Here is a 133,527-nt window from a genome sequence, read left to right as displayed (position 1 = left end):
AGCAACATTACTTGCTCTTTTGTGACATTGAACAACAAAGAGTGAGGTCTGTTACCAGCTTTTTGTAAAGTGTCTCGAGATTAACACTTGTTTGATTTATTGGTTGAATGATCAATTATTCTCTTGGATAAAAAAAAACATTGAGACAGTTAATGTGTTCACCTGTTATTTAAATGATCAGTCTTAAAACGATGTGGAATAATGTACAATAGTGTTCACTGAGTATCCTCAGTTTTGTAGATTTCTCTGTCGTAGCCTCAGGTTTGTGGGTATTTCAACCTGTCTTGCTTATTCTCCACAGTTTTTATCTGCACTCACTCTTCATTTACTGGACTTCTTTTTGTAGATTGATATATTTACGGTTCGAGTCTCAGAGCTAGGTCTCTTACAACCATCTAATTTGGAAAATTTGCTGAATTTGGATTGCAGTCAGTGACAAATCTGTGACAAGTATTTAATACAGGTAAGTAATAGATTGGTATAACATACAGTGTTTAAACCCAAGAGAAAATCGCTTTGTTCATGGAATGTGATAGATCCTAAAACTAGTGGTCAGACACTGGAACAGTTGATAATGGGCAACAACAATAAGAATAAGTGAAAAGGGAGATGATGCCTTACTTTAGGAGACAGGCTGATAAGGCGAAGTTCATATTAACGTTCACAATATTTGTTAACAAATAACAAGTTTTGAGTGTCTCTGTAGCCATAAAACCAAATAAACTAATTAGTTATTGTTCAACACAGTACAAATAATTACATTACCAGATCAAAATGTTGACAAATCACCTTAGGCTCTTTGCAAATCCCACTCCTATCATTCTCTCTCTCCTCCTCCTTCTCCTCCTCTCAACAGGAAACCACAGCTCACTCTAACACAAATCATCACTTTATTAAAAGAGGGAAAAAAAGAGCAGCGCATTAGTGGATTCATTTGAACAATTATGCAAATCAGACAGGAGATGAAGCTGTTATTGATGTTAAAGAACTCTTGCATCAGATCTGAAGTTCATTAAGTTACTCGGGTTGGAGATGAACACAGTCTGAGTTTGATGTCACTACAATAAGATTTAAATTAGAGTCTTGGGCTGCATTACCACACAAACTCTCTGTGGATGAACATATCAGAAAGAGTTCAAAAAAAAAAGAAAAAATGGAATTGTGTTGTTTTTTTTTTAAGTTCATAACTGTGCACTGTCCGTATTTTTAAAAACTTAATAAAACAACAAAACAAAATAATGCATGAACAAATTAACTAGATAAAAATACATTTGCTGTTAACTGATGCACTGCTCACTTATATTAACTATTTTTGCCACATTGTAAATGAGCGAGAATATATCCTTAAATATTTGTGTAACTTTGTGGTGAATCATGTTTATGAAGAAAATGTTCCATTAATATCTGGTTTAAACCTAAACGTCTCAACATCTGCAAACAGTTATTAAAAAAACCTTTTCATTTCTGTTCTAGTTTTGAACATCTTTCAGCAGCGGGCGGAGTTGTGTTTTCTGTGGTTTCATCTGTTCGACGAAAACATGTGCATTGGGTGGGACCTCCAAATGATATGACAACAAGTGGTTTCTACACGTTCTTTGTGTATGGTGTCCTGGGATTACTGTGTTAAAGATTTGGCACAATATAAATTGAGATTGATGAACAGTATTTCTTATAATAATAATAATACATTTTATTTCACAGCGCCTTTCCAAGCACTCAAGGACGCTTTACATTGGATTAAAAACACAATACAAATAAATACAAATAATAAAAACAACAGACTAGTGGCATAGCAAAAAGGAAGTGAAATTACAGTGAATAAGCAGATTGAAACAGATGAGTTTTGAGTCTTGATTTGAACTGAACTTCTTGTTTGTGTCACCTCTTTTTCCCGTCAATAAAAAATGTATGCTTTGACTAAAACGTTTTTCTGATGTCTCCATTCGCACTAAACTTTAAATCAGGATCATTGTTGCACACCTCACGACATTCTTCCCTTTCCCTCCCCCCCTGCCTCGTTCTCTCCCTCTCTTCGCAGGTATGGGTCCTGGGAGGTGATGGACCGTGACTGACTGACTAGGGCCCACGCTTGCTGTGGCTCCAAGGGGTAATTAATTTCAGCAAACGACCGCCACGTCTGTCGGCTTTTATAAACGAGCATTTACGGGCTATGGACAATTTAACCACTCCACTGAGCCTGCCTTGACAGAGATGAGTAGAAAGATGGGGGGTGGGGGGGTGGGGGGGATGCTGCTAGGTGACTGATGGGAGATTTAATCAATAGAGTAAGCACATTTACTCTCATGATGCTCACCCAACATTCATATTCATAATGTTAATTCGTCCAACGCCTACGCTCTTGCACACCACAAAAAAATTACAGGGCATGACGGATTTCACTACATCTCATCAGACTCCATCAAAAGGCCAGTATCATCACGGCTAATTGTGTGTTGCATCTTGGACTAAACATCGGTGTGCTGCTATCGTCAAATGATTATTTTATTCTCCATCTATGCTTAATAATCACATATTCACAACAAATACCATCCATTACACTCACGCACAGAGCCCTGACTACCCAATATTCATCTCATTAATGCCAACGGCTGCATTTGGAAGAATGCTGCATGTACTACAAAATAAAGACTTCAGCTAAAGGTTCTTAATACGCAATCCTACCTCTATGGAATGCTCAAATATGAACTCTTCATTAAAACTTGTGCAAACTCTGACATTAGAAGCGATCTGATGAGGTTAAATGAATAAAAGTGGAATCATTACCAACAAAGTCTCGCTCATTTGGCTTCTGAAAATCAACTCAACCTTTTAAACTTCCCAGACAGAGTGGACAATAAAGCTTAGGGTAAAGTAAACAGGACTGAAGAGAGTCAAAATTGGAAGGCTGTTAAGTAATGTAAAAGAAGAAATATTTCAGAGAGCAGAATAAAGATCTGAGTTTTAGCCATTTCAATTCTGACATGTGTTGCACACTCTGTACAGCTGCTCAAATGTGTGAATTTGAGAGTTTGTGAGTGAAGAGTTTGTGTTTCATTGTACAATAGAGTGACATGTAAGGTAACCCATACTACCTGGGGCTAACGTGTGCTGTGTGCTCCGTGTGTGAGGTTCTGCAGCATCCTCTTCACGTCTTGCCCTGCCCCCTGTAAGGCCAACATTTGCACATTTAGTGAAAAACACATACTTTTTTATACAATTAGGACAGTGCACATAAATCAACATATCGTCAGTACACATCTATGTAAGTATCCACAATTAGCACAAAAGCTATAATTCATTCATACTCCTTAGGCAGGTAGTAACAAACAAAAAACACAATTACAAACCTCACAGGACAGTCTACAGGACAGCATACAAGAACTCACAGACATTTTTGTTATAGAAGAAATAACAGACACTGGGGAACAGGCACCAGAAGAGGAGCAATGTATTATAGATGAGTAACCAAGGTGTGAGTTTTCTTTTAAAAGGTGAAGTAGTTGTCACAGTCCCTTTTTGTTTTTTTTGTTTTATTTTTACAAAGTTCAGTTCTATTCTCTGTGCATTACAGTCTGCCTTGGTGCTTTGTGCTTTTGCATTTATCCTGTTATTTTGCAATTGCTAAAGAGAGACTTGAAGGGTTTTCGTGCGCTCCTTGTTGTATGTGATCAAGTTGTAAAAGAATGTTATGTGAAAAAAAAATTTCCACTTCTATATCTCCTCTTCTATGATGTGAGTTGGACATCACTGCAAATGAGGGAAACCTCAGTGTCTTTCGAGTTAAAATAAAGGTTTTCAATTGATTGTTTTAAGTGTGTTCTTTAAAAGTACAATATGTATAATAGTATTAGATTGTTTAAACCTATGTTATATATTTGTTGTTGTTGCTGAGTACTTATATTACCTAAAGTATTTCCAACAGTTATCATTTTATAGTTCTAATGACAGACACAACATGTTTGTCTTTCTCATGGAAACACTGGATGCTACTTAAACTGCTGAAATGTTGTTAAATGTGCTGATTTGTGATAACAAATAAAAAAATAATAAATTACAGTTAAAAACATTGCTGGTAAACATATTCTCCTCCTCAGGCCTGTGGGACTGGGAGTAGAGTAGTAGAGAGAATCACTCCCATGATTCCCTGCCAGCCTTGACATGATATTTTTTATTGCTTTAAAAGAGAGCCCCCTGAGAGTGAAATACACAGTACTGTGTAAATGTTAGGTTGTAGTCAACTACACCAAGATACTCTCATTGTGCCACCAAATCAATTATACTATTATTTCATTGAATAGGAAACATGGTTTTGGCTCTCTGCTTGGAGAAAATTATAAATACAGGTTTTTTGTTTTTTTTAATAGAGTACTAAGATGTGAGTTTTGAAGCCAGTGTGTAAGCTGTAGTGCAGCACGGCTTCTTGATTTGGTTTGAAATGTGCAAATAGTACAGGGTCATCAGCAAATAGTTGCAATTGCACAATTAAACCAGCATTCTATTAAGATTAAAACTGAATCTTACTGGTCCCATTATAAAACACTAGTTGGGCAAGAAATATTGAATCGCAATTGAACATCCCATCTGTGCATCTTGTTCTCTATTAGCCAAATGAATTAATCTTGCAGAGGGACACTGAGAGTTTTGACAGCAGAGCATAATGGTTTATTGTGTCAAAAACATTCAAACCTAAGAAAATGGTTCCAACATATCCACCCTGGTCTAAAGGACTCTTCATGTTCTCAATGAAATAGCAGTCTCAATGGAGTAATATTGTGAAATCCAAACTGCATAGGGTGGCAAGGGGTATGATAATTGTTTTATTAATTGCTTAGACAGCCATGTGGTTGGCGCTCTACCTTGTTTTAAAGGCAAGTTAATTAAATGTGCAATTGGTCTTACGAGAGCCTCTGTTGAGTTTCATGAGGTTACTAACAGTCCAAATACATCCTTGGCTTTAGATTTTTTCAGAGAAGAAATCCTTTTTTAGAACCTCAGTGACATGTGGCTCTCAAGCCAAACGGCGGTTTGTTATCATTGGGGGCTGAGGGGTATTGGCAGTCTCTGAACACTTTCAATGCTTCATTAATTCCTCAACTGAATTAGACATTTTTGAGGCCATTGACACGAGTGTCTAAACAGTTAGTTTGCATACCATTCACCTGGAGATGTATGTTGTTGTGTTTCTTATTTATGTTTCTACCTAATAGTTTGTTTAAGTTGTCCTAAATCAACTTTTCATTTCCATTTGCCCCATCCATCTATCCATTTTCTGCCGTTTATCTGGGCCAGGTCATGGCGGCAGCAGTCTAAGCAGAGAAACCCAGACTTTCCTCGCCCCAGACACTTCCTCCATCTCTTCCGGTGGGACACCAGGGCATTCCCAAGCCAGCCAAGAGACATAGTCTCTCCAGCATGTCCTAGGTCTGCCCTGAGGGGGCATCCAGAACAGATGCCCGAGCCACCTCAGCTGACTCCTTTCAATGTGGAGGAGTAGCGACTCAACTCCTCCCTGGTGACCAAGCTCCTCACCCTGTCTCTAAGGGTAGCTTATGGAGGATCCGGGATCCATTCTTTCGTTGCGCCGATCTGTCTGTCAATCTCACGCTCCATCCTCCCCCTACCCAATAAACTTCTCCACCCGGGGCAAGGACACCACCACCGACCTGGAGACGGCAAACCACCTTTTTCCAGTTGAGAACCATGGCCTCAGATTTAGGAATGCTGGTTACAGCAGGGTTATCCCACTGCAACCGATGTGTGAGGACAGAACCGGTGACAAAGGGCAGCCCTGCCGGAGGCCAACGTGCACCACGAACAGGTCCGACTTACTGCCAGCAATGCGAACCAGACTCCTGCTCCGGTCATACAGGGACCGGACAACTCTTAGCAAAGGGACCCGGACCCGGACCCCATACTCTTGAAGCACCCCCCACAGGACACCACAGGGGACAAGGTCAAACGCCTTCTACAACTCCACAAAACACATGAGGACTGGGGTGGCAAACTCCCATGAACCCTCAAGTACCCGATGGAGAGTGTTTTTCGCTCCAGGTCAAAAACTCTGCTTTGGCTTTGCAGATCTCTTTCATTCTGTTTTACAAGATTTTTTAGTGCTTTGTCTAAGTCTTTTATACATTTCCAAATATTATCCTTCAGCCAAGATTTAGGTGTTTTTATTACACTTTTTTAGACTCTACTTTCTTAATGAAGTGATAGCACATTCCTTGATAACTTTAGTTAAGGTGATGCTATCCTTAATTTCAATACATCTGACCAATTATATTGGTGTGAAGCATTTTTCATATTTTTCTGTTCTAAGTATTACTGGTATATTGGGGATGTTAATCTTAGTTGATCGAGCTAAATGTTTCCCATTCATATTTCTCATACAAATTTTGATGTACCTTTCAGACTTATTTGTGAAAATTAGATCAACTCTTGTTTAAGTTTATTTTTTAATAATAATTAATTTAATAATTTAGTAGAAGGTTTGAAATACCGACCATGCAAAAAATACTAAGCTCAATAAAACTAAATCCTCTTACGTTTTTTTCACTCTACGACTGTAATTATAACTCAAGAGCATGTACTGTAACATTCCCACTTTCTCCCCCTCAAATTTTCCAGAACCCACGCCGCAGTCACTCAGCACCCGTTCATCCGTGTCCTGTAAAAACTGCTATGTGTTCCTTTAATAAAATCGGATTGCCAGACTATTATCGCTGCAGCCTGGCTCTGCTTTGTTTTCGCTGCCAGGACAAGTTGCATGGCTCCCCTCAAGGTCGCTGTTTTCACAGCTAGACATACATTACCCAGTCACAGCGAGCCCAGCAGCTTATAGCCATGCTGAATTGTGTGACAGGAGCCTTTATGGCTTTAACAGCAACGTGTGACAGCAGTGTGCCTGGCTCAAAACTTAACAGGGGAAAGTGGAGTGTACCACAGCGAACAACAGGCCAGTGCGGCCGCACTCTTTGAAGGGCCTGAGGCAGCAAGTGTTTCAAAGCTACAGTGCGAGCTGAAGGGATTGTTTACTGTGCGACAGTGAGAGATTAAAAAAGAGAGTGATTCTTTACGTATGTGCTGAGCAATCATTTATGCAACCATGCTGTGTATGTGAATATTTGTACATATATGTGTGTGTGTGTCCCTTCAAGACAGCGTAGCTTGTGACAGGACCATTAGGTTACCCACGAGCATAACCCACAACACTGACATTTTATAGCATCCCCTCAACAATGTATGCATTGACACGTCTGCCATGCATACAAATACACTTCTTGTAAGGCACATGCTATGCCTACTAACACACACACACACATTTATGGAGAGTGTTTGGCGACGTCAGTGTCATGTCATTGCCTCTCTGAGGAGAGGAGAGGCGAGGAGAGACATTCTAAAAAGTAATTTCAAATTCAACTTCAAACATAAGAAAAAACTATTAACCACTACAAAACCTTGCCTAACATGAACATCACACACACACACACACACACAAACTTCTGGGCAATATCTAGCTGACATAACCCTATAATTAGAGCCAAATGTCACCGTTTTGCAGTTCTTTATATCAATAGGTAATGATGGGTATAAACAGGTGACCTTTTCTAAGCATGACGACAACTACCAGGATGACAATCAGACAGGATACAATAATCCACAGCTCGGCTCTGCTGTCAATAAATCACCACTTTTCTGAAAAAAAAAAAAAATCATATACAGAGAGAAAAACTAAGAAATGTGCTGTGTTCCAGTTCCAGGTGCAAAAGATAAAAAAGCTGAATATACATGCTATGGAACAAAGCCAAAACGAAAGTAATAAATGCAAAAGAGTAATGGATGGAATTGGTTAAAATGACACCAATTGCCTTGCATGGATTAAGACTCCCTCCCCCTCCCTGTGGTACCTGTAGCAAAGCCCACCCTCAGCCATTACTTCCACTGTAGCCTTCCTGCTCCATTAAACTCAACAAGCTTAGTGCAATGGCCTTCATTCCTCACAGCGACGGCTTCTGCTTCATACCCTGGTAGCTTTTAACAGGAGAGGGGCAATTTGAGTAGGGTGGGGGCAGCATCGCCCTTGTTAACACAAAATATGTCACATATTGCCCTTGTTAACTTTAAGAGAAAAATCTGTGAAAACAATATTTTACCTTCTCTGCTGTCCCTGTTGCAGAATATAAAGATATTGCTCACTGGGGAGAGAAGAAAGCACCTAACAACTGCAGTAAAAAAGGAGCCATTAAGTTATACTGTCCTTGTCCTGCTGTGGCATTTAATCGGCCAGTTTTAATATGCAACTGGGAAACGACATCCCACTTACAACTCGGTATCGTGCAGAACTCCATACTGAGTCAGCAATTATTGATTACAGGAGAGGTGTTTTTGGACAATAATATGTTTTATAAGTGTTCTCCTGAGTCTTATTGTTTATCCTTAAAAGGAATATTTGACTATATGAAGTCCTGTCAGACAGTCTGGAGCCGTAGCAAAACGAAATAAATGACAGCAACATTGATACAAAAAAGTGCCCACTTTCTGAAGAATCAGAACAATCATGAAGTAAAGTAAAACTCAGTGACAATACTAAAGCAAGTAAGCAGCAGCTAAAGACATAAAAACAGATCAAGATAATAAGACAAAAAAAAAAGAGATAAGCGATTAGCTGCAAGGGAAGATAGGTAGATAGTCTTTAGCTATGCTCTCTCAGGTAAGAATATGAAGTTACATTTTTAGAATATGTATGTGGGACACATTATAAATATTTCATGGCATATTATGAATAGGTTCTTTGTTTAATTAGACTGGGAGATTTGTCCCCTTCAGCTCTTTCTGTCACTTTAGCATAAAAAAATGAGAGCCTTTCCAATTTAATTATAAAAGTTCTGCAGGCCAATATGATTTGCTTTAATTCATCCATCACCCTTTTTTATGAGCAGGAACTATAAAATCTGTCAGGGGAATGCAAATAATTACCTCATTTCAACTTTTACCCTTCTCTTTTTCCACACTTTTCACAAACATTTTTGAAAGAGCATTTAGCCCATTCTGAATAAAAATGTAGTGGCCAATCATTGCATTGTCTCAAATGTTTGCACCCTGAAAAGTAACAACATGTAGGGACTTGGCTGTGTGGGCTTTGGCATCCACCAAAGGTTTCTGAGTTCAACTGCACTGTCTGTTACACCTCGACAAACTGTATCCGTTGATAAACTGATGATGACGTAGTCAGACATTATGAGAAGCCAAACCACCACGTCGACTGACGAGGTACAGCAATATAACCAGAGGTTGTGCAAATATGACTCTGCAAGATTCCTCCTCCTGTTGTTTACAAAGTGTTTGCATGTAGAGTATGCGTGTTTTCAACGGTTGTCGTGAAATCTATGGGATGCGGTTAATGGCTATCCTGGAGGGGCTAATTTATTACGAGCTAGTTGACATTGTAAGGTTCCAAACATAAAACTAACTTGAAGATCAGAAAGGAAAGAGACTACTTTTTGGTGTAAGGTGGATGATTTTTTTTTTGTTTGTTTTCTTGTACGCAAACCTGAGACATGATACGACTTAGTCTGCATCTGGTAAAGCTGCTATACACGAGGCGACAATGAAAATGATACAGCGATTTAAGCTAATTTGTTTTGTGCTAAATCTGATAACTCAATATGCTTTAGCATGGAGATTAGGAAACCATTCTGTTATTATCTAAGGTTGTTGGGGGTTTTTTTCTCAACTTTCTCATCATTTTTTCCTGTTTGGTTACTTCTGCAGCATTCATTTTCAGACTTGTTCGACAGCAAAGTTTAGTAGCAGTTTACATTCATTCCGTTTGTGCGGCTCTGTAAGATGAGCTAAATCAGGTGAAAATGCTGCTCTGTGTCGGCTGTAATTAATTGCAAATAACTTGTCTTGTTCTGTAGCGCGCGGCATTGAAGTGTTCCTGACCTGGATGCAATTATCTCAGAAAAGCGTTCAGACTGATGTTTGAAATGGAGCTTATGAAACTCTGTAACAATCATTCCTTCTCTCTGTTCCTTTTTGTCTTTGTCTGGGTTCTCATTGTGAAAGCCTGTGGAGCTGCAGTGTAACACACCAGGGAGGAAATACTGGACACAGCTTTAATGCCTTTCATCTTTGTAGACTGGGAACGGCTTCCTGTTTTTTCAATGGACACACTAATTAGCATGAATACAATCATGCACTTAGGCCAGACAAAGAAGTGAACAGATGCAATAGCGTGCATCCACATACAGTACATGCCTGTACTCTTGTGTGTATAGCTGCATACATGCACAATTACAGTACGTGAAAACACAGTGAAACGCCTGCCCTAATTCATTTTCCACACGCCAGGTCTTTTGTGAACTTTACACCGCCGCAGTCAAGAGAGAAGGAGAGGAAGGCAAGGAGGAGGGAGGGAGGGAGGGAGGGAGTGTGCTCTTCCAGCACAGTTTTTACGTAATGTTTTCTTTTCTTTGAAGTGGCACAGCTAAATGAGTTTCCAAATCTCCATAGGTTTCAATACCGAAGAGGAAAAAGACCACAGTTGATAGGCAACACTTACATTCAATTATCTTTGTTCCTCACACAGAGCACTAACACAGACACACACACACGTGTAGATGCACAGACACACACACGTGTAGATGCACACAAACACACACACACACACACACACACACACACACACACACACACACACACACACACACACACACATCAGTTACTTCACTGCCAAAGAAAATTGTGACTCATTACCAGAACAGTGAGGCACTGCTTCACTTGCCTCTATCTAAAATGATGTAGATACAGTGCTCCACTGCACTTCACATACATCAAGCTAAAAGATGCATCGAAATCCTGTGGGGGTGCAGAGAAGTTGATGGAAATGAAATGCATCATTAAGCAACAGCTATGGCTTTTGTTTTGTCAGACACTTGATGAACTCAGAAGTTATTTTGTACCTCTGGACTTACATTGCCTTAGTGTGAGAAGCTTTGTGTACTATTTTGATCATTTCTCATTGTATTATTGTAAGAAGTGCATTCAATTTAATGACTACGCTGGGAAGAAGAAATGGATCATTGTTTTGGGATTTGATTTGATCCATGTTGGTGATTAATAGGCTTTGGATGGGGCTAAATCAGGTTTTTAAAAGGTGCATCTGAGAGTTGTCATTGCCAGTCTGCTGTTTCCTGCTTAATTACAGGTTGCCTAATATCAAAGAGATATTAGATATTATAAATAACCAAGACCTTAAATAACTGTATGTCCACTTCTTTCACTCAAGCCATTCAGAATATTGATTGATTTTATATCGATTGATTTTTTTCATATCAATTGAAATATCACACACACACACACACATACATAATCTTGTCTTTCATGAAGAACTGGACTCCACGGTGGAAATCAAGAAGTAAATCAAAGATTTGAATAATTGAATCATATTAAAGAAAAAAATAACATGCATTAATAGTAATATTCTATTGCTATTCTTCTGTTTTACCGCCATGTCTGAAACAAAGATATCAACCAATTATTCACATGAAGAGCAACATCTTAAAATATAATAACAATCAATACTAGATTAATTATTCTACGTCATGCACTGCTAAGTTCTGTCAAATCAACTGTGTAATTGAAGCATGCAAAGTCAATCATAATGGTTTAATGACTCTACATTCTGATGTATAACATCTGCAGCTACAAAATTCAAAAGTGGCTCAAAATGAGTTTTAAACTCAGATGCTCTTAACAAGAAATAAACTAGACTTTGATTAATGAGCTAATGAAGCATTAAGACTAACTACGTAAAAGTTGTCATTGCGTGCTGAGTTAAGTGACTTACGTGTTGACCATCCTAAATGATGCATGATTTATCTGTTGACTATCTAATGGTATGTTAAATGCAATGTTGTTTACACGTTTTAAGTAATCTATGAGGCATAACAATAAGACGCCACAGCTGAGAGTCAAAGATGTTTGTTATTCAACTTTTATCAACAATGCTGCTGCAAATTTAAATTCCTGACTTTTATTAACTTTTCTCTCTCACTGTGAATATTTATTATCCAATCAATAACCCCACCTCCACCTAAGTCATAGAAGATGATTATTGCTTACTGGACATCCTCCATCACAGATGTTAAATTTAATTTATTCTCAGCATCTCTAGAAGTTTTCATCCTCTCACACCATCACACCACCCACATTCACATGGCTCTTGGCCCAGACTGGAAACTTGACTGTAGTTCTTGGATTCTGGACAGTGCTTCATCACATCTGTGCTGCTCCACCTCCTGTGGTGGCTCAGCGGGGGAATGCGTCTATAAATCTTCCAGTCACATAGCGGGGAAATTAAGTTGGCAGAAAGATGGACGACAGAGCTGCAGAAAAGTTGAGCGCAAACAATATGGCGAGAAATGATCTAAATGATCACACATGGAAGAGTCATGGCTTTCTCTGTAATCTAAATCCATCTCTCCCACACATTTACAACCACCGCCTCTCTAATCCCTGCCCGACAATACCATTATTTCCATCCCCTCTGTCTTTGTGACTTTACAATTTGTCTCTGTGGTTCAGCTCATTTTGCAGCAACTTTCACGGAACCCCTTCTAATCCGAACGTGGTAACAGAGTCGTAAGCGCAATTACCATCTTTGAAGTGAGGAGTGACTCAGCTTGAGTCTTAGTGATGCACTTACGCATTTTGTCAGTTAATGTCAGTGCACTGACTCATCCTGCACTCTTCCCACTCAAGAAAAAAAAGGCACTCTTGGAACTTCACTAATAATTTGCCCTCTTAAAGGTCCCATATTATACCCTTTTTGGGGTTCATATATCTAATTTATGTGTACACTAAAGTATGTTGAATTTTACTTCATTCTTTACCTTATTGGGTGTTTACATACCGATGACCTGAATAGGTCATGCTATTTACTTTAAACCTCCCTCAACATCAAGTGCAAGGTAAGTAGATTTTGCCACTAGGGGGCTAAAAATGTTGTTGAGGCTGACAGGGAATCATCCTGTGTTTCCACGGCAACAATAAACATGTGTCAGTCATTGTGACTCTGTCATGGCAACAAGACATGTCCCGTTACAACTATAAAATGTCGTATTTCTCCGGCTTTGAAAACTGTTGGAAATGTTAAAGGCAATGTCGGTATTCAACAAAAAAAAAACATTGGTTTAGTCCATTTTTAATTAATTCATATATTTTAATGTAAACATTCTAATATAATTCTACATATTGTACGTTTAACATCATCGTCCCGTCCACTCACTCACAGTTAATGTTCCACTCTATTACCTGCTCTGTCCACACATCAGTTCTCCCCAAATTCATGAAAAGTTTTTACCCACAAGGCTTTTTTACTATTTTGTGCCCACACGGACAATGTGAGGACATTTTCCAGGGGTTCAGTGTATGTGTGAAAGTTAATAGTTAATATAACCACCTGTATCTCGATTAGAGACCAGCTTGTGTTCATTTTTCACTGATGAAGCTTTTTTTCCCTCTCAGTTAATTCAGAAGGCAAAGACAAATAAAATAGATAACACATTTGTGTGAAAGGACAAACAAAGTCTGAACAAAAGGAATCCATAGGAAGATGAAAAAGGGTTATAAAGCAAAGGAAATATAACACATAAGATAATACAGAAAAGAAGGCAGTAAGTGAGAGACAGAGAGTGAAAGCATTGTGTTGGATCTGCTGGATGGAGAAGAAAACATTGTTTTCTACCAAGCACTTCTCTGTCTCTCAGCTGTGCTGCAGGAGTAGACGTCTAGTGAGGTGTGCGTGTGTGTGCGTGCGTGTGTGTGTGTGTGTTCTATGTGGCCTATGTGTGTGCATGCCACATATAACATGAGTCTGGGGACCGGTGGGGGGTTGACAGATTATCTGTCGAGAAGCAGGTTGGAGGGGTCTCTCGCTTGCTCTTCTCCTCCTCGTTTTCCACAGTCACTCACTCGCCTGCTCGCTGGCTCACTGTCATTCTGTGCTGCTCAAGGTCACTGCAACACTGCGAAAGTTTGGAAGGTACATGATACTCAGAGCTGAGGGGTGAGTCAGCACCTTTCTACTCCTGCTTGTATCTCACAATCACATCAGCACCGGATCGAAAGCGAATACTGTTACAGGATCTAATGTAACTCTCTTATATGTCCCTGCGGGTGGCATCCCTGGTACATCTTTTCTACAAAAAGTTAAATTCTTTGTTACATCGTGGTTTAAAACATCTTGAGTCCATTCCAGTTAAAGTTACGCCTGGTTCACACGGCAGGATTTTTAAATTGTTGGCCGATTTCCTGAACTATAAAGACGACACATACACATGATAAATGATCTGAGGTTTCACAGTGTTGGTATAGAGTGTGTGGTGTGAGGCCACACGGCAACATCAACACACCACGCACAAACCGATTTCACTCGTGAACGACCCCCGATCAGACGGAAAACCTCTCGAGATCAAACGTGATTCCAGAGTCAACAAACGGACGAAGAGGATGCAATAGGGATCGTTTGTGCTGTTTTTATCTGAACAAAAAGACGTTTGAAAAAGAAGAGGCGTTGGTTAAGGGAGTGGAGACAACGGGAGCATGAACTGTACATGCCACATGATGATATGGAGGTGAGTAGTTGTTCTGCTCCCGGTGTTTCCTCGCCATTATGTCACCTCGCTTTCTGATTGGCTACGCGTCACAGTCAACAGGCTCGTGCTCGTTTTCAGCTCGGGGAACACCGCACACGATGAGAAATCGGGCCAAAACAATCCAACATGTTGAATATCCCCGATTTCAGATCAGAGCAGTCCCGACATCCTTCCGAGCAGACGAGAGCAGTCTGAACACACCACACACGGCAGGATTATTTTATAACATTATTTTACGATGATCGGGGCGTCCTTAAAAGTATCAGAAAGGGAGACTAGGGGCCAAAATCGGCCTAATTAACCTGCCGTGTGAACCGGGCATTAAAGTTAAAGTGAGTGAGCTACCTACCCACACATCTATACGAGCTGTTGGACGGTCCATTCCAAAGTCATGGGCAACAACATGAAGTTAGCCATGAAGTTAATATAACCACCACTCTGAAACAACAACAAATGGAGCACTTTTGAGATAAGGCACTGATGTTGGACATGATGGACAAGCTTGCAATCTGTGTCCTAATTAGTCAAGAACCTGTACATGCCAATTAAACCTCCTCTACAACAACTCAAAAAAATCGGTTCCAGACGTCTCTTTGCCTCTCCACCAAACACTGCTGCAGGCAAAATGCATCAGCATGTTGGTAGGTTACATGTTTTTGTTTTGTTTGTTGTTGCCATCAGGTAAAGCAAGATTAATCAAGAAAACAAACTTTTACAAGCTACGTGTTCCAGCGCTTTATATCTGATTGCGCAGTTGATGCCAATGAAGTCTTCCACTTAACAATAATTACACCTACAATGGGCCGAGTCAGATCTAGTATGGCAGTACTTTCACAAACTGACTTTTGACCAGAGCTGGCATTCAGTGAAATGCCCGTTTCAAAGTCACAAATTCTTTATGACACTTTCATCATTGGATGCATTTTGCAAAAGATAAGACATAGCTTCTCACTGGATTTCATCATTATTAAAACAATAACAGTAACATATAATCAATGTGTACAGTTTTATTAATCACATTTACAGTAAGGGCTGTCATATAAATTGAGTCATGACTTTCATCCCTGGCTGTGACATAGAGAAAAAGGACCAGTTGTAATCAAAGAAACAGAGAGAAAAAAAAAACTGCTTGTATAAGGCTCGTTTGTTGTTCCAGGCAGATTAAGCGGAGATTTAAAATGTTCACAAAAACAATTCTAATCAGTGGGTAGGCATGCAGCCAGTATATACATAAAACATGGGACTATATTTCCTCTGGCCTGACCCTTTATTTTTCTCCAGTTGCGTTTGTCTAGTTACCAGAGAGTTATAGCATATTGGGCTTTAGCCTCAAGCTGATCCCAGGCCTGTTTCTGGACCCCAAATGCAGTTTGGCAGGACAACAGACAAAACAGCCCAACGGAGATGCAATATGAGCCCCAAAAACAGCACAGAGCCAAAGAGAAAACAGTAATAAAACATGTTGGATAGTTAATACTTCATATATCATTCTCAAATTAGTTGCAATTTTGGCCTTAGATATTGATAGATATGTCCAGTAATTAGGTCTGAATTATGACAGTGGTGTTGCTGGTGTTCCACAACACAAGAATGTATTTTGATTCCAAGTAACGCACACTTGTGCCACAAGCAGGTTTTGGCTGTTTTAACAGTAATTGCAAAGAAAATTGTGAAAAGCCTTGTGCATTGGTTGAAGTTGGCTTTTCATTTTACCTTTATTTGTTCTCGAGAAATCATTAAGGGCAAGCCCTTGTTGACAATGGTTTTGAGAGTACAACAACAAATAAAAAGACAAAACAACAAAGACTGTACCTTCCTGAACACAGGCAGGTACAATTAGAAACCTCTCCAACAGTTTTCTTCAGTTGCAGTATTTGAAGTTGCGGTATTTGGCTGAGGACAAATCATCACAGTTAGTCCTGATGGGTAATGAAATATTCATTCATGCTAATGTTTCTTTTGGCAATCAGTCTTTACATCAACACAACTGCAGAAGGAATTCTTGTGTTACAGACTTTCCTTTTTTCTTCTCACGGCACATGTGCACATAAGCTAAAGACAGTATTGTCTCAATCAACAGGATAGAGCTCTGACGGAGCGTCAATCAACTTTAAGTTTGAGTCGTTCATTGTTCCAAATCTTTAATTTATTTATGAACATTAGTAAGATTAATATGAACATAATAAGATAACGCCTATTTGAATTAATTGCTTAAGGGAGGCCAACAAATGTCCAGATCAGCATTCCAGGAAACATCAATTACAGCTTCCAGTGTCAAATTCCCATGACTCCCTTTGACTCTTCTTGGCTTTCATATTTCTCAACACACTTTTACACACACACACTCTAACCCTTTGTCTTACTCTCTCTCTCTGTCGATGTAGTCCAGCCAACCGCTGAGGGTTTTCTGGAATTCCTGTGGCTGACTCATCTCGTGCATCCATATAATCCACAATATCATCTTCCCAAAAGTGGAACTGGCTAAGCATGAAAGGGGTTGTGTCTAAGAGAGAGAAGAGTAGACAAAAACACCTTGACATCTGTTTATTATGGAATCTAGAAAAAGCCAACATAACATCAAATGACCCTCAACCCAACCCTTTAGACGGACTTTTGAGCTACGGAGTTAACTTTTATAGTCTAACCAGTGTGTAATGCATCAACAAAACCACATCCCTTTCTTTGTTCAGTCACAGCCAAATCATCTATCAAACCCCCACTGTGGTGTCAAAAAGACGCAAAAAAAAAAAACCCTAACATAGCTCCACTTCTACAAACCCCAATCCTCTCAACCCAAACCACAGTCTCCACATCACAAATGCACATGTATTTCTCTCTCAGCCACATTACCCACCATATTCATACTCTTTCTTATACCAGATGAAAAGTATTGATTTAGCATTAAACCATTTCTCTGCATTGGCTCTTTTAAGTGATTAAAATCTGTATTGCATTTATTACCTGGGCAGAAAAACCGAAAGTTAAAGGCGTTATTTGTTGCTAGAGTTTCTATCATGCTCAGTTTCCACAACCACATTCAACCCCGGTTCTACCTCTCACTCCTGAACTCCCCCAGACTTTCAACTTTAGTTCTCTTGTTTTGCCGCTTTCCTCAACCGCGACACTTACCCTCTTTCTCAACCCAGCACTTGTTTCCAACTCACAACCCCCCTGGCCCCAACCCACTTCTCCATCCCAGAGCTAACTTTTAGGATCCTTAATCCAAGTCGATCTGCAGCCATTCATTCCTCGCCAAGACCACAGATGTTTCAACAAGCAGCTCTCACTCTCTCTCAGTTTGGGTTAAGAAGGCCAGAATTTGACAGGGTGCTTCCTTTTTGTTGCTTAAATGATCTGAAATGTAACCCTTAAATAGTGCAGAAAACAACTTAATTTTGTCCTGAACATACACGCCATCGAGAACTTTGGAAAAAGAACATTACCTTGGAAAAAAAACTCATGCTATAGTCGGTGTGTGTCTGTGATTCAACCTGCCATCCACACTGCCAGTAAGCAACATAGTTTGGGTCGAAAAGTCCAGACAGTCATTAAGCAACAGTTTCTTCTCTTCCTTTTTCCCTGGAACCTGTCGCCGCATTCCTCTCTCTGTGAGGTGGCTCTTGACTCATGGAGAGGTCTGGTTATAGGAAATTAGTCATAATAACACGCACAGACAGAGGCCTCCAGTTGGCTTCCGAAACCATAGCTCAGCCCGAACACAGCTGCAGGCTCTGACTTTGGTGAAGCTGCCTTTCTTAATCCTGCACAAAAGAGATTTAACTACAGACTCTTAGAAGGAAAAAGCAGTTTTATGTGAGAGCATACTAATGTCTTGAAAGAGACCTGTACTTGTATGTAAAAGATCTTTTCCAGCGTGTGCCATTACAAACTAAAGGAGGGCATACGCCCAAGTATTAAATGTAATCTAAGGGTTCTAGGGTTGGATCAAATCCTAACAATTGGTTGTTAAAAAGAAACAATAAGGTCTTGTAATCCAGTTTGGGTTTTTGTCTGGATCAAACCTTTATAGTGTTTTTGTCACAACTTTTAAAAAAGCTTTGGGATACAATTGACCAGAAATCCTTGCAGAGGGCTGGATCCATGGTAGATTATAGCAGATCATCAAAACACCCAATCATTCCTACCTGTACAAGTATAAAGAGTAAGCGTTTCATATGTGCTACTGTTACACGATTAAAAAAGTTATGAAGTTAACGTCAGGCTACTAACCTTCTTACATAGTAGCCACCTTTGGTTGGTAATTTTCCAAAACTAAGATGATTTTGTGAAGTGCTATGTGAGCACCCACCCCCTCCCCTAACAAGTGCCATTGGTCCAGAAGCGGACCTCAGCTCCTGCTTTGAGTGTGGGCTTGTGCATGCATGGGGTAGAGATCGAGCAGGGAGAAAGGGAGGCGTGATTGGTTCATCAAATTCGGTACCTCGTGGCAGACATTGGTCAAAGTTTTTATGACGCATTTCCATCATTCCTTTTAATTGTAGTGTATCACACACTGATGGCAGAAGCTGTTATGCAAATTGTCCATCAGTAGATTAACTACTCCCATTTATACATAACTCATTCAGCAGCGGGGTCAACTTGGGGTTCAATGTCTTACCCATGAGGATACTTGAACATGAGACTGCATGAGTTAAGGATCCAAGCCCCTGAACGTCTATTTGAAAGACGACCAATTCTATCACTGAGCCACAGCCACTTAAAAAACAAGACTTTAGCTAAAAGATTCGAAAATGTAATACAGTAGTTAAATGTTGGATTTTCTAAAAATACAGTGCCGTGCCAATTCCTTTATCAATTCACATGTTAGTATCCCTCCTTCTTATTTAAAAGCACAAATAGAAAATTGATTAAGTGTTTTTAACAAATAATACTTACTTTAAATCTTGGGCTTGGTATCTAACTGTTTGTCATTTATCAGTGTGAGTAAAACAGCTGAACAGGATTTTGCTCCACTAAGAACAAAAAAAGGGAGCCTTCATGCTCCAGTACTACAGGAGAAAAAAAGAAGTCTATATTAGATACAAAATAAAAGTGAGGAGTTTTCTAAATAACAACTCTCTTCTTATGAACCGAGGCAGACAGTGAGGAAAGAGGAGGGAGAGGCACAGGGAATAAGGGATAGACCTGCTGAGAAGAAAGAGATATGGAGGGAATGTGAATGTGAGAGGGAGGAGAAGTGAGGAGAAATGAAATCAATAATGAACGGCTCCATAACAGGAACTTAATCAGAACAGCAGGTCCCTATATTGCTCCTGACTAGCGCACGCATCACCACTGTCGATTCAATTTACTCCCCAAACCCTGAAAAAATAAATAAAACATGGAAAATAAATTGAGACGCTCATTCAAATTCATTAAAACTCGTCCCTGTGTGCATACAGTACATAATATTCCCTTCACTAAGAAGAAGAAGTAAAACGGGAAAAAATGAAAATATGCCAACAACTCAGTATTGGTTTCTGGGAGAGAATGAACGCCAGGGTACTAAGTCATTATTTCTTTCATATAGTCCACTGTCTTCTCCCTCTCATGCACCCGCACAAATAGATATTATTGTTTATGAATACACAGTGTATTCATAAACAATAGTGAATATATATGCACCTAAACAATAATGTGTGAGAATATAATGTATACAGACAAATATCTATTCTACATCCACTCAATATGTAGGAGTCTAAAAGCTAAGGCTTCCCCAGAAGAGTAAAACACACATAAGTATAAAGGAGACCGAGTTGACCAAGTTCTTCTTGTTGTTATCGTATTTTTTAATGTCTATATAAGGCCCCCTTTTGTTTGCCCATTGATCTTTTGACTGTCTATCTGAAGCCTTGAGTTAAACATTTCAGCATTTTTTTTTGTTTTTGGAGCCAAAAGTTACCACATTTTGATGACAGGTGATGCTGGAGAGAAGCAAAGAGTTGGAAAAAGGCAAGTTATCAAAGCTATCTTTCTGCTTGAGCCTGGTTCATTAACTTGCAGATAAGTCATTCATAATGTGTCCAACGTTTGGAGAATATCAGATTGGTTTCTTGTGCTCAGCTTTCTATTTGCAGGAAAATTCAAACAACAATGCTGATTCCAAGACACTATCTGGCCTCACCACAGAAAACACCGTATGACAGAAACTGAACTGCTTACAAGATCGATATGGTTAGCACAAGCCCAGATACCCACAGATAAGTGCTAACATGCTCAAACAATTATAGTATTTTTTTTTTTATACAGAAATAACAAATGTCTTGGGTGTTCACTTACTACAATAATCCAACGAGGAAGTAGCCTGATATATCTCAATGTGACACCAAATACAAAAACATCAAACTTTGAGATCTGTGACTGAATTTGCTAAAGTTAAACTCAGCAGACAACTAGCTCCATTTACTAATCATTAGGCAGCCAAGCTACTAATTTTTAACAATACTAACTTTAAACACATGATTTCTTATCAAAGCCATTCCTCCTGTATGTTTGCCTTGAATTGAACATGGACTGTGGAAGCCAAAGACATGTGTTGTTCAAGACTGTACACATGTTGAATTCTGCTGTAAAAATAAGTCGCGTAATTTGGTTTGACTCACATTTGGAGCCGGCCTCAAGTGGCCACTCAAGGAAATGCAGTTTATTTGCATTTCCATGCTTGCTTGATTTCCCAACCGATTGATCAAACTTCTTACAGAAGCTGTGCCTTGTCTGTTGTTTGAAATGATTTATCCCTTTTAAGGCACAGTGCCTGATGGGTATATGCATGCAACATAGTCAGACTGGTTTCTAATGGTGAATGAATCTTTCCTGTGTGTAAGTAAGAATATAGTTCAAATGATGTGACAGAGTGCTGTGCATTCTTTCAGTGGGTTGTTAAATGATAGCAGTCAGCAGAAAGTTCAGGTTTAATTAAAGGGGAGTGAACAGGGCTGTGTGTGGTATTGGCTAAACATCTGTGTGCCAAAGAACCTGAGGGGACCCAGAATAAGGATTTACATAGTCATACCTGATTTGTTAGATTTTACTCGTCTCCTCTTTTTTTTTTTTCTCGCTCATTCTTTCATATTCTCAACGTAAGAGATGAACCACACACACCGTAACTATTTGTCTTCGAGAACAACTGACATCCCACCAGTGGTTGGGATGACATCCCACCTGTGGTTAGTGTGTGTATGCAGATTCAACCGTCACAAATCAACAATCTACACATCTGTAAGACCACCGACAAAGAAACAATATAAAAATAAAAATATTTACTCGCTTTTGGCTTATCGTTTGAAGATTTATTTTACTCACCCCGTCATAACATTCAACAAAAATGGTCCTGCTGCATCAACAAGGGTCCACACGGTCTAAACCCAGAGGCTTAGTCAATCACAACACATAACAGGCATAAAGTTTCATGGATTGCGTCATATTTTCCCATTGATGTATTTGCCAATGCCATATTTTCTGTATTAATATGAGAAGGAGAAAAGACAAAATCACTGTAAAATTAGACCTTAAGCACGCCTATGTGGCTGGAATGTAATGATGTCATTAGCCGTGTGCGACTTAGGGTTAGCTAGTAAACAGATTTAAGCCAGGCTTAAGTTATGTTACTCATTAACTGAAGCTGGAGATGTTTCAATTCATTTTACAGCTGATTGTCGTTCCATGTAATTTACTACAATATTAATAACTTGGCTTATGGCGTTCTTTTTTAGCGCTGAAACTCAAACCATTTTCTGGCGAACCAATAGTACTCTTAAAGAATTACTTAAATACAACAAACACAAGCAAAGTTGACTAATGGCCTAATCTAACGACAACTAGGCAACTTGGAAAACCATCAGTCTGGGGCAGCACTAATTTCCGCACACACGCTACGAGGGCCTGAAAATGTATGAAAAAGTCACTGAGAACGAATTCCCCTGAATCAGCGACAACAGCGACAACAATCAGGGGGAAAAAAATCAAATCAGTGAAAGGTAATGTTGCGAGAAGCGCAAGCTGGGTTGGTGATGACATGGGGAGCTAGACCGTGGGTGGTCGACCAGCCATGGGAGCTCTGTTCTGACGGCGGCACAGGAGTGATGTTTTAATAGTTGGATCTGCTCCCTCAACCATTACACTTTTTTCTCCACGCATGCAGCAATCTTTACTTCTCTCACCTCTCTTCTCACTCGGCCTTTCACAAACATTGTTCTATCCCTGTCTCTCACACGAACATAACGTAACATAACTCACTCTCACCCCTTTTTTTTTTTTTTTCCTTCTCCCCTTCTCTTCATCACTCCCTCAGTCCCAGTCTTCCAGACAGCTTCATAATGGCTGGCACCTCCTCAACACTGGCTCTAATTGAAAGATGAACGAGTTTATTTGGGCTTAATCCATCACCCTGTCACCTGAGGAGAGGAAGAAAAGTCCAAGAAATAGAGGAGAGGAGAGGAGAGGAGGGTAGCACCGAGGATAAGAAGAGACAGGAGCAAGGGAAGAACAAGATCACAAGGAGGCAGAGAGAAAGATAAGAGGAAAGGGGGGAAGGAGCAGGTCTGGCAGGATCAGCTCTCCTGAGTAAATGAGAATTAGGTGCATCGTCATAGTAAGCATAACATGCACATATATGCGACGCATCAGCACACTTCAAAGTCTCGTGACAGATTGTGAAAGACAAGCTCATTTACCTGAAATTATCATTATGTAGATTTAATTACAGTTAACCTTTAAAAAAAATGCGCAAAGGAGTAAGGGAAGCAATAACAGCTTCTCTGCAAATTGGTGCAGAGGCAGCTCACACCGCACGGGCAGATTTATAAACCAGAATGTGTTCTTGTGTTTAATCTGAGCGGCACCAAAGGGAAAATAACTCTGAACCTTGACAGTTGCAGGGGCATTCTTCTTCTACTTTGCTATGCTGGGTAACAAATGGCTCCTTCATGTAGAGGCAACCACAAAATCTGCCTACTATGCATACTCGCTGCTATAAAAGCCAGTGCAGGTATTGTTTTATAAATGCAGTAAGTCAGTACTCAATGGCCATAATGCCGCTCTGAACTTGTGTCCCAGATGACTGCTAGATATTCCTTGCATGCCTTGCACATATTTTTCCCTCGTGGCATTTTGAAAGGGAAATAAAATGTTCATTACTTTAATAGATCATTTCCGATAGCAGGGTAGAGCAGAGCGAGGAGCCTGAAGGGGTGGTTGACACCTACTCAAGTGATGTCAAGACCGTTCACTTCCGTCGTTCCAAAATGATGCACAGTACTGTACATTTCGCTGCAAGCTGTCCCTACTCACTAAAGGTATTGATTTTTATCTCAGCAGGAAGTGCCTTGCTATTAACGCCGTGAAGGTTCTTTAACTTTGTATAGGAGAAGTTAAAGCATCGTGGAAACCCACCAAAATAAAGATTTAAAGAATTGTTCGATCACTAAACTATGCTGTACGACACCATTTTTATGACTTTGACAAGAGGGGATGGCTTTGAACCCCTACCCCAAAGGTTGCCTCTGTGCCTCAGAGGTTTTTTACTCTCCTAACTCTTGAGAAATGGCGATCACAGAGGGCACAGTCAAGCATGGATGGTTTTGCAACCGCGAGTCTGAGCTGATCTTTTTCATTCTCCTTTTTCAGCACAGAGACGGGTGTTACGTTGCCTCATTGCAAGTTTAAGGAATCTGACATGGTCTTTTCTTTTCTTTCCCCCTCCAGGATTAAGTCATAAACAACATCTTTGATTTGCCCGGTGACCATAAATGCCCCCTGACACCAGGTGAGTAACATTGGATTCAATAACAGCACTTTATCTCTGAGTGTGACTTGTCTCTGTTAAGCAGTTCCTGCTGAGGTTCCTGTGCCCGAAGCACATTCTCCTGTGCAATTGTAACTTGTGAAAGTAGTTTTCTTGCATGTCAAGGATGTACCAAAATTCACATTTACTGCCAGGGCAGCCCTTAAAGCTCTATTTGAGTATATCAAATAAACCTCTAGGTCTATGTCGGTACAGCAGGTCATAAGGGGACGTCCTGTCGAGGTTTTAGGTACTTTCTGCACACTGAATAACAGTAGTCCCAATGTGAAACACAGTTCAAAAAGCAACACATTTTCATTTTGTAGATAAAGATGTGCTCTCTCTGTCTTCATTTAAATGTCATTATGCCCCAGCTTAAGGGCTTTTGTGATTATCAAACAAGGAATGAAACACCATCAGCCAATCAGTTTCAGATTTTTGTGGGGCTGAACATGTCAAAAAATAATTTTCCAAAACAGTTTTTTTGCAGGGGTCACAACCACTTCATGCAGAAAAAGGCCCGTTATTGCTGCACTAAAAAGGGAAGAAGGATTTGAGTAACTTCTAGGTCATTGCTTTGAGGAATTTAAGCCTCATTTTTTTCCATTTGGCTTATCATCTACGACAGCAGACATCTTTGTTTTTTTTTTTCTGTGGAGACTGAGTTTAAGGATAGTCCAGCCCCTTTGAATCCATTTTTACATTATACAAATGAGTACAATAACCATTATAGGAAATTACATAGACAGTCACACAGTGCAATGTGTCATCACAAGACAATTGACAAAGACCAAGGCTTGTGCTAAAAGAGGCAATTTTGCTTTTCTCTCATCTTACCATCACTAATCTCATGAGACAGCAAGAGCCAACCAACTATAACAAGACAGTCTGATATAATGGATAAGTGTAGAAGTGGTGCATGAGCAGGGATCAGGGTTTATGCTTTCAGTAAGTAAACAGTATGTCCAAGTGTATTCCCATAGTTATTGGTGCCATCCAGTTGATGGATAGAGAAACACATGGATCTCCTCTGATGCTCTGACCATAGCAACAGTGAATGACTTCTGGCAATGATCCCAACAAAGAAGCCCTGCTATTAATCCCTGAGGGGAAATTCAGTTCTTTCACTCTGTTACTGAACATGATACACACACATAGTACAGGGCCAGGATACTGTGTTGTGAGCGATGCTTCTTTAGTGACACAGGCATTATTTAAAGATAAGAGTCAGTGCTTGTCACTTTTAAAAAAAATAAAAAACAAATACTGCATCGTCTTATACAAAAGAAATATCACTCAATTGTCACTAATGGGCCTCCATACATATGTGGTGGTGACTGTGTCTGCAAAGTACCTGTCTCCTGCCTGTATTTGATGTCTCGTATCGTTTCTTTTGACCTGGGACATTTCTTGGCAGGGAGCTGATGTGACAGCACACAAGTTGGTTTAGGGGTGGATACTATTCAGCGATTGGACGCAATTCAAACTGGCATAAATGACAGGCATTGCCGTAGCAGCAAATAATAGAAATCATGATAAGACTAAACGCCAAGGAGATAAATCTTTTTCCCAAATTGAGGGTGAACCTTGTGTTGGCTTCCAGGCTCAGACAAAGAGTTGGCAGTAAGCGTACAATCTGCGTCCTGCAGTGAGGGTTTGCTTCTGGTGTCAATAACTACAGGAGGAGAGGGCCAGTTTGAACGTTGTGTTAGCAAGGTGAACTCTGAACCTTGCTGGATTGGGCTCTCGCTCTACCTTCCTCTACTTCTTCAATTTAATGAGGAAAGAAAAGGAAGTAATATTCCAAATTATTTAGTGTCTTACTGCAGATTTTGTACTTTGTCTTTTTTTTGTTGTTTATTATGCATGAGTTTTGTTTTGTTTAAGCCATTGTTTTTTCTGACAACAAATGCATGAACATGCACATGGAATGCAATAACACTGAAGAGGGCTTTTTTGTGAAAACAGGCTGACTTTAGCTAAATAGAAGTAAATTACAGAGTTTAACTTCTTCCCCAGCTTTTGCCCGTCTTTGTTGATGTCAGCTACATAGTTCAAATTCTTTGGGGCCTGCGTGGCCCTTCCTTTTGCGTTTGTTTGTTTTGGCTGCAAGGTGTTTTTTTTGAATAATTAATTCAATTTGTGAAGAAGAAGAACAAACAAACCAAAATGTATGCATATTCATGTCTCATTGAGTGAACAGGCAGGAGTGGTGTACGTGAACTTTTATGAACTCGCTCCATTTGTGTATTCAGCAGCTCAACGGAAGAGCATGTAGGAAATCTCCTGTGTCTCAAACACTCCATCTCATCCCTTGCCTGGAAACCAGCTTAAAAAACACACACACACCAAAACAGTCATGCAAGCATGAATGCACAAAATGAATCAGGCATGCACCTGCAGTCACACACACAAAACAGACATCAAACATGCACGTAATGTATTTACTATATGGACCCAGATGTACAAGCACAAACACACACTTTTCTGTTCCCCTATATTTAAACCAGCTCCCAGAATGGAATTTTATTCGATTAAATGTTACTGAGCTAATTGGATTAGCCAAGTCAGTCAGATGGAAGGGTGTCTGCTCCATCTGCAGTGTATATCAGTCGGAAAAGGATGGATGAATGCTGCTAATGTAGCAAGTTAGGTCAGCACCAAAATCCAAGTCGAATCACACGTAATGTTTCCGTGTGTGTCAAAATGGCAAACCTGAACTTGTTGAAGCTTTCCAACGCCTCGCTGACTTCTCCAGATGCATACTCTATGAGACCTTAGACAGCTTGTTCCTCATTTACACTGCTGAAAAAGAGAGAGTCTGTGCTTGAAAGTAATAACATTGTGCCCCCTGTGACTAATAAAAGAAGTTGCCAGCTCAACTGACAACACATCCCCTCACAATTGTTTATTACAAAAGACGATTTAAAGCAAAATGGTCATTTAAACACCAAACACATGTGTTGTTATAGTTTGTGTAATTGAAGACTGTTTCATCTATTTCCTGTCGTACTAGATTTACAGACAAGGTCATTTGAGATGTTTTGTGTCTGTCACATATTGCTCCATCCTCCTGCTTTAAATAGGTAGTTTACTGACATGGTCTTCCAGCAAATAAATGGTAAACATTTGGCAGTGATGTTATTTGGGCCATTTATGCCTTTATTGGATATGACAGCTGAAGAGAGACAGGCAGAGGTGCTGATTGTCAACAGGCAAGGCAGGCAACTGCGTGGGGCCCCAGGCCAGTATGGGGGCCTCGAGGGCTGACAGACTTAAGACCACAGCAGTGGCTTAAAATGACAACTTTATTTTCACAAAATGTAATATTGATGAAACATCCTGGACAGTATAAGAACCTCCCCAAAGGGGAGCTGGTTGGAGGCCCCCCTGCCACTGGAGACAGGAAACATTGAGAGCAGAGAGTGAGGGATGTCATGCTGCAAAAGGATCGAGGTTGGATTTGAACCCACGGGAGTCACGACGAGGACTATTGCCTCTGTGCATTCAGGATCGCATCATAACTGCTAGGCTATACTGCGCCCCCTTGGCAGGTGTATTTCATGCCACATTAAGTGTTGTTTAGTGCAGTGTAAACAGACACAATTGACCTAGAAATGTCTGTCACAAATACAGAACCTATGAGAAATGCAGATATGTGAGTCCATCATGTTTCAAATAGTTGAGATTTTAGAATGAAAAGCGCAGGTATCTTTAGTTTTAGTTTTTTTAAATTATTAACAGTGCTTTGTTTGTGTGTTAACTTTAATGTTTTGTTGACCCTGTGTGTCTGGTGTTGAAAATGTTAGTTGTTGCCCAGTATTAGTCTGTGTTACTGGCAAAGAGAGAAATGCTTTCCAGCAAATGGGATAATGTAAAGCGTAACGATCAATTGGCTCAAAACACTGTTTGTGTAAGCCGTGTGTAGAGGAGAAAAAAAACAAAAAAAAAACGGTAGTTCACACACCATAAATCACTGGTCCAGTCAGTGGCTATGGTTGAGAGTAAACGAGGCAATATTGTGTGTGCATGCGTGTGTGTGTGTGTGTACAAGGGCGACAAGGGGAATTTTATGATGGTCACAGCAGCCTCCATGACAGAAACCCGACAGTTGGCTCAGTTGCATCAGCCCTAATTCTTGAATGAGGATCATAAAAATGACACTGCTGTCATAATTTCATACCATGCACCAGACGTGTGGAACATATTAGCGTGGTTTCATCTGAAAAGTTGGGGGGGGGGGCTGTGATGGCCTTGTTCTGGCTCATTTGTGCATAGTCAACTATGGTTGTGTATTTGTCACAAAAGGGAGCCAACGACTGTGTAGCACATACGTCTCCAGGCCAGCGACCCATACTTACATGTGAGGTCATACAGTGATAAACTGTTTTTTTTTTGTTGTTGTTGTTGTTGTTTTCCGGTACAATCTTGTATTTATTTCAGTTGTTTTGAAAAATACTAGCATTGTTTGGTTTTAGTGGTAGGCCACATGACTGTGACATCATTCCCAGTTCCAATGTGAATGGACAGCCTCATAAGCTGAACAGACCAGTCTTGAGTCAGGTCTTAATTTATCATCATTGGAAGACAGTTGCAAAGCATTAATATTCTCTTTGAAGTGTAATCCTTATGAAGTCAGTGTAATAAAGAAATACATTGGAAGTGTATATCCATCATGTATTAATATGTTCTTTACAGACTATTATCGGCTTCCCACAACCTGTTGGAATGAACACTGCTAAATAAACGGATGATAAATAAATTGGACGCTGCGTATCAGTGGGGACCTGTGCAGGAGGTAAATATCAAGTGTCAAAGGAACCTATTTCACTGTAATGACACAAACCTCTAAAGATGTATGACGCATCACAACAGCTCTAACAAACAGTACATTTAAAAGTTTTTAATACCCTGATAAATCTCTCTGACAAGCTTTAAAATGGAGTTTCGCCCACATGTCAGCTGACATTTATATAGCTATGTAACTGCGGCAAAATCATTTAATAAATGGAGGAGGGCATCCCAGCAGACTTGAATGCCTCCTCGGGGTTCAGGAGACTGAGTAGTGCTTCAGGATGAGCTTAGTCTGCAATTTATCTAGTCAGGACTTCAACTAATGCAGACTCCAACTGTGGCAGTCCTTTCATCTCACTTAAAACCCTGGCTTCCATTTAGGGCCATTTCTGCAGAGAGATTTTTGTGCTGCTGTCTGAGCATTTGGTATCATTTGGAAACGTAATAGGAACAATTTCTTTAACGTTGACGTCGACGAGTGAATCTCAATGGAGGCACACTGTTTTGAATGAAGCTGAAAGTAAACTCAGTTCATTACTATATGGGCGGTTGTTATTCGATAAAATGTCTTTAAGGAAGGTGTATGGAATATTAATAATTATTTATTTAAAGGAGCAATATGTTAGATAGTTACTCATTTAGCCCCCCCCCCCCCCCCCGGTCGATTTGGACGCCCCTCAGTCTGCCAGGTACAGCAGCGAAGGAAGAGGCCGATCAAATTGGTTCAGATATAATTGATTTTGCCCGACCTAAAAAGCTTCGGCACTTTTCAATGAGCTCCACAACTAGAAACGTGGCAAAAATAGGATAACTATTTAAAAATGGAGAGCGGTTAGAACGCTGAAAGGTGTCAAGACAGATGCAGAGCTGGTTGAAGTATTCCTGTTTGAGTTTCTCTGCTTGTTTGTTCACTTCTCTTTCACACGTTAATAAAGATGCATTGTCCCTTCCTGCCTGGAATCGCCTCGGAGTCCCCCAGGAGGAGAGAAAGTGTTGCGGAGGGGAGAGAAGTCCGGGTTGACTCAATGCGCCTGCTGTCACTGTGACCCAACCTCGGATAAGCAGAGGAAAATGGATGGGTGGACGTTTTTAGAAATACATTTTAAATCAAATCATATATCGTGAGCAAATTCCAGCAAAGGACAGTTTCCCTTGAACAACTTGGTTAGCCTGAACGACTAGGAAAGTAAAAAATGCCTTATGTTCTGCTTTTGTCTTCATCGGTCTTATCATTTTAACTCTTTTTTTTTCCCACCATTGTTCCAATCAGCAACATCAAAGTGCATCAAACAACACAGTATTTAAAGCTCTGCGTAAGCTGAGGGGGACAGCAGCTTTCTAGTACGCTGCCTCTCTTTCTAATTACGCTTGTCGAAATCCTGAAGTGTCTTTAGTTGATGCTTAAATGAGAGAAAAGTCTGTAATTCCACTTAATTAAAGACAAAGCAAGCATTAAGGGGATCATTTATCTCCCTCTGTCTCATTTTCCCAAAATGAAACAGCACACACACCATCAACAACTAAGATTAAGCACCAACTCATCTTTATAATGCCTTCTTGACTTCAGCTTCTTTTCTTTTTTTTTTCCACTCATCATGTCTGCTGGCATCAGTGAGCATATGAAAGGCTTTAGTGTTCTTTACCATTTCAGTGTATTAAACTTGACACAGTGTGTTACACTACCTAACACTTGTCTTTTATTAATGTATCTTGTGCTCTGTTTTCTTCAGGGGTTTCTTGGTTGGGACCTGATTATGACTCTGATCTGGTGTCTGTGTGTTCATTAGCTGACCAGTACTTATGGAATTTTATAATGACTACAACAAACAAGGCCAAATTATTTCTGTAATTAAGTTCTTGAGCAGCAAAGAGAGGGAGTGAGAGAAGGCGGGGGGGGGGGGATAATTGGCCACAAATCTTTTCTGCTCTGCTGGAGGTGAGTTTGAATGTTTGTGTGTTGGTATGTTTTCCAAGAAAGTATGAAAACGCAGTCTTCTTCCTCCTTTATTAGTTTTCTCTTTTACTTTTTCGAAACCCAACCCCATTGAAATGTAACTCTTTTTTGGCGATTCATCTCTCCTTCCTCCTCTGTCCTCAGGCTGACTTTTCCCTCTCTTCCCGTAGCGCCGTGCACTCTTTTGCCTCTCTCCCGTGTGTGTCGTTCCCTTTCCTGTGTTACCATCCAGCAGCTCCGTCCAGATTTTAGTGAAGCACTGGGTTCCAAAAAAATCCAGTATTTACCAGGACAAACACAAAATCAATACTCACCCAACACAAACAGAGCACACAGGCAGTTCTGCAGATCAGCCAGTGACGCTGGCTCCTTCTGCAGCAACTGAGTTTAGTGAATACAAAGCTGAAACAAACTTTCGTTGCATAAAATCCATTAGCAATGTTTTCTTCAACACAGTATGTTTAAAACACTCAACGCCTTTGTAATAGGAGGTCACAAAACAAACAACACTTTTGGTTAACGTCACATTTTGCCTTCTCATGTCACTTAACATAAAGCACTTAAGCATAGTCCCCAAAATGTCAAACTTTAGCTGACACTAGTCGTATTTCAACCAGAGATGAAATGTAGCGGGCCCTGTATGTTGCAGTGCCTATGTTGGTGGTCTACCAGCAGGTTGCTGTTCATTATACTTCAGTGAAATACTTTTGTCAAGGAAAAAAAATAACTTGCTTTAAAGACTTTTTCCAAGTATTCTTTATCCTACAGTTTGAGCACAGCTGTAAGTTTTCACCTTCTGTAGTGTCTGAAGTTTTTCAGGTGACAGTGATTATCCACAAGTTGCAACTACTCTAAGGAACCGAAAAGTCCAGCGCTGACCTCGAAAGCTCGGATATGTATATCATCAATTTTAAGGTATTTGAAGTGATTATTTTGGAACATTTCAGGGTTGTGATTCACCCCATAGAGCCACATATTGTGGGGCTTAACAACTTAAACCTACTCCACATTAGTTTGAATTGACATACGAAGCCAGAGTTGGATGCCAGAATGGAATAACAATGTGTTTAAATCCGGTTCCCTGTGAGGAGTTTAAACCTATGATGAGTCAACTGTATATGTATAAGGTAAATGGTATTGGACTTGGATATGCATGGCGCATGTCTTCTGACTACTCAAATCGCTACAACACTGCATGTTACTTGTCCACTCACACATCATTAGCACACTGACAGCAGAGGCTGCTTAGTAAAGTGTCCGTCAGTTTTAACTAATTCCAGCACTTTGGAAGAAACCTGGGGTTCAGTGTGTTGCCTTATACACTGACATGAAGGCAGATGGCATGAGCTGGGTTGAACACCTGACCTTCGGGTTGAGATGACAGCCGACCTAAAGCGGAGTGAGAGAAAAGTGACATAATCTAATAAATGACTAAACTCGGTACAAGAAGTTAGAAGGTGGGAACCTCTTGCTCTCCTCCAAACACCTTACTTTCTTTTTCTATAAACTTGATTCAAGCCTCCTCGGTTACTTGCTGTTCCTCTGAGTGCAACAGTCAATACTCTGTTGATACTGCAGCTCTAGCACTGTGCAGCCAGAAAATCCGTAGGGGCCTGTAGCGAATAAAATGTGCCTGTTTAGTGTTTCTCCAGCTGGGCTGATCTGAAGCGACAGAAATTCAACCAACAGCCAGAGTGTCTCTCAGGAGACAAGAGGCCTCAGATGTCGGCGGTACCGCCATCGCTGCAGCTGTTAAAATTGTCTGGATGAGAATAGCGCTAATCTACTACCCTTCATGGGGACTTTACGCCGAATAGGGGACATAAAAGGAAAAAACATGCGCTCCTCTACTGACAGAGCAGGGAATGATGGAGGACGACGACACAGAGGGAAGGTGAAAGGGGGTAAAAATTGAGGGAGGCAGGCGAGGAAAGAGGACAAGCGTAATAGCATCATCTCCACCGACGGTCCCAAGAAGCCAATCTGATTTCCCCAATCACTGTATTGATGTCGCAACAGCGGCTGACATAAACTGCATCCACACACACACACACACACACACACACACACACACACACACACACACACACACACACACACACACACACACACACACACACACACACACACACACACACACACACACACACACACACACACACACACACACACACACACCTCTCAGCAGTAAGTACAAGAAGCAGAAGTTTTCAAACACTTTCCATTGGGGAGCCACGTCAACAAAATCACTTCTTCTCATCACCTCAAACAGATTTGGGTGTGCAGGCACCATGACGCAGAATCTCACCTACAACTAGGACACAGCTGAAAAGGCTGAGCGCAAATCTTGGAGCGTTGTTACCTTGGCGATCGCACGACTGTGTGTGCACAAAATGTTGTAGCGGACCCTTTTTTTCATGATTATGCAGGAGATGTCATCTAAATGTTGTTATTCTTCACCGTGACTCGTTCCACTCCTCAGGCTAAAAGTTGTGGTTATAGAGGCGATTATTACAGCTCACTGTCATGGTTCAACGTTTTGTCAAGGTGCGGGATATTTTCTCACAAATAAAGCTCGACGCCGGAATGATATGACAGCAAATCTAGCCACAAATTTCAATAAATGCCAGGCATCACATATTTATGAAGAATGTTTCATCTCACTGGAGCTATATGCTGTATTATTGCAAAATGTCATCTTGCTTTTCAATAGCTCATCATGCTGAATGGGGGGGAAATTGTGTCATCATGTATGCTTTCAATGTCTCTCTCCCAGCAGACCACAGATCTGCTCCCTCTTTCTTTCTGTCTCTCATTCTCTCCGGCTGGCTGACATTTAGACTGGAGTGAAGGCAGAAGGAAGAGAGGAAGTCAAAGAAAGGACTCTTCCCTGAGAAGGGGACAGACAGAGACTCCTCTACCCTCCAAAGGCCTGACCCGGTCAGCCCCATCTGAAACCAAAATGGTTGAAGCTGCTCTGTCATCCATATAGAGGGGTCAGCTCGCGCCATGAGGAAAAAGTAATAGGTTTTTGTTATGCAGGAAGGAAAAAAAAAAAAAAAAATCCTGAATGGCCTTCTTTCACATGGGAGGACGCTTTTCAAGGATACATTTCAGGACCTTTTCCATCTGTTTTTCTTGATTGTTTCACCATCGCGATGTTACAAAAAAAAAGGTTGTTGATGTTCTGTCTCTTTCAATAATCCAGCGTCGTTAGAGCTTGAGCAAATGTGCTGCGAATTCACAAAGCCTAGGTTTAAGTCCAAAGGAAAACAAAATTGTACATGAATAAAACACACTTCAGAACAGGCCGAACACTCAGAGAACGTAGACACCGTGTCCCCATTTTATTAAAAACAAATAATCATGTGCATTCTTTTCTGAAGTAGCTCACCACTCTACAGCTTTACCAGCCTTTCTATTCCACCTCATTCAAATTAACTTTGCACATTTAATCATATTTTCCCTCCTATATTTCCTGACAGGCGTCATAATCATGTTTTTTGTGTTTTTTTCTGTAAGCCATGACTGACTCAGGAACAATGTTGGCAGCATGTTGTCAGAGACAGAGGCATTAGGGGGAATGTTGGGTGGGCGACAAACAAAAAAAGGAAAGACTGAGCGAATAAATGTAAACCTGTGGTAACAAAGAACGTGGATCTGCATTAAAACACAAAACAGTAGAATTACATGTCATTCTATATACAAATAGAGAAAAGACAGTAATCCAATTGTTACTGTTCAAAAAGGCATGAAACACAGTATTTATTGACGTATGAAGGATGAGGAAGAATTCAAATTTAGGTTAAATTCTTTTGGCCCACTTTTGAACTCAAATTAAAACACTGTTGCCCATAGGGTCAAAGCTTGAAAACAGAAGTCCAGCACATTTGTGTACCATTGTAATGGCCATATATGATGAAAAGGCACTAGCAATAAATCATGAATGCATTTTTTGGAAGAACATGATAGTAGGCTGCAGATTGATTTCCTGTTCCTTGTCCTCCTTAAATCAAACTGTCCTAACCTTACATGTTCACACATTTCCCGTATTTAAGAAAGCCTGTTTAATATTTACTGTACACACTCATTCATAGTATCTCTTTCCAGATATAGTTCACAAAGCTAGTTATCAAAAAACACAAAACAAGGAGACTTTGAATAACATAAACACAATATGCAGGGGCTGCATCACGACTGGATCTGACAGACGGGCTTTTTAAATCGTTGAAATGTTTTCCAGATAAAGCCACAATGGGTCAGAGTGAAAACCAGATCCTTTCCTCCCACATACACTAAACGTAGGAAAGTTAAGTAAGCAAAGATACAAACAGGCAGTGAGAAAAGAAGCCTCCCAGGTCGGGAACATTCGCAAAAGTCATCACTGTACAAGCGTGTTTTAATCAGAAAGAAAGAGACAGAGGGGGACAGAGGAAGAAATCCGCTTGTTGGTGCAGGCAGAGCTTGAGGGAGCGACGACATAAACACAACTTGTACAACCGGAATATAATTCATGTTAGCACTCTGGAGGAGAGTAAAAGTGTAATGCTGGCCAGCAGGCTGAAGCCCCAAATGCTACATAAAAATGCAAATACAGCAGTTCTGTTCTAGTTACAGAACACTAAACATCTCCCTCGATAACAATGTAAAAGTTTAGACTTCAGTGAGATAGTACCTGAATTTTCACAACACTTATACAAACCAATAAAGTCACCTCCTTTTGACGAGGCTCCTTGTAAATTTGGCCTGCAGAGGGTAACAGGCTCGTGTCCTGCTCGGGCTTCATCCTATAAGGCTGGAGCTCTGTCTTCACGGACAGCTTCTTTCTTTCCTTCCATCCCATTTCTGCCTCACTGCACGCCGTCTCACTCCTCTCCGCTCTCACCAATCGTTCCCTCGCACTTCACTCTTCCCTACCACTTCAATCTCTCAGTGTCTTCCCTCCGTTTTCAGCCAAGAGGCATCCCGCTTCTCATAACTCTTCATTAGAGCCATCCCAGGCACCCCCCGGCCGCATCATGTAACTGAGCAAAGTCCGACTGCAAAGCCGAAAGAAGAGAACTGAGCCCCAGAGACAATTAGCTCTGCCCTGAAAATAACATCACACTCCAATCCGCAGCGTCTGTGTGCGAGTGCCAGAAGGATGGTTGAAGCTGGCTTTGATTTAGGCCCCGTATAGAAAATGTGCATGAATGTTAAAACGCCTCAGGCATCTTATGATGTAGAATACTGAACATACGCCTATATGCAGTTATGTGTTTTCAAGTGAGGAAATCTGATTTCTAAAAAAGCCACTATACGGTAATCACATGATGACCTTCTCTGGTTGTCCTCTTACAGTTAACACATTTACACCCTTAAAATGATCTCACATCCAGACATGAGTGTTCAAACAAACCCAAACTGTAACATCTTCTGTTTTTCACAATGTTTTCTGGCTGTATGTGGTTTCAAAAGCTCTTTAAGCCTCTGGATATGTAGCTATCAAATGTTTACACAATATCAAATACTTTTGAGTTTTCAATCAGCACCCCAAATCTGAGAGAAAATTAAAGTGTGTAAGCATCACAAAAGCTCATTCAGAAACATATTTAGCTGTTTAGACTATTTGGACTGTGTGGGCATGGCCCATCACATTATGAATGACATCTGCCTGTCAACATCACAATCAGGGGTGGTTAGCACTAAGCAGTGTGTTTAGCTGTCTGAAGGACGATAACAGGCAGAAGCTGTGGCAACTGAAAATCATATATCAATTGCTCCCCCAATGGAGAGATAGAGCATGCTTTGCTATCCATACGGAAGTTAGCAGTTAGCACATGCATAAAGGATATATGAGCTATTGGTCTCCCAGCTAAGAATGCAACGCTGAATGCTAACGCAGCATTAGTTAGTGCTATATAATTACAGAACTAAAATCGTTATGATGAAACCTGTGGATGAAAATAGATCGTCAAACTGCTGAAAACCAAGGGCTACCCTCCTCTACTTTTTAACGTTGTTGCTAATCACTAACAGAATGCTAACACTGACGTTAAAGAGCTCAACAGCTGCCGTTTCACCATTGTAGTGAAAGCCTTAAGACATTGTTAAGGTGCATTTTGGACTAACTTCACAAGCATTACCATGTCAGAGCAGCTTCCAGAAAAATTAGAGGCAATATTTCTTTTTTTCTTACTGTGGATGCTTAATATATAGCATACCAACATAAAACAGAGAGACAGGGCTATTGTAAATGGGTCTTCAAGGCACAGTATATAACTACATGAAATACCGCATGGGCGAATGGACGTGTTTTTTTTCTGTTCCTGTGAAATCTAAAACATGAAGAGAGCTTCTGATGATGAGCATCAGACTGACAACAGTGGCTTTATATTAGAGGAATGTGTCATCTCTGACACATGGGGGCATGCAGTATCTGTGACCCAGTAACAAGCCTCTGACCAAAGAGACACGAGCAGACAAATAATCCTCTGTCACTTTGACAAGACTTTGTGTGTGTGCGTGTGTGCGTGTGTGTTTGCGTTCGACATGTTATGAGCATCAGGTGTCCTGAGGGGTAATTCCACTGATAGGAAGACAAGGATGAGGGAATTTCCACTGCACTTGGAAACCCCTGCAGACATATAAAATCTGATTAGTTTATTATTTGCAGAATGCTGACAACCCCTCGTAGGGTTTCCCCCCCCCCCCCCTGTAGTAATAAAGGGGCCCCAGTTATCAAAGGTGTGTGTGATCAAGTCTGTCATTAAAATACGCCAAGGTCATGGTTTCCCTCTCATCCTTATCTCCATCCACGCGTCCTTTTTCGTTCTGCTGCATATGGCCTTGCATGTCTCCCAGCCGGCTGCTTAGAAGCCACTCGAACTGCTTTACTCAACTGGCTGACATCTCAATAAGGACGGTTGTAATGCAGGAGAAGGAAGTGCAGCACTGTGGAAATATTTAGAGAGTTCTGCAATGAAAGCCAGTGATGTCTTTGCAAATACATTTACTTACAGTGTTAATGATTCAGCTACTCTGGCTTCACACTCAGGTTCCTGACATGGCCCCTTTTTGATCTCCTCGTTAAAGCTGACTGTTAGCATACACGTCTACTTTTTATCGAGACATCAATTAAATAAAACACCCAAACAGTGTAGCTTTGTTTTACTTTGGTTCTGTTAAGCACAGAAACCAAAGAACAAAAAGAATTACAGTAAAGTTATTTTTTTTAGCACATCTCCATTGAAGACAGGAGTGGAATAGCTAATGATAAAAAAAAATAATAATAATAACACTGTGTAATATATGTTGCAGTTGTCTCACTGAAAAAAACTAATAACCTTCATAAAAAAAATGGATTCCAGGAAAACAGAGGATATGAACAGGGCTATTAGATCTACAAATACAGAGTGTGCTGTGTGACCATAAAGTCCCTCTTGCCACATCCGACTTAAAACAACAAAGGCTGCAGCTGCTTGGACCTTCTGCATTCATGGCATGCGAGTCACTTTTGAGAATCCAGAAGCGATTGTTAATCTATTGTCGTTAGGCGTTGAAGTATCTTCACGTTGTTATTGTTCTTGTTGGAAACAACATTGAATGATGGTCACTTAGGATAAGCTGTGGGAACGGCAGAGTTAGTCACGATGATGATGAGAGTTGTGGCCCACAATACTAATGTTATCCTGATACAGATGTACTGCAATCATCTATGTAAAATGCAGATGTCAGATAGATGTAATGGTGCATCACAGAATCGGATTAAGTGAAGACTATATCAAATGCGACTGGAAAAGGTGAAGTGCAGGATCACGCCGTTGCGTTTTGTAGTCAGTTCCCCTCACTTCTATTCACATTATAGAGACCCCTATGAGGAGTCACGAAGTCATGACACCTTGAGTCAAATTACCAGGGAAATCGGTTTATAGTGCTTTATTGTTATGAGAATCTTTTCTTTCAAGATTTATTTTGGTGTTTTTTATGCCTTTATTAGAGAGACGGGTCAGTGGATAGAGTAGAAAATCAGGGTGGAAGATATGTGCGACAAAGGAGCCACACTGCCTGATATCATTTTTTATTTCTTCATTCAAACATCAATGTTTGGTACCAGCAAGTTCTATTGTTGGATCACACAAGTCAGAAAAACGATATATTGTCATATTGATATTTCGTCTTAGTACAACTCAGGAAGCACCAAAGTTAAATTTAGGATGTGTGTAAATACACAATGAAGATCATTGTAGCTTTTTAGTTTTAGTCCGAGAAACTGGGCATTACTGGTTATCACTGGAACATGTTCTTGCCCTTCAATATCTCGTTAACCTGATATTGGATTTATCCATTTCTAGTTGGTAACAGTTGTTTTTGCATTTTGTAGCGGCTCTATTTTTTTGTTGACAATGTTTATGCTGCATTCTTAGTATTTGAACTCCTGATAAACCTTTAACCATGTTAAATAGGATTATAGAAGAATGTAGACAGAAGATAACAGAACTGAAACTGTGTGTGTATGTGGTCTGCATCTCGTGTTGTTGATCACTTTTCTATCTGAAATACAAATGTGATTTCTTCACTCTGGTAAAGTCAACTGATTATGGAGCACATTTTTATGACAACAGAGCATTACACAGTGATCCAATATGAACATCGACATGAGCAAGACGTTAACTCAAAGAAGTCGTTTTAAAACTCATAAAGATAAAAGTGACATTAAGAGCCATGAGTGCAGTCAAGATGTTCAGTCTTCAACAGAAAGAAATGCACAAAATGTTTTGGGTTCAAACTTGCTGTGTGAAATGGAGAGCAGTGATTGGTCAGCGCATCCAAAGGGGTCAGGAGGCTGTATGCAGGCTGAGCTGTAACCAGATGTACCCTAACTCCAGTCAATGCGATCGTCTAAAATTAAACTAAAGACTCCTTGGATCATTGCCTCACTTGTAGCTAGTACAGAAAGGTCAGCAGAGGGGAGATTATGCTCTTTATTCCCAACAACTGCTTTTTGAACCAGCTGCATGGGAGATCGATCTGACTGACTGACTTATTTCTACATGATGAGAACTGCAGCAGAAGAGAGGAGAGGAAATAAAAGGCAGAACCATCCCAACTGTTAAAGCGCACGACTTCTTCCTTACTTCTGCAAACCCTCACATGTATTTAAAAATCATATTTTCAGCCTGTAAAGTATTTCACATTTACAGGCAATTAGAAGGTAAAAATCACTGCACACTGTGCAAATTTTACTGCACACTGAGGAGCTAGACTTAGAAGATATTTGGGAGTATCACGCTGTGTTGATTTGGTCTTTAATAAAACATTTAGATCAAATCTTATGCTCCCATATAGTGCTAATCCTGGAAGCTATTTTAAAACTATAGACTTTACATGTCGGATGTATTATGTCAAATCTGGGGATGTGTTAAATTATCAGAGCGGGAGTAATGAGAATGACAATGTTCCTCCTTTGAAGCTTTAATACTGTAACATATTGTTGCAAGTAACAAAGAAATCTAGAGAGGCAGTAAAAGGATGCACACTCAAGTACACAGAACGATATTCAAAACATTAGCACACGAGCATGGACACACACATCCACACACAAAGCAATCAGTGGTGCCAAGACAAACATCGAGCTACTGCCAACACCCCCCCCCCCCCCCCACACACACACACACACACACTCACTCACCCCCCCCCCCCCCAAAAAAAAAAAAGACTGGAAACGTCTCTCCACCGCTGTCAAACCATCAAGCAGAGACAGAGGAAGATGGACAGGCAGGACGAGAGAAAATCAAGTGTGTTTCCCAGAGTGGGAGAGAAATGCAAAGACTTCTTCCTGAGACTAAAAATGACAGGCACAACAACAGTGTGTGATTTTCTGAGGGCAGTTCAGTCATGCTTGATGCTTGATGTTTTGCTGCTTACAAGAGAGACACTGAAACAGCAGCTGGCCTCACGGTCCTTACACAGGCTGCAGCGGGTAAGATAGCCCTTCTGCTTTAGGAGCGCATCGCCAACGTAACCGTACTGAGGGAACGATGACGCTGCTTCAGCTGCCAAAATTGATACTAATGCTTCCGTTTGAAATACATAAAAAAAGCAGCACCATCAGGAAGTAGATCGACCAGTTCAACGTTGTTTTATTTTTTTAAGGTTCTTCCCACTGTGGCTGGCTTAGCGTCAGACGAGGAAATTCACAAGCATAGACTGGAGGAGCCTTTTTATTTACATTTTCCAAAGGAGAGTTCACAGTGAGTGATATATTTTAACAGGCAGATATATTTCAAAAAGCAGAAGATTCCTGAGAATCTGACAGCAAAAAGATGAAACATATCGCTTATTTAACAGGGCTTAACAGGTTAATCAGAGTCAATATGGAATCTAAAGAACACGGCAAGAAGCTAAAGAGTCAGTGCACTGACATTTTTACCAATTTCTTTCCCCCTATACATCTTACCACGGTAGGCTAGTATGTGAAATGTTTTAAATATATATTCTGCAGAAATGTAATATTCATATGTATAACATCTGACACATTGCATTCTGAGATTTGGACATTGGTCAGAATATAACGTGAATAAAGCACAAGAGGAAGTTTGTGATCCAAACCACCTCTCTCAGAACGCTCCGTTTTGGTGTGTGTGTCTCTTTAAATGCGATGAGGCCCCCCTGAGTTTTCCCGGTAGACATCACTCTTCTGTAAAGACAATAAAAATGGCAGACCTGTGTAAAAGTTGCATGGGTGGAGAAACCAGGGGAGAGGAGGGGATTTTCTTACCAGAATTTTCTCAACTTGTGACATCACAAGTTGAGAAAATTTGAAACGGAGCATTTTTCCCTGTGTGGTAAGACTTAAGCAGACCACAAACAAATGACTGGATGGATTTATTCCAAATTTCGTGGGTCGATAGACACTCAGGTTACTCAAATATATGTTCAAAAATACGAAAAGTGGATTTTCATAATATGTCCCCTTTAATGTTTTGGTTAGTTTGTCATAATCCATTTCAATGTAATGTTTGTTTGAGCTTCCTCTTTAGTTGCAAGAAAGAGCCAACACGCAACCCTTAAAATGAATGTCCTTCTTTGCTGCTTTCAGCTGTTATTTAAATGACGAGTAGACACAGCTCGCCTACCCCTCAGCTCATGTTCTCATTCGAACCAGGTGTCCAATGAGCTCACCGCAAATCTCGTCCAGATCACATTAATCTAGATCTCCAGCTCAGCCTTATGTTCCCCGATTCTTCACCACCAGGACAGTCTAGACCTCCCTGCGGTAGATAAAACTACAAAGCTCATGTCGTGACTATCTATAATAAGGATGTCAAGAAGGGCTTTATTTGCTTTGCTCATATTTCTTCAACATTTCCTCTCGTGCAAAGTCTCTCATGTAAAAAAAAAAAATGCTTTTGCACCATATTTATAATTTATTATCAGAGGAAGGAAAAATACAGAAAAATTGTTTTTTCTTACACCCGTGATAATTCTGTCTGCCATTTGCGCAGATTCCTTGAGTGGATAGTTTAAAATTGTTGCCAGTGAGGAGGCTGTCAGCAGATGGATGCTCAACAAGTAAACATTTGATCAGAGTTAGGTTTGAGCTCCCCACCTGTTTTGTCTGGTACATATTAACAAAGACACACAAACTGCAGCTCGGCACATCCAAAGTTTTTGGAGCCCACAGTTTTTTAAAGTTATCTACATAAGGAAGGAGTTTATGGGTCTGTTTGTGGGTTGACATTTAATTTTGGCAAAAAAAAAAAACCTGTTTAAAGGTTTAAGCTAACTAATAAATGGAGAGAAAAACTCAACAAAAATGATTCTTATTGAAGTTAAAGTGCACTTCAGACTGTGTAGCTCACACCTCTAACCTGAGATGATTCTAGTAAAGCTTTAGCTTTTCTACTGTTTTCTGTTCTCTGATTCACACACAGTAAAGACTTTGGGTTATAACTGTCAGTCCTGTTTCATGTCAAGAAGATAAGACAGAGCAGAAATGCAAGCTCTAATTTTAAATAACAAAACCAGGAGTCAATAAATCTAGGATGGTGTGTGCATTGTGTAAATACTGTCTCTTAAACCGCACAAATCAAACTGCAAACTCCCCCGCTCAGGTAATCATTGTGCTCTGCCAAAGTGAGCTCAGGGAACAAGACTAATGTGATAATCAGTGTGTTTGAGGCAGGAAACCATCATTTAAAGTGCCAAATGTACATTTACTTCCTTCTTACGTAAGATGAAATGTCATGTTTTAAAGCAGGCAGGTTTTTATAGTTGGAGACGTTCAATGAGATCACAAGTGTTTATTAATCATTGTTGGTCAGTTATCTGTCATAATGAAATATAAATGTCTCCTGGTAATGATGTACTTTGTTTAAAACGTACCAGTGTGTGTATTCTAAGTCCGTGTGTTCAGAAATAAGAACATGGTGAGGCATGATGTCTTTGAACTGCTGCACACAACCAGCGTCTTTGTAAAAATGAGGGAAGGACCATGTTTTCAAAAGCACTGCATTCAGCGAGAGCACGGCTCGGATTGTGTCGTTACAAAAATCTGTCACACAGTCTGTGTGGACGCCGCACTGTGGGAGACTGTACAACGGGGAAAAAATGATCTTTGAAATCCATGCAAGGGCATAAAAACACAAATACACGTGGGGTGGATGAACTACTATTACCACAAAAAAAATTTATGGAATTAGACATGCATTCGAATCAGTAACTCCTCTGGTGCAAAATAACCTTTGGCTCATGGTGTTCAGCGGGATATAATTATACAATTTTGCAGCATTCACACCCAAAATTACAGTGGACTGCAGTCAGTCGTCCGCAGTGTTTCCGAGGAGAGGTTGAGGCCCCCAGCAGTGCTTCTGCAGCCAGCAAGGGCAGTCTTAATGAATAGCGAAACACATGATAAATGTGGCCATATGGTAGAGCCGGCTGGCCAAGCCAGGGGTGCTAGCAAGCTCTGCTAAACATGCACACACACTCACAGATCATCATACCTCTCTCTCTCTCTCTCTCTCTCTCTCTCTCTCTCCCTTCACTCCTTAGCCAGAAAGGAAGAGTCATCAAACTCTGCACAGCTCGAGACAGCAGCGGGTAGGGGTTAATGACCTCCAGGTCCTTTGGAGAGATAAGAGTGCTATGGCGTGCTGTGAAATCATCACCGCACTTCCCGTCAAAAAAAAAAAAAGTTTCACTCAAGTTGGAGCGAGGACACAAACTAAAGCGTGCATGAGTCAGGGTGTCACTCAACAGCGGTGACTTTTTAATTACAGGCATTGTATGTGCCTCGGTGCAGAAATGCAGGAAGTCTTGTTTAATTTATATTTACCCCTCTGGTGAATTCCTGTGTGTATTTGTGTGTGTTTTTTTTATGCATGGGGCTTAACTGAATCACAGCAGATGAAGCCATATGCTGTCTGTCATACTTTGTAGCCAGTCATTTTCTTGTTTCTGCTCTGCCATACACAATACCTCTCTCCCTCTCTTATTGCTATTCACAACACATACTCCACGAGCTTGTATACTGTAGCTACAGAAACAAACACACACACACACATAAGCACTAACTAGCCGGCAGACATACACACACAAACTTTATCCACACACACATGTACCCTAACACGCACTGAACAAGCCATTGTTCTGCCTTCATAGCAGATGCTATCTCTCTCTAATTGGCTCAGCAAAAACAAAGGAAAGGCCTTGGATGCCCTGCTGCAGCTACGCTCATCCAGTCTACAGGGATGTCTTCTGCTGTACCAACACATATACAGGGGGGCCTTGGATATGTCTGACCCCGTGTTGTCTGAAGGAGAGCAGTTTTTTGATTACATGGCACAGTTTCAGGGTTGTTATTGAATCAGCAAACAGACACTTTACTTCAGTTTATAAGCACCAAATAGAAAGCTCCCTGTTGGTTGCAAAGTTCTTTCTTACAAAAGGTGCGAGTCGCGCTGCTTGTGAATAGCGCTCTGTCGCTGAGCATCTCACAAAGAGCACAAATACGAGATACAATCTTTGATCTGGCAATTAAGCCATTTTCTCATCAAGTGTTTGTCAGAAATCCCAGGCTGAGAATGTGCCGTACTTAGTCCGTCTCCAACAAAAGGTCTGTGACAACATTCCTCCGAGTGCAGACTGACAAGCATTTGATGGGCAATAAGTCTTCACCACATCACGGCAATCCACAGCTGTCAAAGTCCCCAAAGTGTTCAGACACAAAGAGAGAAAAATACTGGAGTTATGTCGACTGTAGGTGTAATTTGTGCTGCAGCAGTTTAGTTCAGCCGTGTGAAACAACTCGGAGACAGCAGCGTGATGTATGACCATACTGCTGGCATCACTGCTCCTAACTTTAACTGCAGCAGTGCAGTAGTAGTTGATGGGGTGGGTTTTTTTTTTCCTTTTTATTGCAGAGAAAGTAATCATACTGTGACCCCTGACACCCATACATGTCTCACTGGTGATTGATTACATTTTAATACTGTGCTGAAGAGACAAAGGTGAGTATTCTGCATATTCCATAATTATTCATTATGTAAATTAAGGCTTTATTAGGCAGTGAAACATATCTTGATAGAAACAAATACGGTTCTTTACATCCCTAGAATGAATTTTGTGTGTTTTTCGAACTTTACATTGTCAAATTTTACAATCACCAAAAGAGTGGCTGCAGAGACAGAGTATAAAAAAGAAATAGCACCCTCTTCTGGTGGAAAACGGTTAAAACAAGCATCTGCTGATCCATTTATGTAGATTTATGGGCAACAGATGTTTATATGAAAAACAGGCATGGGATGATCAGAGAAACAAATCACAACTTCAATCACAAACCAGAAGATACCATCCAGTACAGCAGAGTCAATCTGTTTGGAAGTAGCTGTGAAGAGGAGGCGAGTGTCTCCATTGAGCAGGTCCATAGTCCTGAAAGTGTTTGGGAATGATTAAGAGCCAAGCGACTGATTAATCAGTTCTAAAGAAACAACAAGCGCTCAACTTTTCCTGGTCCAGTCGTTTCCCATCAACATCTAATTACATGGGCTGCAAAATCAATTATTCATGCAGCACTTTAGGACAAAAACAACAGAACAATCAACACAGCCAATGTGCAACTTCTGTCATTATTAATTCAGCATCTGCTGAACGCTCTTCTCCCACTATTTCTATCACTCGGCCTGATTGCATGATACATGCGTCTGTTTGAAGAATGGGAGTGTGTGTGTCAGCGTTATAATAATGCCCAAACTATTTATTAAACTCTGCATAAAAAACGGATTTCTTACTGCGGTGGGTTACTTTGTTTGATTCAAGACGTCCTTGACTTCTAGTGATGGTTGTAGCTTCGAGCCAAATGTTAATTAAAATAGATTTTTCAAGTGACCATTATTTCTGTAATATGTTGTCATAGAGCTCATGCTTGCAAACACAACCCGAGTGCTCCAAACAAGCACTTCATTTGGGCAGTGAACTCGTACGTGCATAACAATGACTCCATTAGCATGTCTTCTATCAGTCTGGGTATGTTAATGCTAAGTCAACTTGTGGGCTTCATCGCTCAGCAGACATTCTAATTGAGATTTTGTTAATTGGTTTCATTAATGCCCTGACACTTGTTCATCTACTAGCAGGTCTTGTTTGTTCACTTCAGCACCACAACGGCTTACTTTCCCTCTTTACACACAGCATATGTGAGCAGGCAAAGGCTTATTTATATTCTGTACAGGAAGATTTCTTTGCAATACGTTTACAAAAGAGCAGACTTTCACAGTCAGTCCCATGCTACAAAATACTGTACTGCAGTGTTAAAGTAAGGTTTTCTTACTTGTTGGGCCAAAAAAAAAATAAAAAAAACAGGCTAGCTAAAAATGTGTTAACATGAAAATAAAGAACTGATGTTTTTATTGTTCTCACTCACACTCCAACTGTCTTCCTTTTAATAAATCACATTACAGCTTTTAGATAATCATTGGCTATAGCTCCATTTCTGCAGCAGGCTGAACTTGTTGTTACATTCTGCTGGAAGAATATCGTGAGTAATCATATGACACAAATCACACTGTTTCTCTTATTTCCCCATTTAATTAAAAAATAAACACTTCAGTCTTTTCTTATGTTAAAATATAAAATTTCTTACTAAATACTCTGAGTCCATATTATAATGGAAAACAAGTAACACTACACATAAATTATGTCAAATATGTTTTAATCAGCTGAGGGGTTCAAATTCAGCTGTGTAAGTCTCTGAAAAATGTAGTTCATCTACAATTCTACTTCAGCTGTGAAAGGAGAGCACAGAAGGTCCAACAGCTCAGTGTAGGGAGCCATCTCTCCATCCCCACATTGTGTTGTATTCCAGAGCATTCTGCAGGTCACGTGGCGAACACTATATTCAAAGGCATCAGCTCCAAATCAAATAAAACAAATATGACTTCCTGAAATACAACGTCCAAGAACACACCCGTGTGCTACTGCAGAATGTTTTTCTGCTAGGTTGGACAAGAAGCAAAACAAAGTCTGCAAACAAACACATAACCATACGCCTCAACAATGGCATTCTTACTCTGACATATAGTTCCTCCTTGAACGTTAACTTATCACGATCGTGAATCAAAAATTCAAAGTTGACTTTAAGTCTGTATCTTAACATCTTAAACTATTTAAATTTATTTGAATATAGTACACTGTTAAGAACAAAACATATCCTTCATGAACTTTAAGAAACAAGGTTAACATCTTTTTTTTTCTCCAGTCAGACTGCTCTGTTGTTAAGAGCTCAACATGTCGGTTGTTATCCTCTCTCTATCATTTGTCATATGTTGGCTCTTTGTCTCACGCTGTTGCCTCTGTCAGTCGCTTGACCTCGTCGGCCTTGGTCAGTGAAACCACGAGAGTCGCCCATCAGTCATTTGACACCCTTGCATCCTCGTGCACCGGCAGCCTGTGAATTCAGACTCCTCAGGTCTTCTGACTGGCTTCACTCTCAAACCTGATGCCGTCGATGACCAAGGTCTTTCCCTCCTGCTCTATGCTCGCCTGACACTCCTGCTGAATCTGTCACAACAGCGACACATCATGAACACTCGACCATGCTCTGCACGTCATGCCTGAGCACATAAAATAATAACAAGGTCGCTTGTACATCTATCATTGTTAAAAACGACCCTGTGCAGCGTGAGCTATAAAGGGAAGGAAAGGTACACGGGTTCGTGTGTCGACTATTGAGTGCATGTTTACTGATAAAGACCATTTAAAAACAGTCCTGCCTGCCACGCAAACATATTTTGCCAGCATGGTTTCAACACTCAAAATCTGCACCACCTATGCCTAAAAAGTTGCTGAAAGAGACGCAGAATCATGGAAAGCTGTTATTCCAGTTAGAGAAACGACTGAGCGAATCTCTGCCTTTGTAGATGGGACTGAAGTTGGGAGTGTCATCTAACTAGGCCACAGCCAGAATCCAAAGAAATATGATGACAAGCGAGGATTCAATCAATGCAACCATCAAGGCTGTTGTACGTCTACAGAAAGAAAATAGCCCTGTGCGAGCACTATCCATTGGAGGCATGTGAAGGTTTATGTATTTATCTCCTCTCTGATCAGATGTTTTGGAAGAAAAAAAAAAGTGTTTTCATTTCTTGATCCTTTTTCCTCCTGACAAAATTGGTATAGAGGATTTGGTGCTCTCCTTTCCTCACTTTGATGACAGACCACATGAAAGGACGCCGAGAGGCATTTCTTGGTGTGCAGAGAAAATTAAATAATAAATATAGTTAAGCTGATTCTATGTCAACTGACAGCTCCATTGATGGCAGTTCAGGTTACATCTTCAGCACGTGTTCTGGAGCTGAGAGGGCAAATTAACTGTGTTGCTACGCAACAGTAGCAAACTGTTGTATCCTGACCACTTGTGACCTCAGTATTGAGTGAATGTAATAGCCTTGTCTGCTTCATTATGTGCTTTAAGGACAGGATGAAATGGATTACAAAGATACACCTCTGAGAGTGATCCATAACGTAAGAGCCGTAGTGTCAGCAGGGAAAGAAGACACAACTCAAGTAACCATGTAAACAAATGAATTCCCAAAAGACAGAGGAGTTAAGATTAAACAAAACGACTTGGTTAAGTTGTGGCCTGAGAGCATACCGTTCTGTCCAGTCTCTGGGTGGATGGGTCTGATGACGTGCACAAGTCCAGCAGCCTGTCTATGTCTCTCATCAGCAACTGAGCCTTTATCGCCACTGCAATGACAAAGAACAACCAGTAGTAGTCTCCAAACCATTTAGTATGTTTCCATTTCTCTTCAAGAGTGTTGCTACCTCGGAGGGAATGTTGATTCAAAAATACAATTTTGAAAAATTCCCTGAGCAGCTCAAACAGCAATGACATGCTACTGTGCATGACATTATACAGGAAGGTTTTGATTGACTGTTTAGTCACACATGAGCATGAATCCTAAGTGTCATTGTCTAAATGTATGTTTACAAAAAAAGAGGCAAGAGTAAAAGAAAAATAGTTCCATGTATGCCAATAAGTTGTGAAGAAAATGTGAAAGTAATGAACTTATAATACTTGTTTTTAAAATTAACACATCAAACACAGTTTTTGACTCTCTCAAAGTATAAATATCAGTTAGTGGCTGATATCTGCACCTCTTCTGTTATCTTACACTCGTGGGTCTTTGAGATGGAAATCTCGGGTTCCTCTTCACACGTCATGTTTCCCACAGCCTAAGAAGGTGGTTTGCAGGTTGCACTTTTACTCCTATGGCCTTTAAATCAAACAGAAATTGAAGGAAATATTAAATAATACAGTTAACAATGCAAAGTATGTCTTTCTAGTCCTAGTAAATTTGATATAACATAATGATCTACTCCAACAAAGTAAAAATGGACTAAATTGTCAGCATTAACCATCAGAAAAGTAACTCGTCAGTTATCATGTTTTATTTCCTTTGAATGATTCATTTAGAGTTAGAGTACATTGTGAAGAGCAGGTCTGGGGGAGAAGCTCACAGAAGGCGGAGAAAAAGGAGTCTTTTTCACAAGCCTGCACACAAACTGCCAAAAAATAACTCACTTTTTGTTTGTACATTAGTTTGAATCTGATTCAATAATACTAATTTAACTATAGGTGTTTCAGTGTGTCAGTCCTGCACATCCAAGATATTTATTTGAAAACATAGCAATTAGCAAAATCCAGAATCCCTCCTATCAAACAGACAAACATTCACTAATTGGTATAGTAATTACAAATCCAACCGCACAAGTTCTGCCTAAAAAAGTGTCCATTGGTATCTAGATATCCTCTTTAATGGTATTGTCATTGTTATCTTTTGATTTTGTTTGTGTGCTGATTAAAAGTTAGCCGCCGGCTACAGTTAGCCGGCTAGCTGTAGCCAGCTTACTGTAGCTAAATGTTTGACTATGAACATACTGATAACCATAGATATATATTATATACACGTCTACGCTGCTAACAAACTTCACTGGGAAATAAATTAGGATATGTTAATGATATGTTAAGTATTAATTGTCACTGACAAAAGTACTGACAGCATCAGGAGCCTGTACTACGAAGCAGGAACTGATGTTAGCGAGGTCACTTCAGGTTTAACTGTCCTACGAGGGTCATTCACTTCTTACCTGGGTTTATCACCACGGTAATCTATGCTGAACACCTAACCTGCTCCAGAGCAGGTCATGATGGAGATAAGAGCGCTAACTGTGACAAGCTCCGCCCACTGACCAATCAGATCTTTAGATAATGGAGCTGATCGGGAGGGAGGGGGGGGACACCTCAGGCTATAGTCCCTTAAATTAAAGATTACGTTTCACTGATGTCCTTTCAAAGAGCCAGAACGTTTTTAGTTGAAGATGTATGTTTTCTTCTTGCTTTGAATTGTATTTTAATGTTAAAGTTTAATATCTCCATGCCGCTCTGTTTGTGATTATCAGAGCTGCAGCTGAAATACAACTTCTCAAAACTGTTCTCCTCGCCACTTTAAAAAATCAGAGCAACGTGTTCAGTTTAGAGAAGAAACAGGAGTAATTATTGTCAGATATAAATGAATTAAAGATGGAACAAATATAATACGCCGCAGTTTAATTCTCGCCGATTTTCCTTTTTTTGCCCTTTTGCCCTTCCTGCATTTCTTGCTGCAGCTGTGTAACTTTAGTCTTTGTGAGCATGTTTGCTAGTATTGTAGTTTTTGTGAATATAATGTTTGTAGATATGACGATCTGCTGAAGGCAGACACGGTGATGATTGTGATTAGTTAAATGAAGGTAACTCCGCCCCTTTAATGTGAACGCGCTCTTGATAACCCTGGGTTGACATATCAGATTGATAACCCGTATCGTAGTACTGATAAGTACGATCTTTTCTGTGGGCTTAGTGAAGCCAGACAACCTAAAGAGACCCTGGATATATTAAACTCACTTCGTAGTACAAGCCCCGGTTGAAGGTGCGTTCAAGTAAACAATAAAACATCACAGAGTTTACCTTTTGTCAATCGCATGATAAGTTATTTTAAATTTAATTGTTTCTCATCTTTTTACTTTCTCTTATAAAAAGACTTACTGTTCGCTTTATGTTCTTGTTCTCCACTAAATAAAGGATGTGATAAAAGAAGCTGCTGGGAGACACTACCTCCCCCAACTCTTTAAATGTTTTAGATTACGCACTGATGGTCTTTTATATAAATATAGAAGGCACGTTTTCACTAAACTGTGAAATAATTTCTGCATCGTAAGTGCAATACTAGTTTGCCACGAGTTTTGTTGTATACTTGCACAAGTATTATTCTGCGTTTTATTTTGAAAGGACTTTGGCAGTCAAGTGACTCCCGGAAGTTTTGGTTTCCTCACCTGTCACTTCTGACACGGTGCGAGCGACTAGCCTCGTCTCTTTGTTTTTCTCCGACAAAGATGCCGTCTTTTTTCAAAAATAAATGATTATTCTGTTTTGCCATCTGACACCTTGTTGAAGGACAGCGTCTAACACGGTTAGTGAAAGCCGAGAGATAAAAATAATCGACTGCCTTTGCTTTACCTAGCAACAAATAGCCAGAAGACGTTAGCTTAGCGCTAGCTGACTGTTATCACCATAACAGATCGATCATTGGAAACACCGTATGTAATGTATCAGTTCATTTGGCATGGTTGTCTTGGTCATCGTCTACCATCTGTTTGTTTATCAATTCTGTTTTTAAACCACCTTTAATGTGATGTGTGGGTTGACAATGGAGCTACGGAAGCTAGCATTGTAACGATAGCGACATAAATGAACGAGATTCATTGACTGTTTACATTCCTATTATGACTGCCCTTCAATCCTTCTATGTATAAAATCAGTTTATTGCTTTCATAATCCTGAGAGTTATGAGTCACGACGTAGCTCTTAGTGTTTTGGATTCAAGTTGACTTTCGTTTTGAGCACTTGCTGGGTTCACTTTCGATTTCAAACCATTTTTCTGAAGTCGTCCTTAAAGTCATCGGTTATTATGGGCGGGGGGGGGGGGGGGGGTTCTAAGTACACAATATTCATAAACATTCATTAAATCCATCGAGCCGGTCTACGGATTCTGCTCAAACTTCTTATTGGACTGTCTTTGGGCCTCTAGTGTTTAAAACTTGGACCCTGAGTGTTTGCTGCATCATTGCACGCTGACATCATCTTCCAGTGTTAGCTGCACTCTCTCTGTTACTGAGGAGCAGAGAAGCTGTCCACTAAGTTTTAGTTTCTGTGGACTGTTATAGAGGAGCCTGAAAAATAACACTCGAACTCTACCTTTGTATTGATAAGTAAACTATTTCTGTGCGTATGTTTGTGGACATGCAGTTAATAAAAACATGACTGTAGAGGAAGCATCAATGGATCCATTGCTGTGTTAGCACAGGGCACACAAAGAGCTTTAAACCCTCAACAGTTTCTTCAGCGATGCACTTTGACTGCCTGAGATGATCAACTAAAATAGATCTACTGTATGTGTATAATGTCACATCATGGTTATTTTCATATATGTAAAACATATAGAAAAGTCATATTTCTACTGTTTTGTTTTTCATCTTGGTTGTAGGTTGAGTTTTGCCAACTTGACGTCATACTAAAGTTTCTCACATAAGCACATTAGGCTGGACAAAATATTAGGAACGTCTCTTAGCAGATTTTAGTCCAATTTTCCACTGATGTAAATACGACTCGAACAGGGTTAATAAACAAGAACAAAACAGTTTTTTCTCTAAAGGTAGAATGTAGAATGTATGGCAGAGGTGTTGTAAGAATCCCTCATAGAGTGGCCGGTAAGTTTAGATCTCATTAGAATTGCTACATGTCTTTTTTTATTAAAATGTTCAAGATGTGTGCGCACCTTTACTCTACTTCATTTGTGTCTGAGCGGATATAAAGTGGAAATTCTTTATATTAAAAAAAAAAAAGCATCTCAAGCTACAAAAAGAGCAGGTCTAGACCCGCCCGAAACGAAACAGCGTCCAGTATTTAAAGCGCTCTCTTTTTAATAACAAGTTTAAAGCATTGTGACTGACTGAATGAACATAGCTTGACCTCCTTTTTTTGTGTCACAGACAAACAGGATTGGTTGTCTTCTGAGAAATAAATCACGAAATAATGTCACCTGTATTTTTTTTTTTTATTATTATTATTTTTTTAATCTTTGTGAAAGAGGCTTGTATACAGAGAGTGATGCGCCGTACATTTCTTGCAGCAGTGGAAGAGATGTTGAGGTCAATCAACCCCAAAAGTTGTCATCAAACACCAAACTGCATGTATGGATTGTAAAATGACAAGTGGGGTGCATAGAACACAAAGGTGGCTGTTTGATCCTTCATATGTCACTTTAAATTAATCGTCCAGGTAGTTCTGTTAAACGCATTATGGCAGTCGATGCTTACCTAGTTTCAAAGTTTACTATTTTTTACTTAATTCATCCTCTTGTCTTATTTACAACCAACAAAGACACTGTACATGACCTTCAAAGTGAAACTCTTCATGTGATCCCCAGGTCTTCACTCTGCTACAGAGCAGGCCTGTGCAGGCATGGAGCCCCTGGCAGTCGATGATGACATCTGCATCCTTAAACATGAGACGGCCTACACCGCTGCTGGCGAGAGTCCTGTGTCGGTGTGTGCCGGCGACGAGTCTGTGGCTTCTCATTTTGCACTGGTCACGGCCTACGAGGACATCAAGAAGAGGCTGAGAGACACGGAGCGAGAGAATACTCTGCTGAGGAAGAGGGTGAAGCAGCTGGAGGATAAGGTAAATAAAGCAGTGACTGTGGAGGAGAGGAAGGGAGTGAAGCGGGTTGAAATTGTGGGGAGAATAAAGTTGAAGAACATAGAGACCGCTAAAGCTACAGAGTGAGCTTTAGAGAGAGTGTGTGGAAAAAAATGAAAATAGATTTTATTTTTTATTATTTTTCCAATTTCCACTAGACATCAGAATTATGAACAAACCCGAAAAACTTAGAGAAAGTTTGGATAGAGTCAGCAATTTCAACAGCTCACTACAAAATACTTGCCTCTGGGAGAGTCTGCATTGCCAGCATCATTAATATTGTTGGCTGATAGTCAAAGCTAGAAAACAATGAGACATAAATCAGCACCGTCTAAAAACAGAGAGTTTGCCTAGAAAAGCATGGCTCCGCCAAACAACGCACTGCAGCACCACGCTCGAGAGAAGACTCCTGAAATTGAATTAAGAAAGGAACGAGAGACGAAGCGATGGAGTACAAATACAGAGTGAAATATTTCAACGGTCTTTATCAAATGGCAGTTTTTCCTGAAAAGGCTGCAGTTTAGGTTTCATCTGCTGTAGTATAGTCGAGTGGGAATAAAAAAAAAACCAGTATAGCAGAAATGAAATGATTGATCTTGTCTTTTGTGTGTTTTCTCTATCGCCTCTGTAGCTTTTCAGGCCAGATGCTCCTCCGTCGGAGGGTCCCCAGTATGTGAACAAGGCCTTTAGTGCTTACCGAGGTATCTATATAGAGAAGGAGGACCTGCAGCTGGAGCTTAACAAACTGGTATGTTCACTGATTTCTTTGAACCTTTGGCACACTGACTAGAGCCTGGCTCAGAGATCAAGAATGTTGCAAACACTGTCATTTTTCGTCTTCTACAGTGCAGATGTTGAAATAAAAAATAAGCTGAAACACCAAGCCTTATTATCTTTGCATTGATGATTATCTTTACAAATGCTGATTCCTGTTTTGTCCTCTCGTCCTCTCTCAGAAAAAGGAGAAGAGTGAGAGTGAAAGGCTGCTGACGGAGCAGCTCCAGGCCAAAGAGCTGGAGCTGCTTCAGTTGAAGACGGACATGGAGACCAGCCAAGGTACAGGTAGACGACACATCGAGAATATAATCCTTCACAACCAGCGGCTTTACTCAGTGTAGTACTTAGGCACAGTCTCAAGGCACACCTCGATGCATACCTCTTAATAATTCACCGACAGTAGATTCCAGAATCAGGTTTTTATTGCCAAGTACATTTACATATATGAGGAATTTGTCTTGGTGTATTGGTGCAAAAACCAGCCAACATGGCAAATAAGGCTAAAAAAACAAGTACTGAAATAAAATAAAGTATAAGAAACACATTTCAAATATAAAGAATAATAAGAAACAATATATATATACATATGCAGCCTCTTACCAGAGGGGAGAGTCTCAGTTTCACAGGGATTCTTCTTGTCAAGCCCTCATATACTTACATATACTTATATAAACTTATATATACTTACATATACTTATATATACTTATATATACTTACATATACTTATATATACTTATATATACTTACATATACTTATATATACTTACATATACTTATATATACTTACATATACTTATATATACTTGTTGAAAATAGTCAAGAACAAGGTTTGAAATGTCTTGATGACTTTACGTTTCAGAACTGTGACGAATATTGTAACTTTATAGATTAGCTCCACCTTTAACATTAAGAGCATTTACTGTGACTACAGCCAGACATAATAGAGTAATGTAGTGTACAGGACATTATAATGCGGAGGTCTCTGCTTCAGAAACTGTTAGTACTGTTGTACATAAATAATAATGTCAGTCCATTGTTCCAAACATGACTCAAAATGTTTAGATTCTGTAAAATTGTGAATGCAGTGTTCTGGAATATTTCGCATATTCATTTCTACCTTTGATTATATAAAACAAATCTGACAACTTCTCAAACCTCTGTGTGTTATTTACACATCAGCTTTACTTATTATAATATCACAAATTAACTGTTACCACATGTTACCAAAAAAGCATTCTTTTAACTGAAATAAAAATACAGCAAAAAAAAACATCTAACATGGCCCTTGTAAAGATTAAAGCTGTTATTCACTGATCACCAATAATCGTGTCCTGGTTTTTTTCATCGTGTTTGTGCAGTGATGAAGAGCTTGAACAGCCCTCAGGACTACTGGCAGGTGGACAGGGTCAGCACGGAGCAAAAGATCCTCAAACTGCAGGACGAGCTGGAGCAGATGACACTGGAGAACAGTCGACTGCTGGAGAGAAGTGAGGTAAGTAAATGTGGGAAGAACAGAAAAAGGAGGACAGTAGTGAGAGAAGAAGCAGGAGAACACGAATGAGTAAAATGTCTTGGGGAAAAAAAAAAAAGATGTGGAATAAGAGACAAAGAGGGAAAAAAGGTGCAGAAAGACATACTGATGTTAAGAATCAAAGGAGTCGGGGAGTAGTTAGTTAGTTAGTTGGCACCTCCAGGTTGAAGCCACCGGTCGGGTGAAGGTCTGACCTGTGCTGTAGGAGGGATAAAAAAGAAACAGAAGAAAGGCTGCCATTAAAATAAAAATGACATAAAAGATAAAAAACAGCTTCAGACATCACCTCAACTCTCTTTTTTGTCGCTTCACTTTTAGGAGGGACTTGATGGCCTTAATGGACCAGACCTGGACCAGACATGTGACGCCAAGTATAAAGCAAGGTACAGGGTTTCATGAACATGAACAATAAACAAGTAAAGGTTGTTGTGGGGATGACAAAATGACGATTCTTTAACTAACAGAAGTCATCATAAGCAGCCAAGTTCCACATATGTAATTTAAATTCAGATATCAGAGACTTCAGAGTGAGATGTTGAAATGCAGTTTGAAGCAGGCTGCTATACAATCTGATTGACCCTTTTCAAAATGTCCACGTTTCCTTTTATCCCTGGTTTATTATGATTCATATGCTCCATGCTCTGCATGTAAACCTAGCTGTAGATTTTTTTTTTCTGTTCACGTTTTCAAACACAATGTCTGCAGCACAGTTTGAGTATCAGCAGGCACAAATGTAACATTGCACCTAATGGGCATTCAGTTCAGTTTATTGCTGCAAAGTGAAAATAAACAAGATTGGCAAAGTGTTCTGGTTAAAATCATACAGAATGAGGCTTTAAAAGTTGTAAAAAAAAAATAAAAATAAAAAAAACCTGGAAAGAAGTGAAAAAAACCCTCTGAGAAACAACACTGTTTAGTCACAAATGAATGTGGATGTCAAGTGTTCAAACTTGTGCACTTTCTGTCAGATGTTGTAATTACCCACTCTGGCCACTAGAGGAGGGTGCAGCTCTGCAGAACATTACATGACAGATAACCTCGCCTGCTCTTTAGGATGAAAGCGTATACAATCACCTCCCAGCAACACTTCCATTGAGGATAATCTCCTTTAAATAAATATCCCCTCTCACATTGAATCAAAACAAAAACTAAAAAAAACCTATTTATGGAGCATTTTAATTGTCTCACGTGTCAGCAGTTTTTAGATGGTGTGAGTTTTTAGCAGCGTTTCTCATTCCTTCGCAGTTTTTCTGCTTCACGTTGGTTTTTATTTGTTGCCGTTTTAGGCATATGTGTGAAGCCAAGGCAAAGTGTTGATGAGATTAAACATCTTCTCAGAAGGTGTGGAAAGGACAGTTTGAAGGTGTTTCCCAAAAAGTCCCTCACTTTTTTTGTTTGTTTTGAAACTGTGGTGTTTTCACTGGTCGGTTTAACATTCAAACCTTCATACAGTTTGTCCTGTCTGGGTCAACAATGGATTCATTATAGGTGAGCTTCAATTATTTCCCTTCCCAAGACTCTGAATATACTCACAATGCAGTTTATTGATTTCAACCTTATGCTGTTGTGTGACTTTGCCCAACACCTGTGGAATCCTCTGTGGCTTTAAATCACCACAGTAAGAGACGGCATTAAATTAGCCTTCAAAGTAAAAAGGAAAAAAGTGTGCGCTAACAAGCCGCTCTGGGATTCTGCCGCTCTGTCTAAATATTCTATGATGATATACTGTATCGTCCTTATAGCAAATTCCCCAGCCCAGCTCTACATCTCAGGATTTTAGCAAACAGTTAAACTGTATCCCTCTCCACTATAAAATATGAAATACTTTTTGTTTTACCTTCTATAAAAATACTCTTAAGGAAATTTGAATGGTACTCCAGTGATGCTCAGCTCTGCAGTATGGCATCAGTGTGTGACGTTTCCCCTGTGAGTTTGTGTGTAACAGATTGTTCTAACATACGGGGTTGTCTTGAATAGAAGAAGAAAAAAAAGGGCCGTGAAGATCACATTTAAAATGAAGTGTTTTATTCTTTTTGCAGGGAGAGAAACATGCAGCAGACATACGAGGCTCTGTGCAGCGAGGTCACTCGTCTGCATTCAGAGCTCAAGCACCAAACAGGCCTGATCAGGAAACTCCGGCCACTTATCAGTGAGACCAGGCAAGGTGAGGAACACACACACACACACACACACACACACACACACACACACACACATATGCAGACACACATCAAACACTTGTAGACGTTCAAATACTTTATTCATTAATGTCATTTTACTGTCACATCTCTGAATGCTGTTCACTCGATCATCGTGGACACAGATCTTGATACTATGATTGTATAATCACACAGACTTTGCTCTTGAACATAATACTCTGGGAAACCTTCATGGCCAGAAGATTAATAGAGACATAATGAGATTGAAAAAAAACAAAAAAAAGGTTGGAGGCTATGGATCAAGGGTGAGACGTTCAAAGCTAACGTGAAAAAGTGGGGTAAATACAGTTTGATTTTGGGAAGGTTGTCGTCAGCTCAAGTTTCTCAGAAAGTGTAGGAGTCGAATGGTTAATTAAAGTACACTAGTCTTACTTTAACCCTCGCCTCTCCAGACAGAAACTTCTGTGGGCCGACGTCAAAAGCAATATTCAGTTACTGCTGCGTCTCGCCAGTGAAAGGAAGGCTCGTCTGAAGAACTGCTTCCTGAGAAGATTTCTCCTGCTGCTCCTTGTTGCAATTTGTATAAGGGTGTGATAAGACTGTGTATATTATCCGAGCACTCAAGCACTTGGATAAAGGACATCAAGAAATGGTCTGGCCCTCCCTCTCCCTCTGTGATGATGCAGCCGAGCCTCGGAGAGATTACCTCTTGTTGTTGATTCCCGCCGAGTGTCATGAAGAAAAAGACTAGGAGGCGAAAATTAGAACGAAATATGGCAAGAAAATAAATCGTAGCCCCTTTATTCCACTGAATACGAGGGTAATCCTGTAGCTTAGATGAGCGATGGAGAGAAATAAGGAAAGCGGGAGTGGCAGAGAAAATGAAGGGGGGGGGGCATGTATTCAATCAGTCATATTGTGCTATCTGCATTCTTCTAATGTTGGAATCCTTTTTATTCAAACACTAGACCCAGGAGACCTTCTCGTGGATGGAGTTGCAGGGAGCATGGGTGGCAAGATGATGTGAGGATGAGGAGAGGAGAAAAAGCAGGAAGAGATACTCATTTCAACTTGATTATCTGCTCTGGATGAGGATTTGTTCCCAAAGTAATGACGTGTGTGAGATTAGGACAAACTGATTATTTGTCCCTGGATGTACGATTTTTTTTTTTTTTTTTTTTTTGTGGAATCATGTTATTGTGAGCAAAACTTAATTATTATTTGAGGTTTTTTTTTTTCTGGTTGGAAAGGCAGTCACATTCACTTGGTGAAGAGGTTTTTATTGAACGACGTGTCGCCTTCCGTGTGCTGTGAGGTTCTTACCTCTCTTGCTCTGTTTTTACTCTCTGAGGCCCTTCTTGTTTCGTCAGCGATCAAAGCCCTACGTTGAACCAAAGCGTAAATATGTGTAGAAATAAATACAGAGGTGTCAAACGCAGATGGAAAACTCAATCAGCTGTTGGAGGAAAGAAAAGATGGTACATTTAGGTAGTGACACGCCCGCAGTCTGTTCACTCTGCACAGATGGAAACATGCTGGTAAACGTTTGCTCCATTTTTCATCTGTCCTCCCTCCACTTGTACCCCATCTCTCTTTTTCTGCTCCTGCCTCAACAGTTCCAATCCAGTGTCGGGATGACGTGGAAAAGAACAATAACCACGCTGTTCCTCGGGTGTCAGTGCCTCGCCCCCCTAGTGCCCCCCCACTCCCCTCGTGCTCCGGACGCCCCTGCCCACCGCTCTGTGGGCCGTCAGGTACCCTACTGCCCGACAGCCTGAGGGAGGATTGCTGGTACAATGGTCCCTGGCCCTCTCAGAGCTGCTCGGGGGAGGCTCTGCTTGGAAGTGACACCTGCTCTGTGGTCCTGCCCCCGCCCCCTTTGAACCAGGCCTCCCTGGATGACAGCTCGCGGTCCTTCCCCAGCCCCCCGAAACCCAGTGATGCCATGTTCTGGGAAGGGCACTCTGCTACATCCCATTCCTCTTCCTCTATTGGAAACTGCACTCCAAGGAGCCCTCCCAATGCCGAGTGGACCAAGCCCTACTGAGGGAAACTTTGGGGGGGGGGGGGGGGGGGGGTGATGATGATTGAATAAAAATAGTTGGATGGAAAAATAAACCAATGAATGAATGATTGGACTCTCCAACTCTGCCACATAGCTACCACCTAACCTGCCTTAAGTTGTTAAGACCACTCCTCTTGGCTGGACTGGACCGCTCTGATTAAAGCCAGAGGAGGCCTTGTTCGCGGTAAAGACTCTGTGAACTCATTCACCTGCATCTCCGCGCACCACATCGGTGAACATATCGGATTTTGCGGAGGGGAAAAAAAAACGCGGACGAGAATCCTCGCAGAACGAACGGTTTGTCCATGTGTATGTGTCCTTTCATGTCACGTATACAAGCTGTTTAATCAGTGTGTATGTGTGCATACAGTATACACACATCAGTGTGCCTGTGTGTGCAGATCGATGTGCGGGCGTTTTTTCGCCCGCCTGTATCTGCATCTCACCATAACAGACCTAATGTGATCACTGGGGCCACAGCATCATATGATTTGTAAAAGTGTACTCCCTCCAATACAAGTCTTTCTACATTCAATCGCTGTAACCTATACAAAGTATGTAGTCTGATCTCTCCCCTATCATGTGGAGGATACTTTTAAGTATCAATGTGATTGTTTTGTGCTGTGGTGGAGACAGACATTCAGTAACTGTAGGATAATCACACATCATTTTGTTCACCTTTTTTTTTCCAGATACCAAATTAAGTCTTTGACATCTTGGGTTTGTTTTTTTTGTGTTTGTGTTTTTTTTGGATGCTATAACTTTGATTCAAGCGATCGTATGGATCAACATCAAAGTGATCAACATGTATAAGCCTACTGAATCATTTGTGAATGAGGTGACAGACCTTTTTATGGACATTGCTAAATGGGTAGGTAATATCTAAATCCTAAAAAAAAAAAGAAAAAAAAAAAGTATAGCTTTGTGGAATGAAACAGTCCACCCTCACGTGCACCCGAAATGACTCAACTGCTGTTGATTTTGTGGATTAGTCAACTCAAATAAGCCTCTCTAAACCTGCCTTTATTCACTGAATCTATTCTCTCAGACCTAATGAACATTTCTTTCGTCTTGTTTTCTGTTCTCTGTTGCAAACATCCCATGTTAGGCTGTGTGGGACTTAAAATATGAAGGACTCACTGTATAGGCCTCGTACATACAATCCCACATCTGAAACTCGTAATAAATTGGAAACCTGGTAAGGTTTGTGGATAATTCAAAGTTACAGAACATGTATCTTAACTCTGTACTGTACTGATGTTAATCTAGGATGCACTTCTTTTGCAGTAAGACGTAAGTTATTGTGTGAAGGGTTTTTTTTTTCTTTCATATTTTTTTTTTTTAGGGTCAGATAAGTATAAACTGAAGTATGTTAGAAGTAAGATACCTGGAGGGATGAAGGTGTGAACTTGTATAAATGTATATGGTGGGCTTCAGTACTTTGCCAAATGCAGTTTTGCACTTCGAACCATAGGATGTTTGTTTTTCTTCTCTCTCCACTTCTTTAGATTTCTGATGCGTATACGAGTCGTCTGCGCTGGCGGCTAGACAATAAGTCTCTTAACGTGGAGAACAAATGTGAGCTGTGATTTGAGCACAAAGACCCATGGTTGTTTTTTTTTCGTTTTCTTCAGTCTGTTTCATGATAACTGTGGTCTGATCTTTTTGTTAATTTCTAAGAAATGTTATTTTACAGCAGTAGTTTCATACTTCTGTAAACGATTTGCAAACCAAAATGCAATGTACAGTAGATATGGATTATATTTTAGATTTACTGCATTTCAGACTGTTTGTAAATATGATCAATTAAACTGAAGGACAGGAGGTGACCGTGTGAGTTTTCTTATTCTTTGTGCAGATTTAATCAGTTTAACAACGCTGTAGTTTTCAGCACATGAAGCTACTTTACAGCTGAAACATCGTCTTCTTTTGGCTTCTTCTCTGGACACTTTTATTCTACAACCTTTTTCCTTAAAAGAAAAAAAAAAACAATTCCCACTCCCCATCACGAGGCTGCTGTAGTAAATGCACTTCTGAGGAACATGTAAATGAAAACCAACGAAGGCTTTCTTAAATGTTTAATTTAACTTCTGCTTCCTCAATGTGTTCGTTTGCTACTTTTCTCAGGAGTTAAATTGTGATAAACTGTATGCCTCAGGAGCAGGATCATCTGACATATTTATTTATAAACAAAATGAAATTAAAACTAAAATTCGAATCATTTTTGTGATATATCTGTGAAGTTAGTTGTGGCTGTCATTGAACGGATTCCAACCACAGCCATTATCATTTTCACTTTGTTTAATGAGACACTAATCACATCTCTTCACAGGCAGATCAATGCCCCCTTGATGATTAATAAAGGCCTGTTTTCTCTGCCTCATGAAAACCAGCCATAAAAAAACTAAACGTTAAAGATGTAATCAAAGTTGATTTTGACTTTAACAAGTAATTACTTAGAACATTCAGTGTACAGCTTCCTTTGTTGATCTAGGAATATGCCAACATCTTCTTTCTTTTAAAGTAAATGTCTCTCTTCAGAACGTTTTGACTGAAGTCTTCAAGTTCCCACAATACATGTTGATTAAGTTGCCTTTGATTGGCTCCAAACTTGTGATGTCAACACATCTTGCATGTAGTTGTGTTCAAGTCAGATTTAAGGTGGACACATGAAAGACAACCTTAACGTGTCAAACTATGCATACTCGTCCATGTTCAGTAACAGTAACAGAGGAAGGTAGGAAGGTCCTCTGTCATCTGTACGGCCTATCCCAGTCAGAGTCACTGGGAGGCTGGAGCCAATCCCAGCTGTCATAGGGTGATGGGGTGGGGGTACACCCTGGACTGGTTCCCACTCAGTCACAGGGCTGAGATGTTGAGACAAACACTGATACACACATATAGTCACCAATCAATCACGTCTTTGGACTATAGGAGAGAGACGTGGTAAGAACATGTGAACTCCACACAAAAAAAGAACCTTCTTGCTGTGAGGCACCACCATGCAACCCAAAATACAAATACATCCAGTAGAGAAAAAGACTAAGCCGAGTCACAGCCAAATAAATGAATCATCACCTGTGTTTAAATGCAATTTATTTTACTTTAACAAATGCAGATTTGAAGTTAGATGCCTGGTTATCAGCACTATTGACAATATCCAAGTGCAGAAGGAGGATGTCCAACCTCTTAGTCATTTGTGTTGGACTGAATAAAGGAAGGGGTGATTAGTTTATCTGGAACAAATTGCACTCCTAAAATGTTGAAGTGTTTTGTGTTCTGATTTACCACTCATACACAGTTTACTGCGACTGAATATCTTTTATTTACAATTCCACGTTTCACTGCACCTCTCACATGAACACATGCAGCTCGTGGCTGCGTCCAAGAACTGATCACTCTCATACACATGGTACAAGTGCCCCAAATCTTTGTGGAGTTCTTTGTCTTCTGCAGGTGACTGACCGAACTGAAAGAAGCAGAAGAAACGAGCGAGACTCTTCTAGCACCTGTGCTCTTATTTCACACTGTGATCAGGAGAATTCAACCCTTACCTAATGTCTGACTGCTTGCCTTGGCAGCCATAAATATTTAAGTTAAGGTTCAAGTTCAGGTACATTTGACTGTACCTTAATGAGAATTTTATTCTATCGATCAATAAGAGAATCGGTATACGCTTTATATAGATGATATGAAGGAGATCCTTCAGGTAATCTGATGGAGAACGTTTGCAAATATGCAGAACATAGAAATTCTCTGTTGCATACCGCAGTCGTTTCAGTCAAAATTAAACACATTTCAATCAAATGCACAAGCTTGTGGCTTTAGAAGAATTCAGTTCTTAGGTACGACCACAGCACACACACTGCTCCTTTTTGTTGTTGTTGCTGGAGCACCCTTCTGTTTATTACATGCTTGTTGGGAGTTTTTGTTTCCTGTTCTTTGATGGGACCCCTGTCCTCTCAAACTCCAGTTTCTCCCGGATGTATTCCCTCTTACACTCCTCGTAGAAAACGGGGTCGTTGTAGCTGTTGGACGACAGAAGGCACAGGATTTATTTTACAGAATGAATGAGTTCTCAGGAGGGAAAAGGAGGCTGTCAAATACTCACTGTATTGTCAGGCAATCCTTCAGCGCAGCGTTCTGCTCTCGACACTTAAACACCATGAGGAAACCTGTTTCTTTACAGCAGTGGTTGAAGGCTGTAGGAGGTGGAGAAGAAAGGTGTCAAAAATGGATTCAGCACAAAAGAGAAATGGGCCCCAGCTCCGAGGATAAATGTATTCATAAAACCCACTTTGAATCTACAGTTCTGTCACCATGCGCCATCCTGGAGTCCAAGCCCAGATATAAAACCTGCAGCCACCAGCAGACTGAGGTGGGCCTCATCTTAGTGCTCCACCCAGGGCTTAAAGTGAAAAAACTCCTGAGCCTGAAAATGTTTGCTTCAAGGGAAATTGGCAAAAACGACTCTGAAATTCATGGAAAATGTCTGTGTGGGTGATTTCTAGATATTATAGTACAAATGAGGATAATTCTTCAATTTCCGCCTTAAATTTGTGCAAAAGAAGCTCGGCAGCATTTGACAGCATGTGGACAGTGTCTGAGATGTGGAGTAGGTGAGGGTCCTTGTTCCTTGCTTGTGTCTCTCGTCTTCTTGCCCCTCATCACAGCACAGTTATCCATTCAAATGCTACTCGAGCCCATAGGATAGCAGGACACCTTTCAGTCCTTGAATGAGCTCTGCAGCACTGGCAAATATTCAGAGGTAGAAATGACGCGTTCTTTTCTGTTCATTGGGTTAATTATTTCGCGCCACATGCCTCACCTCTGAGTTCAGGTGCGGCGTCTGAAGACTGTAAGCCCTGGCTCCACCACAAGAAGGACCAGTCGCAGGTCATGTTACCAAGCGGTTTCCTCGGTTACACTAGAACTGAGCTGAGCTACAGAATGGTATTTGTGGTTGACCAGTTTCCACATGAGCTATAAACCCGTCAACCAACCACCTGCAAATATTTACACAACTGAAGATCTGACAAATAAAGTTTCATTCCGGACTGACTGTGATAGCGATGACTTTATTTTTGTTTCCTGGTTTAAGCCTACAAAGAAAAATCAGGAGGAGGACATACTGGGCTTCATGATTTTATTCACGTCGACCACGTTAAAGCCTGCTCCAGCATGGGGCCTGCGACTTCACCTGCCAGGCTTGGGCACAAATTCTTCAGAGGTTGTTTTTTTTTTTTTTTTACAAAAAGACCTCCATTAGGGTCCTCAGACAATTCATCTCGGATTTGGAAGCAGGTAGACCAAGGGAGGCTACGCGTCAAACATGGAGGCCGAGAGCAAAGACAGCTGAATGACATCATAATGTGGATTTAAGAAAACCACAGGAGGAAATGTCCTTAAATGTTCCGGTTTTAGTCAAGATATAAGTCGTATTAAATGTCTGTCTCCTAGTCTGCAATGTATTCCCAAAAGTTAAACTCTATATAAGTCAAACGAGATGAGGACTTATACATACTACTAGTACAGTAGGGAGTTTTAACGGAGTTTTGTGTCTTGTCTGGTGCTGAATCCAGATGAAACGTCTGAAGTCGTCTTCGTAAACAAGGTGGGGAGGACCGAGTCTTCACCTTGTTAGCAAGCTCCTTCTCGACCATTTAATGAAAAGAACCCCGGCCTCCAATGTCTGCTTTCAAACAACTGATATCATAATTACCTTGTTCAGTGGCATCAGTATGGTTATCACACAGATACTTTCATCAGAATGCAGATGTGAAAAAAAAAAAAAAAAAAAACATCAGCAAAAACCAATTTAGCGGGGCAGAACAGTGCAACTAATCTAATCAGCGAACGCCTCCTCCCTGTCCCATGGCACTCGTGGAGGCTGCAAAGGGAGGCCTTCTAGATCACAGCTGCACAAACGACAAAGCTAGAAGAATAGCCTCATGTCAGAGGAGGCCTTTTTTTTTTTTTTTCTCAATAAAAGGTGTGATTCCACGATCACTTAAGAGACGCAAGAGTGTACTTCGGTCAGAAGCAAAAGGCTAAAACACTGAGCGAGGCCTGATACGAGTGAGAGAAGAGAACCTCATTCATCATTGGCCTTTTTGAATAATGATTTGAATGAATGACAAAACAGTAACTTTAGTTTTTTTTCTGAGCCCTTCTGATCAGTATTTCCATTTCGTCAGGTTCTTACATGTTTTGGACGGGGCTTGTCAACAAAAAGCAGGCCTGACGCATTTAAAACGTAAACTAAATGGCCAATATGAATCAAAGTTTTGACAACGCTAAATAGCAATCCTGATATGGGATGCATACTTATTGAGTATTTAAGTTGCTTTTAGCATATTGTACAGAAAGAAGTTGTGCACGGGTCAGTTGTGCACGTCTGCACCAACAACAAAGCCGACAAAACACGGGGTGTTAGAGGCATACATGCAAGTGAGATAACACAGGAAAACGTGCTCATAGTTGTTGTTTTTTTTGTTTTTTTTTTCACAGAAGAGAATCATCGACTCACATGAAAAAGCCCAGTGCAGACACAATCATACAGAATGAAATGAAAGAGGGTGAGCGTGGAGGTGTGAAAATGAGTGGGACAAGAAGCCCATGATGTGAGGGGGGTTTCCACTAACCCACACAGCCACTGTCTGTCCCATCACCATCGTCTCTCAGTGTGAGCAGCACACGCTGGCTCAAACAGACTGTCATCAGATTTCTAGAAACCACACAAACCGAGTCATCATCTGGCTGATGTGTTGCTGAACGACACAGGGGATCTGTTTGCAAAGCTGCAGACACCGTTTCCATGCAGATGAAAGGTTAACCGGTGTCGTGTAAAATAGCCTGAACCTATAAAAAAAAAAGACTCAGGCCTGGGCAATGAAACAATCAGGATCAAAATAAATATCAGAAGTGTTTTTGATCAAATTACACCTAGAATTAAACCACAAGGCATACGAGGCTACACTAGAAACCTCGTTTATCCTATGAAACGAGATCAGCCTTTAGAGCAGTGGTTCTCAACTCGTCCAGCTTCAGGTCCCACCGTTTTAAATCGCGACTCCAAATTTTGGATATTTTTCGACTGGTTACATTTATGTACTGAAAGATTGTCGACCTCAGTCGACGTAAAACATGAGCCAGAATCAAGAAACTGAACAAAACAATATGTGTTTTAAAAAAAACGCTTCACAAAGCTTTACACTAGTCTTTTTCCAGGCACAAATTCACCACCTACTGCTTTAGAAAACTGACAGCAAGACGTGAGGAGATGACCAAACCAATATATAAATATACACTACTCACAATAAGTTAGGAATATAGTTATTTACATGAGTGCTTTTCCAATTTGGTCTGAATTTGAATGAAATAAGTAATACTTCCCTTTGATATTACTATTAATGAATGAGAAGAAGCACCATTTTTATTAGTGCAATATTTATTACCCCAATAATTTAGACAACACCAAAGATAGCCCCAAATAACCAAAGCTGACAAAGTCAGTAGCGGGTGTTTCCACCATATGCCTCAATAACAGCTTGACATCGACGTCTCATGATCCTAACTAGACTCATGATGATGTTCTGAGGCGACGCGCTCCTCTCCTCCACATGTGCTACACACAGTTCAGCCAGGTCACGTGGGGGTGGGGTACGAGCATCCAGTCTCTGCTTCAGCTGGTCCCAGACGTGCTCTATGGGGTTCAGGTCAGGGGACATTGCAGGCTATACCATATGCGGTGTCAGAGTGCAGAGGTCCTTATGTACTGGTCATCATTGCGGTCACTCACTCCTGGGTCTGTCATAAACACTGCCCAGTAGTTTGTTTTCTTGCTGCAAGTCTGCTGCCGACACTTTGAGACACACCAAGTTCACGAGCAACATCTGACTGCCTGCTACAGACCTGAAGGCGCGCTGTGGCCAGGTGGTGTTGCTCGCCCGTTACGTGACGTCATGTGTTCATGGCTACTTTAATGACAATACCAGCTTTTTATACCCCCAGAATGTTGAAATTGATGCCACATTGAAAAGGCTTTTTGTATTTTTAGGTATTAGCTCCCACATGTAAGGTACACTGTACACAGTGAGACCATGATGTGGAAAATACGAAATGAGGTGTGTCTATCACTCAAATACAATTTAAGTATTCACTTAGCTGCCAATTTATCAGGCAAAACTGGAAAACCTGATCAAACTTGGACCGATGTAGAGTCCTCTTTATAGAGGTATCAGAGGCTGTCGTCTATGTGACCTTTTATTTGTGTTGTCGTGATGTGAAAAGTGTTATCAATATATTTAAGAAACTGATGTGATTTTCCTTTTTGACAGACGACACATGCTGGATAATTACACAGAATAGTCCTGAGTGTTAAATACCAAGCAGTGACAGCTGGAAGTAAGTGAACCTGTGCGTCTAATCTACAATAGTATTTATTACCTTTAGTGTAGCAAATATGTTCAATGTCATCAGTCTCACAGACACATACCTTCAACTTTCTCAGCACAACGCTCCTTGGCTTTCTCCCTCATCATCTTTGGGATGAGGACATCTGTTTCCACATGCCTCAACTGGACCTCCTCTAAAGATGTAGGACAAAAGGAAGAAAGATACACGGGTGAGCCATTTGTCACTGTGAGGAGCATACTCATTAGCCCCCATTTCTTATAGCTTCCACTTTATTTAACTCACTATTATTTATAAAATAAAAATTACAAGTACGACAGAATGCATAAAATGTCAACTTAAACCTGTTTTAGAAGGTGCTAAATGTTTCCTATATTAAGTGGAGACACGAATAACCATCGTAGTGATCGTGGGAGCAACTTGAGGTTACACAGCGAGCAAACGAAAAAGCAGCACAGCTCTGTAGTCTTTCCTGAATGATCGGGAAGGAACAAAGATTTGCAAACGGCGGACTTGTGACGTATCTATTTCATCCAGGAAGACAATCCTGTAATTTATTAAAAGCATCAAATACCTGTAGTTGCTGCCTCCATTGTGGCCATGTTTTCAAACCTTACAAAACAGAAGCAATGTGACCTAGCTGGCTAACTTACGTACGTTGGAAATACTTCCGCTGACGTCGTTACGCGGGGTGAAAAACTACAGATCCCAGAGTCACCTTCGGACAAACCTGGGACCGACCACAAACCGAGCGTCGTTCAACAGCAAACGGTCCCAGCCACGGTAGGAAATCTCTCTGAAGCTACATCTCTATGCTGTCAAAGACGGAATACTTCCTTAACTTCACATTTTAATAATTACAGCAACCCATAATATTGATAAACACGTTTCCTTCTATAATAAAGAAGAATCATTGTGAAAATAAATATCAAATATTATCAATAAATGATAATAATAATAATAATGATAATAATAATGAAATTAATTGATGAATAATTATCACTATTATTATTAATAATAATAATAATGATAATAATGAATAGTAATTTTCTTATATCGAATTTTATTTTGCTATGTGAGTTATTTTGTTGCAAAAGCATCATATTTAAACCTGTGAAATAATATCGGTATTGAATCTGAAATTTAACCATAGTCAGGTTTATTCAGTGAGAACCAGTTTACTTAATAGTTTAATAGTTTAATAGTTTTACAAATCCTCAATGTCACATTTTATTTTGGTATATGAGCAGCGAGAGCTGTAATCTCTGTTTGACCAATGTCTCATCAAAAGTATTACATAATTTATTATCTATTAACTTAAAAATGTGTCCCTTTAGTTTTGTTAGATTTAATTAGTAAATTGTTTAATGACATTTAAAATGTGTATTCATTTTTATGATTTCAATTTTACATGCACACCAGTGTATTTCTACTTGGATCAAGAGTCGAACAGAGGTGAATAAAATGTTCCTCTGAAAGTGAATCAACATCCAACCACAAGGTTTTTGAGTCTGCACCACGAACTGCATGAGGTGACCACATTCAGTTATGTGAAGGCTGTCTGAATCCTATACACTTGTTCAGTCAAAGCAACAGGTACACCCTCAGAGACACACAAACACACCTGATGTTAGATGTTGTGCTTTTGTCCCAACACAAAGGGCAAGAATCACACATACAGTGAAACTATATTTTAAAGTAAGAAGCAGGTGTAAGCTACTCACCTCCACATCCAAACCACACATACACAGCCAGTGCGCCTTCACAGGTGTGAAGGCGCCACCAGCAAAGGGGATATAGTGAATGTCTTACATTTCTGCCTGTAGTTCTCACGGTTCTCTGACCTTACAGCTGCCATGTTCCTCTATCGTGAGGCACATTTTTTCATCTTGAAATCAAAGACTAGGAAGAAAAACAAAAGATACCCACAAGCCATGACCTGCATTCACTGCAAATGTGTTTTAAACTCTTTACAGACATTACACCCTTATGTTTCCATTTCTTCTTTCACCAGGTGGGCATCTGCAGGTTTTACTGTCAACATATCTCTCCAAATTTCCACAATAAGGCCACGTGGAGCTCTTGCTAATGATTACAGTGGCAGAAATAAAGTCATTAAATTGAGGGAATTAAATAATATGAAAAAAAACTTGCCTTTTGGTGGGTTTAGATAAAACGTTGGAAATAAGACTCCATTGCATAATTCTCTGAATGGATTAATTCTTTTTTTTTTTTTTATAGTGTTTCTCCTCCTGCATACATTTAAAACACTAGATGCTTACAGTATAAGATTCAAGATTTTTATTTGTCACATGCTCATACAGATGTTCAGTGAAATGTAAGGACTGTTCCGCAGGCCATGCAATAACAATAATAACAATAAACACTCAGTTTGCAATATAGTATAACCGTCAGGTTTGAACTAGGGAGGGGTTTTATAATTAGTGTTATTTTTTCCAGTAATAGTAAAGTTGACAAGAGAAAAAGCCAGGCGTCAAACATCTACTGTATCATCTAACATATATGTGGTTGTATTTTATGTTTGAGGTCAGCGTTTAAAGACACCTGGGGAAGTATTTCTATTTGTTGATTCCCATCTCAAAGAACTGATTACATGCTACATAGTTTTATTTTGTATCATGAGTAATGCATGTTAATGTACATGTAAAACCCATTTCGTGTTAAACACTGTTCAAGATAAAGAACAAAAATCTTCAATCATGTATTCAAGGAGTAGAGCAAGTATGCATGCATCAAGCACAGTTGGTTTCATAGCGAAAAGTGCTCACTCCCTGAGGTAGCGTGCTGGTTGATATGGCAGGAGCATGGGCTCTCAACACTGATCCAATATTACCCAAGCAGCAGGGCCCCATGAACCTGGCAGAAGGAGGTTAGCAAAGTTAAACCCTCTTACAACATGCCTCAGTGCTCAGGGCCAACCACCAGCTCCTCCAACTGTCCACTGACAGCCTCAAAACATGGCCCCTGTCAGAGAATGTTGAAGGATCGCTGACACCTATTGCATTAAAGATCCTCAAGAATGACAGTTATGGATCTATGATTTATGCACATTATGTCCTAGACTAAAAGCAATGTGAAAAGGGGAAGAAATGACTTAACCTAAGCATGAAGAACCTTCCTTGCAACTAGACGGCCTACTAGGACAGATAACCAAAACTGAAGTCATGATGAGCATAGTACAAGGCAGACCATGTTGTTTTCTAAAGGCTTCTCTACCCCTTCACACAGCCACAGTGAGAATATCCCCACTGCTGCATCAGTCCCCACTCCTCAGTCTCTGTGACTTCCAAGACGTCGTACGTCCGGCAGATGGGGTGTGGAGATGAGATTTCTGAGAGTGTTTAAGCCCGAGACACAGGGAGCCTCTTCAGGGTCGATGGAGAGCAGTTAATCCAACTACTAGGGTGAGGGGATTACAAACCTACAGGCAGACCTCTGCTGTTGAGTCCTGCTGTGGGGCACCTTCACAGGTCACCTCTGTGAAATGTAGTTGAGGGGATTAACGTCAATGTCAACTATGTGTAGTTTTTCATAAAAGAGTAGGTCACAGCTTGGTGGCTTCTGGTTATTTTTGGATTGTAAAATGTAAATTCTTCTGAAATAATCATAGTCAGTGATGGATGATGACCTGTTAAAAGTCAAATCGATCAGTAATCTCTCTGATGTCTTTTTGCTTGCTGAAGTTGCTCTTTAACCTCAACCTGATGTGGCACAGAACATTGCATTAACGCTGTATATTTTTTTTAAATATTTTTTTTCAAAAAGCTTGCAACTATACATCACCCATAATAAAGTATGGTATTGTATTGAAATGGGCCAGGAATCCTTTTTGCTCTGAACCTAGCTCTGGTCGTGTTGGCACCACCCGAGCGATGTCAGGATGCATTTCCTCTCATGCAAGTGAAGGGGTCTGCCACTGTGCCGCAATCTGCACCCGCTTCTCAGGCAGGCTAAACCCTTTGACACCACCGTTTTTAATTAAAATTACATTAGGAGTAATCAGTCGGAAGAGTTAGGGATGGAGTTCAGAGGGATCAGAGGGCTGGAGGGAGGGGTAGGTGAGCTTAGGTACGTTGTGTAGAAATGGTAGAGGTAAAGATGAAGACCCTTAACCTGCAAAATCTGATGACAGGTGTATATGAAAAAAGACGTTGCGAGATTGACTTTGATTGTTTTTGAACTGTTGAGGATTTTGAGGGCTTTATGTGTTCAGGAAAACAGCAACAGTGAAGTGAGAGAATAGCATTTTGACTGTCCTATTGTTTTGACATCATATATATATAAAACAAAAGGATTCAAATGCCCAGTACGCTAATACATTTTTGCAATGACTGCATTTCCTTTTTTTTTTCATGTTCTGACTTGCTCAGCAGTGATTCCGAAAATATATTTTTGAGACTAAATTGTTGAAAGGCTTCTTTTACAGGAGACACATCTGGCTTTCTCACTGCATCTGTAAAAGGGGAAGACCAAATGTTAATATGACTTCCATCTTCCCAGAAACAGGAGAGGGCTGAAGAGAGAATGGTACAAAGGCCCCATTCGTTCTCACTTGAGGGGCTCTCGCCAAGATAATTATAAGCTTTATGAAAGTACACAGCAAAAAGTGGAAGAAACCCACCCAAAGAATGGATAGACAGGAGAAGAAAATTACTTTTCCCCTCTGCCTTTGCTTTCTGCCCCCTTTAACAAGAGACGAGGCGGCGACGGATGGAGGAGGCCTTCTTCAGGAGACATCCTGGGGCTTTTGCGGCGAGGCAAACAGGAGCGAGGCGGCGCATTCAGCACTTCTTGTGTTTCTCCCATTCATTAAGGTAGCGAACCTTTGACCATCCCACAATCACCAGAGTTTTCCCTCATTACATGGTCCGTCTTGATAGGATGGGGATGGTGGCGAGGACAACAAGGAGAGCAGAAATGAAGGCCACACCATTTGAATAGGAGTTTGGCATAGAATCCACTGGCGCTAAACAACACCAAAGAGAACATCTTGTCTTTTGATCAAGTTTTTTTTTTTTCTCCTTCTCTCTTTCCTTTCTCTGTCCCTTTTTTCCTTGTGTATGATCCTCTCTAGGCTTTTGCACCCACATTACCTACACTGAGTGTCTGAATGCGGTTAATTATCTAAAAGGAAAAGTTTGTACCTGTTGAAAAGCTATCCTCGGTTGCTTGGCTTGTTAATGCCAACAAAAAGCAGCCATAGCGGATGGTCAGAGGACACCACATGCTGCGGCAGCCTTTCAGACATGTCCCTAATAAGAATGCGGTGGTGAGAGCTCCTCTGAATGCACGCAGGGGAGAGGATAGAAGATAGGCAGGAAGGAGAAAAGAAAAGGGGGGAGAAAAAAAACATCTTTTACCTCTCCATCTATAATTACTCCAAATGAAGAATAGGCTGGAGAAATGGCGGGGGAGACTTTCCATTATGACAGAAAAAAAACCCATCAAGTAGAGAAGGCAAAGCACAAGATCGATAGTTATTTAATGGATAAAAGAGAAGTTTTTATAACATCTCAAAAGTAACATTGTGCGTGCATTGGTGTGTCTATGTGTGTGTGCTCAAGTAAAAACCACATTTGTGACTCTGAGTCCTACAGTCAGTATTCCTTGATAAAGATCTGCTGCACATACAGATGACTGAATCTAAGCTTTTTGCACGCAACGATCGGAGATCTTCATCAGTTCCTCTCACTATATCCAGACACATTTTTCTTTTTTCTCCACATAAATTGAAATCAGACCAAGAGTACTGCCTCATCTTCCTCTCAGCATTGGAGAGATGTCGCGGTCCGTTTGGCAGATCTGAGTGTGTTTTTGTGTGTGTGTGAAGTACGTGTGACCCGCTCACCTAAGAGGGTGTGTCACCTCATGCTGTACACGGCCCTGTGAATGTTTTCACACATTCACACGGAGAGACGCGTGTGGTTAATCTTTGGGAGAGGAAAGGCTTGGCCTGTAGTATTTGTCTTGTCATTAGGTTTTTTCACACATCAATATAACTACACAAATTCACACAAACCTTTGCATTCGTTTTTGCCTGTGGGCACAAAGGCTTGATTCCCAAGTCAGTCAATTTCACATGGTTCCAAGATGAGATTTATCAAGATCTCATGTACCAACACATTTCTAACTGGAGTGTTTATCCTTTCTCTCACTTAAACAGTAAAGATTGACGCAAAAACATTTGCATAAGCGTATAAAGTGTCCAGGGTTCGAGGCATCTGCATTTTGGATTTGTTTATTTAATTAATTTCTAACAAATATCTCTAATCATGTTTTATCGTATCCCTTTTTTATTAGAGATCTACTGTTTAGGTCATATGGAAAACGGTGTAAATATCAAAGCAAGCTGCTGTAAAAAATGTTCATATGTCAACTAATTGCTCCAATGAAATTATTTATCACTCTTAAAGGGATACTTCACCCATTTACATGAAGCTTTGTATCATTAGAAACATGGTAGCAGTTTTGAATGGTTGTGAGTCCAGCCCTCATTTTGCCCTGAGACGAGAAAAATATGTTTTTCTTTGCCTGGACGTTTTCTTCATGTGATGCAATATGACGCTTTTTGCATCACATGAAGAAAACTTACAAGCAAAGAAAAACACATTTTTCTCATCTCAGGGCAAAATGAGGGCTGGATTCACGACCATTCAACACTACTACCATGTTTCTAATGATACACAGCTTCATGTAAATGGGTGAAGTATCCCTTTAAGCTGAACCTTAATTAGTGCAAAAAGAGGTAAGTCCATACATCAAATAAGATTCTAGATCACATTGGACACATTACATTCAAACCCCAAATTTCAAAAACATTTTTATACAGACATATCCGTCTTCCTTCATATATAGCTGAGCTTCTTTATCTCCCACAGATTATGAATGGACTATTTTAATTTTTTTTTCTCAATGATCCTCTCTGAGAAGGTTTTCTAGCACTAAAAGTTTGCAAGCAATTGACAGTGCTTTTATAGGATCAGTAGGTGTGTGTATGTCAGCGTTAAATTACACTGAAAATGGTGAAAAGTACACCTAGCAAAGGATGATGCAAATAGCCCCACATAAAAGCAGCGATGTTTATTCATTATAGACGTGCTGGTTCAATGCTCTATGCATCTATGTGTATGTGAGTATGCGGTGTGTGTGAGAGACAAGAGTGGGGGGTACTGAAGAACACAGGCCTCACACAGGGGATAGGTGCTAAAATATACAGTGAGAAAAACTTGGTGAGAATGTGACAGCTGAGCAATGGGACGGTTATGGGGGAGCTATGTTTTGTAGACAATATCAATCTATTTCTGGTAGAGGTATATATTTTCGTCAGATTTCAAATGCATGGTAAGACATAATGACAGTTTTTTTGGAATGTTATTTCTATTTTGTAGCATGTGTTATTCATCTTTTGCATTTTTCCCCACTTCTGCAGATCCACCGAATAACTACAGGTAAATATGAAAAGTGTGACAAGCAAATGTCTCTGTCATTCCGACCCTTAAGTTTCCTGATAATTTTACACACACAGAGCCCTCACCATCACACACACACACACACACACACACACACTGGAAGCACAGGGAGCAAAGACGCAGCTTCTCAATTATCAAGCTCTCTCCACTCCCCTTAACACCTCTTGTTTCTCTGTTAATGACTGGATTAAAGCTCTGATTAAGATGCACTTAACCCATAAACAGCGGTCCCCGTTCACATGCCGTCAAAAAGTCCATTAAAGCAAGCAAGACTTCATTTAAGACTAACAATGGCCAGACCATATCGCAGGTCTTGTTGATGAAGAGAAGTGAAGTGTGTCACTTTCTGAGAAGAGGAAAAGGGTCAAACATATCAGTAGTTTTATCAAGATCTTGGGTGATGATACTTAACATCAGTTAAAAAGGGCAATTCCTTTTACATATTTATTTATGACAAAGAAGGCTGATTTAAGTGGCTTACATGAATATAAGTTTTAAAAAGGTATAAGGGGGTAGTGCACTGTAAAAATGCGTTTAGTTGTTTTAATTGGGGAAAATATAAATGTATCGGTTTCATCAACAATTTACAATGACGATGTCTATCAAAGGATATGGGTTCAGGGATGGATTCTTTTTTTTCATCATAGTCAACTGCTAACTATGTTTAGTGCTAGAATTTCAGTTTTCATCAAGGAACGCAACAAATTACTACATTTGCATACAACAATGAGTCAAATTAACAGGATGAAGATGAATCCAGATATGAATGAGATATGTAGATCATCCAGTAATAATCATGGTAAACAAAGAACTCTAAATCTCAGGGACTGTTGCCTTGCTCGTTGCTGCCAATTCAGACAGGCCTTTTCTACTTTCAAACTTCTAAACAAAGCCGATTAATTAACTCTCAGGCTTATACCTCTGAACCATAAAGAGCTTACAAATTACCTTGGGGGAAGTGATTACAACCATGGAAAACAATAAATCAATCAATGAATCTAATGAAGCCTGCGCGCCATCGCTGGCATTTGACTCTTACTCTAAGTCATCTGTAGAATAACAATGGGCAAAGAAGGGGATCATAGTTAAATTGTTAATCATAATGTGATACCACAGTCAGCAGATTCCCCATATGAGAAAAAAATAGGGTCCTGCTGATTGGCTGAAAAGGAGGACATAATGCAGAAAATATTATTTCCGCTCCGCTTGAGAGAGGGCCACTGTTCTGAACAATACAGAGAATGGATTTGTTCTTTTGCAAGTGCTTGTTTATTTGATTGATGCTCAGACGTATAGCCATAAAATCCCACTAAGTCTGGGAAAAGATATGTTTAAAAAGCCTTTATCTCATTGAATACAATGCTGTAATGCAGTTGTTGATTTTTTTTGTCTTTCCCAACCCAGTTTTTGCTTTTATTGCTCTTCAGTGTAGTTATGGGTTTTTTTTACATCCATCTATTTTTCTATGATTCTAATCAGTCTCTTGTTTTACCTTTAAAATAATACATATTGAGCAATGTTTCCATCAACACTACGATGAAGGACTGAAGAGCTAAAGATAGAGGCATCTCAGCTCACAGCCTGTCAAGAGACGTGATGCCACTCACCTCCCACCATGATCCTGGCTCACACTAGTGTCAGAGAGATGAAGATTTTTAACTTCAAACTGCCTCATGTAGTGTTTTTAATGTATTTTGTACTTGTTTTGCCTTTGCCTTTTTCTGATAGGGCAGCAGTAGAGAGACAGGAAATGTAAAGAGTGGGACCTTTACCTCTTTTACTGGGCGCCTGCTTTACTGACTAAACTAAACCACAATGAAACTAAAACTGGAGGAACCATAAGTTAGTCACCAATAATCAGGTAGACACCCCGATGACCACCAAAAGAAAGCTTTAGAGAAACAATACTGTTGTGTCTACAGATGGATAGCCAAATCAGATCATGTGCCTAAAATTTCTCTAGTGTTATGCAATATGTGTAAATTAAAATGATGGTCTTCTGAACTGTTGATTTGGGCATTTGAGTTTTCGGGACAAGTAAGAAACAAATGCTAAACAGCCTTTAAAGGGTGAGAATATTGCTCCTCACTTGTTTTATTAATGTCCTCTTATAAAATGAACTTGGCTACATCAAGGGAGTAGCTCATTACTGTGACCTGAGTTCAAAATGGGACTGCTTTTGGGGGGTTGCTGATGCTGGCAGATTGGTGGGCAGGAACTCTTAACAGTACAGATTGGGTGATAACGAGGAAGTGCTCTAATTGGCCTGAGACTTGTAGAACTTGGGACTCATGGATGTTGGCTCAGGAAAGCTCAGAGAAGGATGAATCTTGTGTGAAGTTGTGATCAGGGTGAACTGGCAAGGGCAGGCTCTGAAACGTGGTCATGGTGAATTTGTATGCACTCTTGAAGCAAGGGGGGGGGGGGGGGGGGGGGGGGGGGGGAACAAGAAATAAGAAGCTAAACTTTAATTTGCTGTCATAAAGAACTTTTACTATAGGAGACGCAATAAAGCTGTTGCTCCAAAAGAGATGCACAAAACCTGAGCATGCCAAAAATGGTCTTTGAATTCTTCAAATTTGAGATTTAGAAATGTAAAACAATAAGATAATTATATGGGAACCAGAGAGATGTTCCCTGAATGTGTTAGCTCATTGTCCTTCCTTGTTGCTTCTTACCTGGTCAGCCCTCTCAACAAGACATCATCCTTAATCTCAGTGGGACTAATTGGTAGATAAAGGTAAAATAAACAGGATTTATTTAACCTGTAACCCTGTTTGTAAAGAGATATTCACAGAGATAGTATATAAAGTCATGCAAACAGGATCTCATTAGCAAATGCAAATGAGAAAACACCAAATCTTCGCGGAGAGGCAGAAGTGTATCTCCATGGGATAGCTGGAACATGACAGCTCACCAACCGCCCCCACGCTGAGCACCAAATGTGATGGTCCACTCCTGCTGCTACTCTTAACAGGATGTAGGACCAAACCATAAATGTACGCATGGGGGGGGGAGATGAGAAAGTGGGTCACTAGGGACCTTCACCTTCTGCCATTTGAATCCCGGATGTAAAAACTCCCATATTTGAATTATTAACATTACCTGTAATATCAGTAATAATCAGTAATACACAAAATTGTTTGAGATGTGTTTTTAGTTCTCATTTTGCTTCAAATAGATTTGAAACTGTCTTATTGTTAAATAACACTGACTAAACATGTTCCTGCATAATTAACATGCACATTTTACACCTATCTTTTTCTCTTTGAATTCCTAACTCCTCATTTGTGTCCAAGGATGAAAGTTCAGTTTTGATCTGAAGAAAACTTTGAAATCTGTTCTTTATGCACTGATGTCTAATTAACAAAAGGAAGTAAAATATGAGCTGTAAAAACTGTTAAATTGCAAATGTTCAGATGACCTCAGACTAGACTAGATCATGTGTCTTGTTTTCTTTGAGATCAGAGAAGGCAGCCGATCATTCAGGTGGTCAGAAAGCTGATCAAAGGTGATTAATTGCTAATTAATTAGGTCTGTCTGTGAGTTGTTGAGGGGGTATTTCCCAGAAAGTGAGAAAGGCAAACCTTCAGAGCCAATCACAACTCTTTCTTCACAGTGTGTATGTCGTGACATCACAAGCAGCGGCGAGTAGAGTTCCTGCCATGGCTTCGGACCAATAGACCTTCTGTTGCCAGCAGGGTGGCAGTGGCCTAGGGCAGGACGGCAGTGGCCAGGTCACCAGCTTTTTCCTCCTGCCTGGCAGGAGCACTGCGGGAGGGGTGGCCGGCAGGATGGCAACATGTCAGAAACAGCCCTTTAGACGTGTCAAAAAGCAAGCACAGCTAGGGGAAGCTGCTCATCGAGCGTGACAGAGGGAGGAGAGAGGCCATTATGCAGACAGGCTGCCCAATGAACACATTATAACCCAACAGAAAAATGTGATGTACAGTAGTAGATTCTTTTAGATTTACTTTTTCAGTACTGACAATATCCTGATATTTCATGTTCTCATCAATACAGATGGCTTTGGTATAATAGCGATGGTTATTAGCCTGTATGCGTAAACTGAAGAAAGATCACTATTGTTTTAAAACGTTTTTAGGCCAAGGAGTCCTAAACATGCATAGATCAGTCTGTTCTTTATTTTTTTAAATGAAGGTATTCCATGTATTTTATTCATCAGAGGACAGTATGCAATAACCATGACTATTTATACAAAGAAAAAGTAGACGATGGTTGCACCAGACTTAACAAGTCGCTAATTTCCCACAGATGACCCTCAAAAAAGAGATTCAAAAAGACAATAAAATTTCATTCATTCATTAAAGGAGAGTAAATAAACACACCTGTCAAAAGTTACATTACAAAATGGTATGAACAATGTAAAAGACAATAAGTAGAGCTAGTACTAGTAGAAGCAAGTATTGCTTTTGTTGTTTTTACTCTTTGATGTACATTGCTTTGGATGATAACATCTGCTAAGTAAATTGCATGTATGGCTGAAACACAATGAATAACCATAATACAAACTGCATGAAATAAGGTACAAGTATATCAGACACACAATATCTACATTAGCGACCAAGATAAAAAAAATGATGTCAAAAGTCAAAATATTCAGGAATTCTAATGACAGAAAATGTATGAAACCCTGAGCCAAAATAGTGAAACATCTTCTATTTGTGTTTCTAAGGCATTATAGTGACAGTAAATGGCATGAAAGGCTTCAAGGACTAGCAGGTGGCTTTAAGTTTCCACATCACACTTTGGAAACGTTTCAAGTCAGTCTTTGATTAGCTCCAAACTTTTGACGTAAACATATCCTGAATGTTTGTGTGATCAATTCAGACGGACACATGAAAGCTTTGCAAATAAAACATGAAAAGTATTAAAGTGTCAAACTCTGCATCCAGGTCCACTGACAGTAAGCTAAACATCATTTCTTGTTTGTGGAGTGTGGACTGAGACGTTTCTGAAGGAAGGTCAGTGTATCCAGTGTATTTGTACAGTGCAGAGCAAGTGCAAGCCTCTGTGCTGAGACAAATCAAGGCTTAGGTAGAAATGTTATGAAACTCGAAATGTTTCCCCTGCTGACTCATTGGTTTTAGTGTGATCACCCATGTATGTGTGTCATAATGATAGCTGCTTAATAAAGAAAGAGAAAGCTCAAAAGAACTTTCAATCAAAACCTCACAGTGAGAACACATTTTATAGCACATTTAAACACTGAACATAAGAAGCATCACCACCATGATCTTGGCAAAGGGTGAAACAGACAAGAAAGAGAAATCAGGACCACTGAAACAAGAATTCCCACTTTATATTCATGACTTCCTGGAACAATCAAACAACTAAATCAGTTTATCAGTGCAATCAGTGGTGATTTAACTTTCAGACCATTTGTTGTTCAAACTGTTTACCCAAATAGTTGATCTGCCTTGTTTGATGTGCAGTGTGTTCATCTCAGAGGGAGCGACCTGCTTCATTAACCCTCTCACTGTCTTTATTATGCTAACCTCCCCTCAAGCAGCAGCTGAGCATCGTCTGGTCCTGAGAGGAGAGCGGGTCTTTAAATTGTTGAAAGGAGCCCTATCAACACATTCATACGGCCCTATTTAAAGTCTAAAGTGTTTCCTTTGAACTGAGGGAGTAGGCTGAGAACACGCCAAGGAGGAAACAGTCTGAAATGAGTGTCCCTGATCATCTGTAAATTTGTTGTGCTATTGTGGCAAACTCAGATGTATATTGGGGCAAAAAAAAGAACATTTTTCATCAGCACTGCACAGCATAGAGCTTTATTTGGCAGAAACTGACAATACAATGATTTGTGTGCCAGCTTTAACTTGTGGATCTTCTCATAAAGAATACAAAAGTCAAACAAATAATGTGTTCCTTTAACACGCTCTATTTGGTCAGCTTTTTAAAAAAAAAAAAACAACTTTAAAATCTAGAGTTTGGTTTATTAATTTGTTGTGTATGTATTTTCTTCCAGTGCAGTCCACAAGTGTCCAATTTATTTGTATTTTATGAAAATACTGCTGCATCTTGTTCAAGTCCTTATTTTACTTAAAGAAGTTCAAATCAAAGTTACCATGATTGTACATAAAATGGCAACGTTCGTTTTGTGCTTTTAGGTGTTTTGAAGAAAATGTTGCCAGTGTGCTAAAAGTTTGTGCTTTAAAGTCTTGAGCCACTTTCCTAGAAATTAAAGCTCCATATAGGTACTGCAAGGTTATCATTGAGCCTTATATGTTCACTCTGGAAGCCTGATTAAAAAAAAATAAAAAAGATGTCCTGATGATGTTACTGTGAGGACAGTGATCTGGAGACGATGGTGGGTTGGGAGTCTGGCTCTTATTCCCATCGGTTATGATGCTGAGGATCCCCCTCCCCTCCCCTGGAGATCAGAAGAGCATCTGATAATAGGCTGCTATCTGTGCGTCATGGCCACAAGAAGAGAGCTGTGCGCTTCTATTCTGTGATCAGTCCGCCTCCACATGGCTCAGGCTTGATTTCAAACTCCCTCCTCAGCCCCAAACACAACATGATGTCATGTGCCGGTATGGACTCAGACTTGCACGTTATTAGGCACGTAAATGTTGCCTAAGTAAGTTTAAAAAAAAACAAAAAAAACATATGTTTTCTTGATTTGACCAAGAAGAATCGCAAGGTAAGTTCTTGTTTTTATTGTATCTCTATTTGTTACAGGGGGTATTTGGATGCCAACCTCTTAGAACAATGTCATGTGAAACATTTGCTTTTAAAAAAATATATATATACAGACATCCAACTGTATTTTTTTTATCTACTATAGGTGTAATTAATTGGGAATTAAGCCACCTGATGTCATGTTAATTCTTTATACAAAGATTTATTTTCTGCGGTTTTACTTAATTTTTTCCCCCGTCGATAGGATATTTTTTTATTTATTTATTTTTTTGTCATATTGAAATGTCGGATCCAAGAAACATCACAGATTTCTTCACACGGAAAAATAATTAGCTATTTTCCTTTTTCAAGTCGGGTCTCCTCTTGGGACGCGTCCGAATTGAATGAATGCAAATTCATTATCTCTGAATAAAATTAGAGGATTAACTGCACAGCTTGTATTGCTGTAAAGAAAGCAAATGTTTTCACTTCCTTTACCATAAAAAATGTAAGCAATGTCAGCGTTATATTCAACGGGTTATTGTCTTACAATGACTCAGGTTTACCCTTTAAAATAAATAGATACAAATGCAATATATTACTATTTGTTGAACTGAAAATTGAGTGGTTTTGCCTACATTGTTCTGATTCTCATGGGCCATGAATTTTAAGCATCGTGGGCGAGCTTTCAGTTAAGTTTCACACCACAAAAATCTGTGCTTAACTTAAAGTTTGTCATATGATTTACAAGAAATTGGAACCCCTCCTGCTCAAAATGTTTTTCCCTTTAGAAATGTAATAGTCTACGAAAGAAAAAAATAGTTCAATTTCACATTTGTTTTAAAATGATTTTCCAGAACAATATCTCCAAACAAAGAAAAAAAATCGACCAATGAACACCTGTGCCAAATGTGACTTCATTTGAAGTTATAAAAAAGCCAATGATTTTTTACAAGACTACAATATTTGAATTCAACAAGTCAAGGTTGAAAAATAGTGCACAGCCACACCCCGATACGCCTCCAGAAGTTTTCGGCTTTCACATAAATTCCACTTTCCACCTCGCTTTATTTTCGTTTACGCGCATGTTGAGAGCGTGGCTCCAACAGGCCCTGTAAGTGTGCTGATACGAGTGTTCATAGGATAGGTTCTTCTTAACCATAAACTGTTACTTTGTTCTGTTTTAGGAATCCAGCCTTTTTTCTCGGAAACCTGGCATAAAACGTGTTTGGTGAAAGGGAGGAAGATACTGGAAATATCGGTCTTAACTTGGAACGAAGAAAGCATTTTCAACTCTGCATCGAATCTGGGTAAAGACGAAAAGTTGATCATGCTGGGGGGTGAAGGAGAAAACAGCCCATTTTCCTCTACCAAGGAAGCAGTGGCTGAGAGGTGTAAATCTCCGGCTGTGGATGGAGACGACCCGGCTGCTGGCAGTAGGTACACAGAGCATGGGATGGGTGCTGAGCGCTATTACATCCCACCCACTGTCTCCAAACACAGTCCAGAAACACCAAACCCCTGCTCCTTTATCCCATACACTCCCAGTGGGGCGGTCTACAGCCCGTCCAGCGCAGGCAGGTACCCCTCTTCTCTCCATCTGGGATCCGTATTGCCACCAGCGGGATTTTCTCCCTCCACAGCCAGCCGCAGTCACTTCAGCTCGGCGTACCAGCTCGGCCAGGGCCCCGGCTGCATCTACACGCCATACACTGGCTCAGGGTCTGCTCTCAGCAACATAACTTTACCCACAACCGGCCCTGGGATGAGGGCCCAGGTCTACCTGTGCAACCGGCCGCTGTGGCTTAAGTTCCACCGACACCAGACCGAGATGATTATCACCAAACAGGGCAGGTGAGAGTGCAGGAAAAGATGGAAATGATGCAACTTTACTATGATGGCATTTCTTTATTAATAAATTATTTAATGTATTTCACCAGTGAGCTATTAAACCTTCTTCATAATGAAGTCTATGTATTTCCTTTTATGCTGTTTTTGCAGACGGATGTTTCCATTCCTCAGTTTTAATATCGCTGGTCTGAACCTGACAACACACTATAACGTGTTTGTGGAGGTGGTGCTTGCGGATCCAAACCACTGGAGGTTTCAAGGTGGCAAGTGGGTCACCTGTGGGAAGGCGGACAATAGCAGCCAAGGTAGTACTTACACAGGTCGATTTTAAATAGTATAAAAATGTCCGTTTGTTTGATGCTGTTCTATTAAACGTTTGCATATGCCTACATATTTGTAACCAAATCAAACTTCACGATTATCTTTTTTTTCTTTTCTTATGGCACAGTAAATATTTAACTTTAAAATGAGACTTATTTCTATGCGTAAAAACTTTGAAATCAGATTTGCATTGTTATTTTTTTATTGCAGGGAATAAAGTCTATATCCACCCAGAGTCTCCAAACACAGGAGCGCACTGGATGCGACAAGAAATCTCCTTCAGTAAACTGAAACTCACCAACAACAAAGGGAACAGTCATAGTACTTCACAGGTATGCCTTACTAACAACAACAACAAAAAACCCCGACACCTTTACGCACACCAGATACCTATACATTAACTGAATTAATTGAACTTAGAGCAACAGTTTTTTTCAGTATGACTTGTTCATTTTTGAATAAACTGTAAAATATGTCAGAGCCAGGAGAAAGTGTGCGTCAGTGACAACGTTATCGCGCACAATTTAATTTAACGTTTGACGTCATTTAAATTTTAAAATGTTGTTCCAATTGGATTCTTTTTTTTCTGCGTTCATATACTGCTCTTTCTGTCCACAGAAGTTGCACAAACGTGTAACATAAAATTAAGCTGCTGACATAATTGAGGACACATTAAATTGGCGACAAGCCACTTTACACGATCTGGGAAATATTTTAGGAAAAAAAGAAATCCTGACTAAAATTAGGGCACGTTAAAAAAAAAAAAAAAAAAACCCCATAAAACAGACTGGATAGTTAAAATGTTCATTTCTTGTTGATATGTAGATGATAGTCCTGCAATCACTGCATAAGTACCAGCCAAGGCTGCATATCGTGGAGGTGGTGGAAGATGGGGTGGAGGACATCAGCAACGACGTGAAGACTCAAAGCTTCACCTTCCCAGAGACCCAGTTTATAGCAGTCACTGCTTACCAGAACACTGATGTGAGCATGAAAAAACTCAACCCTACCTGTTTTCTGTATGACTTTAAAGAGCTTCATGCTGGCTTAGTATTGTCATTTTCTCAGCCCACAATCCCGAATATATTTATATATTGCTTTTATTGAAACTTATTCAATGGAAAATCATCATTAATCCTTTTTTCTGCTGTTTTCCCTTCTATTTCTATTCTGCTGATTTCTTTTTATCTAGATAACACAACTGAAAATTGATCACAATCCTTTTGCCAAAGGATTCAGAGACAACTATGATTCGTGAGTATTTTACTTCATAGTTAGACTTGCATGCAAGCAATAAACATAAGCAACAAAACATAATTATTGTTTCACAACAGGACCAGCCTACATGAAGTTTTTGCATTGATAGTCTCATATTGTTGTCATTTCCTTTTCAAATTAACCAACTGTAAAAAAAAAAATCATATTGGTATGGCAGCTCATTTAAAAAAAACATTTTTAAACTGTTTTTTTACCCAGTCCTCTCATTTACCCCAAATTCATTGGTGTTCTTTAAGGATGTACACAGCTCCAGAGCACGACCGCCTCACCCCCTCACCCACCGCCTCTCCCCGTGCACACCAGATTGTCCCTAGCGCCCGCTACACAATGCAACCCCTCTTCCAGGACCAGTTTGTCAACAACCTCCCGCAGCATCGCTACTACAACAGCGAGAGAGCCGTGCCACAGACTAACAACCTCCTCTCACCTCAGCCTGAAGACGGAGCATCACAGAGGTGGTTTGTCACCTCCATGCAGCAAGGAGGAAACAGTACAAGCACCAGCAACAAGCTAGATCTCACACCTTATGAGGGGGAGTACTCAAGCTCCCTGCTGCCTTATGGTATCAAATCTCTGTCCATGCAAACATCCCATGCTCTCAGCTACTACCCAGAATCTCCTTTTACTACCATGTCTGCAGGGTGGGGGTCCAGAGCGGCATACCAGAGGAAGGTTACTCACAGCCTGCCTTGGTCTCCCAAGCCCAGCCCCACAGCCGTTTTCTCAGAAGACTCAAACAAAGTGAAACCACAGATAGAGGAAGAGGTTAACAGTAGCGGAGGCCTGATCTCCTCCTGGACAGAGACACAGCCGGCAGCTCAGTCTCTTGACAAAGCTGATTCTTATTCTTCACCCTGCAAACGAAGGCGCTTGACCATTAATGGCCCTAGTACAGAGGACTCACCTGCTGACATCAAGTGTGAGGACTTGGCCTCTGCTGCACCAAACAGTAGCTCCTACAGCAAAGAAGCAGCTTCATCCAAAAGCATGGCAGCTTACTATCCCTTTTACACAAACCCTTGAATACATGATCTTTTCAACACTTTATCTCTAATTTAGCAGTTCTTCATCTGTTATCATGAGTAAGAACATTCATTGGATCAATCAGAATAGCTGTCGTCATTTTCCTTTTCGTGATGATACAGTTAATCTCAAGGGTACATTAAAGTAATATCAAAATCAGAATGTTTTGTGGCATGATGAGCATTAACATCCCGTGCTTATAAAACCTGTCTAGTCAATCTACACTTATTTAAAGAGTTCCACAGACCTCTATTTGAAAGTGCCAATGCCTTTGGTAAAAGATTTTGTCATTTAAAAAAAAAAAGGTAATGTCTATGCTTTTCTGTGCGAATACATTGATGTAACTGCCTTTAAACTGAGGATACATGTTTACAGATTATTTATTAAAGGCCTGTTGATATGAAAGGTGTGCACTCCTGAATATGTTAAGTTAATATGCTGTATATACATTCATGTGATGTTCATTTATTTGATAATAAAAGGCACATGTTCTTTTAAGTATCTAAGATTGTCTTTATTCAAGTCTCAAGTGTAAACACATGTCAACCTAATGGGTAAATATGTTCATTTAATGTATTCATTTGCATGATTTAAATCAAGCAGTGACAGACAAGCTGAAGTTTAAAATGCTTATTGTATTTATTTTATGCAAGTTTGTTTTTTATTAATGCACTGTCAAAGGAGTGTCATGTATATAATTCATTTGTAGAAAGCACATCTTGTGGTTTAGCAAAGGCACAATTTGTTTCTGTGGGCTCTGTCGCACTCTAGTGGTTTAATGTTGTACTCATAGCTAAATTATTTCCGATAGCGGCCTGTTGACTTGAGATACCGACTTGAATACATCTGTCAAAACAAAATTAAGAAATGATGTAGGGGAAGTTTCCATGTATTGCAGACTTAAATGACTTTTAAAGTGTACCCTAATAATGAAGAAACATGATGCTGAGCATTTCATAAAGAATTCATATGCTGTAATAATTTTCCTGTAAAATAAAAGTAAAGAGCTGGTAGCAGAGACACAATGAACTGTAATTTTGTAGTATGAATACTGTGAAGAACTTTACAGTAGTGGGCTGTTACTCAGAATTACGCTATAAGTCTGTATTTCTTAGTAGCAAAGATGCCAGCAATATTCCTGTAATTCTTAACGATTGAACGATCTAATATAATAAAAATAAATACAGCATCTAAATATGGTGATGTTATTTCAACTTATCTTTGTTCACAATAGACAGGCACAATAGATAATAAAATAACAACATTTACCATTTTGAAGATTATTTATAATGTCAGTGCAACTAAGCATAAAACGTCATTATTTTGTGGGCTACAAACAACCTCCTTAAATATGCATTATTGTGATATTCAAAATAAGCAATTTAGACATCAAAACACCATATGGAGAGATAAATGAAAGGGCAGACAGACCTGTGTGAATTCCCATTCAGAGTCATGGAGTTTCTTAATAGCATGGAGACATGTTGACTGCAGGAGACGTCTTTTGGACGATAACATCTGTCTTCTTGAAAAAAAAAAAACATTTAACCAAATCAACATGACATGTTAGTTCAGATACAACAGCAAAAGTAGGCCAAACTATACTTTGGGAGGAGAGGACAGGAGTGACACTTAAAACTTGAAGAGTTTGTCAAACTCAAACAGCCATCTGGCAAATACAGTTAAAATGTAAATTAAGCATATTTTTATATATTCTCATGTGCCACTATTGTAACACAGTTTTTAAAACTGAACTGAAGGAGGAGCATTGTAATTGTTTGTTTAAAAAATCATAATAACAATATAAACAATGATGTGGCTGTTTTTTTAGATTGTCAGCTCCTTTCCATTAACATGTATCATGCATTTGTCTTGATATGGCTAAAATATGGCAGAATGGGCCAAGAAAGGTATTTTCTGGGTTTTTTGCTGTGCCATTGTATCAGTGTTTACGCAGAAACATTTAAGCATCAAGGTAATATTCATACAACTACTACAACCCTTATGAATTTAAGTTTTTTTTTTAACTGAGGTACAGCAAGCTTTATTGCCTTGTTAATTCATTGCAAATCACCCTTTATTTAAAGTCAACAAAAACAAAACTTCCAAAACATCTTGATTAGCCAATGTTCTATTTCACATCAGGCTAGATGTATCAGTGTTGTATGTTGTCCCCCCTCTGCTGAAGTCCCCCTCTTTGAGTTAACAAGTGTTGCTCCTCTGACCATGAGGCTGTAATCATTTAACCTAAATAAATTTAAAACTCAAACTGCCCAGAAGTTGTTGTTTTTTTACACTATTTAAATCTTAGCCTCACATATAAATTACATGTTAAAATCAATAGCTAGACAAACTAGTGCTACAGAGGATCTGTTTGTATTAAACATCCTCTGCAATATAAATGAGATATTGGAAAATTTAAGATTTTATCATACCATCTTATTTGTTGTTTTATCTGATACATATTGATGAAAACAACTTGTAAACTACTTCTGAACAGTTTTAGATCAAAACAGTATTTTAGTAAGTAAGTCTTTATTTGTATAGCACTTTTAAAACAATTAGTTACAAGGTGCTTCACAAATGCAAACAGTAAAAACAGGAAAACACACAAAAAAAAGGTGCAAACAAAAGTAGGCACGAGTAAGGGTGCTCGATTACATGAAGAATTGTCTGTACAGGTGAGAAAGAGTAGTGTTTAAAACTAACAGGAATTGCTTACAAAAAATATGTAAGGTAGAAACATTAAAGGGGCTTTCATGTGGGTTGTAGCAGCATAATATGTGGGTATAAATGTCATTTAATCGCGCAGCCTAAAGAAAGAATCCCAACTTTCTCCTACTGTTTTGGGGGGATGTGCTGAAACCTGGCAACCCGTCTATCATGCTGTAATGATCGGAGAGTTGAGCTCACATTATTTATGGTTTGACTCAGTTTACAAGAAACGCCTCACATAACGACAAAAAAACCCCTTTGTTTATATTGCCAGTGGATGACGGTTAATTCACAGCATCAGGTCTACAACAGACTTGAGGTCTGACCAAGTCTACCGTCTGTGTAAGTCTGAATACTTGTTACTCATTGTTACTGTGAGTTTATAAGTGTTAGCTAAGTTGGCTAGCAGCGCGGTTAGCTTGCTAGCTGACCCGTTAGCGCGCGTGCACTGACGTTAGCCAACGCAGATGGTAGCGTCATGATGTTTTTATCGTTTTCAATAACAAACTGCCAGCGAGCAACAGTCAACATTGTGGTAAACACAAGCTCCTTTTCCTCACTGACTGCGTTAAAGCTCGCGTCATGTATTGTCAGTATGTTGCTGAATGTCTTTTTTTATAAACCAGAGTGTGAAAGCAGACAGCTCACTGACACATACACGTCGGTTCGAGCTAGCTAAATGGTAAACAGTGGACAGCGTGGAGGAAAGGCCTCCATGAAGGAGTTTAGTAACAAGTGGCAAGCTACATGTTTACATCATTAGCTGCTCACTGGTACACCGCTCTGCCCACTGATGTCTGCCGCTGTCACGGGGGAGTGTCGTTAACTTAGTTAAGCAGCCCATCATGTAATATGTGTTACCATCTCTGGGGTTATGTAACCCGAGGTAAGGTGTTTGCATGTGTTCCCTGTGGTGGGACATTGTCATCTGATCGTATGTGAGGAGGATGATACGTGGCACAACTAGACTGAAGTCAGTGTTTAAAAAATTATTATCATCAGGTAGTTTAATGTTATTTTAGTGGTTCCTTTTGCAATGATGACTACTGTTGATGCCCTATCCTAACATTTGCAATGCATGCACACATTTTATTTACATCTATGTGGACAACACTCAGTTGCTTAGAATACGTAATAAATCATGCAGGTGATCACAATCAGATAGAGACTGAGGAGGAGTCTCAGTCCATCTTCTGCTCCTCTGCAGACCTTCATTCTGTGCATGTTTTCATATGGGTTCATCTCACCGACTTTTATAGTGTCAGTGATTTTGTAAACTCTTTTTTTGCAACTCTTCAATCATATTTGATGTGGGTTTTTTTTGTTGTTGTATTGTTTTTGGACTTACATTTATTTTTCTATTGTGTTGTCAACCCCATTTTGAGAAAAATAAGAGGGCACGTTTTACCTCTCTATAAAATACAGTAGTGTTCATTCTCTGAAATGATGACACATTGGGCATGGCCTTTCTCCGTAGGTTTAATAAAACTGAGCATCATATTCTACTTATAGGTCAGATTTATTGCAGGACTCTTGTAGACTTCAGTAGATTTAGGCATGTCAACTGATTTAACTGGCAACTTCTTGTCTTTTTTTCCCCTCTGGTAGTTTCACTGTCTGTATACATGTTGACATTTTCCTCATCATCTTACTCATTATGTTAAAGTGTGATGATGAAAATTCATAACTTCACAACTTGTTTTTTAGAAAGGTGTTGTGGATATTTTTGTATTTACTCTGCCAACACAGCTTATTCACATCGGGCTAGTAATGCTTTAGGTTACCTATCCATTGGATTATCAATATGAGTGACAGATATTGAATAATAGTGTTAAGAAGATCCACCCGGGGGAGGAACATCATATGTGTATAATCCAGTTCTGTATGATTATTGGTTTGTTCATTTGATTGTTTGATCAATATCCCTGCAACTAAGATAGTTGTCTCTGTGAAATTATTAAAGATACCACACCTTGATCAGAACAAAATAGAAGGCTGGGAGGCCGTTGTTCTCTGTGCAATAATGTTGATAATTCAATCTGATATATATATATATATATATATATATATATATATATATATATATATACATTTTGATAATTTGGGTTGAATGAAATGATATGTTACATTATTTGTGTTGAAGCAGACCAACATGACACAAAAGCGTCACATAGCCCAAACAGTCCTGACCATATGGCACTCTGGTGGAGGCGAAATGCTGACTCGCTGCGTGTCGTTGGTGAGTCGAGGATATCACGCTCCACGAGGACTCCTGGCCTCTGTGGGACGGGCGTCGTTGGCACGGAGTTGCGGAAGCTCCTGGTGATGCCAGAGGAAGTCTTGTCCTTCTCTCTGTTTGAGCCTTGTTGGCACTATCTTTAGATTTTCCAAAAAAAAGAAAAAAAAGAGGCACACAGGAAGGTGGGTTACAGAGCTGAAACGGGGGCTTGATGCAGAGCAGCTTGAGCCACCTTGGAGTTACAAGTATCGTTCATTTCGTTCAGAGGGAGTAAGTGCTGCTTTTTTACGACATATCTGGGAGAACTGGCTTGAGTTTTTTCGATGAAAGAGGAATTCAGTCACTTTTTTTAGTTGGTAAGGCCTTGGATTCAGAGTCAACCAGAAAGGAATTTCACTTCTTTCTTTCTATTTTTTTTTTCTTCAGGACTTTCAACATGCTGGCCTTTTGGACCTGAGCAGCTTGATGACGAGTTAAGAGGCCGCGGGGTCAGACAGAGCTCGGATCTACAGAAAGGCAGAGATGGGGAACACAGCAACAAAGTTCCGTAAGGCTCTCATCAACGGGGACGAGGTGCTGGCCTGCCAACTGTACGAAAGCAACCCGCAGTTCAAGGAGGCTCTGGATCCCAACTCTACATACGGAGAGTCCTACCAGCACAACACTCCGCTGCACTATGCTGCTCGGCATGGCATGACACGCCTACTCAGGTCAGGATGAGACTGAAATCAAATCATAACAAGAAATAAACATTTTCAGACTCGCATGTCTATGGACTGGCTGCTGAGGGTCGGTAAGATGAGGTGCTAGTTAGTTGTGTCCAGCTTTTTGAATAGCTTTAAGGTGTTACTCATATTTCTAATGTTGCACCTGTTCAGAAGAATCCTTTTGAGCACTTCTTATATTCTTCAGTTGGCATTCGATTGTTGCTGCTTTAGCTGTACTGCTGCATCATAATATAACAATTTTACATTTTGTCTTTATATGTCTCCGTCCCATCTGTCTCTCCACACAGCCATCTGTTAGCAGCTCTCAGGAATGAGACGTGCTGTGTTTGAATAGGAGGGGTTTCCAAACGCTTCTCTTCCCGTCAGCTACCAGCCTGACAAAAACTAAACAAATAGGCCAACCGCATTCGATTCCATTCTGAACAAATCGGACAGATTAACAATGATTTATCCTTTTGAAATCAACTCGTTCTTGTCTTGTTCTTTCAGGTATTTTCTCCTCAACAAAGATGGCAATCCAAACAAGCGCAACGTGCACAACGAGACATCTCTGCACCTTCTGTGCATGGGTCCCCGGATCCTGACCTCGGAGGGGGCACTTCAGCCCCGGATCTTGCGGCCATATGAAGACCAACAGCGTCGGGCAGAATGTCTGCGAATTATTCTGACATGGACCGGAGCAAAGCTGGATCACGGAGAGTACGAGTGTGCTGATGTGAATGCCACCGACAACAAGAAAAACACCTGCCTGCACTACGCTGCTGCCTCAGGCATGAAGAACTGTGTGGAGGTGAGAGGCCAAAATCCTGTAGAGATTTTGCGGCCCGGGCATATGCAAAATAATCTCAAGAATGACTAATAGTCATAACATCCAGTGCTTCACAGAAAGCCGACAAAGTAACCCTGATGTTAACAGAAATGATTAAATGAATAAAAAAAACAAACAAACTACTAGGCGAACACAGGCCTGTGTGTGGTGTGGTGCTAGATAGAGTCAAGAAAAGCCCGGAGTAAGGGTGTGATCACATCCCATTATGTTTTAACAACAGTCTCCTTGTGTCTTTTGGGGAAGATAACAAAACACCTTTATTAACCCGTGCAGCAGGAAGAGCTCCATGGATACACGACGACTGAGACTCTCTGTCTGCCTGTAAAGACCTGCCGTTCATTCTGAAGTGGACTTCGAGTTTGTTTTGATGATGGATTCAGCCATGCCGTTATAATTGACGAAAGATTGTCACATTTTTATTCACTGCATGAGCTACATTTTAATTGGAAAGTTGTTCTGCTGAATGTTGTTATTGCTGATTTTAATTCAATTAAAACTTTGGAAAATTACGGAAAGACGTAAGTGAAAAAAGGGTAGTTAAAATTACATATTCATAGAGTTAAAAAGAGTTTTTTTTATCTTTTGCTTCATTGCAGCTTATTTAAATTCTACTTAGGAAGTAATCAAGAACTTAATGAACTTTATTCTCTGCTCGTTCTTTTTGGAGAGTTAAAAAAGTTGACGGCGGAGATTTGGTGCAGAATCGGGTAAATAGTGATCCCTGTATATATGTAGGAATGACATCCTACGTCTTTTCATTTTAATTCACAAAGTTACTGTGACCAGAAGACTTTTACACTGTTCCATTCAATTCAATTTGATTATTGCAGCACGTTTCATTCAAATGTAAACTCAGTGTGCTTCACAGAAGACACAAATTAACAAACACTTTTAGACTACAGGATGCGTCCATCCTCGCTGTGTGCATGTCACTATTCAACAAAAACCTTTCTCCTCTTTCTTCCCCTTGCTCAGTTCCTAGTGCAGAGAGAAGCGGACCTGTTTGCGGAGAACGAAAACCGCGAGACTCCATGTGACTGTGCCGAGAAGCAGCACCACAAGGATCTGGCCTTGTGCCTGGAGTCACAGATGGTCTTCTCTCTTGCCCCCGAGGCGGAGGGCATAGAGGCAGAGTATGCAGCCCTCGACCGGAGAGAGGTACAGAAAAAAAAACGAAAAAAAAAACATGCCAGGATTGAAGAGTGTACACAGCTTTAAGTTTGTCACGGTCAACAGGTGTCACCTACATCATTTTACCAGAATGCCAACCTTCTGCATTATCCCTCTTTACTTTGATGATATTGGTTCTGAATAAGACCCAGAGCACCATTTCAAAAGGTTAACCTCAGAACAACATTCAATGATGAATCGTCTGCTGAATGGTGTAAAGGTAATGAACACAAGATCGTTAAATAAGGAGGATAATAAGCAATGTATTTTGTATCACATTTAGCTGGGATAAAGTTAAGTTCCTTCCCGCCTCTAGGAGATATTTGTCCACATTCTTGAATTCAGCTGGCCAGCCTCCACGTCACAGATTCCCCTGTTAGACAAACAAACTCAAAAATAAAGAAGTCTGCGATAAAGCATGTGACTGATAGTCATCAGCCTCTGAGCTCATTGGGCCTGTCCTTATCATGGGTCAGCAATTGTCTATTTAATTTGCTTTTAATGCTTCGATTGTGTTCTTCCAATTTTCCCGATCACCCCCCCCCCCCCTCGCCCTTCCCCCTCCCCCTCTTCTGCCCATCTCAACTCTTCATTATCTCTGCAAACCTGCCTTATTCTTTTTTTTTTCTTCTTCTATGCCTTACCTTCTTTGGCCTCCCGTCTCATCCTCCTCTTGTCATTCTCCACCTTTCCCCCCTCTCTTGTCTCTGTCGTTCCTCTGACATGCCCCCGTCTGTAGCTGTATGAGGGCCTGCAGCCTCAGGATCTCCGGAGGTTGAAGGACATGCTGATAGTGGAGACAGCCGACATGCTGCAGGCCCCTCTCTTCACTGCAGAGGGGCTGCTACGTGCCCATGGTACTATTAAACAAACACAAACACACACACACACACACACACACACACACACACACACACATAGTGTCAAAATTAAAACGCCATATTCTTTGAATTACAATCCAAATATTTGCTTTGTAAAAGATTTTTAATGCTCAAAAACTGAAGCTTTTCTTGCTTTTGTCCGTATTTGATTTTGATGTTGTCATGCAGTAAGAGTTCAGGAGGATTGTTGTGACACGCCTCATCATCAGCAAGCCTCCTCATTGGTCCATCACCAGATGTGATAACTAAATATGGAGTACGGGAGTTCTCTTATTTGAGCGTCTTTAGCGTTCTGCTACTGAATATGTTCAAAAGAACAGAAACATAAAAGGAAGCTTCATGAAACATGGCAGCGCGTGGAAGAGGAGTGTGTGTGCACACACTCCTGCGTGTGGTGAAAAGATAAGGGCACAAAAGTAAGATGAGTGGATTGTAAGTTGTTTCTTACACAAACTACAATAAGTAAGAGAATAAAGCAGAATCAATAGGCTATATATACAAACCTCATATTAAATATAACCTTAGCTAGCGTGCAGGTGGATTTAGTAACTTAGTTCAGTGGCTGACTTTGGTTTTGTCATATTGTCGTGGACAGTATTTTTTACCGCAGAATTAAAAACCAGTATCCAAGCTCTGTTTGTGTTCTGAATTTAAAACATCTGCTTTCAAAACTTTTTTCTAAAACTCCCCACAGTTTAACTCTTCAGACACATAATTGAGTCCAGTCAGCTTCAAGTCTTAAAAACAAGTCGGCCATGTATCCCGGAGACATTGGTCACCAGTCGGCCACATCAGTTAAAGCCTTTTAACCTGGGGATGGTGAAATCGTTTCATTTGACCACATTATTCACACCAGAGCAGACATCAGTCACTTGGCCTGGATTTTCTCGTGACGCTCTTGTAGATCAGTGTTGGAAAAGTTCTGACTCACAGTGTCACAGTCTGGCTGTGATTTGCAGCCTTAAGCCACTCATTCACATAAACTAAGCTTATGCGCTGTGCGTGAAGAACCCCCCCCCCCCAAAAAAAAAAGTTTTAAACAGAATCCTTCGAAAGGCCGCGACCCACCTAGACTGAACTGGGTTTGGATTAGATGGGACTTCAAACATGTGTCACACTTTGGGTTTGATTTTCAGTATTCCCCTTTCCTCTAATTCAGAGGGGCCGAGTGGCTGGCTGCTGAGCCGTGTGTGCTACATATTAGACATACTTTTGGGAGCTTAGAGAGGAGAGAGTGACTCCAGATTCTTGCTATATATAAGCACCTCCAGCATGGGAATGCAGTCTGTCTGTTAAATAGTGGGTGGCTCATTTCAGGCTTTTTGTTAATCTCCCGGAGAAGGGATTCTTGGACTTATGTTTTATTCATTTCCTGTAAAAACTTTCACTCATTTTCACACTAACTTTTTAAAAAAAAAATGTTTTTTATTGAAATGTTATAGATCGGCCTTGTTTAGTTATCACAACTCTTGGTGCTTAACAGACTGTCGGTTTTTCTGATAGGAGAATTTTTATGTTCCTGCTAATACTTGATATTTAAGACTCAATGTGAGGACTTTTAATTTCAGACTCCTTTTAATGGCCAAAAGCACGAAGATAGGGTCATGCTCATTGATGAGTTTTAATTGAATGGGGATTGGAGGAAATGTTGCAATATTCATTATCTAAACGAGGCCATTTAGAGTCTGAGGCGTCGGACTGATGGGGAATAGTGTCTGCGGGCTGATAATGACCTAATTGCACAGTTGACCGGGTCATGGTCTTTATTCTGGGGAATGACTCTTTTTTTTTTTTTTTTGTTGTGAATGAAAATTTTGGATTCAGTCGCGTTCCTCAAGTTATTTAACATTCATACTCAAAAGCCCTCAATGCTGCTCTTTTGCTAATGTGAGAGCGAGCAGCTATTCTTAAAGAGGAAAGCAGATGGCAGCAGGTCTATGCTGTTGGCTGTTTGAAAGGCTTAGGTGGTATTGTTCTCACTGGAGAGGGATTTGTGTGGGCTTTGGTAGATTTAGCATTGTGCTTACCATTTCTTACAGATAATAGTAAGGATGATTTGAAACAAACGTTTTATGTTCAAACAGTTTCTTCACACGAAATGAGAATTGAGTTGACAACAAGTCTTTGTTTTATCAGGCTCAATGAGAATTCTATCATTTGTTGTCTTTGATTTTTTTTTGTCTGCTTAAACCCCTGATTTAAAAAATATCTTAAAATGAAAGTACACTAGATCTTTGTACTTTTTTCAATCCATTGATACTTTATCAGAGCTGAGATTTTCAGAAGCTCTTTGTAACCGGGCTTGTTTTGAATGCGTCAGTTTTCTTTTTACATGCTGTGGGTTTTCTTTTTTAGAGACCAACCCAATCCTGCCTTACAAGTCTGATTGCTTTTTCTTTAGATTTATTTATATTTTGTGCCTTTATTGTGCCGATAATACAGTGGATAGAGGAGGAAATCTGGGGGAGAGAGAGAGGGGGGGGGGTCAAAGGTCAGACCTGAAGTCCAGCCGCCCGCCTGGAGAACTATTCCAAACCTGACTTCTATTATTACTGACATTGCCACTTTTAGCTTATTCCTTATTTCATTTACACCAAAACTTTTTCGTCCTGTTTCTCGTACAATGTGATTATTTTTCTTATTTTGGTTTTAGCTTTTAAATTAAACACTAACACTTGACCTCCTCCCCCCCTCAGATTGGGACAGAGAGAAACTCTTAGAGGCCTGGATGTCCAATTCGGAGGAATGCTGCCAGCGCTCAGGGGTCCAGATGCCAAACCCGCCTCCAAGTGGCTACAATGCCTGGGACACCTTGCCCTCGCCCCGGACACCACGCACCACCCGCTCCTCCATCACCTCCCCTGACCAAATCAGCCTCATGCCTGCCGAGGAGGGGTCCTCCCTGGTGAGAGAGGACTTTGTCTCTGTTTGTTAAACTGGCAGACTTAGGGGAAGTGCAGGAAAATGAGGCAGTCAATTTTAATAAACCCTAACTTCCATTGAAACTAATTGGCTTTGATTTCACCAAAAAGAAGCAACACACCTTCCAACTCTCACGGCTTCTGTTTTTTTTAATTGCAGATCAACATCATTTTAATTAAGTCAATTGTTTAACTGTACTTATCAGTAAAGGAACATCAGGTACAAATTTAAAACACAAGAGCAGAGACCCCAGGGAGCCGTGTGTTTTCCTGGCCAAGAAGTTTCTACAGCGGAGAACTAAAAGCTTGCAGCACACAGACTAATAGGAACTGGCAGTGTACCCATCAAACTGTATATTCCATTGAAGTCCTCATGGTGCCACAGATTACGTTAACATTTCCACTGCCAAAGTCCTACATTATTATCCAGAACTTGATTACTTCTTAAATGAGTCTTTAGCCAACATGTTGGACTTTTAGAAAAGGTGCAATTATCTTTTTATTGTAATCTACTGTCTCGGTGTCAAACATGAAGGATTTAAATATGAAAATCCAAAAGTCTCCAGATTAGAACCCGACCAGTTAATCATCCAGCTGACATCAGCTGGTATTATCATAACCAGTGACCAGTCATCGGTATTGGCTAATTTTTATCGCAGGTATGTGCTGATATATTTATTCAGCATTTCTTTCAGTTTCAGTCTGTTACACAGTTTTCTGTCACCAGCAGAGGGCGCTGTACACGCTTTACCACTCTGTGATGCACGCACATGCACAGTTACTTTCCAGTTGCCTTCATTACATAGCTTTTTCCCAAGTGTTTGATAACACAATGTGTGTATTTATATCGATATTTATCTCCACAGATCAAAGACAGATATCGGTTAATGTATGGATAGTGGATTTTTTCCCCCTCTTTTATATCAATATTGGTATTAGACCCCAAAACTCCCGTATCAATCTACCCCGCTCCAGGTTTCTTTGTTCAGATGTTGGGACGCTTCTCATAATGCTGCTCCTTTGATGGGATGCTGAATTTTGCGGCGTGAGAACTGTTCATGTTTGTTCAGAACACATCTGCTCTGTGGCTGTCTGCTAATTGTTTTCACTTCCCAACGACGGTTAAGAGGTATCGAGTGTCTGCAGAATAACATTTGGACACCTGGGTAGTTTTCTAAAAGATAGACCAAAGTATGTTTATGGCAACAACTTAGTACTTACACCTCATGTTAAGGTGTATTTTTAACGTCTACAAGGTCATTATTGAACCGTATTGACCCCCTGCTGCAGGAGGGTCTGCACTCCCCCTGTTTGATTGCACTCTCATTAACCTGACCTTGTCTGAAATTTTTCAGATAATTATCAAACATGCTTGACATTTTCCTCTGCAGTCTTTTTTTTTTTTTTTTTTTTTTTTTTTTCTGTGTGAGCAGCTGTTAGGATGGAAATGATGCCTGGAAATGTGAGATGTCCTTTCTGCTGTTGGCAATTTGTCTTGCTCAACCACTCACTATAGAAGACTGCAAATGGAGGTATCAAGTGTGTGTGATAACAGTCAGGGACTCCCAGAGGCAGACAGACACATAGAAAGGACAGTCGATGTGCTGACTTCATAAAGACATTCTGGGTAATTCTTTCATCCCCCCTTTCATTCGTCTGGGGGGGCCACACACTGCAGTGATATTATTAACAGTGAGTTGTATTACACAATTAAGTACAAACTTCAGCAAAAAACGTACAGGTAGAATTTCTTAGGCTTTTAAATGGATGTGCTAGTTCGCATGGCAAAAGGAAGTTCATGGTGTCTGTAGATGCCTCCCTTGTTCTCAGCAGAAGTCTGGCATGGAGTCATGTTTGACTCATTAGAAGTTCAAGCTCCATTACAAGTTTCTCTTTGGAGACAATAAATGAAGTCTTTTCTATACACTCTAGTCTTTTCTTTTCTTGGTTTGGACAGCTCAAGGTGGAGTGGGGGGGGGGGGGGGTTACATGCAGCAAAGGGAGCACTACAGCCTCTGTACATGCGTGTCATATCCGTTTGGCTTAGGGTATGCCATGATTTGTTTATTCTGAGGATTTTTCAATCGAAAGTGTTTAGTTTGTGAACTAAACAGATGGTAGATGGGAGAATTCCACAGCCCTAAATGGTCAAGAACCTCATCAGGAGTCAGAAGTTAAGTTTGTGTGTTCGTATCTTTTTGTCGTGGCTCTGAGAAGGCCGCACTTGAACAGCACAGTGCTGATCGACCCAGCCTGCTCAAGGGCCTGTTTAAAGTTTAGAGTGCATTCTGTCACATGCTGCTCCTTTACAAATCAATACTTCTATTGTTGAAGTACACTGTATCCTCTGTGTCTAATTTAAGACTGTAAGAGCCTCTCACAGTAACAAGGCAAGTCATTATGAGTGCATGTGTGCCTCTGCTTTTGTCTGTCTGTATGTCAGTGATCTGGAAAGGGAGCCAATGAGAGGTCATCTTGTTGGCCTGTTTTGTGTCAATCAGTGACTACTTGTGTTTCATTTATGAAGAAGACATATTTTCCTCCTGGCCGAGTCCTTCTGTTGAGTCCTTTAAAATAAGTTCAGTCATTCGAATCGTTTTATTTCTCAGCCTATTTTCAACATTTAAAGTGGTTTGTTTTATCAGTCACTGTCTTGTCCTAAAGGACCTTTTCAAATTGCTATACATTGTTTTCTGAATAGTCTTTTTTATATATTTTTTTTTTACTTTATTTATCTGAAACAATTTCCACTATGGCTTTGAGACTGATCGTATCTCGTTTCTCTTGTCAATCAGTGTGGCATCTGCTTGTCTTCCGTCTCGGTCTTTGAAGAACCCGTGGACATGTCCTGTGGCCACGAGTTCTGCAGAGCATGCTGGGAAGGGTAAGTCATATTTAGCGTGTGCCTTTAGATTCTGCTGTCCAGGTGTCTTACGTCATTTTCTAAGCACGGACGGTCTACCTCGTTGTCAGCGTATCCCTCATTGCTGACTTGGACTGTGTGTGTGTGTGTGTGTGTGTCCTCAGGTTTCTAAATCTAAAAATCCAAGAGGGTGAAGCTCACAACATCTTCTGCCCAGCCTTCGATTGCTACCAGCTAGTGCCTGTGGAAGTCATTGAGAGCGTGGTGTCTCGAGAGATGGACAGGCGCTACCTCCTGTTTGACATCAAGGTAACCCGTTGAAAAGACTGAGACATGCACTGGACAGGTTTGTGTAAAGGATCCTTCTACACTTAACTGTAGAAACGGAAAAACAAACAACTCCAGGAGTAGAATGACCTTCACTTTATAGTGTTGAAGTCCAGATATTTACACCTCTGTTACGCATTGTAAAGCGGCACACTGGGACATCAATATTACGCCGTTGTGGACACGATGTGTACAAAGGTGTGAGGATTGTTTTACTGCGCTGCAGAGGAATCACAATCTGTTTACCATTAACATAAACCGTAGTCTTAACTTTACTTTGCGCACTGAAAGCAGCGCTTTAATATGAGTTTTAGAAACATGAACACAGAAATGTGCTGATGTGACAGATGTTTGGGGTACAAATAAGAACAATAAAAACTGCGACGGAGATTAGAGCACCAGGATTCAATGTGTTGCCCCCTTAAAAAAAAGCACTCCACACTTTGGTGAAAATGGTTCACGAAAGGCAGCAACAAGATGAATCAATCATACCGTTCCCCCCTCACCCGCTTTACAATAGCATGTTGAATTAAATATCTTTTGTACTTTTATCTCAAAAGGCATTTGTGGAGAACAATCCAGCGATCCGCTGGTGTCCCGAGGCCGGCTGTGAAAGGGCGGTGAGACTGAACACTCAGGGCCCTGGGACCTCCACCTCGGACACGCTCAGCTTTCCCCTCCTTCGGGCTCCTGCTGTGGACTGTGGAAAAGGGCACCTCTTCTGTTGGTCAGTAGTTATCAGGATAGCACAAATGTTTCTGTCATTTCCTGTACTAAACTTTCAATTCAGGCTTTTCCTTTAAAACCTATGACATCATGTAACTTAAAAAAATATGAATAGTTGAAGATCAACAAAGGCAAGCAAATCTTGAAATAAATGACCGGTTTAAAGAGATGTTGCATGTCTCTAGAGTAGACTTGTATTTTGTCTGACAGGAGAGCCTCAGTAATAAGAGGAGAAAGCCAAAGCCAGAGAAGCCCAAAAAAGCGGGACAATTTTAAAGTGTAATTCACATCGAGTTGAATCAAGAAAGCAAAACGTAGAGCGAAGGAAAGATGAGGCATGAAAAAAAAAAATCAAATGACATAATGAAAGTACCGTAAATTCCGTACTATTGAGCGCACCTGGATATAAGCCGCACCGGCTAAAAATAAGTAAATAAATGTATTTGTACATATATAAGCCGCACTTGATTATAAGCCGCAGGTGTCCACGCTATAACAAGAGCTATTTACACAGACGTAGGCTACCGGTAACATCCGCAAATACTCTCCCCCAGCGTTCTCTCATACAGCCACTCAACACGTTCTCGCTGGTGCATTCACTGACTCTCCACATAATCGGAATTATGAACACATTATCAACTACTGACTTTACAACATGAACCGTTACAATACGAAGCCTAGCCGACGGTGTCTGTAACACGGCTGATGAAAAAGATGACCGTAATATATTTCACAAGAAAAAGTCCATCCATTCACTGCCTCAGAATGACTTCATTACTCACTTCCTCAGTCTCTGTTGTCGCTGTCAGTGTCATCTTAACGTGCAGCAGCTCTGTTAGCTTCTTTGACAGCCAGGTCGATCGCCTTTAACTTGAAAGCTGCATCATATGTATTTCTCCGTGTGTTTTCCATCATGAGGGTGCGTGCATGAAGCGCAAAATGACTGATATTAAGATCCGACGTGACGAAGTCAAATGTTTTTGCGGCAGAAGCTCATTGTCCCCCATAAAAAATCCATGCATTAGCCGCACCGGAGTAGAAGCCGCAGTGCTCGAAGTGTGAGAAAAAAGTAGCGGCTTATAGTCCGGAATTTACGGTAATAATTGCATACATTAAAGCAATCAATGATGATATTAAAGCCAATGAATGTGTTCCTTTAACGTAGACTTGGAAACATGTTCCTTTGTTTTTGTTGAAGCTAGGACGTTTCTTAATGTGAAATAAAAACAGTTTAAAATTAGAAGGACTCATTTGGTGCGTTTAGCACGCAGTAACCACGGAAACACTGCACCTTCTCCGGGAGCGGAGGGAGCGTTTAATAGCCCCTCCAGCTGAGAGCTCTGAAGCTCTGTGGAAACCATCTCCAAAAAAAAAAAAAAAAAAGCAGCACTCCCTCAATGACTTCTTCATGACATGGTGGTTAGATGGAGTAAAAGACGTATGACAGCCACCCTGGAGTTTGAGTTAAAGATATTGACGGAATGAAAAAATAAAAAATAATATTGGGAAAATGGTAAAGTCTGTGTATGGCTAAAGTCAAGCTTTGTACTCAACACACAGGAGTGACTTTTATGTTCAGTTTATTTTCTTCAACGTTAAACTTTCTTTGGTCTTATTGTGCATTTTGTATTCAGAAAACAGTCTAACCTGTTTTAAAGTCCTTCACAGCAAAATGAGGAAAACTCGCCCGAATATAAATACATTGTTAATGGTACACATGCCCTCATGCACATGATGAACGTGCAGCGTCAGTGCCCTTGAATGCCAAACTCCTGCCCCTCTGCAGTTTGTTTGCAGGGGTATTCATTCATTTTCCATGTACACGTATTTGTAACCGCTCTGATCTCTCTGCGTGTGTTATATCTTGGCAGCATGTTCAAGGGCAGAAGGGCCCAGATGCTGTGTAGTCGTCCACCTTCTGTCCTCTGTCTTTATTCTTCTGTTGCCCCGCAGCATGCCCTTGGGACCCTCCACACACCTACACACACACACCTACACACACACACCTACACACACACACACACACACACACACACACACACACACACACACACACACACACACACACACACACACACACACACACACACACACACACACACACACACCTTTCTTCAACCAATTCCACACACCTCGACGCACTTCACCACACCGTGTGCTTCCTGAAAGTGGTCGTCAGGCTCACTTGTCAGGTTTATTCAAGAGTTCCGTTGACGTGACATTGGTTAATGGAACTGGATGCAGCACAGGCGGGACTTTTTCCCCTCCCTTGACATGAGAAGGGTGTTTGCTTCAAAGGCAGATATGTTTAATTGATGCTTGACAATTCTGACAGCGTCTGTGACAGCACCGTGTGATTGGTTATTTTCTGTGTGTGTAAGTCCAGACAGACTTGGAACTACGGACAGATCTTTAACTGTCTGCATCGCTCTGATCTCTCTGCTTATATTCCAGGGAGTGCCAAGGTGTGGCCCATGAGCCCTGTGACTGTGAGACCTGGAAGATGTGGCTCCAGAAAGTCAATGAGATGAGACCTGAAGAATGTAAGGACTTAGCATTGTTTTGAAATGTGTTTCAGGAATATAGTAGGAGCTCAGTTTTTTCTGGTGGGTAGATACTTCACAGCATTTTGCCTTCTTGTCAAATCGTTTAAAGGAGTATAGTCATCTGTATTTATATTTCAGCATCACCTGCCTCAGTCTCGAGGCTGCGAGAGCCGTGCTAAGTGGGGGTAAATAGTAAATCACAAAGAAGCTAAGTTGAGAGGTGTAATCCCCTCACTTTGCCTGTGTTTTTTGGGTCGCAGCCGAATGATTGATTTGGAGCTAAATGGTCTGGAACTCCACCACAGTAATTACAAACAGTTTAGCGCTGAGCCTATTAAAACCAACCATCTTGATGATAATTTATTATTCCAAGTGGACTGCGCACTCACTGAAGGTCTGCACTGTTTATAAGCCATAATTGGACTGTGGGTAATCTAATAGATGATTTCAGATGGTCCAAGTCACCCCAAAGTGCCTCGTCTTTGATGTGGCTGTCCAAACATTAAAGCAATTATTTTGTTTTTTTTGGACCAATCCTCCCCTTCGATTTGCCCGGATTTGGTTTCATCCTGGCGTTTCAAACAGCGCATCAGAAGTGCTTTGATTTGAGCCAATTATTCTGTTGTGTGTGTGTATGTGTGTGAGAGGAGGGGGGGGGGTGCATGAGCATCTTGGGAGATGTTAACAAAAATAAGCGATGCACTTTAGTCAGGCACGGCAATTTCCCACTCAGTGCAGTGGTCTGTTTTGCAATCTGCTAATATCCATTCTAATTTTGTCTCATTATGCCTCCATTCATTCTCTTTAACCCCCCTCTCCCCCAACCAAGTGGCTGGTGTGACCGAAGCATACGAGGACGCCGCCAACTGCTTGTGGTTGCTCTCAAACGCTAAACCCTGCGCCAACTGTAAATCCCCAATCCAGAAAAACGAGGGCTGCAACCACATGCAGTGTGCTAAGGTACGTTCATCCCTGTTTCCCAAATTCAATATGTAACCACAGGCAGTAATGTGTAAAAGTTGATGAGGAAAAGTTCTGATGCTGCAATTCTTTGGGGTTTTTCTGTAAAATCTGAACTTCGACTTTTAACCTTGACGGTTGGTCATAATTATCCTTGGTGAGCTGATTTTGGTACAGTACGTTTATTGAGCTTTTTTTTTTTTTTGCAGTCTCCGAGGTATTCATTGTCCTTACAGCTTTCATTGCACATCACAATGGTTCATTTTCAACATAATAATCAGACCACAGTTTTTGTTCCACAATTTAAAGAAGCTGCTGACAAAGCACCATCACCCCTGGTTTCAGCGGGTTGTAGGGATGATCAGAAGAAGTTGACCCGCAGAAGTCAAAGACCTCGTTGGAGCGTAGACCTGCATGAGTTCAAAGATGTGAAGAGGTGCTGACCCGTTGAAAGATTTCCAACTGTGAAATCTGGAATGGATTTGTGTGTCCAGCATGTTGGACGAGCCGTAATCGAGTGAGGTCAACTCCCACATGGAGTGCGTTACAGTGTTGAGATTAAAACTTGACTCAAAGATGAAACCAATTTTAATATTATTTAAAGATGGTGAAAAGTCAAATTTGACAGCAGAGTATATCTGTATCAAACCAGCTGTCAGCTGTTGTTTAGAGCAGCACTTACATCTGTAGGATCCTCTCGTGCAGCTGGAGACATTATACATATTTGACTCTGCAGTGTGTCTGAATGAAAGCTCCTGAGTACCTTACACATTATGTGTTCTGGACTTGATGGATGTTGGTTTCCAGTCTCTGTGTTATCATGTCATCAGATGGAAGGTGTTGGGGGAAGTTCACAGACTGAGGGCCACATTCCTCCTGTGCAAGGACTAGGGATGTAACGATTCACGACACTGGGTTCAGGAGACAACGATTCATTTTACAAAATGACACAGGAAAAAAAAAAAATCCTTTCATTTTGATTGAAAATAACGATGCACCTCGTAATCTCATTTGGCTCTTAAACTCGTTCAGGTGAGCGGGGCTACAAAACCTGCTTGTAGTCTTTGCAGCTGCCACTGTAACGCCTGCTTGTCACAACCAACCACCTCTGCTCTACAGCTGCTGACGCTCACCACATTACTGACAGGGTCCCAAATTCACTTTCTGATTCTGTTGTTCTGCCAAGGTGGCAGGTAGACGAAAAATACAGACCAAACATGTTTTAACGGCTGAAATGACAAATAGTGTTTTTGTGTCACATACACATCTGTCACACTACATTTAATTTGAGAAACATCATGTTCCGTTGAATCAATACCCCACCCCCACGTGACCTGGCAGAACTGTGTGTAGCACATGTGGAGGAGAGGAGCGCGTCGCCTCAGAACATCATCATGAGTCTAGTTAGGATCATGAGACGTCACTGTCAAGCTGTTATTGAGGCAGATGGTGGAAACACCCGCTACTGACTTTGTCAGCTTTGGTTATTTGGGGCTATCTTTGGTGTTGTCTTAATAAATATGGCACTAATGAAAATGGTGCTTCTTCTTATTCATTAATAGTGACATCAAAGGGAAGTATTACTTATTTCATTAAAATTCAGACTAAATAGGAAAAGCACTCATGCAAATAACATTAGCTTAACTAGTGAACAACACAGATGGGCATTAAAACTGTGAGATTTATTTATGCTTTATTAACTTTTTTATTTTTTTATTTTTTTCAATCTCTTCAATCGCAACATTGAATCACTTTATCTCATTTAGTCACTTTTTCTGCTATCGTGCTGACCTGCTCGTGAAGATGCCCGGCTAACAGAAAACCCGTCAAACAGCTGGAGTCAGTCGGTGCTTTGGTTTGTTGACCTCATCTATCGTTGTGAGAAAGGAAAAAAAGTGCGAGTAATCGGTTGGAACGTGAGTCATGTTGCCTGTCTTTGTTACTGCCAGTGTGGCCTCAAGGCAGGTCACGATAGCAGCGCAGAGCAGACAGTCCTCTCAGTGTCCCTCAGTCTTCTGGTTAAAGAGGGCCGACTAGAGATTGAGATTAGTTTGAGAGAAATGGAACAGCTTTCACAAGCCAAGAGGCCACGCAGGGCTCAGCCTCTTGACCTCTTATTACCTGGTAAGAAATGGTTTTACCCCTGTTGCTTGGAAACAGGACACTCGGTGTTGCCAAGGAGCATTTCTTTGTCTTTTCACAGCCGTTTGCTTCCCTCCGGTCGGGCTTCACAGTTTTTTTTATTTTTTTTATCTGAAGTCTCTCCATCTCACATGCTGTCTTTCTCTGTCTCTCTGTGCTTCTTTTCAGTCTCCCTTCCCTCCCTTTCATTCTGTATCGATTTTTCTGAAGCATCATGTAAGCTTGCTGTTTTCAGGGATACACGGGCCCCAGCCTTTAGGGGGTTTTTTTTTGTGTCGCTCTGGCCAACTTGTCTCTGACAGAAGCACATTTGGCACAGCGAGAGAAAATCACTTACACCCAGTAAGGCTGCGGACTGGAGTGGCTGTAGTGTTTTGTTGTTTTACAATACCCGGTGGGACTTAGTGATCTCATATGTTGTCTGAGTGCCTTCTAGTGGCAGCGGGGCTACAATGATTCACCCAGACATTCAAACAGCTGCCTTCGTCCTCCTTTGAACTCAGCCAAGTGCAAAAGAAAAAAGAATTTTAGAAGAAGAGTGAAAGAGAGATGAGATGGCCTTGATTCCTGGGTTTAAGAGATCGCCTGCACCTTTAAACGCAACTCTGTTATGATTCAGTAAATATTGAAAAGGAAAACAAAGCGGCTGCTGTTGTTGTGTCATGTTTCCTCCTTCTCCCCTGCAGTGTAAGTACGACTTCTGCTGGATCTGTCTGGAAGAGTGGAAGAAGCACAGCTCGTCAACTGGAGGCTACTACCGCTGCACCCGCTACGAGGTCATCCAGCAGGTGGAGGAGCAGTCGAAGGAGATGACTGAAGAGGTGCCTGCCAACGGTTTTTTAATCAAGGACTGGAGCGACAAATGGTTCATTTGTCTTTATCTGTAGTCGCACTTTATTTAAAGAACTTAACAATGAGTCGTGTTCTGTCAGAGGAGCAGAGACTTTAAGGGGCGCGGTCACAGCTGCGCAACTTCTTCCATTTTAATCTCGTCGTGTGTCGCTGAAACCGATCTTGATTGAAGTGACATCACGCAATCCATCCCAACCCCAAAAGGATGTGTGCAAGGTTTTGAAAAGCACATTTTACTCGAGACCTGTAAACCTAAAAGTTAAAGAAATTTAGAAATAATAGGTTCTAACAGCAGAGTTATTATGACCTGCGTATGACTGATAAATACCTTTTTTCCTCCTCTGCCCCTTAAATGTCTTCTGAAATTGGCAGGAGCACCAACGTAGACGGTCTCCTCTTCAGCTATCAATGAATCAGCCCGACCTTGATGCACACACTCTGCTACTCTGTTCACTTTGAGAGGAGCGAAACAGAGTGCAGTGGTAGTTTAGTAATAAGCTGTATGTGGTTCAAACGTTAACACACATATTCAGTACATTGTAAACTGTGTCACAGTCTGTACTTTGTATCAGGGCTGTCAAAATGCCAGATTTTTAGACTTAGATCTGAAAAATCAAACCATATTAATACATGTTCTGACAGCACGAGGAAAAATTAGAAGTCCCAGCTATGCTAACGTTGAGTCATTTGTTGTTTTTAAAGACCAAAAAAATGAAAGCCAACTCAATCGAAACTGTCCAAATCAGATACTTTGTGCAGTCAAGTTAGTGCGTTCTCTTTTGCTTGGTTTTAAAACGTTTGTGTGACATTTGTCAAAATGAAAACACTTGAGTCCAATCAGCTTGCATAAATTAAGGTGAACAAAAAAAAGATGATAATCTCTCCCCCACAGTTCCATCCACAGTCAATTCGGACTGCCTTCATCGATGTGAAAAGAAGTTCATTCTCAGTCTGAAGGAGCGTTCCTCCAAATCACAAGTGCTGATTTCACTTGTGGCACTACTCACTCGCTGTGACCGCGCTCTCTACCCCAGTAGCTGCACTTGCCTCTGTGAAGAGGGGGGGGGGACAGCATGCTCTGGAGTTTATTAACTGTGACTGGTGTCTCATCACGCTTTGCAGGCAGAGAAGAAGCACAAGAGCTTTCAGGAACTGGACCGTTTTATGCACTACTACACACGCTTCAAGAACCATGAGCACAGCTATCAGGTACGAAACAGGCCGGCCTGAGCCTCCCAGTCATGTCTGCTTAGCATAGTCATGTAGTAACAGTGGTGAGGTGGGAGCGTGATCTGCTGTGAAACTGATACTTGACCTCATAGTACGGCGTGAACTCTGGGGGCAGATAATCTGAAGACGTCATGTTTAATTGGAGACTGTCCTGCTTTTTCACCGACCGAAGAATGATGTGGTAATAATGATCAGATTTCACGACGCCTCGGTTAAGAAACCATGCTGCTCCCACTGTTAACATATGAAGCATATTATTTTCCCTATTATCAAGACACTGTTTTTAAAAGTTTTCACTTATCAGTATAAACTAACCGCGCCTTTCTTCCTCCCAACAGCTGGAGCAGCGCCTGTTAAAAACAGCCAAAGAGAAGATGGAGCAGCTCAGTCGAGCTCTGAGTGGAAGTGAGTCCATCTCTGTTCGGCGTGTCGATGCATCTTCTCTTCCAGGGCCGTGATATTGAGCTTTTAGAAGTAGGCAGGAAGGCGTTTTAATAATGCATTAACAGAACGACTATGCTGTGATAACACAATGAGAGTAATCTTTGCTTGGAGTCCCGCGTCTGCACCGACAATTACAACCGGCTCGACATGGTCGAGTTTTTGTTTCTACTACACGACGCTCAGTTTAAATTACAGTCCATTCAGATTTGCCAGGGTTTTACTTCCATAAGTCTGGCTGGCAGCTGACAGAGAAATCGAAATGACCATAACTCAGTGTTTATGGGAGAGGCTCAGTTGAAAGTGTGCACCATCCCTCGCTCTCTGCAGCTTTTGATACCGAATCAAGAGTCCTTTATACATTTGGTACAACGGAGCTCTTCTTTCTGATACTTTGATTCAGGATTCCTCCTCGTTTTGTACCAATATTCATAGATGGTTAGGTTTTTTTTAAGCAGGAAGAGATATGTTCTTTCTCAATGTCGCTCTCTCATTCTCTGCCCTAGGGGAAGGTGGCCCACCTGACACGACATTCATTGAAGACGCAGTCCTAGAACTTCTGAAGACCCGCCGCATCCTCAAGTGCTCTTATCCTTACGGGTTCTTCCTGGAGCCCAAAAGCACAAAGAAAGAGATTTACGAGCTTATGCAGGTTTCAGCCCTACTTATTAAGAAAATAAAAGAGAAATGTTCTCAGCAGCTGCTTTATGGGCCATTAGAGATGTGGGACTTGAGCTTTCTACCTTATGATTTTAATAGTTTGACCTAGTTAGACCTGCACGTCTTGGCTCTCTGTTAAGTATGTGCTGTGATGTCATTTATGAGCACTGTGGTAAATAAGAATTGCACTACCTGCTCTCTTTAGTGTTGTGGCCTTTTTGAACAGAATGACATAAATGGGTAAGGCTCCCTCAGGTCTTACCATTTCAATAAGGTTTGTAAAATGAAAACATTTTAAAAGTTGAGAAGTACGCAGTCACCCTAAAAGTAGTTTTCCACTGGATGACTTGTATGAGTCACGTTGCCCTTCAAACACGCAGCTTGGGAACAGATTCTTTGATTTGACAAAGTTAAACTTTAAATTGTGATTTCATACTTGCAGACAGATGACTCACTGGCTGAGTTTCCCTGAAAAAAAAAAATCGACTCTTTCTGCCCTCAGACGGACTTGGAAATGGTGACTGAGGACCTCGCACAAAAGGTGAATCGGCCTTATCTACGGACGCCGCGCCACAAAATAATCCGTGCGGCGTGTCTGGTGCAGCAGAAGAGGCAGGAGTTCCTGGCATCAGTAGCCCGAGGAGTGGCCCCTAACGACTCTCCTGAGGCCCCCAGGCGCAGGTAACTTGACAGATGAAGGCTTTTATGTATAATCTAATTTTAGCAATGACAAACATTAGTTAGAAGTGATCAAAATTGCCTAATTAGCTAACAGAAATCAGCAGTTGTTCACAGCTCTGCACTCACGAAAAATCCGTCTGTCTGTTCCTTTCTTGCAGTTTTGCAGGCGGGACGTGGGACTGGGAGTATTTAGGCTTCGCATCACCTGAGGTAACAAAACAAGCCCTCATTAGTTTCACTGAAGGCTTGTTAGTTGAAATGTCAACTGTGCTGTCAAAACAACAACAGTAACCAAACGCTCGATTTGATACTTAATATAACAACCTGGCACAGATCAGATTTTGTACTCGCATGCAAATTTCCTTTTTGGGATATTTGTCAACTGAGAGCTGAACAGAGGAGGATACGGCAGAAATAATGAGTATTGTCTTAGTTAATACAGGTCACATTCAACGAGGAATGATTCAAACTCAAACGAAACTGATGCCTCATTAAAAACTAAATCAGATTTTTGTTATAGAATACCGTAGAGCAGTGGTTCTGAACTGGTGGGTCGGGACCCAAATGTGGCTCGTGGAGTCGTTTTCAGTGGGACAAAAAAAATAAAAAACCGTTGTTTTATCTCTTATTTCTGTTATTTGTTTGGAAAGTTTGAAGTCTACATTGCACCATCTTTTTCTAAAACAATTCTCATCGGTTGGAAAAATATTTAAAACTTGGGTCACGATTTCTCATCAAGGAGCTGAGGCTAGACCAGTTAAGAACCAGCACTGTAGAGTACAACCCTGATAAAAGTCATTCAACGTTCTCTGTGGACTTTTGATTCCTTATTATGTAAACAGGGAGTGCTTGATATGATTCAGAATGTTCCAGTCATTAACTAATTACAGACAAATAAATCATGATTGCCCTGTCATTTAGTGAAACAGCCCTACATTATACCTTTTCTCTTCGTGCTACATTGGCTGTGTCACAGCACTGAGAAACCATGATGACCAACAGATCACCATGTTATTGAACACGGTGCAGCGAGCCAGATGGTTCAGTGTTCCCCTGTGCTCCCAGTCAGAGTGATGAAAAGCACAACGCTCTGGCAGACACCTAAGCAGGTTGCTTCCAATGATTGTGCATTAACACCGGGCGTTTAGAGTTAACTTTTACAGTCATAAAACTGTCCACGACATAATGGTTTGATTATTAACCTCCCTGCTTTTTTTGTTTTTCTGCACAGCTTGATGCACACGCTCATTACTGGCGTACAAGTCAATGCATTGCAGTTTCTGTTATTGTTTAGTTTCTCGACTGCAGCAGTTTTTAGACGTGGAGGCTTTTCATCTGGAACACATTCACTCAGCTCAGCAGCTCCATCACTCCTCAGGCATCGCAGTGTCGCCTCCGTCTGAAGTGTTCAAAAACACAACGCTAATATGCAAATTTTACATCAAACTTCAGCCTCTCGGGTTATTGTGCACATCTTTTAACTGCATAAAGCGGGCATTTCCCCATTGACAGGAAAACAAATGACAAGATCAGTCTGCCAGTTTGATGAATGACTCGCGAAACTTCCGATTCTTCGCCTGCTCAGCACCATGCAGTCAGGCAGAGTCAAAGCGCTATAAAGCTTTCGTTTGCTTAAGGTTTACTGAGCAAACATTTCACTGCTGGACAAATATTGTTTTTATCCAAAACCAAAGCAGCGAACGGGGGAGCTCCAACACAGAACTCTGAAGTGTGTTAGCAAAAGACACACACTCAAAAAACACATGGAGGAGGTTCTTCAGCGACTGTGTGATGTGTTTTTCTGTAAATCAGACAAAGTTCTATTAAACTTGATAACGCACACAAGATAACAGAAATCAGTTCCTATGTGATCCGTGAGACATTAAGCCCTGTGTTACAGGTCGCTGTCAGCTGAGGTTGAGCACAAGAGAGAGTAAAGAAGCGATCAGTGTTTGAACAGTCCTGTCTGCTGTCTTACATGGGGAGTGGATGGAAGTTAAAGTAGGAATACAGTCGGCCTCCACCTCAGACTATCATCCCTGTCAGACCTTAAGCTGTTCACTTGTTTACCTCACTGTGCAACCGATTACATACCGTACACGAGCCACAACAATAGATAGAATTAAGCTAAGATCTTATCCTCAAAAGAACATATAATCAATGTGAAACTCATCTCACCTCCTCCTCCTCCTCTCCTGCCGAATCCAAATAACAAAACAAGTCTGTAATTTTTTATCATCGGCAACAAATTATTTTGGGCACATTTTATCTGTTAGAAAGTTCAAAGTTAACGCCGCCACCAGATGCTGAACACCAAACCGCCTTCTGAAAAAGAAGGTTTTTATTCGGGCCTCCTAATTAAGCGCCTCTGCCTCTCAGCTGCAGTAGTTAATGGGAACAGCATAGTAATAATCAAAGCCTGATGACTCTGCCTCACAGGCACGGCTACAGATGGTCTGTGGCTAACTTACAATGCCGGCAGATGACTTGATGGTGGGCTATTTTTAGAGAGCTGGAAACATGAAAGACAGTCGCTGACAGCCTTCTGATTATATGAAATGTGATTCAACAGCTTTTGCAAATGTATGAGATGATTGAATAGACAATACTTTTTTTTTCTTTTCTTTTTAACCCAGGACTTTATTCATGAGGGAGAATATTGTGTGGTATAGAGTGGCCATACATACCGGTATATATTTAAAGTAGTATTAGATTCAACATTTAAAGACTCAGAATTAGAAGTTAGCCCATTAGCTCACGGATGAAAGAGGAGCTGAATCACAGTCAGCTCATCTCAGTGTTAAGCTTCTCAATGCACTTTTCATCCAACTGATGGAAACTCACGCAGGTGGCTGCTTCCTGTCTCAGACCAAGGTTAGCTCGTTAGCTTAGAAATGCAGGAAATATGTCTTGAATTACACTATTTTCTGGTGGAGCTTATTGGTATGTGTACACTGTCACTGTACATTACAAATACACAGGATTGAGTTTCATTCTTATCAGTGCTATCAAAAGTCACTATTTATAAATATTTGATTTGATTTTTTTTTGGTAACATTTGCACTTTGATGATATATTCTGATTGCTTCTGAGGTTTGTCGAGCAAACACGCAGAACTATATTTTCAAACATCTCGTCTTCATGCTGCTTCATTTCCAATTCCCTTCTAGTGAGCGAGCGCTCCTCTCGGCTTCAGACTACACTGAACTCTAATGAACCAAGGTTTGGTCCGGAGATGAAAGTGAACCATTCTCTTGGTGCTGATATTTCCTGGGAAAGAAAACTCACGCCACATATAACACAAGCTCTCTTACCACTACAAATTCACCTATCAAATGTTTATGAGGAAAACTTTGATGTGATTCAAGGGAAATAATCAAAGCCCTCAGATCAGCCACTCTTTGCTACTTTTCTGAGTCAGAAAGCAAAATGGTTTTTTTTTGTTTTGTTTTTTTGAGAAGAGTCCGAGCTCGACTGGAAAAACTTCCGTGAGCTAATGATGTATTTGAATCAGTAGGTTTGTGATTTTGTTGTGTGTTGAAGGAGTATGCAGAGTTCCAGTACAGGCGGAGACATAGACAGCGGAGGCGGGGTGACATGTCCAGTCTCCGTAGCAACACACCTGACCCCGACGACCCCAGCGACAGCACTTCAGGTATGCCAGAGGACAAACAGGATAATCCTTTTCATTTATGGACCTCAGTTCATCCAGTCCCCCCCCCCCCCCCCCCCCCCCCTTTAGGGTTTTATGTGCACAAGTTCGTCCCTTATAAAGTGATCTATCATAGCTCAGTCAACTCATACTATCTGGTTCTGATGGGCTCGTTCTTGTGATGCGGACAGTGGAGACATCCGAAATTCAGAAAGCGGTTGAGAGAAAGGTTGAGGGGGATTTTCATAAACATAAAGTCAATATGTCAGGTCTGCTTATTTGTTTCTAGTAAAATGATGAATATACTTCTCAAACAATTAATCCTCTTGCCTTCAATGAAATGTGAACAAGTTTAACAAGCCAATATTTCTAATCCGTGAGTGTCGCCTGTCACAGCTCTCCTTTGTTTTGGGCCGTGTGGACTTAAGGATGGACAGAGTTTGCAGTTTTGAAGCCAGTCTCGGTTGTGCCAGAAAGGATGAATTGATTTCGATAAAGATTGTGAATTATTGAATTTCCTGTGAAAATGCTGAAGGCACAAATGCTGTCAGGTTGTTATTACCTCATCGTTTTGCTGTGTTCACTGAAAAGATAATGATTTCCTAAAAGTGGTAATTAGCTATGGCTTATTGCTATCCACCTCTATCGACTTTTGTCTAATGACGGTTTTTCGACTGTGGGCATTTTTGTCCATTTCTTTTTCTTTTTTTCCCACAAAGACACTCAGGACATTGGAGTTGGGCGGAGACAAGGACCTCTGATGGTGAGTGCAGTTATCGTTATCTCATCATCCAAAAATAAAGTTAAGTATGAGTTTAGCTGAAATCCTTTCTGAAGGACTTTGTCCTCGTTACATTCTCTGTGGCTTCATAACACGAACAACATGATTTTCTCTGTTTTGTAAATGTAATGGTAGCAAGACTTCCCCTTTGTCCTCTGCGGAACGAAAAGAAAGATACCAAATAGAATGAGTAGTTTGTGTTCAGGAGAGATGTTACTGAAGATGATTAAAAACTAAGGAATAGTTCTAACATCAACATTTAGACAAGACAGAACCAGAGGTAAAACTCTCAAGGAACCTGGACCTGCCTTTGGTGTCACTAATCAATAGTAAAAAAAAAACAAAAAAAACACACACAGTTTTGGGATGTTAACACCTACATTGTTGTGTGAAAATGATTAAAACCAAGTCCATGAGCGGGCGTAAGTGATTTGCATTTATGCATAAAAATAATATTCCCATACTAATGCACACCTTACTCTGTGACCATGTTTCTCCATAGAAGTGCTTATCTGTAAATGGACTGACTGTATTAGGACAATTCTGTGAAATATACTTTACACAGCGAGTATAAAATAGAAGCGATAAAAACACTACTACAGCTGCTAAAGGAGAAACAAGTGTAGAAAGTGAGGCAATTTAAAAAAAAAAAAAAAAAATTCCCCCGTCCACAGATGGAGCTCATCTGAATGACATCTGTAACTCTACTTTCACTCTCCTCGTCTATAGGTGTTACCGGCTGGATTTGGTGTGAAACTGCTGATCCATATGAGTTCAGTCTGCAGTGCTGACACTCTACATTGTTTGTTTTCTCGCAGGGTCTCGGTTCTCTGGATGATGACGACCCCAACATTCTTCTGGCCATTCAGCTGTCGCTCCAGGAGTCGGGGATGGCAGGGAATGGATCAAACCTCGACGTTCTTTCCCACGAAGCCTCGCTGGGTGCGATCGGCACCTCTCTGCCGTCAAGACTTGATCAGAGCGCTCCGGGCGTCGACGTCCTCCCTCGATCTTCTCTCAGCAGCTCCGAACTGCTGGAGCTGGGAGATAACTTAGCCAGACTTGGCAACATCAACATCAGCAGCCAGTACTCTGCAGCCCCTGGCGTTCACACCTCCGTGCAGCACTGTGACACTCACCACCGGGCCTACAGGGCCTCCGTGCCCATACCCGTGGGTCCAGGAGGCAGCAACTCCTCCACAGGCTTCTTCTCTTCTTCCAGTGACACATTAGACTCGACCACATGTGGCAGCCACGATCCTTCCTCCTCCTCTGCTTTAGCAGCAAACGCTAATCTGCTGGGCAACATCATGGCCTGGTTCCATGACATGAATCCTCAAGGCATCACCCTTGCTCCCCACCCCCCCTCCTCCTCCTCCGATACTGACTCAAACCTGGGCGAACGCCACGCAGGCGGGAGCGGGGGTTGCCAGCAAGACGAGGAGAAAGCCGGAGCGGATCCACCTGAAAGCAGGAAAGCTCAGGAATTGACGTCAGACACGGGTTTCCGCTCTCAGAGACGGAGCGACCCGGAGGCGAAGGAGTGCGCTGTCCCCGAGAGGCCGACGCAGTTAGAGCTGGTGGGCCTGGACGCCACGCCACGAGCTTACACGGCCAACCTCGATGCGAGCGGAGGCCAAGCGGAGCGGAGAGGCTCGAAGGTGTGCCACGTCGACACTCCACAGTGTGACTCTGACCATCTGCCAAGCAGCAGCTCCTCCGACTGGGAAGAGCAAATACACTTGGTTTGAATTGTTTGGCTGAGAATGGCAGAAGCTTTTTTTTTTTTTTTGAAAGGCCAAAAAAACAAACCCCACTATAGATGTCAAGTAGAGGGATTGTGTTATTCAGGTGGAATGTAAACAGAATGAAGAATGTGTTTGTTGGCAGGTCTGGGAAAGAAGAATTTAGACTCGGATTGCAATTAGATTGGTTTCCTCTTTTCACTGGATTGTAGGCCCTTCTGAAAGAATGCACTGAACGAGCGATGCCGGTTTTTGAAGGATATTTCCCTGTATCGATTCAGTGATTGCTAATAGACATGTAAAGAAGTAGCCTTTTCTGAACTCATTTTTAGATTTCCAGACTTATGTGTAGTGCACGTAAAAAATATTTTTTTTCCACTGGAGTTATAGCCTACTGTATGAGAAAGAATCAGGTGTGATGGAGGTTTTTTTCATCAGTGCATACAAACGTACATTGAACCTGTGGGGGTACAGTCTGGGAATTACACATCACCCCTGTCCGTTCATGCCTACTTTCAAGGTGCCAAACACTGACTAGCAAAAGCACAATTTGCAGTCACCAAGTGGATCCTTCAGAGCAAATTGTGCCTGCTTAATACAATCTCAACGACTCAGCAGAACTTCAGTGTGAAAGTCTCGAGCCATATTCGTGTTTTGAGATTGCGGCTGAGTGGTTTTTCTTCAAAATCTAAAAAAAAAAGCTGTAGTGTGCTGTGTTAATCTGTGGTTCAGGACCACAATGGTTGTGCTCGTTATGTGAAACATTCTCAAGGAACAATTGAGATTCATTATTCAAACAAACAAACAAACAAAAAAAAAAAGCTGGTGGCCTGCCTGAAAACGTTTCAAAATTGAGGTGACTTACGTTTAAGTCTATCTCAAGGCTTCCACCCTCACACACCTCTGAAGGGAAACGCCTCTGGATCGTCACAAACAAAAAGCGCTGACGGGCCCATCGAGGCTGCTCGGTGTCAACCGCTTCACTCCATCCTGAATCTCACTTTAGCTCCATGTTTGAAATTCATGTTTAAATACTGCAGCTGGACGTGAGCGGGACAGAGCAGGAGACAGGAGAAAAGAGATCATCAAGCAATCCCTTTCTGACTTTTTATAAGTCACTGTCATTTATCTCTGGGTCTTACTTAAATGTAATATAAGCGAAGCCTTTGTAAAGCCCTGCAGGGGAGTGTGTAGAGAATTCATGGGGGGGAGGGGGTGGGCGGGGGGGTCTTTATGTCTTTGGAACAGCTCTCTACACAGTTAGAGAAATAGTGCCTTTACTGTATGTCAATCACCATGATCCTTTTTCTTTTCTCACATTTTTCTCAGTGATAATTTCTCAGTATTTACAGTGTAAACTAAACAAACACCTATTACCTTAAGATGATTTCTCTCATATAGCGTGCAAACAGAAGACGTTGATTGTTTTCCATCTCAAGTAACTGTAGCGTGAGGCTTTTTGTTGGTTCTAGTCGTATTATGTGACGGATAACACTGAATTTATTGTTATTGTCCTCCTTCTAATCCTTTGAAAAGAGTTTTTATCACTGCCCTACATTTTGAAACTGTTTTTTTTTTCTTTTTTAAATCTACAATCACTGTATTGACTTTAAAAAGAATTCACCTGCTTGTTTGTATCCTGTGTATTTGGCCCAAAGACACTAAAATTGAGGAACGTTGCAATACAAAGTAGATATTTATTTCAAATGAGATCCATTCAAGAAAATGGATTGTGAATGACCACTATGAAATGAAACACATTGATCAGTGTTCGACTGTTGTGGATTAACTGCATCTGTACAGACTGATGTCTGAAGTAAATTACTTTTTTTTTTTTTTTTTTTGTGTGTCTCTCTCCGAGCAGACATGGAGTCACATTGAAGCTGAAGAAAGTGATTGCTTTGAAAGTGTCTTGAAGTTGTCAAACTGAGTGCCATATGGTGGGTGGAGCTGACTCTGTTGGTGAATGTCAGAGGAGGTCACCTGTGCTGGCCCTTTTTGTGCTGCAGTCAATCGTGCACAAAAAGGGTTCGAGTCTTCATGGAGTTTGTACATGTTTTGTTATACACCTCTAATGTCCAGGGGATTTATTTAAAACGACATGAAACATTTTGTAACTCATCCAGGTTTTCTATTGTAAAGCAACTAATCCTTGAAATGCTGTTTGCACTTTCATAGTCTATACTTGATACATTCCCTCTTTATATGAAAACTGTTTGATGTGCGATGCCAATAAACTGAGTTGAGTTTAAACATGTCCTCGTTGTCATTCTGCAGAGAAACAAAAAGTCCAGAGCACCAACCTTGATTCATAGCCCTGATGAAGGAGACGGATTGTGTGTTTTTTTTTAATGGAGTGAGTTCAGATTTTGGAATTGTTTTCCAAAAGTAGACAAGACAAGATATATAAGTCCATCTGTGTTTCTCACTGCATACGGCCTCTTTAAAAACAAGTGTGAAATAAATTCAATGTTTGAATTTGCCAGCTGCCAACTCAAATCAAAAATAAAAAAAGGGATGTGTGACTACATAATTACATCTTACAGATCGTGCGGTGTGATTGCAGAGTTCTCCAGGACTAACAGTGGTGTCAGTGTTTCTGTGGGGAGGTTGAATGTTATTCGCAGAAGCTGATGAGCTGCAGCAGCATGAGGAACAGGGTGACGATATCCAAATAGAGGTTCAGAGCAGCGAACACGTACTCCTCTGGAGAGATTTGGTACTTCTTGTGCTTCCCCCCCAGGATAAGCTGGGTATCAAACACCAAGTACTGCAGAGAGAAGAAAGAAAGAGATGAGATGCTTCGGCACTGACGTCTGAAGGCAGTGGCGTCTGTGTGATGAAAGAGACAGGAAGCTGGTTACAAGAAGAGTTCTGCAAAAAAAAAATACAGGCAGTATTTCTTATCTTTCAGAGAGGGGCGACAGTGCAGATAAACAGGCCGTGTAAATAATCGTGTAGTTGAGAGCCGTGCAGCTGAAAATAAGTTGTGACTCGCTGCTGACAGCTTGATCAGCCCTGTGTGCATTCGCAGTTTGTTCCACCAGCTGACGGGAAGGGTCACAACATTTGCTGTTAATGCCAAAGGCAAGCAGAGAGGTGGCTGTGAAAATGAAGCCCACTGCTGTTAAGCGGTGCATAATTGAAATTAAAGGGCACGAGGACATTAGAGTCTCTCAGTGTACACTAACTACCGTGACAGACACTGGAGGAAGGCTGCTTCTGCACATCCATGGAATACTTTGATTTGACTTTGAACCTTTGTTCAAGATGTTCTTCGGCTTTTTCAGTCTGTTTAGGTGTTAAACTGCTACCAAAAGCCATATTGTGTTGTTACAGTCTGTGATAACTTACTAAAGAAAACAAGAGGGTTCCCAGGCAGGCATAGACGATGTAAACATACTGTTGAAGAAAGCAGAGTCACAGTGTCAGGGGCATTCAGCAACATAACACACAATGTAATGATTTGTTTATTTCTTCAACAAATAGAGAGGATTTATAGCTCTAAAAGTCAATAATGGAAAATGATTTGAAATGGTTTTGATTGAGATGATGCAGTATGCTTGTTCTGAATAAATGTAATTCAGCTTCATCAGTTAGGCAAACGTGAGACGTGACATTTTTTCCATAGTAGTAATCTCGATAGAAAATATTATTTAAAAGGCTGATAATGGTCACAAACAGCATGCTTTAAGAAAGCAGTGTTTATGGTGTGTTTCCAGTCCATTTGTTGTGTAAATATAGATTTTGTGTGATCAGTGTGATGCTTATTTGTCTGTTCTCTGCTTTAGGCTTCAACACAAACAGGCGCCTCAGATGGCGATGTACATTTAAATGCATCAGGCTGAGATCAGTGCATTTCCGCTGTCCTCGTTACAGTCTACTGAGCACACAGGTCAGTGCCGGGACATTCTGGGGAGGAAAACTGTGAGTCTCTGTGTACTGTCTGCCTCTGACTCAAAATTCATTTCAAACCTGTTCTCATTGCAAACACAGGTGTAAACAGCCTCTTCTTGATCTACCTGCGATCGGAGGATTGCACAAAGCATTCCAAAAGAGAAAAGGGTCCAGGCAAACACCCACAGGCTCCCACTTGCAGCAGTAAAGTCCCACTGGTAACATAAAGGGAGGGAGGAAGAAGAAGAGAGAAGAACAGAATGTGACAAGCCTCTAAAACAGAAAACAGCAGAACATCTCTCATTTACGCCCATCATCGCCATAAAAGCCGGGGCGCTCAAGGTCGCCTGCATTGCAGCTGTGCTGTGAGGCGCCACAGATTACTTAATGATGGAGACATATTGCAGTCCGACACACAAGAAAATCCTAACGATTCTGGATATAATGATGCTGGATAATTAATCAACAAGCTGGCACAGGGGATGAAAAGAGAGGTGACCTTTTGGCCTGCGTGCCCTTTTCACTGAGACAGTAAAAAGATGACAGGTACAACAGGAGAATCTTGAACACTTAGCACCTGAGGAGCAGTGAGCTAAACATGCAAGGCACGCTGTATGACATTTATATCAAAGTGACAGATTTACAAAAAAAAATAGGCTCTGCGCACAGAGCAAGAGGTGCTAGAGTCTGCCACGTGAACGTGGATTCATAAAAAAAACATCAACCTAAAGTGTTTGCCATTATGACCCCTCACTCAGCACATAAAAAGTATGCCTGGGGCTTAAGGATGCAGTCAAATCACAGTTCTCTTCCTATCAGCAGACTGGTTATACTTGATTCATACACCTTTTTTTCCATAGACTCAAAGCGCATGAGCATTTAAAATAGAAATAGTCAATATAGCTACATTTAATCTAAGCACTCAAAATAAATGTCTGCAGCTCCTGTAGATGCAATTAGTGGTAAAATATGTGAAATGCCAAACAGAATTTTAAAGATTGTAAGAGAAACTCCAAATGGTTTCTGCATTTGGCCAACATCTGTTAAACTTGTCTTATGTTTTGCCCCGCTGACTGTATGATTACATTATTTTTATTTTTTTAATGTGAGCCACTTATTGAAGCAGCTCTCTTTAACTATCAATCAAGTGATTCTCGAAAGGTCTCCTCACTGGTGCACATTGATTGTAGCGCATAAAACAACAAACATGTTATCAGCTTTGACGTTTTAAATGTCACACACACACACACACACACAAACAAACACACCTACACACACACAAACGCAGAAAGTTTTTTTTTGAGAAAAAAGGAACTTATATGTAAAACAGTTCACAGTACACTAAACACGAAAAAGAAATAGAGAAGTTTTTATTTACAATAAATTACTATTAATTTTGTTAATTTATTGGTAAAAGATTAAGTAAAGCATTTTTTTTCTGCCTTCAGAATATTTGTGTCTCTTACTGCACAAACAACATCTGAAATCACCTTTTCAATATTAAGAAAAACACCTTCAGGAGGAGCATCATGTCTCTTAATGTATTCCTAAAGCACCACTTTTTAAAGATTAATTTCAGTGTTTGCTTCATGAGACTGTTCATGGAGAAACAGAAAGACCAAAAAAACAAAGAACACTCGTGGATTTAGCTAATAACAAAAGGCTGCAGGCCATTTCTGAAGGGAAGATTTATGGCAACGGAGCCTCTGCCAGAATGACGACAAGCCAGAGGTTTAAATTTGTCCCTACTATGGACAGCAGGAATTAACTTGATTGACAAATACTCTGATCTCAGCAGTAATCATAGTTCTGCCTGGACAGCATACTCATCAGAGTTTTAAAACCCCTCACTGCTGGCTGCATAAAAAAAAAAAAAAAAAAACACTGCACAAGAAAACCTGGCAAACAGCTCAGATTATCACTTTTTCCTCTGAGTGCACAGAAAACACAGCCCAAACTCTCTGTAAGGACTTTTACCACTGACTTCAGTTTATAAAATGTCTCCTTTGGCTGCTCTGAATGTGAGTTCAGAGTGTGTGATGGATCTTACCTTTGACTGCATGGCAAATACAGTCAAGGAGAACGACACCAGTGCTGTGGCCCCCACTGCCCACAGGACGGCTTCAGCATTAAAGAGCCTGCAGTGAGGAATATAAAATATATATATATATATATATATATATATGCATTCAGTAGTCTTTAAACATGGACACAAACAGCAGGGTTTTGTTCTCCTCTGAAGAGGAAACAACTTTGTTGTAAGAAACAAGTTTTTTTCTTTATTGCATTTAATTATCTGTATAATGTCTTTAAACTAGAGACTCATTTCCTGTTTTAATTTCATATCAATTACAGTATAGCGTCAGCTATAGAAATGTTCTATAAATATGATTACTTCACTGGTAATGTGCTAAAGGTGACAGAAAAGTATTTTTAATGCTTCTAATTCATTCTCAATTTAAAAAAAAAAAAGGTTTTCTGATAGAGTGAAGCAGCCATGATAACATCTTAACAGGTTTGATGGCTTCATTTGCTGGAATGAAATCCACTATCAGATACGGATCAAACTCGGTTATTATTGTGTAAATGAATCAGCATCAGGTGGAGATTCATCCTTGGAAACAAACACTCACGCTGCAATGGATCCAAGCATCAGGCCCTCTGCAATAGTCTGAGGCCCAGAGAGAGAGAGAGAGATAGATAGATAGATAGATAGATAGATAGATAGATAGATAGATAGATAGATAGATAGATAGATAGATAGATAGATAGATAGATAGATAGATGGAGAGAGAGAGAGAGAGAGAGAGAGAGAGAGAGAGAGAGAGAGAGAGAGAGAGAGAGAGAGAGAGAGAGAGAGAGAGCGAGAGAAAGAGAGAGAGAATATGGAGAGACAAATGGAAAGTAAATACAAGACAAAAAAACAAGTGTGGAATAGAGCAGGTGAGCTGGGGGTTTAATTTGATGCCTGGCTGGAACTGCGTCGACTCACAAACAGGCCCAGGGCGATGAAATTGAAGGGGACTTTACGGCGGAGGTCGTTGCAGCAGGCCATGGCCAAGATGAGCACCAGCGTTGCCGCCCTGTTTCACAGAGAATATAGAGTGTATCGTAAATGTAAAATAAACAGGCTATAAACAGGGGGGGAAAATGACTGTGTTGGGTATCTGAAATCACTGAGTGCATTATTTATGCACAGTGTTGCTGGCAGCTCTTCGGATTGGGCGACAGTTTGTGATTTACCGGTATATATTTCCATGAGCAACATTTTGATCAATGTGACTCAAAAACAGGGAATACAGTTTGGAAGTGAACAAATGGATTGATAAAAGGAATCAGAATGTAGATCTTAAAAATGCACGTTTTTGATGACTTACATCATAGTAAAGGTAAACCAGCGGTTGTCAAATGTCCATTCTCTGAGATATTCCCTGTTAGTCGACAAGAAAAACAAAAGGGGAAGGGTTTAATAGAGGTGCTGTTTATTTAAACAGCTTGTAGAATAGTTGTATTACAGAGAATTGTGCACAGGGGAGCTGAATACAATTTATGAAAAGGAATGACTGTAGAGGCGTTCAGCTGTATCCATTATACAAAACATATAAAGCTTTCAAATGACTGCGAGCAAATTTATTTTGTGTGAGAAATTTATTTTTTATTATGTACCATTTTGTCTCACCTCACATATTTATGAAAGTTTGACTAGTGGAGGCTCTTATGCCGTTTTTTTTTTTTTTTTTTGTGAGGACAGGTATAGTACTTACTGCTACTATGTGACTCTGGGTTGTTTTACAGACTGTTCGAAATGTGGGTGACTGAAAGGCGCCTGACATGGACTTGACTCCTTTTTGAGTGTGTGATGTGGCCTCACCAGTAAAGAAAAGCACAGATGATCCCGACAGTCACTAACAGCTGAACCATCAAGATCAAGTAGACTTTTCTTATGAAACCTGAGCAGAAAAAAAGGACTGAGTGAGACAAGGCAGGAAGAGAGGTAGACCAGCAGGAAAGAGACGGAAAACAACTTTAAAAAAATAAAAAAAAAAGAACTGCCACAGTGAAGGAGCCAGTCAGCTAAGGCTGTTTAAGCTGCATGACATTTCAAAATGCTTTTGTATTCTCCAAACCCACATTTCATCTTCTCATTTAAAATGATTTGTGTTGTGTAGGAGGTGAGGAGCTGAGGCAGGATACAGCTGCAGAGATCAGGACAAACAATTTTCAATTTCAAATCAATTTTTAAAAAACACTGCCGAGCAAATAAGGGTGTCGATTTTCCCCATCCTTTTTCAGCTCTGATAATGGAAACAAAAAACACAGAAGTCTCTTTACTTTTTCTGTTTCATCCTATTCCTATTTCTTCATCGTCCAAACCAAAACCCCTCACCTCTTCGTATGGCACCATCACTAAAGACGTTGTCCTCATAGCTGTTGGAGTAGTCAGGTGGAGGAGTGGAGTGCTGGTCGTCTCCAGCTGCAGCCATGGCCTCAGGGTGGATCATGTTGTCATAGGTGGCAGGAGGAGAGACCACTGCAATGTTCCCTTTACCTACCTGGTCCATCATAACCAAGAACAACCACACAAGGATTCAAGAAACCCTTCAAACAAAGTCGTGAGTCCTAATGAATGATCACTCTCTTCTTTGCTTAAATGAGGAAAATCAGTCAACTAAGCGTTATTGAATGTTTTCCAGAGCATCAGTCGTCATCAGGTGGCATTTTTCTGAGCCATTTACTTTTCAAAACATTGATAAGCAGCAACTCCTTACACTAAAGAAGAACATCACCAACACCATACATCCTAAATGTCATCATATTTAATGATTATTTTCCTTCAGGTTGATCTAGTGATTTTGCTACTGTTGCATTAGTAGAACATCATTGGAAGTATGAGCTTCACTGAATTTAATTCCCAAATTAAGCAGGCAAAAATGTTTTGAAATAACAACCAACCTGATAGCTCATCCCTGTGTAAGAGTTCTGTCCATAGTCCTGAGCATTGTACGGAGGGGGACGAGGTCCATAACCTTCATCACTGCTGTTTTTACTCTGATCCATTCCCTTTGAAAAGTTTTCAGATGTTCTTTTCAACTGAAGCATAAAACGGAGAGACAACAAAAGTCAGAGTTACAGGTAAGTTACGGTCATACGCTCAGAAACAAAAGCGTCCTTTGGAACGGCATCAATGCTTTCATCAGTGATGTTGAATTGGCAAATGAGGCAATGTCAGAGTGGAACAAATAAATGGGTAATTACAAAATGATGCATCACACAAACACTGAGAGCCATCCATGACTAACATCCATAATTATGGCCCTTAGACTCCATTTAATAGAGCTGTATGTATATTTAATGGCCAAATAGGTTGTGGTTAATTGATCACTTAGGAAAATCAGTTGTCATCAGAAAGTCACACATTCTGTCATGGATTCTGTTTTAAATTAAACAGTAAAATAGTGTTCTTTAAAACCCAAGAACAACAGCACTTAAATATATCTATAGGCAGTTTAAGCCATATTGTACTAGTGATTCCTCTTCTTCTCAACTAATACCACATTTTGCTTTCTGCTTTACTTTCTTCACTTCAACAAAACAATAGAACAAAACAGATAAATAGATAAATAGATAAGCACATTTGAATGACTTAAGGGAGACTTAGTTTTTTGTTTGCTTACATATCCACAATACCCTTGAACATGACTCTCGTGGTGTGAAGAATGAATCACTCATGTCTCCTTCTGTTTTACATGTCTTAAATAAAGCCAACCAATTTCTATTTTACCCAAGTCTATTCAAATAAATCAATTAATTACACCTCTAATCCGTTGTGTTGTTTCTTACCTCGGCTGTGACGGCCAGAAATCTGCCCTGCTGCTCTTCCTGTTGCGTCTCTTTCCCTTCAGGGCAAAGTCTACCTGCTATCAGCTTGTTCCAATAGAGACAGGACTTTAGCTCCAGGGGGAGAGGATGTATCCCTCATTAGGCTCAATGGGATATTCAAATGAAGTTCTTAAAATGTCATTAAACCGACCAGGCTGCCTGCCACTTTATCAGAGCAAATCGTGCCCTCACCTTTTTCCTTTCATTGATACTGATCTACACAGGCATTAAGAGCAAATTGATACTTTCTTTCACACATTTCAAAAATGGTATGCTTAAAATTTTCAATTTCCTGTAATGATATATCATTAAACTGCTGTGCGTGATAAGCCTGATAAGTTTCATCCAGTATTAAACAAAAAGGCAAATGCACACAATGGCAACTTGTGACGTCCTGTGAGTCATGTGTCCTTCCTGGTTCACCTTGGTTACACATTAATTAATAATCTACTGATATAAAGCATCCATTGATGGACAGCAGACTGAAAGAAGAAAGCTGTGAATATAACAAAACTAAGGGCTCACAGGTATTGAGTCACAGCAAAGAAAAACAGGTAAAGACATTGCATGCTGGAAGTAATGTAGGTCCATACAGTTTTAGTGCTTCTCCATGAGGGAGCAACACGACAAATGAATTACTAGTGCAGTATTATCAAATCACAATATCAAATCTAGGTCATTTTAAATAAGCCCTTTTCATGCTCAATAACATTTGATTACACTACATGTAAAACATGTCATGTATAATGTTATATTTTAGGGATAATCCCTCACATCTTTAATGATGACACACTTACATACCCCTAGATGGCAGTTCAGCCCATTTTCATGTCACAGATGATCAAACAAAGAGTCCAAAAGACCTACGAACACTACTGACTGAGACACAATAAGGCTTGAACAAATCAATCAAAATGGATTATAAATAAATGGACCAGCAATCGAAGTTCAGTTTTTATGGTACACTGGTGCCAAAATCATACATGAAATACACAGGATCACTGCACATCATGGAAAACTACAATATCTACTTAGTGGGAGATTTTTTTATGTAATCACTTCACAGCAGCAGAGGAGAAACTCATCATCCTGTCTAAAAGTGAACACTGGGGGGCACTATTCTACTGTGCTTCTCCTACTAATTGCTGTGATTTGGTTGTGGCTTTCCCACTCCTACTGCCACCACCTCCATACAGAGCAGCAGCAGCAAATCCTCCAGAGAGATCACATAAACTGGATCAAATCCTTCAACACCCTCACCTACATGTGATCTTTTTGTTTCTCTCAGTAATTCTAGCACAAAAGGATTTTTTTTTTTTACTTTGACAGCAGATGAAAAGATTCATTTAAGACGGAAGAACCAAAAAAGTCTTGTCACAAAGCAGCATGAGAATTGTATTTCAAAGCAAAGAGAGCTTTTGTGTGACAAATAGACATTCTCTCTCTGTTTTCTGCTGATTTGTGTATCAGTCAACATGGGCTAGATTTACAGCGCCTGCTCAAATCTGACGAGCCCACTCTCACCTATTCATGAGATCTAAATGGGATTTGAATGGACGGCACAACAAACAGTCACATTTGAGCAGGCAGTTGAAATCCAGCCTGTGTTGACACAGCAGCCAGAGCAGAGCCCAGAGTGAGGCTTGCGTTTAACACAGATCTGATGGTCTGACCACTGACCAAACAGCAGCCACACACACACGAATGCACACAGAGCAGAACGTTTGCAGAGTACAGATCTGTGGACACAAGTGATACATGCCATGAGAGGATGGACGGATGGACGGATGGATGGATGGACGGACGGACAGGCGGACAGACAGACAGACAGACAGACAGACAGGAGCTGTTCTGTGTCTGCGTGCAGAAAGACTAGACAGACAGACACGCAGGATCTGTTTTCTGTCTCAATGCAGACAGTGACAGCTCTGTTTTGTCAGACTGATGTGATGCTCTTCAGGGCTTGTGGGAGAAGGGATCACAGAGGGGAGTGTTCTGGTGTCAGAGGAGAAGCAGAGATGTAGCAGTCATGTGACTCTTTTTTCACTGCACGCAGGCATGAGTTACTGCTTCCTGACGCTCTGACCACAGAAGGATTTATTTGGAGAATTGAAATGGTGTTTCATGTGGTGCCTCTGAGAGCCCTGGTGCTGGTCTGGAGGTCTGTGTCACTAGACGCCTCTTCATTTCTAATTTACAACCCTCCAGAAGCTGCTAATGAAGAGTTTTATCTGGATGTATGGCTGATAGGAGACTTCCACAGTGTCTCACACTGCACAAGGGGACTGCAGGTGTTACAGTAAATAATGAGACACGCTGCCCTGTGTTCCTTTTAATGACATCAGCCAGTCCAACTTTGTCAAGGAGGAAATATATTATTATAAACAAATAATAAATATTAATATATTGCTGCATTTACATTAACAATCCTGACACAATACACTTACTGTGAGGGCCAAATAATGTTGCAGTGGCTTCCAAAAAATCATGCCACCTTGTTTAGCAGTGAGTGCAAGACAAAAGGCCCAACTGCAGTCAGTCTAACTCAATGGACATAATTAAGAGTATAAATAATTGTTATCCATTGTTGATTTAATGTACTACATTACTGTAGCGGAGAGCACTAAGCTGCAGATGTATTTATCCTTATTAGCGTCAGAATGAACATTAGCTGTGTCTACAATAAGCTCTACATCACTTAATTATAGGAAATCTCAAAGTAATCTCAGTCATAAGTATATAATAAGGAGCCTGATTGATTGATATCAACTGTTGCAGATACCCTTAACTACATTCATTGAGATGATCCTCGATAACAGAAGTATTTTCATCTGCAGCTCTGTCACGATCCGTCTGGAAAATAATCAAATTAAGAGGAAATGTGAAGTCTATCTGATACCACTGTGGATCTTTGAAATGCATAAACTCAAAGATCAGGTTTTTCAATAATGCTGTTACAGTGACATACCAAAGACAGCACATGTAAAGGATACACAGACTTAAAGAGCACAGACTATAATAATGTGAACAGAAGTTTAGGTTAGAAGTATACTGTAACCCTGCGTCTCTGAAGTGAATGTCTGAAGCAAAGAAAATCTTTTAAAGATGTCAAAGACTTTTTAGCAGTAGAAATGCTGTTCATTGCATTACAAGTTCATTTCTTTATTGTACTTGCCTAACAGTACAATATAAACAACATGCCCTCTCTGTTGCCCAGCATTCATTGCAATACATCTACAGTCTGTAGTTAACATATGCTGTTAAGATTAAGGTGTGTTCCATTTGATCTTCGAAGTCAGACATTATCAGGAACACCCATTGAAGTGATTTGGAAACTCAGAGAACATTCACTAGCCCAAAATCCTAAAAATCCAACAGCCTAAAATCCAACATGGCGGGTAGTTTAAGCTGTACAAATGATCACATAGTAAGTTGTTTTTGCCAGGTATTAGCAAACAAAACAAAGGCACTCCTGGATGCTTCCGTGTTGGTTGTTTAACTTGTTGCCAACCCGGGTGTAACGCCATTTCCAGTTCTTTTTTCAGAGTTTTGAAGTGAATGAATGACACCATTAACTAGCCTAATAAAAGCTAATGCAATCATTTTTCTTCAGTATTCAATCTAATAGATACAGCTTAAAAAGCTACCTCCCACAACTGACATCACTATAAGATTGTTTGGTTGACTGTTACATAAAAAAATAATAATACCATATTTACCCCTGTGTATTAACAAAGTATCTCTTATTCTAAATATTGTACTGAACTCCCAAGACTGAAAACCAGTTTTCCAGTTTTTTGTTCCAATGTTTTACAAATCTGGACACAGAGTTTTGCAAGCTGTGCGGTTGGATGTTGGATGGATATGTTAATTGTGCGCATAATTTTGCAGATTGTAGGCATGATTTCACATCGTGTGCATGTACCTAGAGCATGCAAAACAGTGTGCAAACTTCACACATCTGTTTGAATATCCATGGGCAGGAATTTCAACATAACAATCACATTTGAAAACTCAAAGCCAAGATTGACTTTTAGTGTAGAATTAAAGTCCTGCTTTACTAACAATGCCAAAACAAAACTGGTGGAAAGCCAACGTGTATTTGAATACCTTTGTTCAGCAGAGATTTTGCTTTGTTTCTGTTATGTGTTTTAAATGTATTTGTGTGTAACACCATGGCCAGGTTTCACTTTCAAAAGATTTTTTTGTTTTTTTATTTATATGAGACATTCGATTTAAATTCTCAAAAACAATTACCTGAAGCAGATTTCTGCACTAAGCACTGTGATTTCATATACTGTTGTGGCATTGTTGGCATCTCTTTTTAAAAATTCAATTAAAAAAACATGAGTTGTCCAATTTTTGTCAACTTAATGTGTATTCACTTTGTGTTCTGTTCTTTCATTTAAAAAAAGAGTTTATACTACATGATGCACTGAGATTGGTGAGAGTGGCGTCTCATGTGTCCCAGTTGTTTTAAATGTTCAGGTATGTCACAGTCCTGGTCTTTAAAAATAACACTAAGTCTGTTAGTCTGAATTTTCATTTAAACAAATGTTTAGATGGTCCTACAAGAGTTTTCACTGATGACAGTACTGTGTTTATGGGAACAATGTGCCCGTTTCCAGT

General features: G+C 40.5%; 5 protein-coding genes across 7 annotated transcripts; 3 read left to right on the top strand and 2 right to left on the bottom strand.

The window, feature by feature from the left end:
* Positions 1–52,017: 52,017 nt before the first annotated feature.
* Positions 52,018–62,827, top strand: azi2 (5-azacytidine induced 2). Its single transcript, XM_079345112.1, has 8 exons — positions 52,018–52,182; positions 54,199–54,452; positions 55,102–55,218; positions 55,427–55,526; positions 56,607–56,740; positions 57,098–57,162; positions 58,819–58,943; positions 60,555–62,827. The coding sequence occupies exons 2-8, from the start codon at positions 54,234–54,236 to the stop codon at positions 60,983–60,985; spliced, it is 1,191 nt and encodes a 396-aa protein (XP_079201238.1). The 5' UTR covers positions 52,018–52,182; positions 54,199–54,233; the 3' UTR covers positions 60,986–62,827.
* A 2,048-nt stretch (positions 62,828–64,875) lies between these two features.
* Positions 64,876–70,137, bottom strand: cmc1 (C-x(9)-C motif containing 1). The gene is made up of 4 exons (XM_079344926.1): positions 69,993–70,137; positions 69,501–69,593; positions 65,115–65,205; positions 64,876–65,031 (listed from the first exon to the last, which is right to left on the bottom strand). The coding sequence occupies exons 1-4, from the start codon at positions 70,018–70,020 to the stop codon at positions 64,911–64,913; spliced, it is 333 nt and encodes a 110-aa protein (XP_079201052.1). The 5' UTR covers positions 70,021–70,137; the 3' UTR covers positions 64,876–64,910.
* Positions 70,138–83,395: 13,258 nt separating this feature from the next.
* On the top strand, positions 83,396–89,113 carry LOC306824614 (eomesodermin-like). Its single transcript, XM_079344804.1, has 7 exons — positions 83,396–83,581; positions 84,747–85,413; positions 85,561–85,715; positions 85,942–86,063; positions 86,557–86,715; positions 86,924–86,985; positions 87,246–89,113. Exons 2-7 carry the CDS (start codon positions 84,890–84,892, stop codon positions 88,030–88,032), a joined length of 1,809 nt encoding a protein of 602 aa, XP_079200930.1. The 5' UTR covers positions 83,396–83,581; positions 84,747–84,889; the 3' UTR covers positions 88,033–89,113.
* Positions 89,114–90,844: 1,731 nt separating this feature from the next.
* On the top strand, positions 90,845–121,374 carry LOC306824276 (ankyrin repeat and IBR domain-containing protein 1-like). Of its 3 annotated transcripts, none has more exons than XM_079344356.1 (20): positions 90,845–91,089; positions 93,413–93,696; positions 94,204–94,504; positions 95,519–95,701; positions 96,453–96,570; positions 99,291–99,499; positions 102,311–102,399; positions 102,543–102,687; positions 103,266–103,432; positions 105,886–105,974; positions 106,807–106,937; positions 109,766–109,900; positions 111,054–111,140; positions 111,500–111,566; positions 112,109–112,254; positions 112,765–112,943; positions 113,102–113,153; positions 116,487–116,598; positions 117,315–117,358; positions 118,195–121,374. In XM_079344356.1, exons 2-20 carry the CDS (start codon positions 93,509–93,511, stop codon positions 119,125–119,127), a joined length of 3,375 nt encoding a protein of 1,124 aa, XP_079200482.1. In that variant the 5' UTR covers positions 90,845–91,089; positions 93,413–93,508; the 3' UTR covers positions 119,128–121,374. The 3 variants fall into 3 exon arrangements, with proteins under 3 accessions (XP_079200482.1, XP_079200483.1, XP_079200484.1); XM_079344357.1 differs by lacking the exon at positions 90,845–91,089 and adding an exon at positions 91,178–91,282; XM_079344358.1 differs by lacking the exon at positions 90,845–91,089 and adding an exon at positions 92,915–93,256.
* A 55-nt stretch (positions 121,375–121,429) lies between these two features.
* LOC306823317 (protein lifeguard 1) lies at positions 121,430–128,105 on the bottom strand. Its single transcript, XM_079342774.1, has 10 exons — positions 127,972–128,105; positions 127,406–127,571; positions 126,890–126,968; positions 126,396–126,449; positions 126,011–126,101; positions 125,652–125,689; positions 125,069–125,156; positions 123,144–123,233; positions 122,476–122,523; positions 121,430–121,891 (listed from the first exon to the last, which is right to left on the bottom strand). The coding sequence occupies exons 1-10, from the start codon at positions 128,074–128,076 to the stop codon at positions 121,739–121,741; spliced, it is 912 nt and encodes a 303-aa protein (XP_079198900.1). The 5' UTR covers positions 128,077–128,105; the 3' UTR covers positions 121,430–121,738.
* Between the last annotated feature and the right edge of the window lie 5,422 nt (positions 128,106–133,527).

This window comes from Symphodus melops (assembly GCF_947650265.1).
Source record: "Symphodus melops genome assembly, chromosome: 5".
Classification (NCBI taxonomy): domain Eukaryota; kingdom Metazoa; phylum Chordata; class Actinopteri; order Labriformes; family Labridae; genus Symphodus; species Symphodus melops.
The sequence above is the reverse complement of the archived record's forward strand: the minus strand, read 5'-3'. Positions and strand labels throughout refer to the sequence as shown.

What these genes read in the sequence shown, in the direction of transcription:
- LOC306824614 (XM_079344804.1), top strand. Translation starts at nt 84,890, where the DNA reads ATGCTGGGGGGTGAAGGAGAAAACAGCCCATTTTCCTCTACCAAGGAA. An exon ending in GGCGGACAATAGCAGCCAAG is followed by an intron (nt 85,716 to 85,941) that starts GTAGTACTTACA and finishes TTTTTATTGCAG; the next exon opens with GGAATAAAGTCTATATCCAC. An exon ending in CTGCTTACCAGAACACTGAT is followed by an intron (nt 86,716 to 86,923) that starts GTGAGCATGAAA and finishes CTTTTTATCTAG; the next exon opens with ATAACACAACTGAAAATTGA.
- LOC306824276 (XM_079344356.1), top strand. Translation starts at nt 93,509, where the DNA reads ATGGGGAACACAGCAACAAAGTTCCGTAAGGCTCTCATCAACGGGGAC. An exon ending in ACCACATGCAGTGTGCTAAG is followed by an intron (nt 106,938 to 109,765) that starts GTACGTTCATCC and finishes TCTCCCCTGCAG; the next exon opens with TGTAAGTACGACTTCTGCTG. An exon ending in CGAAGGAGATGACTGAAGAG is followed by an intron (nt 109,901 to 111,053) that starts GTGCCTGCCAAC and finishes CACGCTTTGCAG; the next exon opens with GCAGAGAAGAAGCACAAGAG.
- LOC306823317 (XM_079342774.1), bottom strand. Translation starts at nt 128,076, where the DNA reads ATGGATCAGAGTAAAAACAGCAGTGATGAAGGTTATGGACCTCGTCCC. An exon ending in TGATGGTGCCATACGAAGAG is followed by an intron (nt 126,969 to 127,405) that starts GTGAGGGGTTTT and finishes TTTTCTGCTCAG; the next exon opens with GTTTCATAAGAAAAGTCTAC. An exon ending in GTGCAATCCTCCGATCGCAG is followed by an intron (nt 122,524 to 123,143) that starts GTAGATCAAGAA and finishes TTTCTTCAACAG; the next exon opens with TATGTTTACATCGTCTATGC.
- cmc1 (XM_079344926.1), bottom strand. Translation starts at nt 70,020, where the DNA reads ATGGCCACAATGGAGGCAGCAACTACAG. An exon ending in TTGTGCTGAGAAAGTTGAAG is followed by an intron (nt 65,206 to 69,500) that starts GTATGTGTCTGT and finishes CACCTCCTACAG; the next exon opens with CCTTCAACCACTGCTGTAAA. An exon ending in AAGGATTGCCTGACAATACA is followed by an intron (nt 65,032 to 65,114) that starts GTGAGTATTTGA and finishes GTCGTCCAACAG; the next exon opens with CTACAACGACCCCGTTTTCT.
- azi2 (XM_079345112.1), top strand. Translation starts at nt 54,234, where the DNA reads ATGGAGCCCCTGGCAGTCGATGATGACATCTGCATCCTTAAACATGAG. An exon ending in GACGCCAAGTATAAAGCAAG is followed by an intron (nt 57,163 to 58,818) that starts GTACAGGGTTTC and finishes TTCTTTTTGCAG; the next exon opens with GGAGAGAAACATGCAGCAGA. An exon ending in TATCAGTGAGACCAGGCAAG is followed by an intron (nt 58,944 to 60,554) that starts GTGAGGAACACA and finishes CTGCCTCAACAG; the next exon opens with TTCCAATCCAGTGTCGGGAT.